The sequence below is a fragment of the Hyaena hyaena genome, unplaced genomic scaffold, assembly GCF_003009895.1.
Source record: "Hyaena hyaena isolate Hyena2069 unplaced genomic scaffold, ASM300989v1 scaffold_80, whole genome shotgun sequence".
Taxonomy (NCBI): Eukaryota; Metazoa; Chordata; class Mammalia; order Carnivora; family Hyaenidae; genus Hyaena; species Hyaena hyaena.
The window spans coordinates 1,382,500-1,526,678 of NW_024080712.1; the positions used below are offsets into that span (position 1 = coordinate 1,382,500).

Below are 144,179 nucleotides of genomic sequence, written 5' to 3' on the forward strand. Positions count from 1 at the left end.
CTGTTAATGGGTATAATATATTAATTGATTTTGATATGTTGAACCATCCTTGCTTCACAGGAATGAATCCCATGGTCACAGTGTATGATCTTTTAATGTGCTGTTGAATTCAGTTTGCCAGTATCCTCTTGAGATTTTTTAAATTTATATTCATTAGGGACACTGGCCTGTAGTTTTCTTGTGGTGCCTTTTCTGGCTTTGTTAACAGAATAGTATTTGCTTCATAAAATGAGTTCGGAAGTGTTCCTTTCTCTTCAATGTTTTGTTACAGTTTGAGAAAGTTTGGTGTTAATTCTTCTTTAAATATTTAGTAGGATTTTTTGTGTAGTCATCTGGTCCTGGACTTTTCTTGGTGGGGAGGTTTTTTTGTTTTTGTTTTTGTTTTTGTTTTTGTTTTGATTAATTACTCAATCCTCATCCTGGCTATCAGTCTGTTTGAACTTTCTATTTCTTCACGATTCAGTCTTGTTAGACTAGGGATTTCTAGGAACTTATTCATTTCTTCTACACTATCCGGTTTGTTGGCAAATAATTGTTCAGAGTAGATTCTTACAATCCTTTTTATTTCTGTGGCATCAGTTGTAATGTCTCCTTTTTCATTTATCATTTTATTTGAGTCTCCTCTTTTTTATCCGTAGTCTAGCTAAAGGTTTGCCAATTTTATCTTTTCAAAAAACCAACTCTTAGTTTTATTGATCTTTTGTCTTTCTAGTCTTTATTTCATTTATTTATTCTCTGATCTTTGTTATTTCTTCCTCTCTTCTAACTTTGGGCTTAGATTGTTCTTGGTTTTCTAGTTCCTTGAGGTGTAAAGTTGTTTATTTGAGATCCTTATTTTGTCTTAATGTAAGCATTTAATTGCTATAAGCCTTCTTCTTAGCACTAATTTTCATGCATCCTACAAGTTTTGGAATTTTGTGTTTCCATTTTTGTATGTCTCAAAATTTTTTTAATTTTACTTTTGATTTCTCCTTTGACCTATTGGTAGATCAGGAGTGTGTTATCTCCACGTATATGTGATTCTTGAAGATGTCCTCTTGTTATCGATTTCAAGTCATACCATTGTGTTCAAAAGACATTGATATGACTTCAGTCTTCTTAAATTTGTTAAGACTTGCTTTGTGGCCTAACATGTGATCTATACTAAAGAATGCTCCATGAGCTCTTGAGAAGAATTTTATTCTGTTCCTGTTGCATGGAATGCTCTGTATATGTCTGTCAGGCCCATTTGGTCTAATGTATTCAGGCTCAAAGTTTGCTTAATGATTTTCTATCTGGATGATATATCCATTGTTGAAAGTGGAGTACTGAAGTCCTCTACTATTACTGTATTATTCTCTATTTCTCCCTTTAGATCTGCTAATAATTATATATGTAGTTGTTCTGATGTTAGGTGTATATATATTTACTAATATCATTTTCTCTTGATGAATTAGCCCCTTTGTCATTATATAATGGCCTTCTTTGTCTCTTATTACATTTTTGACTTAAATTATAATTTGTCTGACATAAGTGTGGTTATCACTATTCCTTTTTGGTTTCCATTTACCCAGAGTATCTTTTTTTCCATCCCTTTATTTTCAGCCTACATGTGTCCTTAATTGAAGTGAGTCTCCTGTAGGCAGTAATATAGTTGGGTTTTGTTTTTTATCCATTCAGCCACTCTTTGTCTTTTGATTTGAGAATTTAGTCCATCTATGTTTAAAGTAATTATTGATAGGTAAGGACTTACAATTGTCATTTTGACCACCATTTCCTGGAAGTTTTATAGATCCTTTGTTCCTCTCTTGCCTTTTCCCTTTGTGATTTGATGATTTTCTATTGTGATATGCTTTGACTCCCTTCTCTGTCTCTTATTCTGTTTCTATTATAAGTTTTTGTCTTTGGGTTTACATGAGGCTTACATAAAACATTTCATATTTATAACACTCTATTCTCAATTTATATTTCTGATGTAAAAATTTATACCTTTTTATATTTTGTATCCATTAACAAATTATTGTAGCTACAGTTATTTCTAATACTTTTGACCTTTAAGTTTTATACTAAAGTTATAAGTGATTCATACACCACTATTACAGTATTAGCGCATTCTGAATTTGACTACACATTTACCTTTACCAGTAAGTTTTATACTTCCATATGATTTCATGTTACTATTTAGCACCCTTTCCTTTAAGCTTGAAGAATTCCCTTTAGCATTTCTTGTAAGGTAGGTCTAGTAGTGAACACCTTTCAGTTTTGTCCGTCTAGGAATGTAATAATCTCTCCATTTTTTTTTTTTTTTTTTTTTTTTTTTTTTACTAATAGTTTATTGACAAGTTGGTTTCCATATAACACCCAGTGCGCTCATCCCCACAAGGAAAACTTTGCTGGGTAAAGTATTCTTGGTTGGTAGGTTTTTCCTTTCAGCATTTTGAATGTATCATTCCACTCTTTCCTGATCTGAAAAATCTTCTGATAGCCTTATAGGGAGGTTCCCTTGAACCTAGGAGTGGGGTTTGTATGTGACAAGCTTCCTTTCTTTTGCTGCTCTCAAGACGACTTGTCTTTGATTTTTGATGGTTTTATATGATCTCAGTGAAAGTCTTCATTGGGCTGAAATTGATTAGGGGACCCTAGAGCTTCATATAGTTGTATGCCCATATCTTTCCCCAGATCTGGGATTTTCGGCCATTATTTCTTTAACTAAGCATTCTGCCCCTTTATTCTTTTTCTAGGATTCCTATAATGTGAATATAGTTTCACTTAATGTTGTTCTATAGTCCCGTAGGCTTTCTTCATTCTTTTTGTCCTCTGACTAGATCATTTCAAATGGCCTATCTTCTAATTTGCTGATTTTTTTCCTTCTGTTTGACTAAGTATGCTACTGAAGCTCTATTTTGCATTTTAAAATTTTCAGTCATTTTATTCCTCAGCTCCAAAATTTGTTTAGTCTTTTTAATGTTTTCTCTCTTTGTTGAACTTTTCCTTTTGTTCTTTTGTTTTCCTGATTGTTAGAATTTCTGTGTTCTTTTGTAGTTCTCTGAACTTCTTTAGGACAATTATTTTGAATTCTTTGTCAGGAAATCCATGGATCTCCACTTCTTTGGGGTTACAGGGTTTAATGTGAAGTCTGACTTTGTCATGTTTCCCTGAGTTGCAGCAATCCATGTAGCCTGGTGGTATGTGTCTGCACATTTGAAGCAGTCACATCTTCCAGACTTTATGGACTGACTTTAGTTAAGAAAAAAACCTTCACGTGTGGGTCAAGACATGCTGGAGCATGCTGTGGACTTTGTTCTAGTGTGCAGACTCCAAGTGTGGGGTCATGTGGTACCTCTGGGGCTGGGCAGGGGGGATGTTTTCCACACTGACAACTGTATGATCCTTTGCAGTGAGAGGTACAAGGTGTCTGTAGTGGCTACACTGGGTGTTGAGGTCCTTGGTAGAACCTTCAGGTCCAGAGGCAAGGGACCAGAATGGGTGGTGTGCACATGCTCAGCTGTGGGAACCGGCTATAGGTGCCTGTGCAGTGGCAGGGGCCGGGTGCAGGCATACAAGCAGTTGCAAGGGCCAAGGCCAATTTCAGAGGCCAGGGTCAACTGTGGACAGATAAGTATCTGAAAGGTCCCAGGGTGTTTAGTATGCCCTTGCAGAACTGCAGAGGCTAGCCAAAGATACATGCATGACAGCAGGGTTCAATGCAAGGAATCAGGGCCACTGGTGTGCAGGTATATATCTGCAGGGGGCTAGCCACAGGCATACGTGTTGATATAGGCCTGTGACAGGGTCAGGGCCAGCTCTTGGTGCCCAAGCAGGTGTGAGGCTTTTGATGTGAACTCGTGCTACTATAGGGGTGAACGCACACAGCAGTGGGGATCGGTGATGAGAACTGAAGCAAGCAGCATACAGGAGCACAGCTGCAGGGGCTAACCACTAGCGCAGGAGGTGGTGTGGGCCTATGACCGGGTGCGGGACCAGCTCCATGTACACATGCAGCTGTCACTGTGCACTCATATGGCTACAGGGGTTAGCTGCAGGCACGTGAACAGTAGTGACAGAAGTGAGGCTGGCAGCATTCAGGTGCCGGGCACCCGTGTTGCTGAGGCTTCTGGAGTGTACTCCTGAGTTCTTCCAGAGCTGTCTTCATTTGTGGACAGCTGTCTGGTTATTGTTCTTTGTGGGGGTATGGAGACTTGGGTCTCCTGCTCTACCATCTTGGTTATGTCACTCCCCGGTTGTCATACATTTCAATTCTACAAATGACTTCAACTCAAGACATGACAATTATTGTTTTATACAATATTTATTCATGTATAATTTACCCACTAAATTCTAATCTTTTCATATGTTGTCCTTCATTCCACCTGTGCTTTTGTTTCCATTTTGGTTCTGCCTGCAGAAATCCTTTTAATATTTCTTTTAGAGCAGGCCTGCTAGCAATAAATTCTATGACTTTATCTTCATTTTTGAAGTACATTTTTGCTACATATAGAATTCTAGGCTCAGTTGTTTCTTATAAGCAGCTTAAAACTGAAATTTCATTGCTTTCTGATTTCAGTTGTTCCAGTGGCTGTCAGTTATACTGTCGCTCTTTTCAACGTAATGCATCTTTCTTCTCTAACTACTTTTAACATTTCCTAATTGCCTTTGTCCTGGTTTATCAGCTGTTTTTCCACACTCGCATGTGGTTTTCTACTTTTTGTTTCCCTACTTGGAGTTTTTCTGAGTTTCTTGAATCTCTTGGTTGATCTTTCAACAGTCTGGACCAAATTTTCAACTTTTCAAACATGCTTTTGTCTCAATCTCTTTTTTTCCTCTTGGAATTCAACTACATGAATATGAAACTATTTGAATGTGTCTCATATGTCTCTTATATTCTACTCTTTTTTCTCTGTTTCAGTCTGAGTTATTTCCCATTGACCCATATCCTAGCTCACTTATTCTACAGTCCACTATGGCCCCTCTGTTATTAAACTCATTATTTCTTAAAATTTCAGAAATTGCATTTCAAAGTCTAAAAACCACTGATTAAAGAATTAAGTACAAGCTTCTCAATGTGGCATCTAATATGGAAATCCTCCACTCTACCATACATACACAACACACCAAGGTTGGCTCTTTACTTGAATTTCTTAAAACTACATTTCATTCATTAATGCTTTTTTTTTTTAAGTCACAGTAATATTAGTTAAGTACCAATTATGTGCAGAGTACTATGCTAGATGGGATTTCAAGTTGATTGAGACAGAAAATGGACTTTGCCCATGAGAAGTTAAGAGTACAAGATTTTACATTTTGGAGTTAACAGTCCTGATTTCAAATTGGAGTTAACCACAGAACCTGCCTATAATTAGTCAGCGATTAAATTATAGTCACTGGAAAGAAATATAGTGTACTATAAAAGTATATATACCAAGGGGACTTGACCTGGTCTTAGAGGGTCAGAGATTTCCATGAGGAAGTAAATTAATAACTGAGATCTGAAGGGTGATTAAGCATGAAATGAGGTGAATGAAAGTAGGATTGGAAAGAGAGCAGCATAGATAAGCAGCAACAGCATGTGCAGAGTTTGAGGCAGAAAGCAAAATGCTGTGCCTGAAGAAATGATGGGATGTCAATGACTAGTGTCTACAGGGACAGAGGTAGAATCCTAGCTAAATTCATGAAGTAGGCTACATGACACTAATACACCTTACATGCCACATATAGATTCTGATCTTTCTTCTAAAAGTAATGGGAGGCTACTGAATAAACACTACAAGAACTGAAGATGATGAGTGGCTTTTCTAATCAGATTTGTGCTTTGACATCTGTGGCTGCTGTTTGGAGAACAAGACTGGAAGGAAGCAAGAGTAAAAACATGGAGACAAGTTGTAAAGCTGCTGAAATAGTCCAGGTGAGAAATAATGGCAGCATGGAATAGGAAGGTGGCAATGAAAATGGAAAGAACTAATTAAGACATTTAGGACGGACTGACAGAAGATTTAACATTAACAACCATCTGCCTTTAGTCCATGCAAACAGTCTTGCTGTTTTTTCATGGCCTTCACAATAGCCTATCTTTCCTCCACCAAAATACCTTTGATTTTTTTAACGTTTGTTTATTTATTTTGAGAGAGAGAGAGAAGGAGAGGGAGAGGCAGAGGAGAGAGAGGGAGAGAGGAAGAGAGAAAGTGGGGAAGGGGCAGAGAGAAGGAGAGAGAACCCCAGGCAGCCTTTGCACTGCCAGCCCAGAGCCCAGTGCAGGGCTCGAACTCACAAACCCTCAGATCATCGTGTGAGCTGAAGGCAAGAGTCATATGCTTAACTGACTGAGCCACCCAAGTACTCCATCCTTGATTTTTAAAAAATTTAAAACTAATGTAATAGATAATAAGTCTTGCATTAGTTTCCTAAGACTGCCAAAACAAGATGCCACAAAGTGAGTGGACTAAACAACAGAAATGTATCGTTTCAATGTTCTGGAGGTTAGAAGTCTGAAATCAAGAAGTAGGCAGGGTCAAGCTCCCTCTGAAATCTGTAGGCTCTCTTCCTAAATCCTGGTAGTTTGTTGGCAATCTTTGTCATTCCTTGGCTTGTAACTACCTTAACTCCAATCTCTGCCTACATTGTACCACTGAGTTCTTCCTATGTCTTCATCTCTTATAAGCTACAGGTGCCAGTCATATTGGATTAGGGGACTACCCTACTCCAGTATGATCTCATCTTAACTAATCACCTCTGCAGTGACCCTATTTCCAAACAAAGTCACATTCTGAGGTAACATGGGTTAGGACATCAATATATCTTTTGGGGGGCACATGATTGAACCTGTAACAGATGCTTATATAAAAACATTTAAGTAGTAGCAAATAATGAATGAAATGTCTCCCTCTTACAACCCAGTCCAAAGTCAACCCGTACAGGGTAGTCACACAGCCATAGACCATTTCAGGACTGAATGTGTGACTAAATGTGGGCAGTAAGACATGAGGCAAGATTTTCCTTTGGAAAAGAAGGTTCCTTGCTCTTCTATAAGCTTTCTCTTTCTGGATGCAGTGATGTACAGATGTGTATTCTGGAAGTGTTGCAGCCCTTCTGTACTTTGTGGGGAGACAAGCTTAGAATGAAGACGAGAATATCCTTGATATCCTGCTGAGCTCCTGAATCAAAGAGACTCAAGCTTGCACACCACCCACCAGTAATAATAAACAGGACATCTCCTTCACTGATGAATTTGTTTTGAGTTGGGTATTCTTTCAACATAAGTCCTAATGGATAAAGGGTGTCATTAGGCATTGTACAATCATCTTTCCATTGCCTCAGTATTCAGAGTAATTTTTCATTATTAGGACTTAAAGAAAAGATATCCTTCCACAATGATTATAGAGATAAAGCATGAAAGATAACCTAAACTAGAAAATGTCAAAGAAGAAAGTAAGAGTCTAATGTATCCCTTGATTTTCCTCTCATCACCAAAGATGCCGAAACACAGATAATACAAGGCAATACTTCTGTGCAGAATTTGTATCAATGGAAGCACAATGCCAACAGAGATGGATTACTTTGTACTTATCCATTCGAAAAATACATCAGACTATGAGAATATATGGCATGACAATGAAACTATATTTGCAAATTTGAATATTCCCCAACACAAAAACCTCAGTTTTAGCTTATCATCCTTGAATCTGAGTGGAGTCCATGAACCAGCAGCTTCAACATCATCTGTGAGATTGTTAGACTTGCAGTCTCAGGCCACACCCTAGACCTGCTGAATCAGAATGTAGGGTTGAACAAGAGCCCCAGGTGATTTATATGTAGATTAAAGCTTGAGAAACTATGTGATATTACATTGTTAAGAGAAAGATTCCACTGACAAACGAAAATCTGTGAAACCGTATCCCTTGAAATGGGCAAGTTAATTTGCTGCTTCTAGTAAAGGGGTAGCTCTCAACCCTGGATGTATATCAGAACCACCTGAGGAGCTATTCAACTGATGCCAAGGCCCAAGGCAGAACCTAGAACAACTGGACCAGAATCTTGGGATGGGCCTTAGGGTCAGCAAATCACTCTAAGAAGTCTTCAGGTGACTCTTATGTACAACCATTGCTGAAAATTATTAGGAAGTGTAGAGCGAGGGCTGAGGAGAGGAGGAGGTAGAATTAATGTTTACTGGGTGCTGAGTTTCAGTTTTGCAATATTAAAGAGTTCTAGATATGTTTCACAACAACATGAACATACTTAACACTACTGAACTGTACAATTAAAAATTATTAAGATGGTAAATCTAATGTTATGTGTTTATTGCAATAGGCAAAATAATTCAGATAATCAATTTAAGGAAATTATTTGCTTTAACATACATGGATATGTTATTTTAATTTTCAAAAGAAATGTTTTTGTCCTTTTTGATTCTATAAGGGTTTTGAGCAGTGCCTGGGTGGCTTAGTTGGTTGAATCTCCAACTCTTGGTTTTAGTTCAAGTCATAATCTCACCATTTCGTGAATTCGAGCCCTGCATCCAGCTCTGCACTGGCAGCACGGAGCCTGCTTGGGATTCTCTCTCTTCCTTTCTCTCTGCCCTTCCCCCACTCATGCTGTCTCTGTCTCTCTCAACATAAATAAATAAACTTTAAAAAAAATAAAAGGGTTTTAAACATAATTATCTTATGGGTTCACCAATATAATAAAACCAATTTTTCAGTCAATAAGGCTTTCAAAATTGCATGATTTAAGTATTTTAGACCCCTTTTTACTGTACCAAGTGCTCTGGTTTGAACTTCTTCATGTATATATTTCTCTCCACACCTTTCGTTATGGGGCATGAATAGGTCTGGCAGCTGATCCCTGAATCAGTCAAAATTCAAATACCACTGTAATCCACAGCTACCTCCAACATGAATACTTTCAGCTTTTATCAGATTCCCAAAAGGTCCTGTTCCCCCAAATTAAGAACTCTTGCTCTCAGATGGGGCCCCTGATGGGTACACTGCCCTATAACAGTATTCCCATGGAAACCTAGGTATACTTGTATGGATTATGTTAGTGTAGCGTGCAAATCTGGACCACTGTCTCTCCAGTTAAGACTGCAAGCTCTTTAAAACCTCAGAAGATTTATATCTTTATATCCCCAGTATGTGCTGATACACCTGGACATGACAATGTATTCAATGAAATGTCAATAAACACATGACTGAATGAAAGATCTCCATATCCCCTTCCACTTCACACAGCACGGATATTTTTAAAAAATTTTTAACATGTATTTATTATTGAGAGACAGAAAGAGACAGAGCATGAACATGGGAGTGGCAGAGACGGAGACACAGAATCCGAAGCAGGCTCCAGACTCTGAGCTGTCAGCACAGAGCCCGATGCAGGGCTCAAACTCACAAACCATGAGATCATGACTTGAGCTGAAGTCGGACACTTAACTGACTGAGCCACCCTGGCGCCCCCACACAGCACTGATATTTTGAAAGAGATGAAATGCTTTCTACTGGCATGTCATTTGGAAGGATTAGAGCATGGAAACAGTTAAAAGTGAAAACAGAATTCCACCCCCTTTCTTCTCAAGTGATGTAGTACTCCCATGAAACAAAACCATGTTTTCTAGGCTAGACAGATCACAACTTTTTCTGGAATTCCACCATCTACCACAGTGATTCCCTGCCAACAACAAACACTTAGAGAATCTTAAGACCTCCTAGAGACATCTCAAAGAGAAGTTACTCAAGGGTCATTTAAGAAACTGACACTTTCACTTAAGAGACTTCCCACTACAGGTGAGCAATGGTAAATGGCAATATTTCTGGAGAGTGATAGTTTTAACAAAGACAACTGAAAGGAAATAGGGAAGAGAGACTCAGGTATTTAGATATAGTTAGAGGGTAGCAGGCAAAAGATAAAACTCAGGTGGGGCAATCAATTGACTCTAAGAACTTGTCCAATTACAGGACTGAAGATAACATGATAACATGGACCAAATTTCCCCTGACATTTCAATTATATGAACAAATGTATACTTTTATTGAATTGGACATTTCTTGTAATCTTTTTCTAACAATAGGTGCATTTGATTAACATAAAACTGTCAGAGGACATGGCACTGTTTTATTACAAATCTACTTTAGAAGCCAAATAGTTTATAATTATTATTCCTACTATTTATAGTTCCAGGCTAATTCTTTCCTGTTCCAGGCCGCACCAGCTACAGGAAACACCAGACCAGCCTGCACACCAAACCTCACGTACCCTTCTTTGGCTATACACATGTACTACATGTTCATTTTCTCTGAAGATTTTGCAGATGATCAAGAACACATTTGGTCCTGGCTCTCTTCAGATGCTACTGCCGGCTCCCACTCTCAATGTTTTTGCTACATTTACCAGAATCTTTCGAGTGTGAAAGCCTATTTGTTTCCTGTTTGGATAACTTTTAAGAAGATTTTATTGGGGCACCTGGGTGGCTCTGTGGGTTAAGCGTCTGACTTTGGCTCAGGTCATGATCTCACGGTTCATGGGTTCGGGCCCCGCGTCGGGTTCTCTGCTGACAGCTAGCTCAGAGCCTGAAGCCTGTTTCAGATTCTGTGTCTCCCTGTCTCTCTGATCCTCCCCTGATCACACTGCCTCTCTCTCTCTCAGAAATAAATAAAACATTTAAAAAAATTTAAAAAAATATTTTATTATTGAACTTAACCAAATTACTGGATCATTCTAAACCTTAAAACACCTCATCAGGTTTACAAAGATTACACTAAAGATTTCCATCATCTTGTTTTTTAAATGAGGTTAGAATGAAGTTAGAAAGACTTATATTTTGTTCCCTAGTATATGTTAAGAGGCAACTGTTCATGTTCTAGTACATTTATTTGTTAACTTTGAAAAAGCTACAACCTTAAAATTAATAATGTTGTGAATCTCTTTTGACACAGCAGTACTGCTCTATTTCCAAAACAGTCCCAGAATATCCAACCTGTTTTTCCTAGCACAAAGACTCCTTTTTTCCCCCCAAAGACTCTTAGAAAGTGAGAATTGATCAAGATTTCTTTCTCTTCGTACTGAAGAGGAGATAGCTGAGGATAGAAAAACAACTGCAGAGAATTCCAAGTCTTAATTCTCTTGATATCTAAGAAACACGAGAGATATGGCACTTACATGTATAATTTTACTACCATTCATGGCAACTATACTTCAATTAAATTTTTTTAAAATTAAAAATAAAAAGCAAAATTTGATTAAAAAATAAGACAGGAAATCTGGAGAAAGAAGTTAAATAACCAGACAAATACCTCTACCCCCTGAGGAAGGCATCACTGAGCCAGTGGCCTGGTGTCATGCCAGACAGAAGCTCAGCTAAGGAATAGAAAAAAATATAAAGAATTTTTTAAAAATTAAAGCAAGATATCTCAGATATAATAAACTACTATCAGCTACAAACTAAATCGAGTTTAAACTAAAAAAAAATTAAAACTAAAACCCAAAACCAGGAAAAAAGCCAGGGAGCCACTGCCCAGAAAGGAAACATGCATGTAGGGCCCCAGTGTTCTTGTAACAGGTACGAGAGTCTTGCTTCTGCGGCAACTGTCCCTGTCCTGGGAGTCCACATGTCCCCCAGTCAGTCCTGTCCTCTGGAATTTTTTTTCCCACGTCTAACAGTGCAAAATCTTTGCAGGTGCAATTAATCAAAACCTTGATTTCCGTTAAAAGGAACGGTTTTTCCTGGAGTATTAAGTAGTCCCAGGCAAGGGTAGGGTTTCGGTTTGACTAGGTGGCACAATAAAACAATTTTGCAGGCCATGGCCCATTTGTTCTAAAGCCTAATTTCCTAAGATTATAAGAGAACTCTCCACTTTTTAAATTAGGGCCAGCCGCTTCGAGCAAGAGCCTCTTCCTCACCTGTGTCTGTGCCAGAGCGGAAACAGCTGCCAAGCACATGCCTTACACTAGTCAGCACAAACCTCTGGAACTCGGGCTGCAGCCTATCTTCCCAATCACATGAACTGTAGAAAGAAGTTTCTTGAACAAAGTGAGAGTACAAGAAAAGGCCAAAATGAATGAGGAAAAGGCAACCAGCATAGTGCGTCACGCTTCTCTCCCACTTCCGACTGGCTTGACATCCAGGGCTAACTGTTGTAGCTCATTGCTACTGGTGTGTGGTACTGGCCCGTAACACTGCTTGCACTTTTGGGGGCAAGTGACTGCTCCTGAGTAGAAATGGATAACTGAAGATAAAGTTTAAGATGCTAACTGAACTCAGGACCATTATGTCGACTTTAGTCATGCACAGAAGCATTTCTGTCCACTGTAGCTATTCACAAGTGTAGCACAGGAAAAACGTGGATGCTGAAGGCACAGGTTTCCGACTTTCTGCCCTTATGAGCACTCACTATCTGATAGCACCTGCTACCCTACTGAAGTAAAAAGCAAGACAAGATTTTTGAAATGAGATCCCAGAAAGTAGCCAAACCGTTAGCACGGTGAAGATACTGAACACAGTAGGATTTTATAAGAGAGGGCTATTTTGTTGAGGCAGAAAGCAATTCCAGGAACAGATCCAGAAAACTCAAAAAGGGAAAAGAGAACAAAGGATTCAATTAAGTACACAGTTTATGGATCAGCACTCTTTCCATTGGCTCATACTGGCTTTAGTAGGAAATGCCTAATATTCTCCAGATGGAGTTACCCAAGAAATTGTTTTCACTCTCCAATTCTTAGAATGAAAAGTAATGTTCCCACAAGTTTCAGTACATGGAAGGGAAAGGATACCTCTCAGTATCTGCTATTATCCAAGTTTTAGGCAAAAAGAGAGAGAGAGGGAGAAGGAGGGAGAGAGTAACCTTTACAAGGGTTTCTAGCCTGGACAGTTTTTTGCTTTTATTGGGAAGAGCAAGCAGAGAAGTAAGTTAATTAGATCATTTCTTTTTTTTTAAATGTATCTTTATTTTTGAGAGAGAGAGAGAGAGACAGCATGAGTGGGAGAGGGGCAGAGAAAGAGAGAGAGACAGAATCTGAAGCAGGCTCCAGGCTCTGAGCTGTCAGCACAGAGCCCAACACAGGGCTTGAACTCAGGAAAGGTGAGATCATGACCTGAACGGAAGTCGGCTGCTTAACTGACTGAGCCACTCAGGTGCCCCAGATTTTACCCTTTCTAAGACTGGGAAAAACTGGAGGAATTAAGATAGATGGTGAAGAAGTAGGGGGGCTGGGTTTTCCCTCGTCCTTCAAACGCAGCTGTACTGAGGTCAAAACACTTGGAACACCAAGGAAATCAAACTGCAGAGTGACAGAAAAATCTCCACAGGGGAGGGATCCGGCATGGTGGGACAGAGGTATGCATATGCAAATAGGGGGACATAAAACAGTGTGGACCCAGAGAGGCGGGATCCCCTTCTGTGGAGACAAGAGGGTGAGAAAGAGAAGGTGTGGATTGCAATGTTGTGCTAGGACAAGAGAAAAACCTCTCCAGACCATGGACTGGGAAATGAGAACTACGGAGAATACAAGTCTCTACTTTGCTAACAGCCTTAGGAGCTGAAGATCGGAGTTTTCAAAAGCGCTGACTCTCTCCAGACCAGAGCCATTCCCTGTGTGTGTGGGCGGGGAAGGGAACCAGCCGGGCAAGGTAGTGATCCTGGGGGCGCACAGGGACAGCTCAGTCCCTCCCTCGAGTACTGTGGGAAGAGGGCGTATTGCCCACCTAAGGACAAAAGACAGCAGGCATCAGCCTGCTGTTTAATATGTCCGCTCCCCTTTCCTTTTTTCCAAGGTTACTTCAACAAACAAATCAAAGCACACCTAGTTAAAGGCCCAAACACTCCACCACTACCAGTGAGGAGGAGCTCTGCAGAGGACTAACCAGTGGGGCAGAGCAGCCAAATACACAACAACAGAGTGCATACAACATACACCAGAAACACTTCCTGGAGTGCCAGGCCCTGGACAGTGTATGGCCCCTTTTTAATAATGTAGTTCTCACTGGGAGAGGACACATAACAAGCTATTAAAACACATAAAAGACAGATATGGCAAAACAGAAGAATTCTCCTCAAAAGAAATTCCAAGAAGAAATGACAGCCAAAGTACTGTCCAAAAGAGATATAAACAATATATCTGAACAAGAAATTAGAATAACAGTCATAAGAGTAATAGCTGGAATTGAAAAGTGCATAGAAGACAGCAGAGAATCTATTGCTGCAGAGATGAAAGACCTAAGAATACAGTCATGATGAATTAAGAAATGCTATAAATGAGATGCAAAATAAACTACATGTAGTGACAATGAGGATGGAAGGAGCAGAGGAGAGAATAAATGAAACAGAACATAAAATTATGGAAAATAATGAAGCTGAAAGAAAACAGGGAAAGGAAATTACTAGAATATGAGGGAAGATAGAGAGCTAAGTGATTCCATGAAATGAGACAATATCCATATCAGAGGAGTTCCAGAAGAATAAGAGAGAGAGAGAGAAGGGGGCAGGTTTATTTGAACAAATTATAGCTGAGAACTTCCCTAATATAGAGAAGGAAACAGGCACCTAAGTCCAAGAGGCACAGAGAACTTCCTTCAAAATCAATAAAAACAGGTCAACACCATGATGTATCACAGTGAAACTGGTAAAACACAAAAATAAAGAGAGAATTCTGAACGCAGCAAAGGACAAACAGGCCTTAACCTACAAGGGTAGACACATAAGGGTAGTAGCAGACCTATCTACTGAAACTTGGCAGGCCAGAAAAGAGTGGCAGGAAATAATGTGATCAATAGGAAAAATCCACAACGAGCCTGTCATTCAGAATAGGAGGAGACATAAAGGCTTTCCCAGACAAACAAAAACTAAAGTTCATGGCCACTAAACCAGCCCTGTAGGAGATCCTAAGGGGGACTCTGTGAGTGGAAAGCAGCAAAGAGTACAAAGAACCAGACATATCACCACAAGCACAAAACCTACATATAACACAATGACACTAAATCTGTATCTTTCAATAATCACTCTGAATGTAAATGGGCTAAATACCCCAATCAAAAGACAAAGGGTATCAGAATGGATAAAAAAAAAAAAAAAAGATCCATCTATATGCTGTCTATAAGAGACTCATTTTACTTTTTTTAATTTATTTTTTCTTAGTTTACTGTCAAGTTGGTTTCCATATAACACCCAGTGCTCATCCCCACAAGTACCCTTCTCCATGCCCATCATCCCCCTTCCCCTCTCCCACAGCCCCATCAGCCCTCAGTTTGTTTTCAGCATTCAAGAGAAAAGACTCACTTTAGACCTAAGGACACCTGCAGATTGAAAGTGAGGGGATAGAGAACCATCTATCATGCTACTGGATGTCAAAAGAAAGGTGAAGTAGCCACACTTGTATCAGACAAACTAAATTTTTAAAACAAAGACTGTAACAAGAGATGAAGAAGGGCATTATATCATAATTATGGGGTCTGTCCATCAAGAAGCGCTAACAATTATAAATGTTTATGCTCCCAATGTTAAACACCCAAATATATAATCAATTAATCACAAACATAAGTAAATGTATAGATAATAATACCAAGATTGTAGGGGACTTTAATTCTCCACTTACAGCAATGGACAGATCATCTAGGCAGAAAATCAATAAGGAAAAAATGGCTCTGAATGACACATTGGACCAGATGGACTTAACAGATATATTGAGAACTTTTCATCCAAAAGCAGAATACACATTCTTCTTGAGTGCACACAGAACATTCTCCAAAATAGATCCCATACTGGGTCACAAAACAGCTCTCAACAAATATAAAGGGATTGAGATCATACCATGCATACTTTCAGAACACAATGCTCTGAAACCTGAAATCAACCACAAGAGAAAATTTGAAGAGCCCCCAAATATATTGAGGTTAAAGATCATCTTACTAAAGAATGAATGGGTCAACCAGGAAATTAAGAAGAAATTTAAAAATATACAGAAGCAAATGAAAATGAAAACATAACAGTCTAAACCATTTGGGATGCAGCAAAGGCAGTCCTAAGTGGAAAATACGTTGCAGTCAAGCCTCTCTCAAGAAGCAAGAAAGGTCCCAAATACAGAACCTAACCTCACACCTAAAGGAACTAGAAAGGCAGCAGCCAAGAAAGCCCAAAGCCAGCAGAATAGAAATAATAAAGATTAGAGCAGAAATAAACACTACAGAATAAAAAAAAAAAACCAACAGTAGAACAAATCAATGAATCTAAGAGCTGATTTTTCTGAAAGAATAAACAAAATTGATAAACTCCTAGCCAGACTTCCCAAAAAGAAAAGAGAGATTACTCAAACAGATAAAATCATGAATGAAAGACAAGAGATCACAACCAATATCACAGAAATACAAACAATTATTAGATAATACAATGAAAAATTACATGCCAATAATCTGGACAATTGGAAAGAAATGGACAAATTCCTAGATACTCACACATTACCAAAACTCAAATGGGAAGAAATGTAAAATTTGAAAGGACCCATTGCCAGCAAAGAAATTGAAATGGTTATCAAAACTCCCAACAGATAAGAGTTCTGGGCCAGATGGCTTCCCAGGGGAATTCTACTATTTAAATTAGAGTTGATATCTATTCTTCTCAAGTTGTTCCAAAAAACAGAAATGGAAGGAAAGCTTCCAGGCTCATTCTCTGAGCCAGAATTACTTTGATTCCCCAACCAGATAAAGACCCCAATAAAAAGGAGAAGCACAAGCTAATATCCCTGGTGAACAAGGATGCAAAAATTCTCAGTAAGATACTAGCAAATCGAATTCAACAGTATATAAAAAGAATTATTCACCATGATCAAGTGGGATTCATTCCTGGGCTGCAAGGCTGGTTCAATATTTGCAAAACAATCAATGTGATATATCACATTAATAAAAGAAAGGTTAATAAGAACCATATGATCCTTCAATAGATGCAGGAAAAGCATCTGACAAAATACAGCACCTTTTCTTAATAAAAACCCGCAAGAAAGTCGGGACATCATAAAAGCCATATATGAAAGGCCCACAGCTAATATCATCCTCAATGAGGAAAAACTGAGAGCTTTCCCCCTGAGATCAGGAACACGACAGGGATGTCCACTCTCACCACTGTTGTGTAACATAGTGCTGGAAGTCCTAGCCTAGCCATCAAACAACAAAAGGAAATCAAAGGCATCCAAATTGGCAAAAGAGTAGTCAAACTTTTCACTCTTCACCGATGACATGATACTCTACATGGAAAACGCGAAAGACTCCACCAAAAGACTGCTAGAGCTGATATTTGAATTCAGCAAAGCCGCAGGATATAAAACCAATGTGCAGAAATCAGTTTCATTACTATACTACAATAATGAAGCAACAGAAAGAGATACCAAGGAATCAATCCCATTTACAATTGCACCAAGAACCATAAAATACCTAAGAATAAACCTAACCAAAGAGGTAAAAGATCTGTATGCTGAAAACTATAGAAAGCTTATGAAAGAAATCGAAGAAGACACAAAGAAATGGAAAAACATTCCATGCTCATGGATTGGAAGAACAAATATTGTTAAAATGTCAATACTACCCAAAGCAATCTATACATTCAATGCAATCCCAATCAAAATAGCATGAGCATTCTTCAGAGCTAGAATCAACAATCCTAAAATTTGTAGGGAACCATAAAAGACCCCAAAAAGCCAAAGTAATGTTGAAAAAGAAAACCACCAGGTGCCTGAGTGGCTCAGTAGGTTAAGCCTCCGACTTCATCTTAGGTCATGACCTTGGGGTTCGTGAGTTTGAGCCCTGTGTTGGGCTCTGTGCTGACAAGCTCAGAGCCTGGAGTCTTCTTCAGATTCTGTGTCTCCTTCTATCTCAGCCCCTCCCCTGCTCACACTCTCTCTATCCCTCAAAATAAATAAACATTAAAAAATTTAAAGAAAAGAAAAAGAAAAAGAAAACCAAAGCTGGAGGCATCACAACTCCTGACTTTTGTCTATATTACAAAGCTGTAACCATCAAGACAGGATGGTATTGACACAAAAGCAGACACACAGACCAATGGAACAGACTAGTGAACCCAGAAATAGACCCACAAATATATGGCCAACTAATCTTCAACAAAGCAGGAAAGAGTATCCAATGGAAAAAAGACAGTCTCTTTAGTAAATGATGCTGGGAGAACTGGACAGCAACATGCAGAAGAATGAAACGGGACCACTTTCTTAAACCATGCACAAAATTAAACTCAAAATGGATGAAAGCCCTAAATGTAAGATAGGAAACCATCAAAATCCTAGAGGAGAAAGCAGGCAGCAACCTCTTTGACCTCGGCCCCAGCAACTTCTTACTTGACATGTCTCCAAAGGCAAGGGAAATAAAAGCAAAAATGTACTAGTGAGATTTCATCAAAATAAAAAGCTTCTGCACTGCAAAGGAAACAATCAACAAAATTAAAAGGCAACCGATGGAATGGGAGAAGATATTTGCAAATAGCATATCAGATAAAGGGTTAGTATCCAAAATCTGTAAAGAATTTACCAAACTCAACACATGAAAAACAAATAATCCAGTGAAGAAATGGGCAGAAGACATCAATAGACACTTTTCCAAAGAAGACATCAGATGGCAAACAGACACATGAAAAGATGCTCAACATCACTCATCATCAGAGAAATACAAATCTAAACCACATTGTGATACCACCTCACACCTATCAGTATGGCTAAAATTAATAACTCAGGAAACAGCAGATGTTGGTGAGGAGGTAGAGAAAGGGGAACCCTCTTGCACTGTTGGTGGGAATGCAAACTGGGGCAGCCCATCTAGAAAGCAGTGTGGAGGTTCCTCAAAAAATTAAAAATAGTATTACCCTACAACCCAACAATTGCACTACTAGGAATTTATGCAAAGGATATAGAAGAGTGTTGATTCGAAGGGGCACATGCACCCCAATGTTTAAAGCAGCGCTATTGACGATAGCCAAATTATGGAAAGAGTCCAAATGTTCTCATCAACTGATGAATGGATAAAGAAGATGTGGTATATATACACAACGGAATACTACTTGGCAATGAAAAAGAATGAAATCTTGCCATTTGCAACGACATGTATAGAACTGGAGGGCACTATGCTAAGCAAAATAAGCCAGTCAGAGAAAGAATAATATCCTATGGTTTCACTCATACGTGGAATTTGAGAAACTTAACAGATGACCACAGGGGAAGGGAAGGAGAAATGAGATAGAAACAGAGGGAGGCAAACTGAGGTTGAAGGGGGTGAGGGGTTTGGGGAAATGGGTGATGAGCACTGAGGAGGGCATTTGTTGGGACAAGCACTGGGTATTGTATGGAAGAGATGAATCACAGGACTCTAGTCCTGAAGCCAAGAGTACACTATACGTTCGCCAGACAAAAAAAAAAAAAAAAAAGACTGAGAAAAACTGAGTAGTCAATTTTATATGGTATAAAGAGATGTTATCAGGACAATAAAAGATTCACTCATTTATTATTAGAATTCTAAAAGGAGCTGGTCATTTTGAAAACATTTGTAACAAGTGTATATAGTATCAGGTTGTTTCACGCATATCCTTAATTTGGCCTAACATTTTTTTCATCCTGGGGAAAATACTACTAATTATACTTTATGGATTGCTATGAAGGATTTAAGCATACATACGTATGGATGTGGGTATTTGGTATGTGTGTTTCTACCTTACTGTCTGGGATACGGTTGGCAGTTAATAAGTGTTACCTTTCTTCCCCCTCCCTCAACCTAGTCAGTGACAACAAGGCCTAAGCTGCGTTGCACGCATTCCTCAGTTAGGGGACCAGGAGGACAACAGAAAGCTTGGTGTCTGAAAACGGTGGCGACGGCGTGCTCTGTTCTAAAACAACACTCATTTTCACTTCCGTGTGGGTTTGAGAGGACAGCGGCCAGAGGGATGTGCTTACAGGCACAGGCAAACAGTACTGAATCATGAGAGAGTGGCGAGGGGGTCATTCCCTAAAACTTTGTCTTTTCTCGTTTGTAGTGAGTAGAAAAAAATATACTGGAGTACAAAACTCACTTGCAAAGAGGTTTTTTTGGTGTATGTAGATTAATACTTCTTGTTGGCTTTTATGGATAAAAGAAAGCAACATGATTTTCTTCAATTACCCGAACTTTCCTAGCAATAAACTATTACAATTAAATTGTTTACTTTCTGACAGCCTCCATTTTACAATACAAGGCTGTTCTTTCAGAACATGTCACACACAGCTGGAATATATCTACTGACACATAATGCTTCCGGACTTCCATAATTAATCCTGAAAGAGAGCTGTAGGGTTCTATCTCTTCTCATAATGGGTTATGAAAACAAGATATAGCATGTTATATGGACAATCATAAAAACCAAGAAGAGAAAGTTATAAACTATATTTTCTAAACCTATCTGTGTCACCAGATCATGAGACACAAACATTCTGAAGGCATGGCGGAAATTAGCACTTCAGAACTGTAAGCACAAAATGCCACTTTCTATAATCAGCTGTTTCTTTCAACTGAGATCAAAACTTCCACCTCACTTAAGGATTTTCGAGAAAAAAGAATCCAAAACACTCTTTTTGGACCATATCCTTTTGTGTCTTCCCCTCTCCTGAAATGTTCTCATTACTCCAGAATTCTTATTTTTCCCAAAAAAGAATAGGTTGAATCTTTACCCCTTTGAAATGTCTCCATGGACCCCTCAAAAATCACTTTGTAAATGTTAAGTGAATTTTTACTTCTTTTGAAATTTCTCAGTCCCTAAGGAGCATCATACTCTTTACGTTATTTTAGTTAGAATTCTGTATCTTTCCTTGGCCTGAAGTTGGACTTACAAATGGCTTAAAGGCATTTTTTCAGTTTTTTTAAATAGTGGCTTATGAGGTATGCTTAGCCTTTTGAAAGAAATATGCTTTTCAGAGAGATGCCCTAGAATTTTCATATTCCTATAGACTTACACAATTTCAGAGAAGCTTTCTAATGAAATTTAAATTAACAAGGGGTTCAAAGATTTTCATTTTAATGGTCTCACCCAGACACTGCCATTTACAGAAACCTGGGAATCCTGACGACCTTGTTTATCTGTTTGAAGTGGATTTTTATATGCTAGGGTTTACTAAACAGGTTACAATAAAAGGACTATTTAAGTTTTTTAAAGGTTTAGACCAAAATACTGTTAGATCACTTCGGTCTTCACTTAAGCGCTAACTTTAAGGCAGGATTTCTCCACCTGGGCATTACTGACACTTGGGGCGGGGTCACTGTCTTGGGAGCTGTCCTGTGCAGAGTGAGATGTTTAGCAGCACCCCTGCTCTCCACCTACTCCATGCGAACAGCAGTCCTGCCACACCCTCCCCCCCCCCAATTACTTCTCACAGTCAAAACCACGCCTCCAGGCACGGCCAAATCCATCAGCGTCAGCGGGGGAGGGGGGTGGAGGGAAGCGGAACGGCCCCAGCTGAGGAGTGCTGCTCTAAGGAGTGCTGTTTTGTGCACCAGTGGTACAAGCCTCCATCTTTATTTTGGCAAAGGAGGAGGCAGAGAATGTAAAATTGAAACAAATGTGGAATCAAAATGTCCTGGCAGAGAAAATATATTTTAAAATGTAATCAAATTGAGATGGTAATTATAAACCAGCCAATTTCTGTGCAGCAAGGTCTGATCTCAGCTGAACCTCAGCTAATTTCAAAGTCATTTCTCTATAAAGGGCACCACTCACTTTTAGGTTCGTCCCCAACGTTTGCGTCTTTTCTCTCTGAAGTTCTTTTCTGTAGGGAAGGATGCTTTCCTTTCTGTCTGATAAAGCAGCCAGAGCACCACTACTCTTTTCTTTGCTTGCTTCGCAACTCTGCACCAAGTTGTTTTCAACCTTAACTAAGGCAGAAGAAAGAGAACCCAGGATAACCAATTCCTGCTCCAAAGGTAATGCCAAATGATCAATTAGGAAATCCTCACTTCCCAATTTTAGTTTCTTGAGGAAACAATTTATAGGGAGAGCTCCGATGAGATTATGAAGGCACTGGAACAAAACTGTTTGATTCCTGAAATAAAAAACAAAACAAACATAATATTACAAAACTCGGGACAGCACAAAACAGTCATGTACAATTTATTGTAGTAATCACTTAATATTCATTTATAAATCCCCTCGTGATGAACAGAACTAATAACACATGCAGGTGGTCTTTGATATAATTCCGATTATAGCAATCAAATATACATATCCTATACCAAGTCACTTATGTTAATCACTTGCTTCCTGATTGCATTTTTTCCTCTGAGTAATAAGATCAGTATTATATTTTTAAAATTTCATTGTCAGGGAAAGATAAGTAGAAATCTTAAAATAACTGTTAGGTCCTAATTGACCAAAAAAAAAAAAAAAAAAGCCAAAAACAAATATTAAGTTAAAAGCTTCAGTTTCCAAATGAGGCCACCTGTATCCATTCATGCTATCCCAGACAATGAGCTGAACGTGTCCCAGTGACACAGATCTCTACTCTGGAGATGACTCTTGGACCACACAGATATGCACTGACTTCTCTGGACATATTCTAATTTGATGTGCATTACCTGGAATAGACTATTAAAATCCCTTCAAATGGTGTTCTTTGTTTCCAGTTGAAGAGTGTGCCATAGAAACTTCCTGGCCGTTTGCAAAAGCAAATTTCTGGGAATTCTTTGATTACTTCACATTTCATGTGTTCCAGTAGCCACATCTTCATTGAAGTCAGAGAATAGCTGGGTGATGTGATTTGAAAACAAGTTTTGTGAAACGCTGTGAGAAGTGCAAAGAGATCTTCCATGCATTCTACGAGAAAAACATGTCACAAGCTCTGTCACTAAACTGTCCATTATCAAATCAAAAGAGTTCTTAAAATTTTCTAATTCAATAGGTATATATATGATTAAAAAGTACCAACAAAAATTACCTATAGGTTTCTTCTTTGGAAATGTCAGCAGGTATTTCCTACTTGAAAGATCTTCTAGACTTATAAACAGTCTGCCACAATGAACATAACGATCTTCAGAAGAGTTACCGTTTTCCCTCTCCCTAATTTGTAGCAGCACAATGCAACAGAAATTACTGAATGTTAAAAGTGGTGAAAGAGGTGTTATGGCAGTAATGACCTGTACACACTCTTTCTCAGACGCTTGTTCTCCAGCAAAGCTTTCCTTGTCCGTCTCCTCTTCCTCTCCCTCTTCCTCACTATCAATAGTCAACTTGATCCTTTTTGCCTCTGATCCTATTTCATATGGCACTGAGCGTGGAGCCGGGGGAAAATCCCTACTCAACGTGATCACCCTATTGTGACACTTAATAAGCCGACAGCTGGAGCTAAGAGCTTGATCCATTACCAGTGATAAAGTCACATGATTCAGGGACCTGTAAAAAATCCAGAGTTGAGTCCAAAAGCTCATTCTTTAGAATCAAAGAGATGATTAAATGCTACACAAATAATAACAAAATTGTATCCTCTCTTTTCCTAGGGAATGTCATTTCAAATGTAAAATATATCAAAAAACTTAAGTGCAAAAACCATACACATTTTTAAAGATCCTGTAATAGCCCTTTTCTTGAAATAGGAAAGCAAAAACACTGTAAATACGTTGAACTTTAGGAAAATAATTTTCTTAGGAGATAGGAACAGTAAAATAATGCTGGATTTTATTTTTGAGGTAGCTTCGCCCTCTGTTTAAAGTAAAAATGGCATTCTATACTCCCCCAAATAACTTGAATAAACTCTACTTTTTAATATAGACCATTGTTTACTCCTCAGCAATGATAATGTTTTGGATACAATATTGTAAAAATTAATTTCTCCTGTTTCCACTTACATTTTGAACACGGCTTATTAGAACATTTAAAATTCCTTATGTGGCTAACATTATATTTCTGTTGGGCACTGCTATTCTAGACCATCAAGATAATGTTATCATGATACTTACAGCTTCAAAGAAGATGTGGTTTTCACTCCAACAACCAAGCTATCATCTATTACATGATACCATATCTTCTCTACTAGCTGTTCTGAATCTTGAAAATTGTCTGGTGTCTTTTCATCAAAGGTGCAGACAGGATTTTCTTCTTTACCACAAAAAGTAACAAGATGTGCCTTAAAGAAATACATGTTTAATAACTTAGTACCAAAAAAATTACCAATGTGGCAAAACTAAAAATCATAATGTAAATCAGTTGTCAGCCAGGTCTTATAACTTACATATTTTAAAATAAATTGTCCTCTGTACCATACCATTTTATATTACAGATTATATATAAATCACTAAAGCAAAATTTATAGAACCTATGTATAATTAACTATCTACTGAGACCAAGAAGCATGGCCTGACTGGAAACAAGATGGGGTATGCAACACAGAGCCAGCAGAGATATAAACTTGGAGTCCAGAGTCCATTTTGAAAGATAATCTGATAATATGTGTCCCAAGTAGGCTGGAAACAATCCAATCTTTATTAAAGTGACTTATACTAAAAGGATAAGTATAAAATTTTGTACAAATAAAACTGATTATCTTTAGGCTGCTGATCAATTATGGCTAAAATTGTATTCTCGAAGTCTCAATTCTCAAATTGTATATTCACTCACTTCCACACACAGAGGGATTTATAATAACAAAAGAAATGGTGAGAGGAGGAGGAATAATAATCATAATGATTCACAACACTTACTGAATGCTTACTATGTGTCAGGTGCTGTTCTAGTGTTACTCAGGATTCAGTCTGCAAACCCCAGTACCTTAGGTAGGTAGTATTATTATGTACAGTTTTCAGATAAGGAAGACAGGAGGCTAAGTACCTTGCCCAAGGTCTTAGCTAGCTAGTGGCAGAGCTGGGATCTGAACCAAAGCAGACTGGTTCCAGAGTCCATGCCCTATCTTAACCATTACTCTATACTGCCCCTCTATGTGGTAATTACCGGAAAAACGATATGGACACTTACTTACATTATAGTAGACCAAACAAGTTTCTAGGAATCTGATGCCTTTGCCAGTAGCTGTGACATTTGAGACAAGCCATTCATCTGAAACCTGGGGTAATATTTACTACTTGCCAGAAATGCTTTTAAAATTAATCTTGTAAACAGCCCAAAATGGTGCCTTGCACATAATAATGTCAGTGCATTAATTTCTAAACACTTCTTCCCCTTTTCTAATACTGGCAAAATCACTGGGATGAGGCAGGGAACGGAAACGGGGAGACTTTTAATGATGACTTTCATGAGCTTTCCCAAGAGATTAGAACAGTAATACAGAAAAGCAACATGATGTGCTTTTGTTATGATTCTTACATTAATGGAATCATATTTTGGATCCAAGTTCTCATGTTGCTAAGACTGAAATACAGACACAAGGCACAGACTGCTGCAAGACTGGTAAATCTAGAAGGATTTAAGAGCTAGGGACTAAGGTGACTTGAGGAATAAAATGTAGTATCAAGTTTCTCCAGGTCCAGCTTTTCTTGATTTATTTGTAATTTTGCTACACTGTCTTTCTATGTATGAAACTAATGTTCATAAATACTATTTTTTTTATGAAGCTGAAGGGGTTTTTGCTAACTTTCTACATTACTGTATTGACATAAGTAACTGCAAGGTCCCTAAAGAGGTTCTTATGCTAGTCAGCCACAAGGGAAATGAAAATTATAAAAAGCAGATATAAACACTAAAAAAGCACAGCAATTTAGGGGCATTAACCAGAGGAATAAATACCCTTAGAAATGAACATTGCAATGATGAAAAGAATGATTATTATAATAATGATGAAGTTATGTATTCATTAATAAAAAGTTAAATAATGCTCAGTATATTCTGTTTAAGAGGTCAGAAAATATATAATTCCCTTAGGGGTAATTTCTATTGAAACTACGCAAATAAAAAAGTTTGACAGTTAAACCTTTTAAACAAAAGGACTTGTTCCCTAAGGCTCCTGACAACTGAGATTTTAGTATCCTATAGATTAAGAATAATTTGCAAATGGGTAAAATACTGGTTCCTTAATCAAATATTTTTAAGTCACAAAAAGTCCAGCGTTATAATCCCTGCCACTTTGCTTCTTGGATCCACTGAGTGGAGTTTTCCAATATATCCAAATATTCCAATTTAAATAACTCTTCAAGACCCACAACTATATGGTCAATTCATCTTTGACAAAGTAGGTAAGAATATCCAATGGAAAAAGGACAGTGTCTTCAACAAATGGTGTTGGGAAAACTGGATGGCAACATGCAGAAGAATGAAACTGGGCTACTTTCTCACATCATACGCAAGAACAAACTCAAAATGGATGAAAAACCCAAATGTGAGACAGAAAACCATCAAAATCCTAGAGGATAACACAAAAAGAAGATAACACAAAGAGGATAAACCTCTTTGACCTTGGCCAGAACAGCTTACTAGATATGGTGCCAGAGACAAGGAAAACAAAAGCAAACATTACTGGGACCTCATCAAGATAAAAAGCTTCTGCACGGAGAAGGAAACAATCAACAAATATAGAAGGCAGCCTACGGAATGGGAGAAGATATTTGCTAACAACATATCAGATAAAGTATTAATATCCAAAATCTATAAAGAACTTATCAAACTCAACACCCAAAAAACAAATAAATCCAGTGAAGAAATGGGCAGAAGACATGAATAAACACTTTTCCAAAGAAGATATCCAGATGACTGACAGACACATAACAAGAAGCTCAACATCACTCATCCTCAGGGAAATACAAATCAAAACCATGGTGAGATACCACCTCACATCTGTCAGAATGGCTAACTAACAACACAAGAAACAACAGGTGTTGGCAAGGATGCAGAGAAGGGAGAACCTTCTTGCACTGTTGGTGGGAATGCAAACTGGTACAGCTACTCTGGAAAAGAATATGGAGGTTTTCTTCAAGAAACTAAAAACAGAACTACCTTATACCCCAGCAATTGCACTATTAGGAATTACCCAAAGGAAACAAAAATACAGATTTGAAAGGGGTACATGCACCCCAATGTTTACGAAGCATCATCAACAATAGCCAAATTATGGAAAGAGCCCAAATGTCCATCAACTGATGGATAAAAATGTGGTACACACACACACACACACACACACACACACACACACACACACACACTGGAATATTACTCAGCCATCAAAAAGAATGAAATCTTGCCATTTACTATGACATAGATGGAACTAGAATGTATTATGCTAAGTGAAGTAAGCAGAGAAAGTCAAATACCATATGATTTCACTCATATGTGGAATTTAAGAAACAAAACAGATGAACATAAGTGAAGTGGGGGGAATAAAGGAGAAGAGGGTGAAACCAGCCACAAGAGACTCTTAATGACAGAGGACAAACTATGGGTTTACAGAGGGAGGTGGGTGGGAGATGAGCTAGATGGGTGATGGGTACTGAGAAGGGCACTTGTAACACCTGGGTGTTATATGTAAGTGATGGATCACCAAATTTGACTCCTGAAACCGATATTGCATTCTATGTTAACTAAAATTTACATTTTTTAAAAAAGGGAAAAAGTAAAAAGTAAAAAAAATAAATGACTCTTCCCAGAGCTTGTAGATTTTCAATTCATAAAATGATAAAATGGTCACATGATGAATTTTACCTTCTCTGCACCTGATGTACTTTCATCTTTCCCTTGAATCAGGTTTATTAACATTTTCCAAGATTTTAAAATAATGTTTTCCTTAAGCAAGAGATGCTGCTGTAATTCCTGAATAGAAGCTGAACCAACCTGTAAAGTAGAAATAAAAATCATTGCCAGAGACATCATTTCAAATGAAATCTGACAATACCATTAATTCAGAAAGCACTTTCTCCAAATTTGTCTTTAATTCATTTTTCTGTAAAAAAGCAGAGACTACTTCTCAGGGCAAAACTATTTTATTCATAAACGTTAAGTAATTATAAAGGAAAAAACAGAGCAAGTAACTGTAGTAGAGTTTATGTATCAAACTGAGAGAATGCCAATATATTAGCATGCATTTCACCACTGAATTAATCAATTAATACAAACATGAATATGTAATCAATACGAATAAAAATTAAGGCCTACCAACACCCTACCCCACAAGAAAACTGTTTTTCTTGTTGTTGAAATAATTTGTTTCCAAAAGCAAAGATATCATCATGAGTAGAAATTAGTCACTTTTAATTTGATACTATCTGAAATCCTCTGTGCAATATAACACCTATAGCAAATTTATTTATTTATTATTTGAGAGAGAGAGTGCAAGAGTGTGCATGCAAGCTGGGAAGAGAGGCAGATGGAGAGAGAACCCTAAGCAGGCTCCACGCTCAGCACAGAGCCCAATGTGGGGCTTGATCCCATGACCCTGGGATCATGACCTGAGCCGAAATCAAGACTCAGCTGCTCAATTGACTGAGTCAGTCACCCAGGTGCCCCTATAGCAAAGTTTAAAGATAACACATAGCCCCGAAACGGTTACAAGTTTAATTTTGTGCTAATAAACTCAGTTCTAGGGTCAACTCTTAACTACAGAAAACAAAAAAAATTTGGCTCTGAATTGGGCAAAGAGCAATCCATTCCTTTTATTATACCAAATAAATAGATTTCACAACTAAGGATGGAACATTCATGAAATACATTTTGCTACTGAAAATTTAAAGTCATGTCTTTGGACCAATAGAAGCTATTCATTTCAGATGGATATCTGAGACTACTTACGTATAAATCCAGCTTTTAATGTAACATGTTTTTCTAGACTGAAAAAACAAAATGCATCCTGTTTTTAAATTCCTTTCTTTCAAATTACAGTTTAAGTCAGGTCAATTCCTCTACTTTATATTGGTGACCAGAAGTTAGAATGTGAAGACTTAATTAGATCTTACCTCATTGCACAAAGTATGTAAAGTGTCTAGCTAATATCTTAAAACTTGATCTGTTGACCTATTTCTGTGGGCTCCACAATATTCAAGCTCTATCACTCATTCCCTGAGTAACTGTGACTTAAGGAGAGGGAGTACACATCAGAGAGGGAGACTGATTGGGGAATACTGGAGGGGTGGGGAGTAGAAGAGAGGAATATGTGGGCAGACTGACCATGAAGGCACCCTCAAAAATTATCCGTGTTCTCTCTTCCCTACTCTCCTCAATATGCACCCCCCCACCCCCAACTCCAGGGCTAAATAGTGAATCATTAGATTACTCAAATATTCTATGTGAAGTACTATTATAAAACTATAAAAATAACCACATGGTAGCACATTTAAACAGCATAAAAATACATTTCAACTTTACTTCCTAGACCCTCAATGCCATTTGTACAGCCAACATAGTATTTACCTTTCTAGAACTTTTCCATGTGTATATTAAGGAATGCTCTTTCTCCTCACTGCAAAGAAGTAAAACCCACCCCCAAGCCAAAACCAGGAACATAGTGCAGTACAAGACACCAGATCTTGCTTTCTTGTTTTTATTGTGATTTCTCTCATACATGGAGAAGAGTGCATAATACAGAAAACATTTTACAAACTAATCATGAAGTCGATGCCCAAACAACCATACACAGCCGGCTGCCTGTGGACTCTCCCTGGTCACCAACTTCTCTTTTTCCAAAGGAGGCAATACTACCCTGGTGTCTTAAGGTAACTTCTTTGTCTATGTAATTTTATCATCACTCAATTTCCTAAAGAATATTTTTACGTTTTTTTGTGTGTGTTTTGCTTTGGAACCTTTTATGAATGGAATCATTCTGTATGTACCAGGTTTTAGAGTCACCCCATTTGTCACTAGCAGCTGTAGACTTTCACTGCTCCGTAGTATTCCATCATAGGACTATTCCAGCTCACCACTCCTTTCTCCTGCTGATGGACATCTGGGCTATGCCCAGGCATGGACTGTCACAGACAGTGCTGCTGGGAACACCCCTGTACGCATGCACAAGTTTCTCCAAGGTCCCAGTCTCCCCATTTCCCCTCCAACTCGTTCCCTTCTGACCATCCGGTTGGAAAACAGATTTCATAGGGAAAGAACGGTGAAACAGACACTGTTTTGAGTTCTACCCATCACTTAACCGGTCTGGCTGTTTCCTCATATGTAAAATGGGGGAGGAGGAGGGTAGACTTGTTCATCGCTAAAAGGCCTTCCAACACTTGGAAATGTTTTTATCCAAACTGAGAGCTACTAATAACGTGGATACCTGAAAATAAAATGGACATGCAACTATGTCTTATTCACTTTCATACGTTCCTGCCTCCCCTCTGTGTTTCTTTTTATATTTTCCTATGACTCTGTGTTACCTTCTGAATAATTTTTTCTAACATAGTTTGGTTTGCTTCTTTCCTCTACATCTCTGAGTCAACTGTTAAACTTATCTGATGAGACTTTTTTTATTTCAATGTATTTTTAGTTCATAGAAATGCTATTTGGTGATTTTCAGTGAATAGCTGCTCACAATGCCTTTTGTATGTGCTGAGTTATTCTGTGGGTGGCTCATTTTCTTTGAAAAATTACTTGTGAGATTGATAAGAGGCCTCGGATAAACATGTGTTTTGAGAGAGGACTTTGTGTTGGTTTCTGCCGGCCACCCAGGGTGCTCCCAGGGCAAAAGCAGAATCAGTGCTCTCTGCGTGCTCTCTGGGCTCCAGTCTTTAGAGTTTGGCTGATAATTTATTCTTATATTTTTCAGCTCTTTGAAACTTTTAGGGAGACTTCAAAAACATATTTCAACTATGATTTTAACTTGTTTTTATCAGAAAAATTGGTCCAAATAAATTAGGTGACACATTACCAGAGGTAGAATTTCTAAAAGTCATACTTTCATAAATTAAATTACTTTCGCATCATTTCTAAATCAGTATAAAGATCTACCTTATTCTTTCTGACAGCTTCTTGGTATTCCATAGTTCAGGTGTATCATAACTGATCTACCAAACTCCTAATGATGGATATTTAGATTGACTGATTTTTGTTATCTATAAATACTATGTAAACATTCCTATGAAATCACCTTTGTTTACTGTACAAGTATATTCTTGGAACAGATTTCTAGAAGTAAAAGGGCGAGAGTAAGAAGCTATTTCCAGTCCACATTTTAATAGCTATAACAATTTTCCTTCTGAGAAGGTTGAACCACTTTACATTCTCAGCAATACTGTTTCAGAATGCACATTAAGGAAATTAATCATGTTTTTAAGAGAGAGAGTGAGGGAGAGAAGGGCAGAAGGAGAATCTTAAGCAGGCGCCACACTTAGTGCAGAGCCAGACACAGGGCTTGATTCCATGACCCTGGGATCATGACCTGAGCCGAAATCAAGGGTCGGATGCTCAACTGACTGAGCCACCCAAACGCCTCCAAGGAAATTAATCCTTTATCGCCTGTTACAATTTCTATTTACATACTTTGTCTTTTTATATATTTTACTTTGTTCAGACCACAAAAGTTTTTTTTTAATGTTTATTTTTTTGAGAGAGAAGAAAGAACAAGCACAACTGGAGTAGGGGCAGAGAGAGAGGGAGACACAGTATCTGAAGCAGGCTCTGGACTCTGAGCTGTCAGCACAGAGCAGGATACAGGGACTGAACTCGTGAACTGCGAGATCATGTCCTGCCCATAAGTCAGCCGCTTAACTGACTGAGCCACCCAGGCGCCCCCAGGGCACAAAAGTTTAATGTAACCAATCTTTTCCTTTATGGTTCCATGCTCACTATGATATTTTATTATCTACTGCCAACACTCATATCTAATACGTGTCCAATAAACATTTAGTAAATTCACATTAATAATGAAAATAGTTGCAAAAATGTTTGAAGAGCCTGCGAAGTACAAATATTTACTATGTGGCCCTTTACAAAAAAAAGTTTGCCAGGGATAGAGGAAAAAGTAAAATGACAACACAAGGAAACAGACAAATCCAAAAGGAAGGACAACTGGCCTTGCCTCCTCATTAGTCTCACTGTAAAAAAGCGGGGAGGGCATTATTCTAGATAAAAAGACCAAAAAGACATATAATGATCAGGTACAAGTGTAAACTTTGACCAGATCCTGCAAAAAGCATACATAAAAATCATTTTTAGGGCAACTAGGTGGCTCAGTCAGGTAAACATCCAACTTTGATTCAGGTCATGATCTCACGGTTTGTGGGTTCGAGCCCCACGTCAGGCTCTGTGCTCAGAGTCTGCAGCCTGCTTCAGGTTCTATATGTCTTTCTCTGTCTCTCTCTGCCCTTCACCTGCTCGTGCTCTCTCAGAATAAATTTAAAAAGTTTAAAAATTTTTGTGGCAATTAAAGACATCTGAATACAGAGAGAACAGTAAATAAGATTAAAAATTACTAATTTTCTAACTTTAATAATAGTGTGGTGTGGTTACATAGGAGTATATCCTTATTTTTTAGGCAATCCCTGCTAAAATACATAAGAGTGAAGTATTACAGTATTTGCAACTTTTAAATGGTTCTGCAAAAATGTACATACATACGCACAAAAAAGCACAGATGAAGCAAACAGAATTTTTTTTTTTTTAAAGTACCACTAGTTACATCCATGTGAGGACTGGAGATAGCTACAGTACTATTCTTTGAACTTTTTTGAATATTTAAAAATTTTATGAATGAAAAAAGGCAGGTTACAAAAGAACATGCATCATATGATCAACTTTCTACTTAAATTTACATATATTCATTTTTAAAAATCTACAAGAATATACATGGCAAAGTGTTAAAATCGGTTATAACTCAGTAGCAGAATCATAGGTTAGTTTCTTTTTAATATTTCTTTGAACAGTCTGAGTATTTTATAGACAATATGCAATACCTTCATACATTTGGCAAAAAACAAAAACTCTTTAAGAGAGCTCTGTAGGGAAAATTTGAGGGCAAACTGTTCATGTTTCATACATGTTGTAATTCATCATATTTGCTTCTCTTTTAAAAGAGATACTATTGGTATGCTTTCTGATCCTTAAGATCAGAAAAAAAGTGTTTTAAAAAGTGAACTTCATATGTTTTATAAGTCTTATTAAATTTAGTCTTATTACTAAAAGTTATCATTTTCAGATAATACATTTAGAAGTAATGTCATAACAGTTTCTTTTTGGGGTTGGATCTTTCTACTTTTTTTTCTTTCATAGTTTATTGTCAAGTTGGTTTCCATACAACACCCAGGGCTCATGTCAATAGTTCTTACAGAGGTACTAAAAAGGCAAAGATCCTTTGATATACCATTTTTTCCCAATCACTGAATTGCTTATACATTAAGATCCCTTCTCTCAATGTTCTTTCCTTCATTTAGAATATCACTAACCCAAAGAAGTAAAAACAAAAAGCAAACAGACACCAACTTTCAATCTTCTTTCCAGAGGTGGAACCATCAAGTAACAATTCCTTTGTTTGTCTTCAAATAAGTCATCTTCATTGCAATCCGATGTTCCACTCTACGAAATAACAAAACACACTAAAACTGAAATTTTGAAATAAGTTGAAAATTCATAGGATTAACAAAACACAATTAAAGCTTATCCAAAGGGCAGTTTTCTATGTTACACACTCTTATATGTAACAAAAAAATATATATTTCCTCATCATTTCTTGCAACTGAAAGAAACAACTATTATTGCTGCCACCACTGACCTAACATTTGTATACGGTTTCAAAAAGTATCAGTTTACTAGATTTTTATAAAATCCCACAACTAGAGAAAATAAGAATTGTCCTCATTTTATTAAGAAAAAAACTGAGACTCAGAATTTTTTTTTCAGATATTTTATATAGGTCTGAAACTTCAGGGGTATTATTTGCCTTCTGCCCAAGATCTTAAGATATTATGAACTGTTACTTCTTTAATAAAGCAGTTTCATTTTTATTCCTTAATTAATCCAATATTATCATGTTTATTGGTATACAATGTGAATTTTCAGAAGCAATGATAAAGTTAGTTTACAGTATTACTGTTCATCTGAGTGAACACTGTATTTCAAATTTATATCAAAAGTATAGTCAATTAGGGGGCACTTGGGTAGCTTAATCAGTTAAGGGCCCAACTCCTTTTTTTAATGTTTGTTTATTTTTGAAAGAGAGAGAGAGTGCACACAAGTGCAGGAGGGGCAGAGAGAGAGAGGGAGACAGAATCCAAAGCAGGTTCCAGGGTCTGAGCTGTCGGCACAGAGCCCGATGCGGGGCTTTGAGCCAGAGTCAGGCACTCGAACAACTGACTCATCCAGGCAACCCAAGGGTCCAACTCTTGATTTTGGCTCAGGTCATGATCTCATGGTCATGGCACCAAGCCCCGTATCTGGTGCTGCACTGACAGCATAGAGCCTGCTTGGGATTCTCTCTCTCCCTCTCTCTCTCTCTGCCCCTCCCCTGCTTGCTCATGTGCTCTCTCTTTCTCCCTTTCAAAATAAATGAATAAATATTTTAAATATTTAAAAATTCAATCTATATATTTTTAAAGTTCAAGAAGTTTACTGTATGAAATTACAAATATTTAAATACTGGGTCAAAAGCTTTAAAGCACTCCAATGTTCTAAAATGGTTCTTAAAATATGGTTGCACGTATAGGTGGATTAGGAGGAACTTAATGGTGGACCATGGTGGAGGGAAATGAGAAGAAATGGCTGGGGAGAGGGAGGGAAGCAAACCATGAGAGACTTTTAAATGCTGAAAACAAACTGAGGACTGATGGGGGTGGGGGAGAGAGGAAGGGGGGGTGATAGGCATGGAGGAGGGCACTTGTGGGGATGAGCACTGGGTGTTATATGGAAACCAACTTGACAATAAACTATTTAAAAAAATTAAAAAAATGAAATGGTTCTTAAAGTAACATATGTAAAAAGTATACATAACTTACTAAATAGTTTATGTTGCAAAGATCTGTTACTGTAAATGAACTCAGGCAATCTGAATTCATGGAGTCCTGAAAAAGTAACAGTACTTGTTCAGTTCCACTTCCTATGAAGTCATCTATCAGTACTGAGCTAATTTTTTTCCACTGAGCAGCAACCTGAAAGAAAGAGAGTGGAAAAGAAGGAATAGAGAAAGAAAAAAAATCAGATGTAAAATAAACTAAATTCTTCTGTTGCCTGTAGGTGTAATGTGTCATCTTCAATCTTATAAACAAGTAATGAAAATGGTAGTGTAAACACTAAAAACTAAAGATATTGGGGAATCAGATAACATAAGGAATTAAACAACAATTTTATAAATACCAAGGTACTTAAATTTAATATTTTATCCATGTTTCTCCAGGGTTTATCATGTTCCTGATTTCTCTATTAAAATTTTATAATTTATAAATGTGAACATTTCTCATGACTCTTTCAGAAATGCTAACATTTCTCATGAATAACTCTAGTGAAGATTCTTTCTCCAACACATTTAAAGATGGCCCTCACTCTCATAAGCCTTAGTGGATATGTATCTGTGATCAAACCAATTACATAAGAAATTCAATTGCATTACGTAACTGCAAGGTAAACACTTAAAAGCTCTCAAAGCAGAATAACTTAAGAGTCAAGATGAGCTTAATACCCCAAACCTTGGTGGAGGAGAACATAGCCATTATTAGGGACACAAAAGGGGATGGTGCCTAAGAGTGGGGTACCTAGAACAATCCTAGCCCACTGGAAAGATGTGATCAGTTTATACCAAAACATGAGACCCAAAGTTTAAAACACAAGACAACTCCATAAAGGTCCCTAAAGCTTTAAGCCTCCAGAGTGGTCCCCCAGAAACTAATACCATGGGGATGAAATACCCCCTATCCCTCAGGCAGAAAAGCTAAAACTCCCATTCGGAATCATGGCAGCAGCACAGACACATCATCTAGATGACAGAGGGTGGCATGCTTTAGAGTAGGACTATAAGTAAGACTTCAGTCTAAATATGAATCTGCCCCGTATAAGGCTAGTTTCCAAAGCTGTGATTTTTCACTTATGCAGGGAGGAAGCTTATCTGTATACCCATATCCTCCCTTCTTCCCACCCTCACCATGAGTATCATGGAGTATAATTAACTATATGAAGACATTAGTAATAAGAATGTGCTCAACATGCAAATACCATAGAGCTGTGCACTCATGCTTGCGCGCACACATTTACAATCTACAGGTCTAGAATAGTGCTGTCTAAAAGAAATATAGGAATGACAATGCAAAGCATATATATGATTTTAAGTTTTCCAGTAGCCAATAAAAGAAAATTCTCTAAGGGTGCCTTGGGTGGCTCAGTCGGTTAAGTGTCTGACTCCTGATTTCTGCTCAGGTCATGATCTCACAGTCCATGAATTTGAAATCTGCATTAGGCTCTGTGCTGCTAGTGTGCGAGCCTGCTTGGGATTCTCTTTCTCTGTCCCTCCCCTGTTCATTCCCCCTCTCAAAATAAGTAACTAAACATAAAAAAATCAACTGTCACATTAATAAAAATTAGAAATAGTTATATAAAAAGACAAATAAATATGTAATAATTATAGCTATATGTCTATATACTTCCAAACAACTCAAAGGTTTTATGACTCAAAACACCAAGGCAAAACCTTCATCAGGTTGTATTTGGAAAACTTTAAGAAATAAGAATGATGCAACATACATGATTTTAAGTGCAGTACTAATAACTGATTTGGATAATAAGACTTCAGGATAAGCTCTACGAAACATATAAATGCTTAATAGGTCTAAGGCTACACCAATTGAATGATTATGACATTAAGGGACTATACCTGAAAGTTCTTCTTCCAAACAGCACAAACGTCACCGGACCTAAAGGATACGATGAAAAGTTCTTCTCCACCTGAATCCATAAGCTGAACTGCACAAGGGTCTCCAAAGGGAAGCTGGCACACACTTTTCGGAGTACCATTTTGAAATGAAATCAGCTGATTCTTTCGAGTAAGGGCAATCAAAGACATTCTTAACTGGTCGTTGACATTCTCAGTTGCACAGACATGCACACAAGTTACCACACTGCTATAAGCAGGAGGGATAATGTATGCATCACTTACGACTTCTTCATTTTCAAGGGAGTATACACAAAATTCGGTATTCCAAATTGCATAATCCGATTTTGAAAGCTTTTGGGTGCATCCTTTCTCAGATAAAAAACATGTCTTTGGCCCTAGTAACACCATACCTAGATTTTCAATCTCTCCTCCCCACTCAACAGATGAAAAATTAACAGACACGGTCATAACTGTGCTGTTTAAAGAAGAGATAAAGTAGAATGTTTCTGCGTGTCTCCACAAAACTAAAGGGCCATTAAGGACCCTTACACCATCTTTCAACTCATAACCTAGTCTAAAACTCAAACATTTTTCAAATTTATTTTTACTGTGAAGAAACAGAAGAAAATATTTGAAAGTGTTCTTTTCATTGCATTGTATCATAATATAAGGGAGATTAATTCCAGTTCTGAAATCTGACACACAGTCGCAACACATAATTTTTAAGTGAGAGTTTTCTTCCTTTAGCATAAAAAATCCAGTGGACTTCTGAACAAATGCTCTTGTTCCTCTGTCAAATATCATTCTCCTGACATGTAATACGCTTATTTCTGCAGGCCCTTTACCTGCAACATCTCCTTTAGACAATCGAAAACTAAGGACTTCCCCATTATAACACAAAAGCCTTTCTTGTTCGTTAGATGACATTGCTTGTTTGCTAGTCACTCCACAGAATCAAATCTTTGTGTTGCTCCAATTTTCAAATGCAAATTGTTTCCAGTTGATGCTTTTAAACCTAAAAATGTAACGAGGAGAACTACCATCAAGTAGACAGTTGTAAAGAAAACATTTTTCTGTTAGAGAAATATCCCATAGATAACTATAAATTTGATTAACATTTTAAAGCTTTTTATGCTACCTTAACAACATTACGCTTATCAAAAAACCCCATCCCAAATATCATTTCTGTACACAGTTAAAAAAACAAAGTTTGCAAACAATGCAAATAACCACATCGCAAAAGATAACTGAATGTGTTAATAGCATCTATTAGAATCTGTAGGTGGTCTATTGAAAGTGCCTGAACACATTCCTTCTGGCTCAGGGAATTTCTTAAGGGTTCCACTTTTGTCTCTCTTTCAAACCTACCAACCTAATCTAGTCTCCCCATTTTCTTTTTCCCCCCATTTTCTACCCTGTTGACTCAAACCTGGGTTTTTCCTCTCAGCCTTAGCGTCTCTACAATGACAATTCAGTGAGTCAATGATTCACATTAGACCGCTACCACTGCCCAGGCACTTGGGGTCCTGCTTCCCTGAAACAGCAGCTCATACAGACTCTATGGCCAAAAGGAAAAGCCCAGAAAGAAAAAGAGGAGATACCATACCACAGTTTAAACAAATTCTCCATAAGAGTAATAGAAATAACTTTTAAATCTTACTTTGCAAAAACAGTGCAGCTTTGATCTTAAGGAAGTCACTATTCCTATTCCAAGTAGAAAAAACGAGAGGATTAGTAACATTACAATGAACACAAGAATTAAATAATAAATATCAGGTATTCAGGTTTATGTGCCACATACAATACATAACTTCATTTAATGCCTACAACTATTCTTTTAAAGTAAGTATTCTTATCATCACATCTTTCAACTGAGAAAATTTTATTATTTTAACAAAGGTCAGAAAATTTTCCAAGGCTCCAAAACTAATCGGCAACGGCACTAGATTCAGAAGAGGGGCCTCTAACTGCTGAGCCACACTGTCTTGGCGCGTGTCCCCTTACTCAGAACACTGGTTATGAGCAAGGCAACCTGAGACAATTAGCAAAGTAGATTAAGAAAAAAGGAACATCCATTGTGTCCCAAATGGCAAGATCTCATTCTTTTTATGGCTGAATAATACTCCATTTTCATATATAAAAATATATATTTTTTTATACACACACACCCGTTTCTTCTTTATCCATCCATCTATCAAAGGATACCTGGGACCTAGAGGATATTATATGAAGTGGAATAAGTCAGAGAAAGGTAAACGTTATAGGGTTCAACTTATACATGGAATCTAAAAAACAAAAATGAACAAAAAAATACAGAGAACAAACTGGTGGTTTGCCAGAGGGAAGGTCATTGGGAAATGGGCAAAAGAAAGGAAGGGGATTGAGAGGTACAGACTTCCACTTATAAATAAGTCATGAAGATGAACAGTACATACAGTCTAGGGAATACAGTCAATAATATTGAAATAGCATTGTATGGTGACTACACTTACAATGGTGAGCACTGAATATAGAATTGTTAAATCAATACTCTGTACACTTAAAACATAAAACATGTCAATAATAATAAAATAATAAATAAAAATAAAGTTAAAAAAGAAAACATGCCAAATAGAACTGCAAAAAAAATTACAACAAAGGAACACCCCCTACGCTGGACACACATATTAGAGAAAGATGTTGATCTTTACTCAGTGTCTATACATTCAGATTCACTCCTTTAATAGCTACTGAATGTTCAGCATATGCTATGAATTGCACATGGTTGTAGAGCCTAGACAACCATGTGAATGGTGGGCCTGGCCTGCCTTTTACTAGATGTATGGCTGGGCAAATGACCTAATCCCTTGTGCCTCATACCCACATAAGCTAGATAGGGTGTAGTAACAGTACTACCTCACAAGGTATGAAATTAACTAATATAACCCACTTAAAATTGAGCCTGGCATGTGGAAAGTGCTCCATAAAGGTTAGCTACTACCGTTATCATCATCACCACCATGGCCAGTTCTGGTTTCTATAGTACCTAACCTTGGAAACATCACAATAGTCACACACTAACAGTTTCTGAATGCTGAAAGGTCTCTCTCCACCATAAATAAGTAACTCATACACTTTCTTTTCTACTTGCAGATCATTTACACTAGGAAACTCAACCATTTCAGAAATAAAACTAGGTCATTTGCAATTAAGTAATGTTTTCTTCTGTTGAATGAGAAACTCCAAAGGCTTAGGTCTTGTTCTTTTATTATAAAAATCTACCAAGAGTCCAAACAGAAAAAGAAGTATCACTGAACCATCTAAAAATTTAACTTAAGGTAGTATTTTATAGAAATATCTTTAATTTAGAGGCAATTCTATTAAAATGAAGACTAGTCAGCAACTACTTTCAAATTGGAGATTCCATAGCTTATTGTCTAATTTCCAAATACATCATTTGTTGTAGTTTTAAACGATGTTCACAAATTCTTTGAAATTCCTTCCATCAAGAAATGGCACTTAATTCTCCTCTCCTTTGGTGAGGGCTGGTCATTATGACTCACTCTCAGCCACAGAAATATGGCAGAAGGGACAACTTGACACTTCCAAGACTGGGTCATAGAGCATTGTGGCTTCCTCATTGACCTGTACCTTGGATCACCTGCAATGAGGAAAGCCACCCACCATATTATTAAGACACTCAGGCATCCCCATGAAAAGGTGCATATGGCAAGGAACCATGGCTTCCTGACAACAGTCAGCAAGGCCTCAGCGTTTCGCCAACGGCCTTGTGAGTGAGGAGCCTTCTTGGGATCAGATCTTCCAGCTCCAGTCAAGCCTCTAGATGATTCAGCCCCTTAGAGATTCTGAGCCAGAAAGACCAACCAAGCTAACCTGCTCCCAAATACTTGATCCTCAGCAATTTTGAGATAATGTTTATTGCTTTAAGCTGCTATTTGTTATATAGTAACAGATAAATACATCCCTCTCTGGTATTTGTTTTTGTAAGCTGATGATACTGCTTTTGAGAATTTCATGAAACCTATTACTTGAAACAACTAGAGATACTGTATCATAATACAAACTAGGAAAAGTCACTGGCTTACTGGTTTGTTGTTAAGCAACTACCACAAAGATCTGGGACACTAGGTATCATAAAGTAGTTTCAGCTGTCTCAGTAAAGAAGATAAGTAGGTAAATCAAAGGTGTGGCTTTTACTTATGAAACTATCTTTTACCTTAAAGAAATAAATATTATATTACAATAAAATATACGAATGATAATTTACTTAAAATTTCCCACAGACATGTCAGTTCTCAGATTTCTAAGAAGCTTTCCTTTTTTAGCATTAATATGATATAATCTGAGGTAGAGCTAAAAACTTGTCTTTTACTACCTATTTTAAAGGTTTTTCAGTTTTCTTAAGAGTACTAAAAATAACCAAAAGTAACTTCTACACAGAAAACGATTTTGAAAGACACGAGTGAGACCCTTAACACAGAGATAAGGAATAACACAGGAGAGAAAAAAGGACTCAATAAAGGAAATTAGGAATATGCTTAATAGAATGAATAATAGGCTGGAAGAAGCAGAGGAATGAATTAGTAATCTAGAAGACAGAGTAATGGGAAGCAATCAAGCTGAACAAAAGAAGGAAAAAAGAAGTATGTCAAATGAGAATAGACTTCGGGAACTCAGTGGCTCTATGAGACATACTAACATTTGTTATTTTAGCATTTAATCAACACAATGCTCTGGTTCACCAGTATCCAAGTGTGACAGAGGTAAGGAGAATCTGATTACCAAATGGTCAGCAGAATCTCCCCCTTTCCTAACTTTGGAGTATGTATTGTTTCAACTTAAGAAAGTGATTACTTAAGAAAATCAGACCCCTTACATTCTGTTCTTTTAATGCTCCCACCAAGTTCCTTAACCTAGAAACCACTATCGGCCAACTCTGTTCCAATTGCCACTATGGTAGTTCAGACTTTCATCTCTCACTTAGGTTGAGGTAAAAAGCTTCTCAAATTGGTCTCCCTAACTCAAGTCTCTCTTCCCCTCCAACGTTTCAATTGATTTATGCTACCTCAGTTATCGTTCACAAACACAAACTTGATCTGGTAACTGTTCCCAAACTCAAAAACTCTGCATGTACCCTTTTGCCCTTCTCAATAGATCTATGATCCTTGAGTTACTACCTGGAAAAATAGATGCTAAACACTGCATATTAAACATATGAATGAATGATGGAGAGATAAAAGTTTACAAACCATTGCTATAAATTTTAATATGGCATTCAAAGCCCTTTTATAATGCTAACCCAATAGGCTTTAACACGAGCTCTAGGCAAAAAGAAAACTTATTCTCATGGATTTAGATTCAAATAGATTTAAATGACCGTTACTGGAAAAGTCTCTATTTTTAAATACTACTGCAAAAGCATGCACACTTTAAATAAGTTATTTAAAATGGATCACCTTAAGAGTTAAAAATTAGAAGTTATTAATATATTTACTTATGAAGATGTTTTTCTCAAACTTTCTATCATCAGCTTATTGAATTTCACATACCTGTGTATATTTTATTTTATACTGATGCAACAACTGTTTAAAAGTTCTTAGCATATATTCATAAAACAAAACTTTAAGCCTACGGAATAAATGGTACTCTTTTTTTTTGTTTACGTACAAATAATGTGGAAACAGGGGTAGTCAGTTAAGTGTCCAGCTCGATCTTGGCTCAGGTCACGATCTCACAGTTCGTGAGTTTGAGCCCGCCATCAGGCTCTGTGTTGACAGTGCAGAGCCCACTTGGGATTCTGTCTCTCCTCTCTACCCCTCCCCAACTTGTGCTCGCTCTCTCGCTTTCTCTCTCTCTCAAAATAAATAAATAAACTTAAAAAACATTTTTTTAAAGAAATAATCTGGAAACAACTGAAACTAAGATTCAACTTAGAGGTTCTAAAACCAATATAAACAAGCCCTGATTAATCAAACCCTGATTATCAGGGCACCAGGTTCTCTTGGTCATCTGACTTTTTACTTACCCTTACAATAATGGCTTACGCTGTGGTGGCTGACACCCTAACAACAGAAAAAAACAAAACAAAACAAAACAAAACAGGTAACTAAAACCAGTTACATTTTAGCTCCTATTGCAGCTAATGGGAGCTGTGGAGGGGGTTGTGTGTGGAAGCAGATTATTTATAAAATACTACATAAGTAATTTGAGTGTTTCCTGTTCCGTATTACCATACATCAAAGTTGACTATGTATATTTTGTACATAAAATGAAAACAGATGAGTATACTAGGGAAATAATACATGCTAACAGAAATATAGTAGACTGGCAATAAATTATCGCCCGCATCCACTCTTCCCTACCTGCCTCCTATCAAATAAACAATGCTCCTTTTAAATGCTAATAAATTCCTCTGGGTGTCATACATTTCAGAACTCTTTAAATAAACTACCTGTCTGGTTGAGAAAGATCCTAAAAGAGCATATTATCTGCAGATAAAATCTAAAACTATCTCTGAGAAACTGTACCAAGTATGACTAGTAGAAAGTATCTTTGAAAAAAAGGTAGAATTAAGACACCCAACTAAAAATTTCACCTAATATTAAACATAATTTTATAAGCGTAATACCGATAGATGTCCTTTTCCCAACATATAGAACATTTACCTAAGTAAATTAACTTGGCTACAGAATAGACCTGCTGTTTAAATGTTTTTCTACCTATATAACTAGAAACTATTTGTTGGAGCCTACCCAGAATCAAGCTCCATGTTCCCTTTTCCAACAACATGTTAGTGTATCTGAAACAGGTGGATGTGGGGGACTGGGGATCCACTCAGAGAATTAGGAAAGACTAAGTTAAAGGTTTTCCATGTCATTCTAAGGACTTCTAACTTTCTCTAAGCAATGATAATCCACTGAAAGGTTTCAAAAATAGAAATCACAGGACTACACTTCTGAATTTGAAAGACCTTGCTGACAGTGTTGAAGATGGGGGAAGGTAAGAATGGAGACAGAGCCATCAGTTTAGTTAGAAGATAATTATGAGTCTTTAAATTTTTTTTTTAATGTTTTCTTTATTTCTAGGAGAGAGAGCGCGTGAGCAGGGGAGGGTCAGAGAGAGAGGGAGTCAGAGACTGAAACAGGCTCCAGGCTCTGAGCTGGCTGTCAGCACAGAGCCCGACGTGGGGCTCGAACCCACGAACCGCGAGATCATGACCTAAGCGAAAGTCGGACGCTCAACCGACTAAGCCACCCAGGCGCCCCAGAAGATAATTATGAGTCTTAATTAAACGGAGAGATGACTTTGGAAGGCAATTTGGCAGTCACCTGAAATCCATCCATCCATTCATTCATTTCTTGATATGAACCCAGAGAAATAATCCTACATAATAATGCACAAAGACATTGCTCTAGAATGTTCACTGTGTTGTTATTTGTAATATTTTTTTTAAAAAGTAAAAAATGGGGTGCGTGGGTAGCTCAGTTGGCTGGGTGTCTGACATCAGCTCAGGTCATGATCTCGCAGTTTATGAGTTCGAGCATCCGCATCAGGCCCTGTGCTGACAGCTCAGAGTCTGGAGCCTGCTTCAGATTCTGTGCCTTCTTCTCTCTCTGCCCCTCCCTGCTCATGTTCTGTCTTTCTCTCTCTCAAAAATAAATAAACATTTAAAAAAAATTTTTTTAAGTAAAAAGTTCCATGAGCATCAATAGGGTAATGAATACATACAGATGGAATATCATACTACAGGTAAAAGGAATGAATTTGATCTACATATACCACCACGGCTGGGTTTCAAAAATGAAAAAAATTAAGCTGCAGAAAAATGTATATATACTTCAGTACATTATTTTCTAAATCAAAACACATAAAACAACATTATGTATTTTGTGTTTACTTACAATTGCTACATTCCCAGTACTTCTCTGTGCCAGGTGCTATTCTAAGCACTTTGGACTCATGTATTCTTCACTACATCCTTGTGTGACAGGCAACATAATCCCATTCTACACATGGGGAAACGGAGGCATGGAGTCTAAGGACCTTCTCAAAGACCTAAAAATAGGAAGTGACAGAGTCAGGATTCAAACCCAGACAACCTGGTCCAAAATTTAAAAAGCAAAGAGTCTGTAGAGTCATGCTAAATTCCAATGACTGTTCATTCTGGAGGAGATAGGTATCAGGGTTGGGGAGTGGAGCCAGAGGGAGACTGTAGCTAGAGCTGAAATGTTATTTTTAAACAATGTATTCAACTGTTCTTTAAACAATGTGTCCATTTCCCCGCATACACATTTTTAACAGACTGAAAAGAAAGTCTGGGGCAAAGACGCTCAAGTGTCAACCGTGGTTGACTCTGGATGGTGGGCATACGGGGACTTTGCCCGCTGCAATTTCTTTGTGGTTTTCCGTTATCTTGCAATTTTTAAAGAAGGCAGTATTATTGAATGCAAAACGATTTCTTTTCCATTTCTTGGCCGACAACCATAAAATTGTCCCAGTGCCTTATAAACCTAAATCTTTCTCCAGTTTGGCCCTTGAGGTCATTTTTGCACTGCGTAACGGTCCTAGGGGCTGCCCTGTGCAATGCAGGCTATTTAGTAAAACCCACTAGATGGCCAGTGGCTGGCCCCTGCCCCATTATGACAACCAAAACTGTCTCCAGACCCTGCCAAATGTCCCCTAGGAGACAACGCTGCCCCCGGCTGAGAACTACCTTAAAAAAACTGTAACATGCTTTACATCCTTTGACTTTCTACAATTGCTTTGGTTTAAAGCTGTCAAATATAGAATCCTTGAGAAGTTTCTCACACTCCAGGTGGGAAAGATGCGGCGGCGGGGTGAAGAAAGTTTCAAGGGAACTAATCCAATAGAGCAAGCACTTAAAATCTACTCATCATCCCACAGTGATGGACATAGGCCCCGGCAAGCTCGCTTCCATCCCCTTATTCCGCAAAGAGGGCACCAGGGGAGCCAACCCAGCGCTGCCGCCCGGCCCCGCGAAGTCCAGGTAAAGGTGTGGGACGACGCGCCTGCCCTACCTGAGCCCGCGCGTTCGGGGTCCCATAGGCGCCACGTTCCCGACGCCCTACGCGGGCGCAGAGGCCCTCGGCTCCAAACCTCCCGCCCGCGCGCGGCATCCTGGGAGGCCCGGGCCGGAGGCTGCGTCGAGGGCACAGGAGGCGGGGCGCGCGGAGCCGGAGGAGCCTGCCCGGAGACGGTTGCCAAGGGAGGCTGAGGGGGCGGGGCCTCCAGGGGATGTTGTGAAAGCGAAGGGCAGGCGGAGCTTGCTCGGGCGGAGCTCGGTGCTAGAAGCTCCCGTGATCCGGCGGTAGGCGGAGGCGGGTCCGCAGTGCAGGGTATGTCGGAGGGAGTGGAGCCCGCACGAGAAGCTAATGGAAAGCCAGGCTAAGGACCTGGTCCCGCCTCCACACCCAAGCGGCCGCGTCGGATTGGGCAGCGCGGCGACGCTTCCGTCCGCCTCCCGGTGTCACGCGACGGTCTACACGTCCCGCCCTTCCCTCTCTACCTCCCGGCCCGCCTGGCCAGTGATGAGATATTCGGACAGGTGGGGAAGTGGCCACGGCGATCGAAATCACCTCCAGGACCGCGACCATGGCCGAGGTGAGGAGCCGACCACACTGCCGCCGCAGCCCCCGGACCCAGAAGCTTCTTCTGAAGCCGGGCGGCCGTGCCCCCAGGTGCAGGTGGGCTGGGCTGAAGGGAAGCGGGATGGTGCGCGTGGTGTCTAAGCGTCCCTTCGTGTCTCCGTTTCAGTATCCCACCCAGAATAAAGCCAAGCTCATCTCTGAGACCCGACGGAGATTCGAAACTGATTATGTGACAGGTGGGTACTGCGTTCTCGGTGTTGAGGCAGGTATGCAATGAGAGTCCCCAACTTTCCAAAGGTGTTTGCAAGGCGTCTCTGTGGGAGGCTTTAGGGACCCTTTCGACCCTCACAGGGAAACCTCCAAGGTTTCCTTCTCCATAACGTTCCATGCTCGGTGCTCCAGTCGGGCAGGTGATACGCCCATTGCTTCCCGAAGGGTTAATGTAAGTTGGAAATTGGTGAGTTTCTAGCATCTCGAGTTTATGGAACTTGGAGGACACTTGCAAGGCCCAGGGCACGGACCTTTCAGCAGCAATACTAGAGAAAAAGAACGTGGAAACTGCCATGATGCCGTTCACGTGTGCTTAATTGTGGATCCAGATTCCTTGCTACCCACGGAGCGGACCCTCTGGTGCTGGACCAAGTTCTCTTTCATCCCACACTGTGCCTGGCAAAGTACCTGTGAGCCCAGAATGGATTTATTGGTTGAATATTATCTGTTCATGTACTTGAACAGATGTCCCAGATACTTGAAGCTGATGACTTAATCCTTGTACAGTCATTTTTAACAACCTGCAGGATAATGTGTTATAAATGTGGAATAAATATTTGAATCCTGACTCTGCCACTTAATAGCTTAGTTGTCTTTTCCAGACCCCTGTTTCCATATCTGTGAAATGTGAATAATTAGGTTGGGAGGATTAACCAAAAGAGCATGTATCAAACCATCTAGCTTGGGATTAACCTGTTGTTGCCTCTCAACAGCTGTTTTGTCTCGATAGTCCTTTTGATTGCTGTGGAAGAGGGGGTAAGCCTCAGCATCTTGAGTGCTCAGCAGAGGTTCTCTGCAATTTGAGACTGCCATAGATTAAATTTCAGTTGATGACCTAGAATAAATAGGGAACTGTGTTCCAAATAAGCTGGTCAGTAAATCTTTTCATCTTCCCTGTCAATTATCTTCACGTCCCAAACTTTGCGCTAGAGAGTTGCAAAAGCACTCGATTCACTTTTAGTCCAGAGATCTCATTTCTAATAATATAGCTGGTTCGAGTCAAGAGATCATTCTAAAATTGCTTTCTGGAGAGCTGTAATTCTTAGAGTCACATGGTTTATAGTATTTGAAGAAGTAATCCAGAACTTGACCTAATGTGCTCATGTCTCCCCAATAGCCATGTACTTACCCAAAGGAGGAAGCAGGATATATGTATGTGTATATATATATATGTAGTCAGAGAAATGTAGCAATAGGCAAGATCCGAAAAGGCATCTTGGTCCAACCTTCTCATTTTTAAAATGAAGAAAGTAAGATCTAGAGAGATTAAGGGATTTGCTCCAAATCCTTGGTGTTAGTGGCTAGGTCTGGGCTGGTGCTCAAGTTTTCTGAATTTCGCTGTGGTGAAAATCTTTGGCAACACCAGCATGCCGAATTAGATCATGTCATTCCCCAACTTGAAACCCTTCACTACTTTGCCACTGTGTTTAGAATGAAAATCTCAGTTCTTAATGGTGGCCTACACGGCAAGGCCCTGCATGCAAGCGCTCCTGCCCACCCCTCCGTCCTAATCTGTAACTACTCTCTGTGCTAGGTACAGATTTCATCACTGCCCACAATCAGAAACATCTCACGTATTGCAATCTAGTACACCCCAACACACAACTGAAGCAAAAGTTCGTTCAAGAAGACTTATTTTGAAAACCCACGACTTCCTGCTGCAGTGACCCACAACATTGACATCACAACCTGCATGACCCACAGTTTGAAAAACATGACCGGCCACACTGCCTCTCTTTTGTTCTTCGGACAGACTGAATCTGTGTTTATCTCGGGACCTTTCCACTTCTCTTTGTTTGGAAGGCTACTGCCCAGATAGTGTGCACGGCTGGGGCCATTTTTTTTCTTTCCCATCTTAGTTTAAATGTATCTGAGAGTCCTTTCCTGATTACTAAATAGCCTCCTGTTTGTCTCCTTTACAGCTCTTACCATAACCTGTAATTGGCATGTTCGTTTGTTTACTTATTGTTCATTTGCTCCAGTGGAATGTGTAGGGGTCTAGGGCAACCTGTGCACATGGAGGGCAGGATGTGACTTCCCTCTGTATACCTAATACAGTTTTCAATATATATTGAATATAGCAATGCTTAAATATATACATGGGGAGATGAATCCAAATCTGTATTATGAGTAGTCCGAACTGGCTTCCCACCCCCGCCAAAATCTGGCAAAGAACAGCCCTCACACTGCGTTTCACAAGCATTATTTCAAAGTTAAAGCACTTTACAGGGAATGTTTTGTCCTTAAATATACACACTTGGGTATGTGTGAATGTAGGTGATTTGAGTGGCTCATCTTGCACAGCTGTTGTAAATACTAATTTAATTTAAAGACTTGCATGGGAAAGGAAAAATAAAAACCTTTTAGGATTGTGAAAGTTTGAGGTTTCCTGAGATACTGCATCAGGTAAAGGTAAAGTAGAATGGTAAAAAGGGTGTTTTGATCTGCCTGTGTTTGCCCTTTCAGGTTTACTTTTTAGAAATTAAGTGCTTAGAGAACAGGCACTTTCCTTCTTCCTCCGTCTTTCATTTCACCCTATTATCCTTAGTATTTTGTTTCAGAAGAGGCTTAAGGCTGACTTAGGCAAACAAACTTGATATTTTTCCTAAAGGAAAATATTATCTGCAAATCTGTCACTTTAAGCACTGGCTGTACTCCAAAACCTCTTTTGGAGGTAGGTTCTTGGGAATTCCAAGCACATTTTTGTTTCCATTGAAATTAAGTTACCAATTATGGATAGATTTGTAGCTGGCAAACAGAATAAAAGCCCGTAATTGTTTTATGTGTTATAAATGGTCCTTTTTTTGGTCATTGTTTCTGTGAGAAATTCCATGCAGAGTCTCAAATAAGAAACATTTCCCGTTCTCTCTTCCTCCTTCTTGTGACCAAGGCAAGAGACTACTCCCTTGTGACAGTAATTTATTTGGTTCCTCAAATACTCATTATATGCTTAATTCTGGGAAGTTGTGTGTCAATATTAGAGAAAGAACTGCAGACGGATAGAGCCCCTTCCTGAACTTACAGCCTAGCAGAGGCATTAAAACAGAGCTAACTATTGGAGTTGAGGCAAATTGTGTTTAGTGGAATAAGGATGTTAAAATCATTTCTGTAGAAGTCAAAGGCAAGGAAGAGGTCACATCTGATTAGGGTGATTGGGTTAGCACGGAGTGAGAAAAATCTTCATAGAAAATGTGGTGTTTCTCATGAAACTTTGGAAGATGGTAGAACTTGGCCCGGTAGAGAAAGTGATCCAGGAGGATCACATAGTCAGAGCTAAGACACTGTAGTGAGAAGGCGCAGGGCATGTTGGGAAGCCAACAGAAGTCCGCTTTCATGAATTTTAAGGAGGGTAAGCACATCCACTAAAAACAGTGGGAATGTACTATGGAGAGCCTTGAACAAAAGTGAAATGTGTGTACCTAAGTGAGTTTGGAGAGCATTTGAGAGGTTGATGGGTTTTGTTATTTTAGCTTTGTTTCTTGACTTTACAAGTATGTGAATTCACTTACATGAATTTGAATGATACCAAAAAGTCCCCCATAAGCTTACCATCCAGAGACAGCTCTGCTAACAGTAGATGCATTTTTTTCTGGTCTTTTTTTCTATGCATTAAAAAAAGTAGCTAAAAGACAATTGTGTATGTAATTTTAGGACCTGCATTGTTTTATTGACATCACATTTTTTTTTGCCTATATGGATGAAGTAAGCATTTAATACTTAGTCCCCTAAGTAAAGGATAATTTTCTTTTATCTGAAACACTCCCTATTTGGATATTTAGGTTCTTTCCAGTTGTTTGCTAATACAGCCTTAATACGGTAGTTCAAATTGCTTCCTTAAGATTCATGTCTAGAAGTAGAATTATTGGTTTCAAGAGTGTGACTGTTTTTAAGACACTTCATGTATGTGCTAACTTTCCCTCCCCAGAAGTCACACCAAGATTCATTCCTACCAGCACGTGTGAAAGTGTTAGTCTCCCTACAGCCTTACCCATGTGTACTGTCATCATTTCTTAACTGATGGTTGTTTTAGTTTGCATCTGGTTACTAGTGAGAGTAAACTTCTTTTCGTATATTTACATTGATTTGTAGTTTAAAATCTTGTTTTACCACTATGGCTTTTAAAATTGGTTTGGACTTTTCTTGTTGATGTCACTTTCACTTTTTTCATTTTTTGGGATATATTCAAAATTACCCATTCGTTTGTGGTTTTTTTCATTTCTGTTAAATAATTTTCTCTCTGATAATTTTCTAGTCCTTTCATTTTTGTTTTGTCTTGGTTTATTATTGTTTTAAGATTATTTTGAGATAGAGCAGAGCATGCACTCACGCGCACACACACACAAGTGTGGGAGAAGCAGAAAAAGAAGGAGAGAGAGAGAGAATGAATGAATATCCCAAGTGGGCTCTGCACTGCGCAGAATCTTCTGTGGGGCTCAAACTCACCAGGAGATCATGATCTGAGCCAAAATCCAGAGTTGGATGCCTAACCCACTGACACACCCAGGTGCCCCTGTCTTGGTTTATTATTTTTTATAATTTGAAATCTCTTTTAAGTACAAATCATACAAAACATAAATAAACACCCATACACTACCACTCAGCCAGAGAAACAGAACTTCCTTTGTACCCCAGCCTGGCCACTCAGGGGCGGCTTCTTGCCCTGCATTTGGTGTTCATTCTATTGCTTTTCATTAGCTTTACCACCTGTGATGTATTCCACATCGGTCCTTTATTAAGTTTACCTGTTTTTAAACTCTAAACAAAAGATGAATGTATTTCTCCATGACTCGCTTCTCTAACTCAAGAGTCCTCCGTATTCTCAAACGTAAGTGTAATTGAGTCCTTTTTATACCTCTGCAGTAGTGCATGGAATGAAAATATCAGTTGATGGATTTGGGTTGTTTCTAAGTTTTGCTGTTATGTGCAATGCTGTTTCATTCTTTTTTTTTTAAATTTTTTAATGTTTATTTTTGAGAAAGAGAGAGAGAGTGCAAGCAGGGGAGAGGCAGAGAGAGAGAGAGAGAGAGAGAGAGGGAGACAGAGAATCCGAAGCAGGCTCTAGGCTCCAAGTTGTCACCACAGAGCCTGAAGTGGGGCTCGAGCTCACGGACCTCAAGGTCATGACCTGAGCCGAAGTTGGCCGCTTAACCGACTGAGCCACCCAAGCGGCCCAAACAGCCTTAAAGATCTCTGGTGCCCAGACTTTCTCTAGGGGCATAGATTCTCAAAGTTGGTCCAGGAACTGTAGTTCCTGGAGACTATTTCAAGGAGCTTAAGAAATCAAAACTACTTTTATAATCACACCAAAGTATCATTTTCCTTTTCCACTGTCCTTCTCTCACAAGCATACAGTGGCATTTTCCAAAGGTCACGTGGCATGTATTGATGTCATTACTCTGACAGCTGATAGAACATGTGATTTTGTGTTCTCACATGTAAAAATTTTCAGTTCTAATACCAAATAGAGTAACTACTGGTATAATCCATATAAGCAAAAAAGCTCTTTAGAGCCCTCAGTTATTTTTAAGAGTATAAAAGGGGTCCTGAGATTGAGAAGTTTGAGAACTTCTCTTGGCTTTGCACCCAACAGCAAAATGTTGTACCGGTTTTCATTTTAACCAGCAGTTTGTGAATGCCCTTATTTCTCCCCACTCTAAAATTTGGTGTGGATTTCTTTTTAATTGTTGCCCATCTGATTAGGGTGTAGGAATATCTCATTGTGGTTTTAATTTGCCTTTTAGTACCAGTGAAATTGAGCATTTCTTCCTATATTTATGGGCCGCTTGGTTTCTGCTTCTGTGAAAATCGCTTCTTTGGGTTCTTCATGGCGCTTTTTTCCTCCATATAAATTATAGAAGCAGCTTATCATGTTTCTGGAAAAAAACAACAACTGATGTTGGGATTTTGAATGGCATTGTGTGAAATCAGAAGACCAGTTCTGCGAGCCTTGACATCAATATGATTGGGTCTTCCTATCTAAAAACCTGTTATATCTCTGCTAAACTCTTCCTTGTGAAAAGATTTATAATTTTCTCCATAAAATTTAAGTCACTTTTGTTTAATCCCAGATACTTTACATGTTTTATTATTGTGGTTGTTTAAATGGTATTTCTTAAGAATTTATTTTCTAAATGATTGTTTCTGGGTAACAGAAAGTACATTTGACTTTTTTCATTAATATTGAATCCACAAACCTTACCAGCTCTTACTAAATTCAGTGTTATCTCTAGGTTAGTTTGAAGTTTCCTTGGGGGAGGTAGGTGAGAAGGAGGGAGAGAGAGACTCCGTGCCTAGTACGGAGCTCAATGCAGAGCTCGGATCCCACAACCCTGGTATGATGACCTAAGCTGAAATCAAGAGTTAGACGCTTAACCAACTGAGCCCCCGAGGCGCCCCTGGAATTTCTGTGTAGACAATGATATCACTTTGAAATAATGACAGTTTTCTTTCTAACCTCCCTATTTTTAAAACTTGAAATACTTCTACTTTACCCTGGCTGGAGAACACTGTCATAGCAAAGCAGTGATAAAAGCCTACTCATCTTACTTATTCCTGATCTTAGTAAGAAAGCCCCAAACATGTCACCATCAAATATGATCTCTGTAGATATCCTTTATCAAAATGAAGAAGTTTCCTTGTATTTCTGGTTTGCTATTTTAGAGTTTTGTCTGTTGTGTACCCATTACCACTGATGGTTGAATTTTACTAAGTGCAATTTCTTCATCTCTTGAACACGTTTATTATATCTGATGAGATGTTCCTTTGGGTTTTCTTTTTTAATCTGTTAATATGGTAGACTAGTAATCAGGATTTAAAAATATATTGCTGTATTCAGTTAGCTGATATTTTATTTAGGAGTTTTGCATGTATATTCACAAATTAGCCTGTCATTTTCCTTTCTCCTTTTTTTGTGCAATTTTGACATCAAGATGATACAGGCTTCATAAAATGAGGTAGGAGTATTTCCCCTTTTCTACTCCCTGAGAGTCATTGTGCAGTTCTAACCTGGTTCCCCATATTCACCCCTCCTCCTAATTCATGATTTTTATACATTAATGTTTGTCTACTTACCATATGTTTATTAATATCTTTATTTACCATTCCTTCTTGAGTTTCAGATATTGCATCCGAGTTCATTAGTGTTTCATCTTAAGGATAACGTTTAGATTTTCTTTGGTGGAGTCTTTGTGGTAAACTCTTAGTTTTGAAAATGTCTTTATTTTGTCTTCCCTTTTTTCCATTAAGCGATTAACTTTGAAGAATGCCTTCATTTTATTAGGCTGGAGGAGATGAAGTGATTAGAGAAGTAGACGAACCAGGACGATCTCTGAGAGAATTTCCAGGACAGGAAGATTAGCAAGGACTGGAAGGAGCCTCTGTGGGTAAAGAAAGGGCGCATGCAAAGGGGATTGTCCTTATCAACTGCCCTCTGTGGAGAGGAAGCGTGGGAGGAAAATGACAAAGTCTCACTACACTATTGGATGTTTATATAAGCTGTCTGGGTTCCAAATCACCCAAGGGACCCACTCAGGCCTTCTTCATCTTTGTATCTGCAATACCCTAGCGTCATTTCGAGCTAGCCTATGGTGGGAGATCATAAATAGGCCTTAGAACTAATGAGTTATGTATTAACCTCCAAGAGTGAAAGCCTTTAAAAGATAGGTAGATAGACACCTGAAATTTTCTTGACTTTTGTTCCATCTTTAACATTCTCAAGATTAACACTTTAAAGTTGTCATGATCAGAATAAGAGGAAAATATTTTAAGAATTTATCAATTTTTGTCTTTGTGTTCCATATATAAAAATAGCAAGCCACTGTCGCGGACAATATAAGGTTGTAACTTTGCATGGAGACTTGAGCGGTAAATGGGTGATGGAATAGAGAATTGGTAGACCTGCTGATTTGTGAATCTTTATTCTCGTAATAACTTTTATCAGTGCCTGGGAAATATTTTTGTTTTACTCATCTCTTTAAGTTGTTGATACCTTTTCTTCTTCATATATGTTCATCCTGAATGTTTGGTGAGATAAGGCAACTCTAAAGACTGTTACTAGTACACTGCCGTACCTAAGATGTTACTTTGTATTTTGTCAACTATTTGAAAAGCTTGCATGAGAAGAGTGGCCTGTTTACGAAATCTGTGTCCTCTGGATGGTAGAGTGTATGAATGATTTTTCATTGCTGAAAATCTAAGCTCTCATTAGAGTTTTGGTTTGATTAGATCTCAAGGAGATCGAGTAGAGCTCATAGAAATTTATAATTTTTTTCCCCTTGTGGTTGTTCATCCAGGAAGGGGAGGGCAACAGTTGGCTACATTTCAGTCCAAACTGTTTCCAGCTAAATATGTGCTGACAGTAGAGATTTGGCATAGATGTATAGAATTTGTTTGATATTAGTTACTTTATGTTTAGTAGTTGGACCATGACTTGCAGAAGTTTTTCTCTCCCCATTATATTGCTATATATTCACTGACATAGGACATTCATAGACAGTTTTTAAGTTATTGTACAGGCAGTTACTCTATACCCAGATCATTAGAGGGAAAAAAAATCAGAAATGTGTAAGAGAAAATAAAAGACATGAAATTTCATATACATTTAATAGGACTTCCCGAAGGAAAAGGAGACCATGCTGTTTGAAGATAAAATAGTTGACAGTTTCCCGGAGTTTCTAAAAGACATTAAATCCTCAGGCTCGGGGCACCTGGATAGCTTAGTCAGTTAAGTGTCCTACTCTTGATTTTGGCTCAGGTCATGATCTCACAGTCTGTGGGTTCAAGCCCCGCATCAGGCTCCACCTTGGGATTCATTCGCTCTCTCGCTCTCTTGCTCTCTCGCTCTCAAAAATAAATAAACTTAAAAGAAAATAACAATAAATCTTCAGGTTAAAAAAGCATAACAAGATCTGAGCATCATGAAGGGAAAAGAAATGATTCCCTACGCATATCATAGTGAAACTGTCAAAACACCACAAAGAAAAAAAATCAGACAACCAGAAAGAAGTGACAGATTGTCTACAAAGGAACAGAAATCAGACTGCTATTTGATTTCTCCTCAGCAGCAGTTAATGCCAGGTAACAGTGAAATAATTTCCTGAAAATGTCAAGGGAAGTAACTGCCTATTTAGAATATTTAGTCAAAAGTGAAGGTAAATTCTTTTCGGGTACACAAAGATTGACAGTCCATCTCTAATAAAAAAAAAAAAACTACTAGAGTACTTCATGAATAAGAATAAAGACCCCAGAAAGAGGCAGAAAGATCAAGAAACAACAAAAAGCAAAGAAATGGGTAAGCAAATTATTTAAAAAAATCTAAATTCATGTTAATTACAAAAAATTTTTCTTAAACAATGTTAGCAGGTGTAGGGAGGTTGGAAGGACTTGTATTATTTACAAGGAGGGTAGATAATTAACTGTAGATTTTGTAGGTAAAATGTGAATATTTCAAATAAGGGTAACCACTGAACTGCAGAAATAAATACTTCATTTCCAAGCTAGTGGAGGAATGAAAAGGTGAATCTCTCCAGCAGGAAGCCTGAAAGGAGAAAAAAAGCATAGGAACTGGAAAACACAGAGTAAGACAGTGAAATAACCTCAACTTTATCACCTTACCATAAATATAAACAAATTTATACTTATTAACAGAACAGATTTTAAAAATCTTAATTGCATTCTTCCTACAAAGCACTAACCTAAAATAAATTAATGTAGAAAGCTTAAGAATAAGGAGATGGGAAAGAAGTGTACAAAACAAATAACGGAAGTGATACTATGTTGCCTGTAACAAAAAGGATACTTTTGTTACACGAAATATATAGAATGAAAAACATCAGTACGTTTAAAAAGATTCTACTGTTGATAAATGGAAAAGGTATAACATTTAGGAATTAACAACATAAAATAGTATCCCACCACATAGCCTTCAAGTATATAAAGCAAAAGCTTCCCAAATTTTGAGAGAAATTCAGGAAACCCACAAACATGTTGAATGGCTTTAACAAACCTTTCAGAATAACACAGGACAAGCAGGCAAGAAAGCCTTATGATGTTAGATTTTATGGAAATGTTATTTTGTTTGTTAAGTAAACTCTACCCCCAACGTGGAGCTGAAACTCATGACCCTGAGATCAAGAGTCACATGCTCTACAGACTGAGCCAGCGGGGCTCCCCAAGAGTTTAGACTTTCATTTAACACAACGAGCAAAGTTGATCTGTGTATGTGTATGAATGTATAGTCTTTCCTGCCCAGTAGGGAATATATATACTTGAGAAAATATAGGGGTGCCTGGGTGGTTCAGTCAGTTAAGCATCCAGCTTTGGCTCAGGTCATGATCTAGCAGTTTGGGAGTTCGAGCCATATGGTGGGTTCTGTGCTGACAGCTTAGAGCCTGGAGCCTGCTTTGGATTCTGCCTCTCTCTCTCTCTCTCTCTCTCTCTCAATCTCTCTCAATCTCTCTGTCCTTTCCCCTGCTCGCACTCTCTCTCAAAAATAAATACATGAACTTAAAAAAAGAAAAAGAAAACATTCACCACATATTAAGTCATCAAGGAAGTCTCAGAAATTCCAAAGCAGCTAGATCATCTGCACCATGTTTTCATGCCATTAAGCAGCTATATTAGAAGTCACAAATCCCAGGTTCCAGCACCAAAAAAAAAAACCTAAAAGATAAAAGGAAAAAAGTCAAAGAGGTACTCAAAAACAAATCTATTGTTGGAAAACTAAAATAAACTAACACACCTTTAAATAATCCACGGGTTAACTTCCCAGTAATGTGTGTAAATTTTACCTCTACTGAATAATCCATTGGTTAAAGAAGATATCACAATGGAAATTATTAAATAGTTAAAGCTGAGCAGCAGAATATCTATGGTCTTTCATTCATTAGAAAAACAAGGCCCAAATAAAAATCAGCTGTAGATTCGATTCAAAGCACTACAAAATGAACAGAGAAAGTAGAAGGAAAGCAACAGGGGCAGATATTCATGGTATAGTAAGGAAGAGAGTATAATAAACTTTAGGTGGATTTTTTTTTTAATGTTTATCTATTTTGAGAGAGACAGAGAGAGGGGGAGAGAGGAAATCCCAAGTGGCCCACACTGACAATGCAAAGCCGGATGCAGGGCTCAAACCCAGGTACCTTGAGATCATGACCTGAGCCAAAATGGAGAGAGCCAGACCCTTAACCAACTGAGCCACCTGAGTGCCCCTAAGCTGGTGTTTTGAAAGGACTGGTGAAACAGACAAACCTAGAGTGACTGATTAAGAGCAAAGGGAAAATGCAAAGACCTACACTGGGAGCAAACAGCAGACATAATTATAGACGTGGTAGAGATTTTTTTTTTTTTAATCCTAAGAGACTATAATCACCAGCCTTATCAAAGTAAGTTACAAAACTTAGAGTAGGTGGAAAACTTTCTGGAGAAAAGAAACATCTCAAATTGTCTCAATTAGAAGTAACAAACCATTAATAGATCAGTGAGTATTCAAGAAATTGAGTTGGTAGCCATAGATTTCTATCACTGCCCCCATCACAGAGATACACACGTACATACAAGGCCCAGGCAGTTTTGCGAGTCCCAAGAATGCAAAGATGACTCATGATCAGAAAATGCAGCAGAGGAATTTACCACAGTAACAAAATGCTTCCCAATGAAATTTTGAACAGGTACAGTTCAACAATCAAAATCACATAAAAAGGTAAACATGTGGGGTGCCTGGGTGGCTCAGTCAGTTAATCGTCTGACTCTTGATTGTGGCTCAGGTCATGATCTCAAGTTTTGCGAGTTCGAGCCCTGCTTTGGGCTCCATGCTGACAGGAGCCTGTTTGGGATTCATTTATTCATTTATTCTCTCTCTCAACCTCCCCTGCCCCTCCCATGTGCTTTCTCCCAAAATAAATAAATAAACTTTACAAAAAGGTATACGTAGAGACCTCTTTCATCTCCTGTACCTCTTTGGTCCCTTCTCTTTTCTCTTGATCTACCCGTATTTGTTTTCTCTTTTTCCATACTTATTTGAGCAAATACAAATATGTATGCATTAACAAAATGAGGAAAAATGTGTTTATTTCAATAAAGACAAAAACCATACTGGCTATAATGCAGCTTTATGTAAAGCAAACCAAACCTTTAGCAAAGGAAAACTTTCTTTAAGTGTACCTTCTAAAAACCTACAGCAAATGTTCTGTTTAACTGTGAAACTTGAAAATAATTCCCATAAAACCAAGGGCAAGACAGTGATATTCACTATTATTTCTAAAATTCTACAGTATATAAAATAACACAGTTATCAACATGGCAAAGAAAATAAGAGGTATGAGGTTTGGCAATCTTGTTATTGGCTCATGATAGCAACACAAAAATCTCTCAATCTAGTAGAAGACATTTGCAACTTTTTTCTTTTATTGAGAAAATTATGAAATATTACTAAACATCGAAAGAAGACCCAAATACATAAAAGAAGATCTATCTCATCTAAGATACAAAGCTGCTCCCCTCTCTACAACAGGCCACAGGTCGGCAAAGTTTTGTTTCTGTACAGCCCTCAAGCTGAGAATGATTTTTGTATTTTTAAAGGGTTGCTTAAAAAAAAAAAAAAAAAGGGCAGCCACACCGGCAGCCATCTGTGGCCTTCAAAGTCTAAGGTATTTAGATATTTACCATCCGGCCCTTTACCGAAAGCTTGCCTGCATCTGTAATAGACCAGTTGTTCTCAAAGTGTTGGTCCCTGGGCTAGCAGTGTCCGCATCCTGTACGAACTTGGTACAAATACAGATTCTTGGTTCTCACCCATGAATTAGGCACTCTAGGGAGTGGGGTCCAGTAATCCCTTTTTAAACAAGCCCGCCTGGTGATGCTGATTGGTGCTGAAGTTTGAGAATCACTGCTATAGGCCAGTGGCTTGATCCCATCTTAAAAGACCACCTGCTTCTCAGTCTCACCAAATAGCTTCACAGGAAAGCGGAGATTTAGGGTAGGTTGTGACCTACTAACAGAGGATGCCTTTAAGGGAATAGTTTGTTATTTCAGCCTGATTGCTCCCGTTGCTGACGTTAACACAGTCCAGCCAGTAGAAAGTGTCCAGCCAGTACAGGTGCTGCTCCAGGGCCTTACCAGGACTTTCAAGTGGATCAGCGCTCCAAGTCCTGGAGAAAGAAGACATTCTAAATTACTATAATGTTGGACAGTTGTGTATTTGCTGCTTTTGAGCATCATTATGATGTACAGTTCATAACTGTTCTCTAATTTTCATTATGAGAATGTGTTTTTTCTAACTTTTATCTAAACTGTAGGTACATTTATAATAAGTACAGTATATTCCTAAGATCTTCTCAACTGATTAATAGGTTGGTTAGAATTTAATCTTATATTCATGTGTACAGTTCTACCTTACATTAATCGAAATTCATTTATATGGTATTTAAGATTTTTGGAATGTTCTTGATCTTCATAGGACTGTGGGTAGACAGACCTTCTCTCCATTTCACCAGAAGAAAATCAGGCCTAGCATGACCTGCTCCGTCCCTATACATAGTTAATCCCTGTGCTGATTTCATCACTCTGCCCTTTATACTGAATCTGGCTAGATGTTTTTCATGTTTTTTAACTTTTAAAACACAGTTCTAGAGTCACCTGGGTGGCTCAGTTTGGTTAAGCTTCCGACTCTTGATTTGGAGTCATGATCTCATGGTCCATGAGGTTGAGCCCTGTGTCAGGCTCTGAGCTGACAGCACAGAGCCTGCTTGGGATTCTCTCTCTCCCTTTCTCTCTGCTTCTTCCCTGCTCAAGTGTGTGTGCTTTATCTCTTTCTCTCTAAAATAAATAATTAGTTTAATTTGATTAATAAATAAATCCCACCACCTGAGATTAATGTTGGTTAGCGATGAAGGTTTTCTGTGGTTCACAGCAAGGTGGAAGTAGAAGGGTAAGGTATTATGAGAATATATATGTATGTGTACGTATCTGTGTATAAAACTAATCTCTTCCTCTTCTTTATGCTTTAATTATTAAGAGGTAAAAGTCTTGAAAAAGTAGTGTCCTGAGTAGGTGGGGGCAGCGGTGTGCATGCACAAATGTGTGTTTTGGTAGCTGTAGTTACCTTTTCTGTGTACATCTTTAGTTTATTCCTGTAACATCTCTTTTCGCCAGAGGACTAGTTTTCCGGAAACTGCCTCACACTTGCAGGCTCAGTTGCCCGGGTGCCGTGTTTGAAAGCAGCAAATTACGTTCTCATAAACACACTTACTGTACGTGGCCTTGTGGTCCCAGGCCAAGTTTTCCTTCCCTTGAATGCCCACTTTACTCCCTATTTCTCTCTCTTTCTCTCTCCCTCCCTCCTCCCCACAGCCCTCCTCTCTGTCCTCTGGCTGGACTTTTTTCCCCATGTCTCTCCCTCCCACCACCACGGGACCCCTTGCCCAGTCCTCTCCTTCTCTGTCTTTTCCCTTATCTTTCTTTTCTGTGTCTGTCTAGGGGGGTAGGTAAATACTCAACAAGCATTTCATAGGTAAGTACATGTTCTGATAATAATAGTAGTCATTTTTTTTTAATTTTTTAAATGTTTATTTCTGAGAGACAGAGACAGCGTGAGCAGGGGAGGGGCAGAGAGAGAGGGAGTCACAGAATCTGAAACAGGCTCCAGGCTCTGAGCTGTCAGCACAGAGCCTGACACAGAGCTTGAACCCAGGAGCTATGAGATATGACCTGAGCTGAAGTCTGATGCCCAACTGACTGAGCCACCCAGGCGCCCCAGTAGTAGTCATTTTAATGTAAATAGAGACTTCTAACTTCAAAGACCTGCGTCCCTAAAAGCTATTCAAAAGCAATCTACTTTAAATTTCTTAGTAACAAGCACTGTCTCTTTTCTGGTATCCCTTGTGATAATACCAGCAGTGGTAGTAATAATGATAATAACAACAATAGTGCTTTCTTTGTTTTATGGCTAATATTTTTTTAGTTTTTATAATATTTTCCCTATTTTTGAGAGAGAGAGAGAGAGAGAGAAGGAGCAAGGGAGGGGCAGAGAGAGAGGTAGACACAGAATCCAAAGCAGGCTCCAGGCTCTGAGCTGTCAGCACACAATCCGACACGGGGCCTGAACTCATGAACCACGAGATCATGAACAGAGCCGAAGTCGGATGCTCAACTGACCGAACCACGCAGGCACTCCATGACTTGCCACATTATTCTAGGTAAGTGGTTCTGAGTTTAGTTTTTTGGACCCTTGGGGACGCCCACGACTCTGTAGGAACTTCTGAGGTCAGAACTGTTTCCATAGTAATACTGAAAAGCCGTATGCCTTTTGCACTGTGCTGACATTTGAGCTGATTACACAGGAGCATTGATGGGCAAAAGTACTGGCTCCTCAGTGCACATCAAGACGCGGGGTCATTGTAGTCTTCAGTTTGGGTACTTGGGATTAAAAAAAAAAAAAAAGCCAATTTTATTTTAGAAGGCCCCCGATGAAGCAGTAAATTCTATTAAACCTTGACCCTTTGGTACATGTCCTTTTAATGTTCTATGTCACAAAATTGGGCTACATGCACTAACCACTTCTGCTGGTTCGAGTTGCCACTTGAATTAGTCACATTTTTCGTGGCGAGTAACCTGTAGCTATTCAGACTTGGGTATTTGGCAGGAATGTGCTTGAAAATGAAGAAGTCAGCCTGCAATTTCGGGGAAAATGCTACATTGGTTGACTGGAGAGGGCTGTCCAGTGGCCACACCGGATGGTGCTTCTACAGGGGACATGTGCTCTCAGGGGCCTCTTGAGGCTGGACCGTGTAAACTCTTACATCCGGCTCCAGTTTATAAATCAGAACTAAAGAAAATTTGTACTTTGAATACCGATGAATCTTTGAGTAGCAGAGCTAAAAACCATTTTCCAAGGTTTACCTACCATAGAACCAGTCATTGTATAGATTAGAAAAATAGAGCCCAGGTATTGAAAACCAAATCCAAGGTGACACGGTACAGGTGCATGATTTATGGTCTAATCTTACATTTTATAGTACAGTAACAAGCACTGTGATTAAAGCAGTTTAAAGATAAGGAAATTGAGACTCCAAAGAAGAGTCTTTGAATGTACTTTATATTTTCCTGCTCTTTTGGCTCTTCTCTCTGATGGCTTGAAATGAGGCAGAGCAAATAGAGAGGAGAGAGAATCTATAAAACTTAGCTTCTAACCAGATGCAAAAAAAAAAAAAAAAAAAAATGGAGAAGAAGGAGCCAGGGAATTTTCTGAGTTCTCACTTGGGCCCCTGGGAGGGTGCCATTAACTGAGATAATAAAAATAGAGAAGGAATAGATTCAGTTAACAAATGTTTCCTGAAGGCCTTTTCATTGGCACCAGTATAGTCTGCTTTGGAGGACTCCTAAAATGGATAGACTGTGCTGTTACACAGTCTCTATGTGGGAAGAGACAGCACGTATGCCAGTAACTCTGATTAAAAGGAAAACATGCTAAGTGCCTTAAAAAAGGCTCAGTTGAAGTCCTGTAGCTGTTCCCAGTAGAGAAGGAATTACTTCTGGGCTCAGGGAAATTTTTGTGGGAGAGGAAGCATTTGAAAGTCTTGCATATAGGGGCGCCTGGGTGGCTTAGTCGGTTAAGCGTCCGACTTTCGCTTAGGTCGTGATCTCGCGGTTCATGGGTTCGAGCCCCGCGTCGGGCTCTGTGCTGACTGCCAGCTCAGAGCCTGGAGCCTGTTTCGGTCTGTGACTCCCTCTCTCTCTGACCCTCCCCTGCTCACGCTGTCTCTCTCTCTCCTAGAAATAAATAAAACATTAAAAAAAAATGAAAGTCTTGCAGAATGGTAGAATCTGGCTATGCCTAGGTGGCTGTGAGGAGACACAGGTCAGGTAAGGAAGAATGGAGCAAGATGTGGCAGGAGGAATATCAGGTACCGTAGCACATGTGTAGGCAGATGATGGGAAATTATTATTGGAAACAATTCTTCCAATAAATTCTGGGAAATGTTGACTGCTGCACACATCGCTGGTTTTCCATTTTGTATTTCATATTTTCAAATGACATTGCCAAAGGAATGTCCTCTTAAGTACAACTTTTTTCTTTACATATAAAATTCCATTTTTCATTGACCTACGGTAAGGATTTCACATTCAGGTAACATAATTAATCTTTCTATATGTTGGTTTACAGTTTTGGAGACGGTCATGCAAAATATTTTACTGTGGTCTTATTTTTTAATTCTACTGTGGCACATGTAAACTTGCCATCCTTGGATAACTTTATTCTCCTCTCAGTTAAAAAAGCCAGCAATCCTTTAAACTGCATTTTCATCTGAACTGCACCCTTCAAGGAGCTGTCTTCTGGAACTTAGCCTTGTCTTGTACATCTTTCTTCTCCTTTGGCTTTAGCGTTTGGTATTCTTCTAGCAGAATGTATCTGACTTGGTCATTTATTACTGTTCTTCCCTTAGAGAAGTCAGATAAATATGATCCACGTGATGTTGAAAGGCTACAACAAGATGATAACTGGGTTGAAAATTACTTAACTTGGAGGCATAATAATGTCGATGAAACACTGAAGATGCTTGATGAGAGTTTTCAGTGGAGGAAAGAAATGTCTGTCAACGGTAAGCCGTTCCATTTAACCGTGACCATATACTGTCCCCTGCATAAAAGTTAGTTTTCCATTTATCAAATAGTGTATTTGCGGATATTCTTGGCAATCATCATAAACACCAAAATAGAATTTTTATAAAAACCTACTAACACTTTGACAAGAACATCTTATGAATGTCTTAAAAGTAGTATCATTCTTAGGGAAATAAGATCACAGGGGAACAGAATCACATTCAGATTCTTTAACTCAGAGCAGAGTTAATCTGTGCTTATTTAGTTGGGTACCACTGAACAATAGCAAGACAGCATCTTCACTACTAGGCCTAGAGGTAAGGAGATGCTGTTTTCCTAGTTTGTTTCTTTTTTCCCCAGTTGTTGCCTTCTCTTTCTCTGTCCCCGAGTTCCTCGTGCTAATAGGTGTTCCCTGTAGCATTACTAAATGATTAGGGGATCCCTAAAAAAAAGCAGGCTTATCTCCAAGGATGCCTATGGCAGCCTTTGCTTAATTTCTTGGTTTCAAGACCCGATTCTAGATGGACATTTTTCCCCCCAAAATGGATTTTAAATCTTGGAAGAGGTGTTGAAATAGTCTTCAAGTAGATGAAACACCCTTCACGGGAAAATCACCCATTATTTCTGTCCTAAACATTTAACGGGAAGAATCTGGCATAACTAATGGTTTTGATGACCTTGAGAGTAACAAACTCTGGAGTGAGTGAGTCTGGAAACTTAAGGGGAAAAAAGTCAACAAAAAAATCGGGAGCAGATACTCTCCCCAGTCTTCATACTTGTAGAAAGAATCCAGGAGAAGGGAAGTATTTAAGAAATAGTTTGATTGGAAATGTAAAAACTGTAGGTCATTTCAATGAACAGTAGAGCATTTAAAATTCATGCAAAGAAATCAAAATCATTTAAGTGCAGAATAAACTTCTAAACTCAATATTAGTTTTTTCTTCTATAGAATTGCTAGTTTCCCGTGGCAAACAGCAGCGATGTGGTAAATGATACCAAAAAAAGGTAAAGAATCTTGGAAAGTTCTCAGAGTGAATGAAACAAAAGCCTTGGCATTTGTTGCCTTGCTGTGTTGGTTCTTAGCCTCACTACAGACTGGACAGACATTGTTTTGTTTCCTCATGCTAAAGAATCTAGCTTATTCCTTGGAAGTATTTTCCACTTGCCCTAAGATTATAAAATGCATTAGACTCTACTTGGTATCAAACTTAATAGAAAAATGTTTTACTAGAGAAACCATAGTGATTTTTTAAATCAATTCTGAGGCTATAATGTGGATATTTACTAGCATGTGATCTTGAAATTGTCCCACTGGTGATAGTATTTGTTGAAAGTCATTCTATGAAACACAATCAAAACATGGAAATGTGTGGCTTAGTCGGTTAAGCGTCCGACTTTCGCTTGGGTCATGATCTCGCGGTTCGTGGGTTCGAGCCCCGCGTCGGGCTCTGTGCTGACTGCCAGCTCAGAGCCTGGAGCCTGTTTCAGAGTCTGTGACTCCCTCTCTCTCTGACCCTCCCCTGCTCATGCTGTCTCTCTCTCTCTCTCTCTCCTAGAAATAAATAAAACATTTTAAAAAAATATGTTAAAAAAAAAAGAATGGCTGATGTGTCAAGGGAAATGGATTTTTCCCCATTTCTCTCATCCATGTCTTTGGTTGGCTTGTTTAGTTAGTAAGAAACACCTTTTTTTATTGCCAGAGCTTCTTTCCAGAGGTTTGAATAAGCTTACTTTTTTTATATCAGACATACTATATAACACTAACCTTTACATTGTAAGTTTTCTTTTTTTTTTTTTTTAAAGTTTATGTATTTTGAAAGAGAGAGAGAGAATGAGCAGGGGAGGGACAGAGAGACAGGGACAGAGGATCCGAAGCGGGCTTTGGGCTGTCAGCACAGAGCCTGAAGTGAGGCTCTAACCCATGAACTGTGAGATCACGACCCTAGCTGAAGCCAGATGCTTTAACTGACTGAGCCACCCAGGCGCCCCTACATTGTAAGTTTTCTTTTTAAAACACTCCTAAGTTAAAATTACTCATCAGGTTTATCCTTTTTTAGACCTCACTGAATCCTCCATTCCCAGATGGTTATTGGAAATAGGTGGTATTTATCTGCACGGTTATGACAAAGAAGGCAACAAGTTGTGTAAGTATATTTCATTGATGTACCGGCTTGTCAAGATTTTGAGATGCATTTTAATAACAGGCAAAACCTCCGTATGCACCACACATCTAGGTTCTTACAATTGGGGATCATTAGGGCCGTCTTGACAGAATGTCAGGCCCTTAGTTGTATGTACTGTTTGCATTATGAGAAAGCAGTAAAGGCAAATGCCACATCCTGTGACAATGCCACATCCTGTGACAAGGCCACAGTAATAGAATTCAGAGTCGTTATCATCTTTCTAATGTACTGATACTAAACTTCAACCCAGTATTTTCATGGAAAATCTTTTTGACTGTCACTAAGGGTTGCTAAATGGACTTTTCAAGGCCCCACCCCCATCTTCTCCCATTAGCTTCTTGTGAAATCTGTGATAGCAGGAGGTGCGGTAGGGACCACCCCTGCTGTCCCGGTGGCCCCCTTGTTACCCTCTCTCCCCTTGCCCCAAATCCACCATGGTTTCTATGAGGCTGGCACGTGGCGGGAGCATCAGAGCCCGATCCTGAGCGCGTGGCGTGCTTGCTGTCTACGCAGCGTGCGGCTCAGCTCTGTTCTAACAGTCTTCTTGCATTTCCCTCCCTTCACCAGCTGTCCTTTGCTGTCTTCATTCCTCGTTCCTCTCGTTCCCCTGTCCCTTATGCGGAAGTCGTAGGCTTCATTTCTTGCTTGGCGTCTTTTACTTTCCAGCGGATACAGTCCCCTTGGGTGATCTCAAGCTCCTTGCCCCTCCATGAACAGTGGTGACCCCACACTGTCCCCGGACCCCAGCTACCCACTGACCGGTGCCGCGGACGGCTCGCTGGCCACCTTCAACACAGAAACCCAGCTGGGCTGCATCCCACCGCCCCCTCTCCTGTACCGCCCAGCTCGGGCCCACGGCCCTTGGCCCTGCCCCTGACACGGCTTCCACGCAGCCCCTGCTCCGTTTCCATTAGCGCTTCTCAGTTGAGACCTTCACTGTCTTCCCAGGCCACGGCCTGCGGGGTCTCCTGTGCCTCTGTCCTTCCCCCTCTGTGCTCCTGCCTCCAAGGGCTGTCTTCAGGAGGAGCATAGCACGTTAGCATTTCACTGGGAGCCCTTTCGGCCCAGCCCGTGTCTGCGCAGCTCCTCTTCCCCCAACTGGCCGCAGCGCGTCCCAGCTGCTGTGCTCCCAGTGCTTCGTGGCTCCCACCCCCGGCTCCACTCGGCCGCTCCTGGGCCTCTGTCTAGGCTGCTGCTCCACATGGAAGGTCTTTGCTAGTGCTCGACGGAACCACTGGCTTTCTTGTTTGTTAAGCAAGGTGAAGAGTACTTTTAGGTTATTACCAAATATTGTTTGTTCACCTGTATTTTCTCTTCGCCTTTACTTACTAGGGAAGTTTATTTATTTCCTAAGAGGGGAGAATTGTTTACATCTCTGCTCCTCTCTAAGGTTCCCAAGTGCACGCTATCTCCCATTTAAAAGAATGAAGAGATGTTTTTAACGTGAGAAAGAAAATAAATTGTAAATAAAGAAAAATGTCAAGGGGTAGGAATGATATATGCATAAGATAATATAGTGACATACTTTTCTTATTTGTATCCTGTGTTCTGTTAAAAGTCTGGATCAGGGTGAAGTATCACATAAAAGACCATAAAACCACGTTGGACAAAAAGAAGCTTATCGCATTCTGGTTGGAACGTTATGCTAAGAGAGAAAATGGGAAGCCTGTGACAGTGATGTTTGACCTGTCAGAGACTGGCATAAATAGCATAGTAAGCACGCCTTTAATTCCGTCATGTTCTCCCCAGCCACATATCGCTGTAAGCTTGAGCTAACCAAGTCATGTTTGGGATTTCGTTTTTTCCTTCTGTGTTGTGAGTGAAGTCAGACATGAAATAGGATTTGTGGAGAAATAAATGTGCTTCAGTATTTGGCACTGAAACCGTGTATTTCCTAGAAATGCTCCTCTTCTGATACACACGATGACAAGGTAGGACATCGAAGCTGGCAGGGTGCTGGGTAGTAGTGGGAACCGTGAACTCTTCTGTCAGAACTGACATCCTGCAGCACGTAACACAGGGTAATACACTCCAGAAGTAGGGGGTGAAGTAAGGAGCGCGGTTGTTAGTACCATCAGATTCATACCACGCTTGGCACTTGTAAGATGCTCACCTGACTTTTGCACATACAGCACTTTGTCACCTTGTTGGGGTTTTTGTTTGATTTTGTTAGCTTTGGAGACCCTTTTTCTTCAGGTGATTTTTGCCAAGCTTAAAAAATAAGTAAAACCCACCAGTCTCTAATTTGGGCCCTTGCGTGACCTTAGTGGTAATTGTGAGCCCTTCAGCGGTGATGGGGATCCATTGGCACATTTATTGTAGCTGTTGTTGTCTCTGACATTCAAACCTTAGCTCCATCTGGTAGTGGTGAAGGAGCATTCACACACCTCCCTGGGGCGGCATTGAAACCTTTTTGAAAATCCACTTGGCAAAGTATGTTAAGAACCTAAAGTGTACGTATTTGTACTCTTTGCCTGGTAACTAACTTCTGGAAATCTGGGTTTTTAAATTTTTTTTCAATGTTTATTTTTGAGAGAGAGAGAGACAGTGTGAGCAGGGGAGGGGCAGAGAGAGGGAGACAGAATCCAAAGCAGGCTCCATGCTGTTAGCAAAGAGCCTGATGCAGGGCTTGAACTCACAAACAGTATCATGACCTGAGCTGTCAGCACAGAGCCTGACACAGGGCTCAGTCTCACAAATTGTGAGATCACGACCTGAGCCAAAGTCAAGAGTCAGATGCTTAACTAGTGGAGCCACCCAGGTGCCCCTTAATGTAGTTATTTTTATATGTGACTCCCTCATGGTTCACAAAGGATTTAAGCTGGCTTATAAACATGTATGCAGAATTACAAGGCAAAAAAAGTTAAAAATCATTTGTTAGAGTTGGGCCACTACATAGGCTCCAATCTTTCAGTGGTCTGCCTGAAAGAAATGGAACCATTTAAAATTATTCAGGGGCCGGGGTGCCTGGGTGGCTCAGTCAATTGAGTGTCCAACTTTGGCCCAGGTTATGATCTTGTGGTTCATGAGTTCGGGCCCCGCATCGGGCTCTGTGCTGACAGTTCAGAGCCTGGAGCCTGCTTCAGAATCTGTGTCTCCCTCTCTCTCTGCCCCTCCCCTGCTCATGTGCACTCGTTCTCCCTCTCTCTCTCTCTCTAAAATAAATAAAAAGCATTAAAAACTAAAAAATATTCAGTGGCCATAGTTTAAAACAAGTATCTTAGGAGAAGTGTACTCATTCCTGATACTTGAACTAGAAAGAAAAGTATTTCATGGGTCCCCAAAGGGAGGACATTTTACAAGATAATAAATAGCCCTTGAAGACATCCTCACAAAATGCAAAGCAACAGGTTTCATAGAGCTTTTTAATGTCGTACCCACTAATATATTTCACCAGTGGCATCCTTTCAGATGCACTTGAATTAGCAGTAACTTGGGATTTTATAAGCAAGGCTATTCAATTAAAAGATGAAAGCAAGAATAGTAGATGAAGATGTTTTTGGCAAAGTCTCTGGGGGCCATAGATCATATACAAGTAACCATATTTTTTATGTAACTAGTTATTTTGAGATTTTTCTTTGACTCTTAAATACAAATTATTAACCTTGGTGCACAATGGATATACGATTCATTCTAAAGCTACTATTATATACTAGATTTATTCTATAATATTTAAGATAAAGATGCTTGCTTTTCAGTTTGTGGAAGTTAAAGATACTATAACTCACAGGCTAGCAATGACTTTATAGACTCATCTGTGGGACAGCTCACCTCTCAGTAATTGATGGGTTTAAGTTTGCATGATTATCTTTCATCCTACAGCCCTTCTTAGATGGCCAATCAGGATTAGTAAGTCAGCTTGCAGCCAGGCCATAACCTGGAATGAAATGATCCATGGGAATAGTAACCCTCATAACCAACTTTCATTGGCTGTGTTCAGTGCGGTAGAACCAACAGTTATGTTCATAAAGTTTTCCAGGGATTGGAGTCCATGAACAACACTCGAGTATAAACTAAAAAAGTCTAACTCCACGTCTCTAAATAAGAGGAAAGAAGTTAGCGAAGTAGATACAGCACACCAGTATGATCGGATTAGCTGCTGTGTAAAAGATCGATAAAACGTATTTTATCAAAGGTATTACAAGGTATAGAAATTAAGTTTAAAAAGCAAATATACCAGAGTTGACATGTTATATGTATTATCATTCCAAGTAGTAAGGTTGTAAAGTGTATGCTTGTTTCAGTAATTCTTTAATTCAACATATTTTTAGAATTTCTCTATAGGGATTGTTTTAGATCTGCTTTATAATGCCATGTTACCTTAGCCAGATATATCTCACTTGTTGGAGGTAACATGAATGATGTTTAAGCATCTGATTTCTTTCACTCGATATTGGGACTGAATATTATAAGTAGCTTAATGACTTAAAACCTTAAGCTCTGAGAATATACTTATTTATATATGAGCTTATTTTTTAAAGAATTTACTAATGGTCTCATTTGTATTTAATAGTGTATCACCTTTAGAAGTGTGCAATTTAAAGTTCTCTAATGTGGATTGTCTTAAAACTTTACATGTATGATCTTTGTTTTAGGACATGGACTTTGTGCGTTTTATCATCAACTGCTTTAAGGTTTATTACCCTAAATACCTCTGTAAGTAACTTACTCCTTTATAAGAATACAATGTATAGAAACCGTAGACAGCAACTGAGATTTCTTTATATTACTGTAGACTTTAATATCTGAGGTGTTGTATTCTGATGAGGAACTTAAATGTGTGCATAGAAGTTTAAGTGCATATCCTAGTAGATATAAAGGAAATTTTTTATAATCATGGTTTTAAGAATTTAAGTTCTAAACTGTACATATGGCATCCTGTAGCACACACATATATAGGGGCATAAAAACATACCTTTATTTCCAAGATATCCCATTTTTTTTCATCTTTCAATGAAGAACCCATTTAAAATGATATTTATTATATGGAACTTCTTACATGCAAGACACAGAGAAGCAGTACTGATAAATAAAGTATACTGTGTGAGAAGCAGTACTCATATATCAAGTACACTGTGTTACTAATTGCTATTTAAAAACTGTCATTAAGAAGACAGTAGACTAGGGGCACCTGGGTGGCTCAGTCGGGTAAGCATCTGACTTGGGCTCAGGTCATGATCTCACAATTCCTGAGTTCAAGCCCTGCGTCGGACTCTGTGCTGACAGCTCAGAGCCTAGAGTCTGCTCTGGATTCTGTGTCTCCCTCTCTCTCTACCCCTCCCCTGCATGTGCACTCGCTCTCGCTCTCGCTCTCAAAAATGAATAAACTTAAAAAAAAAAAAACAGTAGACTACGTTTGAATCTGGCATTTAGAGTTTGTTTTTAATTATGATTCTTGCATTAATTACCTGAATGAAGAACTCGTAAATCTTAGGTACTCATTTTGAGTCATTGATTTCTTGGATTTATATGGTGATTTACCTCTGGAGAAATCAAGATGCTATCCCACATAAACAGTTGTATATATGCATTTTTTTTTTAATGTTTACTTATTTATTTTGAGAGAGAGGGCACATGGGGTGCAGGAGCAGGCAAGGAGTAGAAAGAAGGAGAGCAAGAATCCCAAGCAGGCTCCTCACTGTCAGCACAGAGCCAGACGTAGGGCTCGAACTCAAGAACTGTGAGATCATGACCGGAGACAAAACCAAGAGTTGGACGCTTCTGACTGAGCTACCTAGATGCCCCAACAGTCATATATTTGCATTCCAGTGGACTCACAGTGGAAAAAACAGAAGAGAAACAACAGGAATATCAGAAAATGGAAACTCACAGGTCTCCCTGGGCACACTCAGGCAACTACCATAGTTAGGGTCTTTTGGGACTCATGACTTAGGTGATACTAAAGCATAAAACCCCTAAATCCTCTTATTTTGGTATGATTTCACATTATTATTAATGGGAAATAAGGAACAGACACACAAAGCATGATGGATATCGAGGATCACTGCCACTCCTACCGCTGTGCTCTTATGTCTGCAGAGAGGGGACTCATGAACCTTTTTAGGGAAAGGGGATGTTTGGTTTGGGAAACCCAGGCGATCTGCCATTCCTTCTGAATTCTTCCTGGATCCACCACATACCCCAATTCATTTTACTGAGCGGTGCCCATCAGTGGTCAATAGGGTGTCACTAACCCATATTATTAGCTTGCTCCTCTTTTGTACAAAATGAAAATAAAATATTCACTTATTTATTGAAATATCTAAGTTTGTGAAGAGCCATTTATAAGTAGGATAAATACCATCATTACCTTATAAAACACATCTAAGATTCTTTTGAGAAAACTATTAATAAACTCATGGGCCTACATAAAGATGAATTCAAACACTTCATTCCAATTAACTAGAAGTAATGCGTATATTTTACCTACATAATGTAGTTTTGCAGACATTAAATTTTTTAGAATCTTAAATTGGTTATGCTTCAAAATCTGTCATGAAATACAGCCATTATTTCTTAAAATCTTAAGTCCAAATCTTTTTAGGCATATCACAAGGACTAGGTATTAAGCACCAAGGTATCTTCTTTGAAGATAACCTTGTTTCTTACGTATATTTTACTTGTCCTACATTAATATAGTCATTCTAGGAGCCTCTCTGCTCAGAGAAGCATGACTTTGCATTTTGATTCATTTGGAATAGAATGAATTAGATATCAAGAATTCCGTTTGTGATTTCTGGTTCTTGTAATTGTTAATAGGGCTGTTTAGGTCTTTTTTTTTTTTAATAGTTTATTGTCAAGTTGGTTTCCATAGAACACCCAGTGCTCAACCCCACAAGTGCCCTCCTCCATGCCCATCACCCCCCTTCCCCTCTCCCCCACCCCCATCAGCCCTCTAGGGCTGTTTAGGCCTTCATCTAAATATGCAAACAATACTTCTGTATACTTGGGAATTTTTGGCTTCCTGAGGCTCACAATATGAAGAAAAGTATAAATTGTCTTTTTAAAAACATAATGATGTATTAAAATTGGGGTGAGGGGAAAATGTGTAAGTGGTTGAACAATATAATCTCTAGAAAATTATCGAAACCAATAAATTAGACATTGAAATCATCCTGAAGTTCACTGTACATTGGCGCCGATATGACATGCCACATCCAAAGATTCCAGTTACCCACTTAACTATTTTCTTTTGTACCTTTCTGCAAACAGCAAAAGCAATAAATGAACAAAAAACAGACTGTTTGCCAAAGGACAGTGATAGTGCATTATTGATTTCCCAAAAGCCACCCTGGGTGGGCCCCTCATCAGTGTGAGAAGTTAATTTGGTTTGAGCATGACTCACATGTCACTGAATCAGAACTGAGTCAGCCAGCTCACTTTTTAGTTAATTTAGATCACCAGCTTTTTCTAGGCCAGGTATAAGTGATAATACTATAGGGACACTGAATCACATTCATTGAATTTTTTTGGTCTTTCAGCAAAAATGGTGATCTTTGATATGCCTTGGATAATGAACGGTGAGTATATTATTTATACTTTCTAAAACAAATGTCTGATTTCCTTTTTCTCAATTTAGCCATATTTCTGTGGCTGTTTAAAAAAATGTTTGTTTTGCTCGGTGTATACTCTTTTAAGAGGCTGGAGCTAGAACATTCAAAGGCTGTTCCTAAGCAAACTCAGATAACATTCTAGCGCCAGGCTCTGGGGATACACATTAGTCTTCTCTAAAACCAGCATCAGGATGTTCAACCATTCAGGTAAAGCTTGAACCAGAAGTCTCAGTTCATCACCCACGGATGGGGTTATGTCACACAACACAGGCCTTGGCTAGGTTTTCTCAAGGGCTTCGGGTGTTGAGGAAGAAGGTGAGATGAATCTGAAATTTACTTCAAATCACTATAGTCACTTACATAAGACAATCATGATACATTTTGTGGTAAAAAAAAATATGCTTTAAAAGCAATGAAAAACATTCTTTACCAACTTTAATGTGATTGTATAATACTGCTCTACACATCGTGGTGCATATATCCCTTTGAATTAGCGTTTTGTATTATTTGGGTAAATAGTGGTGTGATTTCTGGATCATAGGGTAGTTCTGTTTTTTTTTTTAATGTTCATTTATTTTTGAGAGAAACACAGACAGAACTTGAGTGTGGCAGGGACAGAGAGAGAGGGAGACACAGAATCTGAAGCCGGCTCCAGGCTCTGAGCTGTCACTACAGAGCCCATCGCAGGGTTTGAACCCACAAACTGTGAGATCATGACCTGAGCCAAAGTTGGACACTTAACCGACTGAGCCACCCAGGCATCCCAGGATAGTTCCATTTTTAACTTTATGAGGAACCTCCATACTGTTTTTTACAGTGGCAGCACAAGTTTGCATTCCCACCAACATTGCACGAGGGTTCCTTTTTCTCCACATTCTCGCCAACACTTGCTCTTTCTTGTGTTTTTTATTTTAGCCATTCTGATGGTTATGAGGTGATATCTCATTATGGTTTTGATTTATATCTCCCTGACAATGAGTGATGTTGAGCATGTTTTCACGTGCCTGCTGGCCATTTGGATGTCTTCCTTGGAGAAATGGCTATTCATGTCTTCTGCCCATTTTTAATGGGATTATTTGTTTTTTGGATGTTGCATTTTATAAGTTCTTTATATATTCTGGATACTAACCCTTTATCAGATATGTCATTTGTAATTATCTTCTCTTATTCAGCAGGTTATTTGCCTTTTAGTTTTGTTGATTGTTTCCTTTGCTGTGCAGAAGCTTTTTATTTTGGTGTAGTCCTAATAGTTTATTTTTACTTTTATTTCCCTTGCCTCAGGGGACCTGTGTAGGAAAGAGTTGCTACAGCTCTTGTCAGAGAAGTTACTGCCTGTGTTCTATTCTAGGATTTTTTGTGGTTTTAGGCCTCACATTTAGGTCTTTAATCCATTTATTTTTATTTTTATTTTTGTGTATGGCATAAGACGGCGGTCCTGTTTCATTCTTCTGCATATTGCTGTCCAGTTTTCCCAACATTTGTTGGAAGAGACCGTCTTTTACCCATTGGATATTCTTTCCTGCTTTGTCAAACATATAATTGTGGGTTTGTTTATGGATTTTGTTTTCTGTTGATCAATGTGTGTGTTTTTGTACCAGTACCATACTGTTTTGATCACTACATCTTTCTTTTTTTTTTTTCTTAATTTATTTCTAGGAGAGAGAGAGAGAGACAGCGTGAGCAGGGGAGGGTCAGAGAGAGAGGGAGTCACAGACCGAAACAGGCTCCAGGCTCTGAGCTGGCAGTCAGCACAGAGCCCGACGTGGGGCTCGAACCCACGAACCGCGAGATCACGACCTAAGCGAAAGTCGGACGCTCAACCTACTAAGCCACCCAGGCGCCCCGATCACTACATCTTTCTAATATAAGTTCAAGTCCGCAATTATGATGCCTCCACCTTTGCTTTTCTTTTTCAAGATTGCTTTGGCTTTTCAGGGTCTTTCGTGGTTCCATACAAATTTAATATTATTTGTTCTACTTCTGTGAAAAATGCTGTTGTACTTTGGTAGGGATTGTGTTAAATATGTAGATTGCTTTGGGTAGTATAGCTATAATAACAATATTTATTCTTTCAATCCATGAGCATGGAATGTCTTTCTATTTTTTGTGTCATCTTCTTTAATTTCTTTCATCAGTGTTTTAGTTTTCGGAGTACAGGTCTTTCACCTCATTGGTTAAGTTTATTCCTAGGTATCTTACTATCTTTGGTTCAGTTGTAAATTGGATTATTTTCTTAATTTCTCTTTCTGCTGCTTCCTTATTGGTGTATAGAAATGCAACAGAATTCTCTACATTGATTTTGTATCCTGCGACTTTAATGAATTCATTTATCATGTAGTCTTTTAGGTTTTCTATATATAGTATGATGTCATCTGCAAATAGTGCAAGTTTCACTTCTTCCTTGCCTGTTTGGATGCCCTTTATTTCTTTTTGTTGTCCGATTGCTGTGGCTAGGACTTCCAGTACTGTGTTGAATAAAAGTGGCCAGAGTGGACCTCCTTGTCCCTAACTTTAGCGAAAAGGTTCTGGGTGTTTCACCATTGAGTATGATGTTAGCCGTGGGTTTCTATACATGGTCTTTGCTATGTTAAGGTATGTTTCCTCTAAGCGTACTTTGTTGAGGATTTTTAGCATGAGTGGATGTTGTACCTTGTCAAACGCTTTTTCTGTCCTCTTGAAATGATCATATGACTCTTTTCTCTTATTGATATGATACATCATGTTGATTGATTTGTGAATACAGAACCATCCTTGCAACCCAGGAATGAATCCCACTTGATCATTGTGAATGGCTTTTTTAATGTATTGTTGAATTTGGTTTGCTGGTTTTTTGTGGAGGGATTTTGCATCTATGTTCATCAGTGATACTGGCCTGTAGTTCCTTTTTTTTAGTGGTGTCTTTATCTGGTTTTGGTATCAGGGTAATACTGGCCTCAGAGACTTAATTGGGAAATTTTCCTTATGTTTTTTGGAGTAGTTTAAGAATAATTATTAACTCTTCTGTAAATGTTTGGTAGAATTCACCAGTGAAGCCATCTGGTCCTGAACTTTTGTTTATGGGGAATTTTTTGATTACTGATTCGATTTCTTTGCTGATAATCTATTCAAATTTTCTTTTTCTTCCTGTTTCAGTTTTGGTAGGTTATATGTTTCTTGGAATATTCTTCTAGGTCATCCAATTTGCTGGCATATAGTTTTTCATAATGTTTTCTTATAATTGTTTGTATTTATCCTCTTTTGCTTGTGATTTTTATGTATTTGGGTCTTTTCTCTTTTTATCTTGATAAAAAAAAGAACCAGCTTCTGAATTCATTGATCTGTTCTATTGTTTTTTGCTTTTGTTTTTTGGGTTTGTTTTTGTTGTTGTTTTTTTTTTTTTAGTTGTTTTTTTTTTTTTTTTAACATTTATTCATTTTTGAGAGAGAGATAGACTGTGAGTGGGGGAGGGACAGAGAGNTTTTGAGAGAGAGATAGACTGTGAGTGGGGGAGGGACAGAGAGAGAGGGAAACACAGAATCTGAAGCAGGCTCCAGGCTCTGAGCTGTCAGCACAGAGCCTGACACGGGGCTCAAACCCACAAGCAGTGAGATCATGACCTGAGCTGAAGTTGGATGCTTAACCGACTGAGGCACCCAGGCGCCCCCGTTTTTGTTTCTTTATCATTTGTTTCTGCTCTGATCTTTATTCTTTATTTCCTTCTATTGGTTTTAGGTTCTGTTTGTTATTTTTCCACTTCGTTTAGGTGTAAGGTCAGGTTTTATATTTGTACATTTCCGTGCTTTGAGGTAGACCTGTATTGCTTAAACTTCCCTCTTAGAACCACTTTTGCTGTGTCCCAAAGGTTTTGAATCATTGTGTTTGCATTTTCATTTGTTTCCATGTACTTTTGTATTTCTTTGATTTCCTGGTTGACCCCTTCATTGTTTAGTAACATGTTATTTAACCTAAATGTATTTGTAGTCTTTCCAAATTTTTCTTGTGGTTGATTTCTAATTTCATAGCCCTGTGGTCAGAAAAGATCCATGATAGGTCTTCAATCTTCTTGAATTTGTTCAGGCTTGTTTGGTGGCCTCATATGCGATCTCTTCTGGAGAATGTTCCATGTGCACTCAAAAAGAATGTGTATTTTGCTATTTTAGGATGGAATGTTCTGAATATATCTGTTAAATCCATCTGGTCCAGTGTGTTACTCAAAGCCATTGTTTCTTCATTTTCTGTTTACATGATTTTCCCATTAATATAAGTGGGAAGTTAAATTCCTCTACTATTATATTATTATCAGTTCTTTTATGTTTCTTATTAACTGTTTTATGTATTTGGGGGCTCTCATGCCGGGTGCACAAATATTTACAATAGTTATTTCTCCTTGGGTTATCGGCTTTATGATTATATAATGCCCTTCTTCATCTCTTGTTACAGTCTTTGTTTTAAAGTCTATTTGTCCAATATAAGTATTGTTACTCCAGCTTTCTTGTGACATCCATTTGCGTGATAAATGCTTCTCTTTCCCCTCACTTCCAATCTGCAGGGGTCTTTAGGTCAAAAATGAGTCTCTTCTAGGCAGCATTTAGATGGGTCTGGTTTATTCATTCTGTCATCTGTGTCTTTTGATTGGAGCATTCAGTCCATTTACATTCAAAGTAATTATTGATTGATATGTACTTATTGCCATTTTATTACTTGGTTTGTGGTTGTTCTTGCAGATTTTCTCTGATCCTTTCTTGTATTTCTCTCTTTCATGATTTGCTGGTTTTCTTTAGTGGTACATTTGGATTTCTTTCTCTTTATTGTTTGCATATTTATTAGTGGTTTTTGATTTGTAGTTCCCATTATGTTTGTATATAACCTCTTCTGCATATAGCAGCCTATATTAAGTTGATGGTCCTTTAAGCTTGAGCCTATTCTTTCCTCCTCTACTCTTTTGGGTATATGGTGTCATTTTTTACATTCTTTTATTTTGTGAGCTCATTGACTGGTTTCCTACAGAAGTAGTCATTTTTTACTCCTTTCGTGTTCCTCCCTTGGTACTGTCACTTTTGGTCTCTCGTTTCCCCTTGGAGTCCCCTTAGTATTTCTTGCAGGGCTCAGTTAGTGGTCATGAATTCCTTTAGTTTTTGCTTGTCTGGGAAACTCTTTATGTGTCCTTCTATTCTGAATGATAACCTCCTGGATAGATTATTCTTGGCTGCAGGTTTTTCTCATTCAGCACTTTGAATGTATCATACCACCCATTTCTGACTTAGGAAATTTCTGGCGGAAAATCCACTGATACCTTTATGTGGTTTTCTTTATATGTAACTGTCTTCTTTTGTCTTGCCGCTTTTAATACTTTTCCTTTATCACCATATTTTGCCATTTTAATTACACTATGTCTTGGTGTGGGCTGGCTTTGATTAATTTTTTAAGGGGTTCTCTATGCCACCTAGATCTGGATATGTTTCCTTCCCCAGATTCGGGAAGTTTTCAGCTATTATTTCTTCAAATAAATTCTCTGCCCTCTTTTGTCTTTCTTCTTCTGGGATTCCTATAATACGAGCGTTACTACATTTGATGGAGTCACTGAGTTCCCTAAATCTATTCTCATTTTGCATAGTTCTTTTTTTCTCTTTTGTTCCTCTTGATTATTTTCCATTACTCTGCCTTCTAGGTCACTAATTGGTTCCTCTGCTTCTTCCAGCCTGCTGTTCATTTCCATCAAGTGTGTTTCACACTTCATTTATTGAGCCCTTTATCTCTGCTTTGTTATTCCTTATCTCTGTGTTAATAGTCTCCCTGATGCCTTCTATTCTTTTCTCAAGTCCACTGAGTATCCTTAGGATCATTGCTTTAAATTCTCCATCAGACGTGTTACTTATATCTGTTTCACTTAGATCTCTGGCGGTGACTTTGCCCCGTTCTCTCTTCTTATTTTGTGCAAGTCTCTGTGCCTGTTTTTGTGTGTTAGGACGGGCAGCTCCATCTCCTGTTCTTGAGGGCAATGGCTTTATGGAGAAGAGGCCCTGTGGTGTCCTGCCGTGTAAGTGTCCGGGGCCTGGTGCTTCCGGGACGGTCTCCAGTGTGTGTTCTGTGCGCTCTGCTATTGTGTCCTGGCTGCTTTATGCTCAGGCCGGTCATTTGCAGCTGTAGTGGGCAGTTTTTGTTGTCTGGCCTGAATGTGGCACATTTAAACCAGGTGTGCACTGGTCTGGTTGTGAAACGAGACCTGTTGCTGCCGCTCCCAGAGCTGAGGCCTCACAAAACTCCTGGGTCAGGGGACACCACGTTGGCAGGGCCTTGGGCCGGTCTTCTAGGGAAAGGGCCCTGCTGACCTGGGGCTCGGGCGAGTGGGACTGAGAAGGATGGTTCTTCCGGGGGGGGGGGGGGGGGGGGATCTAGAGGAGCTTGGTGTAAGCAAATCAGGTAGCACGTGTCAGCACTGTACTGCCTCCTACAGGTGGCCCCGAGCTTATGCTGAGGGGCAGGGCAGTAAAATGATACCTGCCAGTTTCTTGTTCCAGGAGGGATCTCTCCATGAGTGCTGCCTCTCCGGAACACGCTCCGAGATGAGCGAATAACCTTCGCACTCTGTGCCCCAGGCACTCCTCAGATCGCTCTGTCCTCACTGTATGTCCGCGGCCTGTTGACCCTGCCTTCTCTCCAAGAGCAGCCCGGTGTCCTCTGAGCTCGCCCAGAGCCAAGTACACTGACCTGGTTAAACTCCAGGCCTTAACCCCGCTGCTTGCAAGAACTCACAAAATTCGGGCCCTCTCACTTTCCAAGCCAGTTGCTGTTTATGTTTGTTTGCTCCATGTGCCCCCCTGTGGGCTAGTCTGTCTCTCGCCCTTCCCCATGACCGAGGCTCCCTTCCCACTGCAGCAGCCGTGATCTATTTCTCCCCCAAGCCAGGTTTCCTTACATCCAACATTCCTCATTGTGCTGCCTTCTCTACCTTTAGTTGTGGTTTGTTCTGCCCATCTTCAGATCAACTGGTGGGGCACTTAGGATGATCTGGTCGTGGGGCACCTGGGTGGCTCAGTCCGTTGAGCATCCGACTTCGGCTTAGGTCGTGATCTCGCAGTTCCTGGGTTCGAGCCTCACGTCGGGCTCTGTGCTGACAGCTAGCTTAGAGCCTGGACCCTGCTTCAGATTCTGTGTCTCCCTCTCTCTCTGACCCTCCCCTGCTCACGCTGTCTCTCTCTCTCTCAGAAATAAATATAACATTAAAAAATGTTAAGAAAAAGTTAAAAGTTAAAAAAATAAAAGGATGATTTGGCCGTTATCTAGTTGTGTTTGTGGGACAAAGTGAGCCTTGGGTGCTCCTACTCTGCTGCCGTCTTCTAAGATCTCTCGCAAGAAACAATAGTCTTTGTAATAAATGATACTGGGACAACTGAGTATCCACATTCAAAAGAATGAAATTAGGCCTCTACCTCCCTTCATGTACAAAAATTAGTTCCAAATGGATCAGAGAACTAAATATAAGAATTAGAACTGTAAAGCTCAGAACCATAGGAATAATACTTTGTGGCCTTGAATTAGGCAGTGGTTGCTTAGATAGGACACCAAAACACAAACAACAAAAGAGAAGAATAGATACATTGGACTTCATTAAAGTTTAAAATTTTGTACTTCAAACGACACCACTCAGAACGTGAAAAGACAACTCTCAGAATGGAAGAAAATATTTACAAATTGTGCATCAGAGAAGGGACTTATGTCTAGAATATATAAATAGCTTTTACAGCACAACAATTAAAAGACAAATGGCCCAATTAAAAAGGGCAAAAGATTTAAATAGACATTTCTCCAAAGATATGCAAATGGGCAATAAACACATAACAAGACGTTCAACATCATTAGTCATTAGAGAACTACAAGTCAAAATCAAATGAGATACAACTTCACACCAAGTAGGATGGCTGTAATCAAAAAGACAGGAACACGTGTTGAGGTTATGGAGCAATTGGAACCCTCATACATTACTGGTGAGAATGTAAAATGGCGCGGGCACTCTGGAAAGCAGTAGGGCAGTTCCTCAAAAAGTTCAACATAAAAGTACCATATAATTCAGCAGTTCCATTCCTAGGTGTGTTCCCAAGAGAACTGAAAGCACATGTCCACACAAAAGCTTGTACACAGATGTTCAGAGCAGTATTATGCATAGTAGTAAAAGTGGAAACTACTCCAGTGTTAGCCTTTGATGAATGAATAACATGTGTAGACCTGTAAAATGGAAAATGATTCAGCCTTAAAAAGGGATTACATACTGATATATGCTACATCATAGATACACCTTGAAAACATGCTGAGTAAACAAAGCCAACTAGAAAAACCACGTGTTGTATGATTCCATTTATATGCAGTATCCACGATTGGCAGATCCAGAAGGTAGATCAGTGGTTGCCAGGGAATGGGGGAAGGAGGGTAAGGAGAGATTGCTTATAGGTAGGGGTTTCTTTTTGGTGTTATGAACACGTTCTAAAATGAAGGGGGGGGGGGGGGGCGGTGTGTGCCTGAGTGCAGTCGTTTGAGCATCTTACTCTCTTTCGGGTTAAGGCATGAGCCCAGGGTTATGGGATCCAGCCCCATATCAGGCTCTGTGCTAAGTGCAGAGTCTGTTTAAGACTCACTCACTCTCCCCCTCTGTCCCTCTTTCCCATTCATGTGTTTGAGTGCTTGCTCTCACTCTCTCAAATAAGATAAAATTAGCTAGTGGTAATGGTCATAAAACCATCTAAATACACCAAAAACCATTGATGTGCATACTTGAAAGGGGTGAATTTTATGGTATGGGAATTATATCTCAGTAAAGCTATTATAAAAAAATCAGATTTAGCACTTTAGTTAATTCAAGTAGCTTAGCTTCAAACACGTCAACTCAGACTTTTTAAATCGAAATTAATGAAAATGTAAATATTACATAAAATTTTCAGCATAATTAGGCAAACTAAACATGTAGTTTTCTGAACCAGGATTTCATTTTTATCATACTGTTTTATTTTCTGATTTTTTTCTTTGATGCTTTTGCAAATTCAGGATTCCTCTTTTGTTTAAAATGTGTTTTGAATGTCAGAATGGAAACAAGGTTTAAAAAAATTAAATCTAAGTTAGAATGACATGAAAGAACAAGATTGTAATTACTAAACAGTTGTCTTTGATAACGGTTTATTCTTGACGATTCCGTGAGTTCCTTACAATTCTGTAAGGACTTGGGAGAGAGGCAGAGACGTTTAGGGTTAGGATGGAACTCTGAGTCTAGCTCAAACCCATAATAAGGAGAGCTGTTTCTTTCTCTTCTTCACTTCCCATTTGAGGAGGTTTGTCCGAATGGGGGATCATTGACAGATTTGTACACAGGCCAAAACCCTGGTAAGTTTATTGGTGCACATCAAGGTGATTCAATGTCCCTGAATCTTCCTGGAACATTTGGAACCCATAACGGATAGTCACCGTGTAAATGCCTGCAGGGATTAATGAAAGTTAATTATCATACCACGGAAAGATGTATATTAACCGAGTTTAGCCCAAACCAGTATCAGAAGACCTTCATTAGCACATACAATAAATTGATTGAGAAAGAGAATGGATTTAATGAAGTGACCGTTTTTTTCCTCAGCTGCTTTCAAAATTGTGAAATCCTGGCTTGGCCCAGAAGCAGTAAGCTTGTTGAAGTTTACAAGTAAAAATGAAGTCCAAGAGTACGTCAGTGTGGAGTACCTGCCCCCCCACATGGGTGGGACTGTAAGTATAGTGCTTGAAGTGTGTTTCCAAACTAAAACTCATTTGGGGCGCATCAGGCCGTGTTCTTGCCTTAAGAACAAAGGAAAAGCAGTATCTGACCGCCTGAAGAAAGATCATAGATACTCCAAAATAGCACCATTATAGACATGTTTGTGTAGGTTTTTGAGTTGTTACATTTTATTTTCAGTGGGTTATATATTTATGTGGTTTTAAACTGAAAAGTGTTTGGTATTAAATACGAATATTCAGACCTAAGTATTCAGTAAAAAGTCTTTCTACTGCTACCCCAATCATGCTCTTCTCCCCAGTTCCGTCTCTTCTGTTTCTTTCCAGGAACCCATGTTGCCTGTATAAGCAATACCGTTTATATATAACACACATAAGCAAATGCGTATGTAATTCTTCTCCCTTTCATCGCTTTTAAAAAGTAGTGTATTTTACGCTGTTGTGCATCCTGCTGTCTTTACAACATGTCTTAGAGATCATTCCACATCAGTAGGAAAAGCTGTTTTACTCTTATTTATGCTACATAGTATTCCTGTGTCTAGAGATGATCTGTGAGTTACTGAATTTTTTTCATGTGTCTCATTTTCTTCTGATTGTTTACTGTTTAACAGTCATTTTAATTTAAAAGATAATATGTATTATCAAGTTTTTTTGAAATGGTTTTACTACTTACAAATAAGAGACTGGGAGTAAGTAGGTATGTGTTAAATTTTTAATACTACATAATAATGAAATGTACTGTGTAATGAGTTTCCTTATAAACTAAGAAACCAGTGGATTTGGTATGCTTTGGGTTAACCTGAATGATAATATTTCTTTTTTTTTTTAATAGTTTATTGTCAAGTTGATTTCCATATAACACTCAGTGCTCATCCCCACATGAATGATAATATGTCCTTTGTTTTTTACAATCTACTTCAGATACTGCCTACCTGGCAAAACTGTGTCCTTTTGATTTCTTTGGTTAGAAAAACTTGAACCAATATCTTTAATTTGAAATTTGCTGCTTTCCTATTTTGAAGCTTTATATTTTACATTTTAACCTAGAAAAACACAGTATGGTTCATTTCAGGTACTACCTTTAGTTAAACTAGCTATTTGATTGATTTGTTGTTAATAATCTGCCCCTAGAATTGTTATATCTTAAAAGTAACAGCATCTAGGGGCACCTGAGTGGCTCAGTCGGTGAAGCGTCTGACTTGATTTCGGCTCAGGTAATGATCTCATGGGTTCGTGAGTTCGAGCCCCATGTCAGACTCTGTGCAGACACTGAGGAGCCTGTTTGGGATTCTCTCTCTCTCTCTCTCAAAATAAATAAACTTAAAAAACTTAATAGCATCTAGTAAAAATTATTTTTAGGAGTAGAAAAGGTTATCTCCCTTCTCTCTCATTAATGGTATATATATATATATATATATATATATTTTTTTTTTTAATGTTTTATTTATTTCTAGGAGAGAGAGAGAGAGAGAGACAGTGTGAGCAGGGGAGGGTCAGAGAGAGAGAGGGAGGGAGTCACAGACTGAAACAGGCTCCAGGCTCTGAGCTGGCAGTCAGCACAGAGCCCAACGCAGGGCTCGAACCCACGAACCGCGAGATCGTGACCTAAGCAAAAGTTGGACGCTTAACCGACTAAGCCACCCAGGCGCCCCATAATGGTATATTTTTTTAGGACTGCTCAGAATTATAGTAGGACTACCATTCTTTAACATACTTTTTTCCCCAAAAGTAGTACTTACACCTGATTGTTTTAAAAGCAAACAATACCAAAGACAGAAAAGTACAGTAGTCTAGTCCTAAGCATGTTTCCCTCCCATGGCGTCCAACTTTTCTCTCCTGGAGATCCTCTGTCCATTTTATTTTTTTGTCACATAACGGTCACATTATGTTGTTTCAAAGTTTTTTCCACATCATCTCTTGTTAGTTTATGCTATATGGATTCATAGAGGTCTACCTGATATTTTAAACCATTGCAGAATATTCCATTGTATGGATGTAACATAACGTATTTAATCAGTTCTCTTTGGAAGGACTATTACCTGTTTTCTAATCTTGCCACTATTAGGAGTGCTGCAGTGACTATCCTTGTAAATATCTTGGTACATGGGTGCAGGAGTGTAAGTAGAAGGTGGGCTCCTTGAGTTAAAATCACCAGGTCGATGGGTATTTGTAGTTTCAATTTTGATAGCTGATGTCTGTTTCCCTCTAAAGAGATGGTGCTCATTTCCCAGTACCACGTGGCAATGCCTGAACCACGCGCTTGCCAGTATTGCATACTCTTTTTGGTCACCTTTGCCAGTCTCTGGTGAAAAATATTCTAAGTGTGGTTTGAATTTGCATTTGTATTATTGTAAGTGATGTTGAGTATTTTTTTATGATTTAAAAGGTAGTCTGTTCTTTATGAACTCTGTATCATTCCTTTTTTTAAAATTCTGTTATAACTTTTCTTGATTTGTATATATTAACAAAAGCTGTCTTGTTTGATACATGGGATACATATTTTTCCAGCTGTGGCTTTTTAAAAAAAAACTTTATTTTAAGCATTTTTGTTTTTGTTTTGTTTTGGGTTTTTTTGGTGGTGCCGGGTGAAGGATTGGTTGTTGGGTTTTTTGTTGTTCAGAAATGTTTCATTTTAGTGTGCTCATTTTTTATCAGTATTTTTATGCCTGCCGGGTTTTATGCTATGATTAGAAAGGTCTTCACTACTTAGGTTTTCTGTTGTTGTTTTTTTTTTTATAAATGTATTTGTTTTAAGTAGGCTCTATACCCAATATGGGGCTTGAACTCACAATACTGAGATCAGGAGTCATAGGCTCTACCGACTGAACCAGCCAGGTGCCCCTGTTTTCTGTTCTGTTCTGTTTTGTTTTTTATCCTTCAGTGTGTTTTCCTGGAGCTTATGTTGTTATGTGGTGGTGGTGGTGGTGGTTTTAAGCTTACATGGTTTTTAAAAAATGACACTTTCAGAGCACCTGGCTGGCTCCATTGGAAGAGTAGGTGACTCTTGATCTCAAGGTCATGGTTTCAAGTCCCACATCAGGTGTAGAGATTAGTAAAAAAATAATAATAAAAATAAAAAAATTTAATATATCCTTTCAAGTTTTTATTCATCTGAAATTCTTTTTGGTGCAAAGAATGAGCAAGAGATCTAACTTGGTTGTTTACAAAGGGCTAGTCAGTTGCATATACACTTACTGCTCTTTCCCCTTGTGTTTTGAAATGCTTCCTTTTTTAAAAAAAAAAAAATTCACTATCTAATTAAGTCAGCTTTTTTTTTTGTCTTGGTTTGGTTGTTGGCCCAGAGAGTAGATTTTTAACTTAGAGAAGTGTTTGTCCGCCCACCTCTTAGCAGGCTGTTCTAAAATTCCTTTCTCCTAGGACCCTTTCAAGTACAGCTACCCACCACTAGTAGATGATGACTTCCAGACACCGCTGTGTGAAAATGGGCCTATTGCCAGTGAAGATGAAGCTTCAAGTAAAGAAGATCTAGAAAGTGATGGCAAAGAAACTTTGGAAACGATTTCCAGTGAAGAACAAACGGCTCTTCTAAAAAAGGTAGTTGTAACAATAAAATGAATTTGAGTCAGAATCTGTAGCCTGTCTGCAGTTCTGCAACTAGCTAGCTATGTGATTTTGGGTAATTCATTTAACTTCCTGTCCTTTCACATTTTGTATGTGAAAAGAAAGAGGAAGGAGGTCACTGGCTAACCAGTAATGTCACTATGGTGTGTGACAAGGCTGATTTCATGCATTTGTATAAAAATTGGCAAAATGCACCTTGAAGGAATTGTGTTTTCAAAAATATTTTTTATCAGAGATAAAGTAAAAATAGTTTAAAACCTTTTCCCTACTTCCTCTATTTCAGTTTTGGAAAGAGCACTTAGCTATCTTTTTATGAGTCATGGGGGGCTTGATAGAAGGATAAATATGTTATAATTTATAACAAATTTAAAGATCCTATGGGAAAGTCAATGTTATATATTCTGTAGTGACTTAGTTGTAGTAGGCACTGAAATCTATGTTAATAGTCATGTTAATATATGTTAAATGTAATTTAGGTGTAATAAACTTATGTTAAAGATTATAAAGATTTGGATCACTATAATGTTTACTTTTTCACCTAATGAACTGCCTGGCTGTCAGTATGAAACTAAATTTATCTTTTTTTCTTCATTCTTTTTTTTGGGGTCTTTAGATTAACGTAACCGAACATACTTCCAAAGCAGAGGAAAATGAAAAGGTTGATTCCAAAATGAAAGCTTTCAAAAAACCATTGAGTGTGTTTAAAGGGCCCTTACTACACATCAGGTAATAATAGTTTAAGATTTTATTAGCTATGCTTTTTTTAATAATCTATCTTGATCATCTTGAGGGAAAATGTATTTCCACAGTTTGAAAAACAGTATAGAAGTTTTCTAATTAAAGGTTATCCAAAGACTCACCTTGGTTTCCAGACACAGTAGACATTTTTAGCCACCTTTTTGTTATTCCATTAAGTGTAATTAAAGGGCCCTCATTTCCCATCAATTAATAAAAGTGAATATTCGTATATGAACAGTTAATCTGAAGGACATATATTTTTCTCATTTTACTGATAGTGTTTGACTTGGACAACTTTGAGAGTGCTAGAGATGACAGAGAACTAAGCACTTATCAGTTTGACCTTCTAAAAGCTAAAGTTGGACTAGAAAAATAGATTTATTTTTTTTATTTTTTTATTTTTTTACCAAAGCCCAAGTTCAGCACATCGCTATTTTTGTTTCTGGGTTACTCAGTCTGAGATTCAGAATTGTTCTTAATGATCATTACGTAAAGATTTTCTCACTAATAATGCTTTTAGTTGATAAATTTATATGGCCTTATGTTAATTATTGCTATGCCAACTTTAGTGATGACCTAATGTATCATTTTCTGTCCTGTAGTTGAAATCTTTCTGTGTAACTCTTTTAGGTATGACTCTTATGACCAATAGAACCAGACTTTTATAAAAATCTGATATTCTAATTGAGAAGACTGGTTTGTTTACATATAGTGGGATTACTGTTATATTGGGATTTATCTCTACCATCTGTGTGTGTGTGTGTGCGCGCTTATGGGGGTGGTGGAGGAGATCCCACATGCATATTCTGCTGGTCATGGTTTTTCTTTGCCACGCCCCCGCTGTGGAGTATGTTTCTCCTCTTTCCCTATAATGGTTTAGAAGTTTCACACTTTTCATTGGAGGCTTGTGGACACCCTAGATCTTGGCTCATGAACGTCGAGGGTTGGCTAGGAGAGCTGGTTTGGGCCAGGGTAGGGCAGGGCAGCCTCCACCCCCAGCAAAGTCCCAGCACCTGCCACCCACAGGCACAGGCACCCAAACAGCGGCTGTCTCCCAGAAGTCTCATGGTTTTTGTGCTGCTTACTAAGAGTACTTCTGAGATTCATAACCTTCTTTGTCTTTTCTGCGTTACATCAGATGGGCTCTCAAAGTAAGGCAGCAGCCGTGCTAATTTGTCTTGTCAAAAGCTGGGCACAGCCCTCCTAGGAGAGCGCGTCCTTAAAAATATGTGTTCTCCAAATCTCTGATATACACACATTCCTGATATAAAATGAATGTACTTACGTATATGGTCAAGGACAGTCTGAACAATTCACCTTTTTATCTAAAACAAAAGCCCTGTTCTGCCCACTGTTTGGAGGCACCTGAATACAAGTTGACTCATGTAATTAAACTACACAATTGGGGCACCCGGGTGGCTCAGTCCAACTTCTGCTCAGGTCACGATCTCACGGCTTATGAGTTTGAGTCCCACTTGGGGTGCTCTGCTGACAGCTTGGAGCCTGCTTTGGATTCTGTCTTCCTCTCCTCTCTCTCTGCCCCTCCCCCACTCATGCTCTGTCTCTCTCAAAAATAAACATTAAAAGAATAAAAACTACACAAACGTGGCTTCAGTCTTTTAGTTTTTTCAGTTCATGAGCTCCACAGTGTCAAGTAATAGTAAAATTTGTATTTTGAGGCTCACTGATATTACTGTTTGACAAATATTTCCCACCCCAAATTTTATTTGTGTTTTTTTGTATTCTATATTACTTAGAAAAAGCCTTTATATAGTAAGGTCTCTGTTACTTCAAGAGATCTCTAATGATCGTTCATTTTAAGTTAGGCTTTTCTTTGTTGGTGTATAAAATTATGCCCCATTCTAATCTGTTTGTCATTAAAGTTGAAGCGGCAGTTTTTTCTGTTTTGATTATCTATAACCTTCCAAAGAGTTTAAATGCACCTTTAGATGGTGCTGATTATAGGCTGATTCAGAATCATCTTATTCTTTTCTTCTGTCCTTTTCTATTTAGCTTTTGATCTTGGGGAAACCAACCATAGGACTTTTAAACAGCATGCAATGAATTAGTAAGATTAAAACACAAACTATATTAGGTAATTGTTTTCTAATCTTTTCTTTTTTGATGAAATCTCTTTACATAAATGAGCACAAAATATCAAATATTTTTCTTTCAGCTAATCATTAGATTGTCATTTATTCTGAATACTACAAATGCCTTATGTTTTTGTCACCACCTAGCCCAGCAGAAGAACTATATTTTGGAAGTACAGAATCTGGAGAGAAGAAGACTTTAATAGTGTTGACGAATGTAACTAAAAACACTGTGGCGTTTAAGGTAAGTACCTGAAAGATCTAATAGATTATATGTGGAAATCTGATATGGGAAGTGATTTCAGACATTTTAATTGAAAGATTGAGGATTTGCAACTTGCACAGTATTTTTATGATTTCTTTATGCATGTTACACTGCCTTCTAGTTTTAACCACATGGCATAGTTTATCTAAAACCTTCCCTGGGATCTGTATCTCCATCTTTAATGAGCCGTAATAGGCTAATGTCCAAATTAATCTCAGGCTTTAATGTTTGTTATAAATAAAAAACCAAGGAAAATCACTGTTCATCATATAAATCATAATAGCAAAAAAATAAAACTGTGAAACCAAGAGTACATTTCCCCCCCCCCCAGTTTGATATAGTTTGGAATATAGTTTATGCTGGATACTAACCTAATGACCGAGTCTACCACTGCCCCATGTTATAGAAATTATTGCCTTAAATCGTCTATTTAACTTAGACCACTAGGATGTTCTTTGATTATCGAATGTTTTTAATTTGACAACACTATTATAACATGTCCTAATACACAGCTTTTTGGAATTTGTATTATTAAATTTAGGCAATTGCCAGATAGCATACCTCACAGATTGTTTTGTTTAAAAGGAAGGCTGAGTGACAGTTGGACTTCCAAGATGAGTGAATATTTTAAAAAATAGAGTAACATACTGTTTTCCTGTTGATGGGGAAAGATATGATCTATGCTTGACCACCATGGTTGTTTTGTAGACTTTATTATTAATTGCTAGTTTTCTAAAAATCGTTTTCAAGCCCATTACCCCGCAAAAGCATTTTTATCATTATGTTGTTAGTTACCTGATTATTGTATTTATAAACAGGTGAGAACAACTGCCCCAGAAAAGTACAGAGTCAAGCCAAGCAATAGCAGTTGTGACCCTGGAGCCTCAGTTGATATAGTTGTGTCTCCCCATGGAGGTGAGTTGTCCCCTGATGGCCTCAGAGAGTGTGCTGGGGTACGTGGGGCTGGGTGAGGAGTCCGTAGAGCTGGACTAGGATCTGGAAATCAGAGCATCAACAAGTCACCTCACTGCATTCTTAGGCATCCGTTTCCACATGTGTAAAATGAGATGGGTAAATGGGTCTCATTAGAATGGTTTTTTTTAATACATAAAACTCTTTAAACTCATGCCAGTTGAAATATAATTTTTTAAAAAGTCCTCATTAAAAAAATTTTTTTTTCCTTTTTAAGGTGGTTCCATATTGTCCTTTTTCCACTGTTTTCTAGAATAATGCCTTAAACCACACGGCCAACCCTTTGTAAAGGCTCTTGTTTAATAATAAGTTACTCTTTTGGAATGCAGGTTTAACAGTCTCTGCGCAGGACCGTTTTCTGATAATGGCTGCAGAAATGGAACAGTCATCTGGCACGGGCCCAGCAGAATTGACTCAGTTCTGGAAAGAAGTTCCCAGAAACAAAGTGATGGAGCATAGGTATGCTTCTTAGAGACTCTCAGCGGTGATGGGAAGAATCAGAGAGAGAGAGGTCTGCACAGACTAGGCAGGTGTCTCTTCCTTCTTGCATTTGGCAGACATTTAGGCTTCTAGAGTGGGCCTCAAGCTGTTGGGGGCCCTAGGGTGCCCAGGTGAATGAGATCTGGAGTTTCTCAAGGAGGTTGCTAATACCAGAGACTTGCTTACAGGCCAGCGCAAGAATCTGGAGGTGTCCAAATTACGAACCTAGATCTGTCCCGGCAGTTCCCTGTATAGGAACACTCACTTTGTGACCTAGAATGTGTGTGTTGCAGCATTGTTTGTACTAGTGAAAAATGAGAAAGAACAAACCTAAATGGTCACCAGTAAAGCAAGCATCAAACGCACTTGAGTATAAGCAGGAGTGCTCTGCAGCTATTCCAGAGTGCGGGAAGTCTCTTGTTCTGATACGGGAAAGTACCCATGATATATTAGGGGGGAAACCCGGGACTGCATAGGCATATACAAGTATGTATGTGCATGCACAGATACACAGAAAAGGAGAAAAGATAAGACTGTTGTGGTTTCCTTTTGAAGCGTGCCACTTCTGCCTCCCAGGAGACACTTGTCAATGTCTGGAAAGATTGTTCATTGTCACAAGTGGGCAGTGGGGTACTGGGGGAGCTAGAGACCAGGGATGCTGCTATATGTCCTGCAACGCAAAGGACAGCCCCCCAAAACAAAGAATGGTGGGTGGTTAAGGATGGCCATTCTGATGGCACTTTGGTAGGCCCTGAAGGAAGAGAGAGAATAAGCCATATAGATAACTGGAAAAAGTACTTCCCAGGTAGAGGGAACCACAAGTGAAATAGGCATGTGCTTGGTCTGTGTAAGGAACAGCAAGGAGGTGAAGTGCAGCTTGTGGGAGAGGAGGTCAAAGAGCTAGTAGGAAGGCAAATGATTACCACAGTGAGGACTTCTGATTTTGAGAGAAGAAACTATAGTTGGTGCTAAGCAGAGCCAGGAGGTGATCTGGCTTATTTTTTTTTAAAGGATTATTTTAGGGGCTGTGTGGAAAAGAGTGTAGGCAGACACAGGTGGAAGACTGATACTGGGTTAACACTTGCAACAGGGCTGGCATACGGCCGGCTCTATTCAAGTGCTTCACTCTTACTTACTCAGTCAGTCATTAAAATGACCCTAGGAAGTAAGTAGTTCTTTGTCTCCTTTGATAAATGAGAAGCTAGAAAACCTAGTAACGGTCATGCCTGAGTTAAATGTTCAAAAGCAAGTGACAGAACACACATGTGGCTGGACCACAGGAGTGACAGGACTTAGGGTGAGAAGAAAGCCGGACAGAGGTGGATAGGGCCCAGAAGAGGGGTTTGGTCACCATCATACAACCACTGAGAGAGCATCGACCTGACCCGCTTCACCTCTGACGAGGTCACTGTTTGCAGGCATGTTCACAGAGGGGAGGAGAACAGAAGTGGGCCTGGGCAGACCAGCTTTATCTCAGCTGGCCCAGGAAGAGAGGGGAAGCGCCTAGCCTAGGGCAATATTTCGTGGCCAGAGGAAGATAATCCAGCAGGGACTGAGGAGGGAAAGCAGTAGGTGAGTTGTGTCATCACAAGTCCAGGGAAAGAGCCTTTCACAAAAGAGGAAGGGACCAGCACTACCAAGTGCCTCCAGGCCAGTCAGGAAGGATGAGGTGTGGGCAGTGGCCACCAGCGACCTCGTGGAGGTCATCACTGACCACCTGAGGGGCAGTTTCCATTGGCAAGAGCCAAGTGCCAAAGAAATGGAGGTAGTAAGATTGTTCTAGAGATTTGGCTTGCTGGAGGAAGGAATAATGTAGTGTTGATGAAGGGGTTGTCTGGCGTGGGTTTTTCAATGTGCGGGGCTGACTATACAGGGTAAATCACTAATAGTGAAATTCCTGAGAAAGTTGAAGGGACAAGACCTAAATCCAAGGTAAGAATCAGCTTTCTTCAGGAAGGAAGAGGGAAAGCAGATGTAGATTAAGGCTCGGGATGGGTTTGACTAGGGACAGAATAAATTTCCAAGCTGTAACACTGTCCACTTTGTTTTTCGCAAGAGTTTATTTTTGTCCAAGGTGTGGCTATGAAAACAAATTGAAAGGTTAAGTAACCCTGGTATAAAAGATGGAGATTAATTTGAAGTTCTTATCAAAGTCCCTCAAAAGCAGGTTTTTTCTTTTAATCAGTTGCTCATGGTTTGGTTTTCAAGAGAGGATCATTTACGTCCCAGAAAGAGTGAGACTTGGTGGTTTCGTGCTGAAGGCCCACGTGAAGCATCGACTCCCATCTAGAAAGGGTGGTCTGCAAATTAGTAGTAAGATCAGGTGGATTCTACTGATTACTGTATAAAATAAACTCGTAGGTTATTAAGCCATATCTGTAATTCTTGTGTTATTACACATGCATTAAGAAGTAGGAAGCGGGGTGCCTTGGTGGCTCTGTCGGTAAAGTGCCCAACGCTTAATTTCAACTCAGGTCATGATCTCATGGTTTGAGGGCTCTGCACGGACAGTGCAGAACCTGCTTGGGATTCTCTCTCCCCCTTACTGCCCCTCCCCCATTTGCTCTGGTGCTTTCTCAAAATAAACCTGAAAAAAAAAAGAAGAAGAAGAAGTAGGGAAGGAAAAATAATTTGCCCTCTACCCACCTTAAATACCATCTCTGGTGAAAGAAGAAAGATTGGGGGGAGTGGGTTCGGGAACAGAGGAGCCAGTAATGAGAGTTATCAGGAAAAGCATCGTAAACAAGCGTAAGGCTACTATGCAGATTTAGATGAATTCCTCCCCTGAGCGTGCCAAGGTAAGGGGCCTTCCTTACCTGGTAAGGCTGTCCAGAAGCCTGTAAGCAAGGTTCCCAGGGGCTTTATTGGGTCCATAAAATCAATCTTAAGCCCTTAAAACTGTTCATACCTGACTTTTATGCATATCATTTTCAAATATGACTTTCAAGTCAAAACCTTAGTAATATAACCATGCTTTTCACTGTGTCCTCTTCCAAGGAAAAGAGATTATTGAACTGAAAAACTGTATTTCCATGAAAGAGTACTATGAGTTTCTGAATGCTGGAGGGACCAGGTAGGGAGAAACCTTGTTTCAATTCTGCTTACAAAGGTATAGTTTACTAAATTGCTGTCGATCATAGACAGCTTATCCTTAAACCTGGGAAAATGAAACATTAAGGAACCAGCAGTGTTTCAAAGTCCTAAAAAGTGTATTCATCAGTTCATTCCCTCCCACGTTATTAATTTTTGGTCTGCTTGAAACCAGCTTTTTTATTTGGGAATTCTTACCAGTTCAGTTTTATGATCTTAAAGTCGTCAGAAACCTGTTTTCTGGAGTACTTGTCAGAGTCCTTTCCATAAGAAGCACATTTGCGAAAGGATCCAGGTAAAACAGTAGCTTCTGTAAATGACAAAAAGACTTAAAAATGGCCATGGTTACAGACCTGATGAGATTTATTAGAATGCTTTTGACAAGGAAATTCGGTTATTTCTGTGACATACAACATTGTAAGATGATAATTAGAATTACCAACAGTAACCTTATACCAGAACATAGGCGATTTCTAGGAATTTTATGCAATTTCGGGTACACCTATGTTAATAATATATCCATATAAATACAATCTAAAGAAGGTTTAGGATTACTTGACAGTGCTTCCCCTGTAACTTAACCTAGTCCCTAATTAGTTTTATAGCTCTTTTTAATAGAGGGAACAAATCTTTCGATATGTTCCAGAAGCCCTCTGAAAAATTCCACAGATAGTTCAAGGTCAAAAAGTTTTTTTAGAATTTGAGTTGTGGTTTGTCAAAAATATCAGGTTTTAGACACTTAACTAAGTAGAATCCTAGATCATCATGAAATAATAATTATCCTTTTAACCACAGTGATGACAAAATGTGAAAGGCAAATGCAGAAAGGTACATCGTTGTCAGTAAAACTTAGCTCTTTTAATCTTTAGAAGACTATTTTCCTAAGCAATCAAATACATGATGATAAAGATAACATGAAGCACAGGAAATTATTTTGATAAAACACACAACCTTTGCTTTCTAGACAGATTACTTAAAAGATAACTACTGATAAGAGTGTGAAAGGTTTTTAACTGATAGTCCAAGAAAGTGTTGTTTTTTTTTTTTAGCAGAGGTTAACTTTTAGTTTTACCTAAGTACGCCATTGACATTAAAGCTACTTTTTTACAATCCTTGTAACAAATTCATTCCATGTTAGCCAGCTTGACTACAGAAAGTGAAAATTTTCTTTACTCTCTTCCCTATTCAGAAATAACCAGCTTGAATTTAGGATAAAATTACTTTCATTCCCTTTAACAAAAATACGTGTCCGTATTTCCTCAGCCAAAAACACATCCTATTTTCCTTGCACATGGAGTTAGTCAACTCCATTTTTTCTAGTAGTTTTAATCACATATGTGATTCAGAATTCTTTACCCTTAGAAACCATAATTTTTAGTGAAAACTAAGTAGTAAACAATTGTGGTCAGTTAACACCAGCATTCTATAGATTGGCAAATGTGGGGATACATAATTTCTAGAAGCCTGTGCTTCCTCATTGTAGTTTTTCAATGTGGCACGAGATTTATTTACTAACAGACTAAATATTTTTAGTTCATCTATAATAAGAATCTAAAAGTAGATAAACTTGTGTTTAGTAAGGTTTCAGTATTTTATCTTGCTTGGAAATATTTTCGTATTTAACTTAGCAAAACTAAGGTTTCCAGTTACCAGAGTTGAAAAACTGTTTTCAAGTAGACAAATTCACCTAAAAACTCTTATCCAGTTTACCTAAAAACATGAAACTAAAGTCAAGTAGAAAAAAAGGATAACTTTGAAGACATGCCTATTTTAAACCAACAAACGTAACCTAGCTTTTATTTTACCTAAGATTACTCCACATCACATGAACTTATAGAAACTAACCCAAGTGTCTTTCATTTCTAAGAGTTTTAAGAATACTTAATTTGATAAGTGCTTATTTTTCTTTAAGTCAGTCACACAGAGCTTTTACACATTAATCTTGGCAATACTGTCCAGAGGCAGAAAAATATCACAGATCCAACAACGTACATATATAGACACACAGAAACCATAGACACAGACTTTTTTAGCTAACTAGCTCTAAAATTTTAGCCATGAATCAGGTACAATAACATGAAACTCACTAGTTTATAAAAGAACATTTAGATCCAAATTGTGTTTCTGGCAGTTGGAATAAGTTTACCCTCAAGTTTGTGTTTCAAAGAGTTAGCTATCAGGTCCTAGAGAAGATAGGGTAGAAAATGTCTACCTGAAAGGCACAGAGAAAGTATCAGGGTTTGTTTGGGTTTTGTTTGGTTGGTTTTTTCGTAGGCATTTTGGGGGGTATCTTTGCCTGTTATCAGAGGTTTACAGTAATTACTATTTTTATTTTCTTTGTCTTAAGCACAGGACAGTTCTGTTTCCAATGTCCTGATCTTTGATAATACCAACATGTATTTGCAGATGAGAGGGGAAGGCTTTAGGACGGGCAAGGTTAGGCGGATTGTGCACTGCTTCCGGTGTTGCATTTGTGGTTTTGTCAAGACTTACAAGTCAAAGAGGGTTGCTTTTAATTCCTCAGATAATTCTGTTGCAAGCTGAATGGGATCAGGGGATGCACCAACCATCCAGCTACATTTTCTTTAGTCTGCTCTATATCAGGGAGAAGATTTCCAACTAAGATGGAAATGAAGTGGTCTCTGTGTTCTGGAGCGTCAGGGTTTAATGCAACATGCCTTTAAAAAGTTTATAGAAAGTACAAGCGCCTTAGAATGCTGTCCTTTTTCTGAATGTTTAGTTCATCCTTGGACCAATTTAATTTGGGGGAAAACAACCTGTCCTATCAGCCCCCAGACATCAGCTGATCCATTTCCTAAACATCTGTAGGAGAGCCTGGGAGAAATTCCTTCCCGTCATGTTTCCAGTGAGAAGAGTTTTCCCCAGGGGGGGTATGGGGCTTATCTGATAACTACTGTATAGTCCTCATGAGAACCACCACCCTTAGCAGCCAGTCACAGTCCATGTGAATGGGGCCTGATCTTTTTACCTCTTCTCTAAATTTGGTAGGTGGTTATCTTCTGAAAGTGGAGATTAAAAACTTCCTAATCTCAGGCGCCAGGGTGTCTCAGTCCGCTAAGCGTCAAACTTCGGCTCAGGTCATGATCTCAGGGTTCCTGGGTTCAAGCCCCATGTCAGGCTCTGTGCTGACAGCCAGCTCAGAGCCTGGAGCCTGCTTCACATTCTGTGTCTCCCTCTCTCTCTGACCCTCCCCTGCTCACTCTGTCTCTCTCAGAAATAAAACATTTAAAAAAAATTTTTAATTAAAAAAAAAAACAAAACTTTGTAATCTCATCTTTCTATGGAAGTCCCTCAGGCTAGCCATCCTACTCGGTCATGTTCTCCTTTCAATGTGGTCTTTCCAGAGGTACCAATAAGACCATTGTTTAGGATGAGAGCTCTCTAAAACTGTATTAAGCATAGAAGCTTTTCCTGCAAAAGATCCACCATCTGGCATCGACAAGTTGGATCTTCTCTTAATCTCAGTAGCAACTCAAGCCAACAGGCCTTTTGATGCCATAACCTTGGACACAAGAGGCTTCTCGAAAGAGGGTGCCAAATACTGCAGCCCTCAGAGAGGGAGCGTAAGAAAGCAAAAGCCGTCATTGCCTCAAGTGGGGAGAACAGTGTCGTGAAAATGGCAGCTCGGGTTTCCCACAACAATGTGCGAGGCCCCCGCTCACAGACCCTGCGATCTGTGCTACCACGGGAGTGGACTGGGGCCCCGAATGACAAACTGCCCTGAGAGGTGGCACGGCCGGCAGAAGAGAATGCTGCGGGTCACCCTGTGTGTCTCAGACCTCCAGCCTGTTCAGCTACGTGCATGTGTCCATATGCATGCTCTAGCCGGCAGAGACCGAACAGAATATTCTTGCTGGTCCCAAACCCAGGCTCTCAATACATAGAACGAGATCAAAGGAAAACCTCATTTGACCAATTTTCTTCTGCTAATCTAAATTTGGAAAGGTAGGGACAAGGTGAAATTTTTATGTGTCTCTCTTGCCCTGGCACTAGTATGAGATCCAGAAAAGCTGAGTCAGTAAGAATTCTTACCCTTTGCTGGCTTCTGCCACTTTCCCACGATCCCATCTGTAGGCTCCTCCGTGAGTACGGTGTCTCAGCAGGGCCCATCGTAGGTTGCCAAAATGTAGGAGAGGAAAAATAATTTTCCTTCTGCCTTACTGGGTTCTTGGCTGAGGCCCCCACCCCCTGGAATAAAAGACAGATTAATAGGAGAAAAGAGAAGTTGAATAACACGTATACTTCCTGTCTACATGGGACATACCAGGGAAAGAGCAAAACCTCCCCCAAATGGCCCAAGATGCCACCTTAAAGACCATCGCCAGCTCAAGAAAAGATGTTGGGGAGTAAGCAAGCCAGTTAGGGGAGGCTGTCGGGAAAATCACAGTCAACGAGGGTAAGGTCCTTAAGCAGATTTAGATCGGTCCCTTCTCCTAGAGATTTTTGTCATCCCCTCTTCCTGGTACAGAGAGGAGACATAAAGTAGAGATTTCCTTTATAAATGTCAGTGTCTCTTACAAAAGATTTTCAAAGCTTTTCTGATGTCTGCTGTTTCTTCGAAAACAGCGAGCCCAACATAGTCCTCCTGACTGAGAGGCATATCCTGGGGTGGCAAATTGTGTTCCCCTTCCAAGATCAATACACGCTGTGCTGCTGCCTTAACGTGTAACTGGGGAGAAGAATGAGTGCTTTCATGCCTGCTACATCTATTTCTGTGTTTAACTTTCTTCATTGTACAGTTTCCTTTTATAATCGTGTTTCCTTTGCATTTCCATAGGTTAAGATGTCATATTGTTGAGAGCAGTAAACCAACCACCCTGACCTTAAAAGACAGTGCTTTTAACATGTCAGATAAAACCAGTGAAGATCTTTATCTACAAGTAAGTGTTCTTTCTCCCTAACTAAAACAAAGGTGTTAATGCTAACCAACAGTAGAAACCCACTTTTTCCCCCACTGACGTAGAGAAAACCTTTGGCATAGACACAACAGAAATGCTCTTTTCTTTGCAAAGGGAAGCCAAATCTAAAATGGTAAGCCAGGGGTTACTTTTGGCGATCTGTCAACTTTTTTTTTTAAAGCTCTGGCCATTCTAATTTGGACAAGGTGTGGTGCTTGGGATAGTATCCAAGAATTTGATCTCAAGGAAGAGGTACCATTTAAATTCAAACAAGATTCAACCGGCTCTCCTTCTGACTAGCTGGTTTTGGTACCTCCAGGAAGTGATTGCTTTGCTCCTTTTGAACTGGAAAATTAGACCTTTCCAAAACACGGGTAAGCAGGTGTACGTCTGTTCACCAACCAAATGTAATCTCACCTCCTTGCGTTTCCAGCTCCCAGCTGTTCTGAGTAGACGGACCCCATCCTGTACTCATGTTTGGATGTCTAATATTCCTAGTTGTCGTTCACATGGTTAATGTACTGTTTTACTGATACAAATCTTTCATCCTTTTTTTTCCCCTCTTCAGCTCAATCATTTACTAGAAAGCAATAGGAAGCTTGAAGACCAAGTTCAGCGTTGTATCTGGTTCCAGCAGCTGCTGCTTTCCTTAACAATGCTCTTGCTTGCTTTTGTCATCTCTCTCTTCTATTTGTTGTACACTTAAAGAACTGGAGTTCAGCAAGAAACGTGGCTCTTTCACTCATTAGTTGGAAAAAGACCCAGAACTTCATGCCACTAAAAGTTTTGCACGTCTGTGCTTCCTGAAAGGAAACATGCAACCTTTAGAGGGGAACAAATATGCGTCCCGAAAATAAACTCTGTTAGAATAAGGAAACACTGGAGAGATTGATTCTAAGAGACCATAGTTAATCAAGTCAAGGCATAGCCACTGTGTAAATTAATACTTTAGATATAATTTATTTTTTCCTTTTGATTTGAATACTTCAAAAGTTTCAGTTTCCTTATATGTGTACATTAGCTGGACTGAAAAGTAGAAATAACAAGCTTTGTCGCAGCCAAAAAATGTAATCTGCTTTTTTTTTTTTTTAATGACAAAATCATTATAGCTGAGCCAACTTATTAGCTTTTCTATACTATGTATATAGAATATGTATATTGGGAAAAAACCATACTTAATACAGAGTAATTTCTGTAAACATGACTTTGTAATTTTGAGAAGTCCTTCCAGATGCTAGTCAATATTCTTTGGGTATGTAAAACTATTTAACGCCAAACCACCTTTTAGCCTTTGTTCTTATCTGTCTTCCTTAACAGTCTGCCTTTTATTAATCTCAGACTTTTTTATGAACACTCACATTTAGATAGAATTGGGGAAACTAAGTTTGCTTGGGTTTCCTTGAATTCTGTCAGTGACATCGAGAAGAAAACAACTCTTGGTCCTCCCTTCCGGTCTTTTTTATGCAGCTGCACATCGTGCACTGGGGCCGGACACTGACCCCCGTGCTCCATTCCTTATAAAGGTCTAATCCTCCTTTGTACCATCTCCACCCTCTTTGCTAAATGAAAGGAGTTAAAATTTCTTTCTTTGGAACCTTGATTTTTGAGATGCATAGCAGTGGGATTCATTCACATTTCAGTTCCACGTGAAAATCAGCCACAAGAAGGAAACGTGACAAAACACTGGAGTATCTATAAACGTGGGGGGAAAATCAAAACTCGAGTGTCGATTCTCCATTTAGGAGTGAAAACTAGAATTCCTGATCCACTGGTACAAACCTTCAGATCAGGGCTCGTGCTGGGCACTCCGCCTTGGTCACAGCAGTCCCCAGGGTGGTCCCTCAATTCCTCAAGTGATACAACTTGCAGGGGCAGAGGCCGATGAAATTCGTTTGTTTTCTCACACAGCCAGCTTCAGTCCGTGTTGGTTCACATGTAACTCTACTTCATCTGAAAGAAAACACAGTCTGCCTGTTAAATAAATTTTGAGTTTTGATTGAGCCACGTTTGGAGAATTTTTTATTCTGAAGTGTAGTATTGACGGCTTTCATCTTGAGAAGCTGAGTCCAAAATCCAGTTGGAGAGAGTGATTTCATAGAGTCCCTTCAAAATTGGCCTAGCCATAAAACCTTAAAAGGACACTGGTCTGATACTTTGTCTTAATTTGGGTTTTTCTGTTGCAGTTTGCCAACTCCAGCCGTGAAAGTGACTTCAGTACACCCTAAGTACTACCCATAGTATCTCCCTGTGTGCACAGCGGTTCCCTTTATCTGTTACATTCCCGGCTCTCACATAACCTAATCCCCAAGTATTTGTCTGTGTTTTTTTGTTCCTCAGCCAATGAATGAGGAAACCGTTGGTCCGAATTGGAAGTGTATTGTCCTAACAGTGTCCCTTTAATGTTTCCTATGAAAATGACATTGACTCACTAAAATGTTCTTCGCTGATGTCTGGCCAGTTGAAGTTAAAAACCTATCTTGTTAATGTTTGTGTGTCTACTAAGTGTGACTATGCAAGATTATTGAAAATTAACGATAAAATCAAAGGCATCTGAACTTTTGTTCTTGTCTTAACTAATCACTTCTTTACATGTGATTTTATTCTGTCTTCATTTGATTTTATTTAATCACATTTTGTATGATTATTGCTCTGAGCACTCAGATAATAATTTTACTTTTTATCTTGTCATTACCTGTTCATGACCAAATTACCAAGGATCAACACGGAGATCGAGATTTTCGCTTGAGAATGGAAATTAATAGATTTTCCATGAAAACATTAATCAAATATTATTAGCTTGATCGGAAAGTAGCCTAGAAATGCAATTGCGGTTAAACCTAGCCTCAAATTTCCTAACAATACCATAACTGTTTTTATATCTTGCCACTAATTTTGACTGGATTTAATAGCACTTTATTGTACAATTGCAAAAAAAAAAAAAAATATTCCTAGAATTGTTGCCAGTGTAATTTCTCTAATATTCTGGTGCTTTTCATATATTTTCAGTATTTTTATTACTATATTGGTATTTTCTTTGTATAATTGATCAAAAGAACATGTTTTCTATTTTAATATGTTTTAGAAAAATAATTACATTTATGAAATAAATATCATCAGGAAAAACCTCTGGTCTCTAATTGATAAAGTATCTTAAAATCAATGTTCAGGCTCACTCTGACCTTTTAGAGATCACATTAATGTCTTCTGGCCCTGCTTTGCATTTTTATAAGGACAGCGCTGTAAGCTTCCACAGATACAATTACGTTATCGGGTAAACCTGTCTCTCGTGTGTCCCGTTTCTCCTCGGCCCGGGTCAGAGCCTGGCCACTCTTCAGTGCAGCTCTCCGTTTCCCCCAAACTCAAACACTAGACTCCCTGTCCTGACTCGGGGCTCCATCATGGAACCTTCACGAGAGCTGCCCCACGTGAGTCCCCTCAGTCCTAGTACACTTTCCTAACTGACAGGAGCCGGCCGCCGTCCTACCTGGCTCGTGCGTACACGGAAGGCAGTCCCTGTGACGAGGCACCCACGGGGTGAGGGTGTCCTTGGGGAGGGGCGTTGGGATTGTTGATGTGGTCCCCTCACCACTGGATGCTAACTCCCAAATGGCAGCTCCCACTCCATAAAAATGGAATGGATAGGACAGAGCCATCTTCAAAACTGAAAAAAAAAAAAAAAAACAAAAAACGAAACGATGACAAATTAGGAATAAAGCGACAAAAACAAAACGGTGACCTAACAACATCAGCCCCAGAAGCATAGGACTCCCTTTCTCCCCCTGCCCCAGAGAGACCATGGAAATTGTCCCATTTGTGGCAAAGGTGGTGAGGAGTGAGGGCTCTGTAGTAAGACCCTCTGGGTTCGGCTTCCCTCTGTTACTTGGGGGTGTTACTTGACCTCTTTCAGCCTGTTTCCTCAGCTCTGAGTCTGATCATCCTGGTACTGTGCGCCAGGAGGAGCATGAGTGAGAGGAAATAATGCAGGTACAGCAGCCCTGGAGAGGCAGGCCGTGGCTTTGCTGATGTTGCCCCCACCACCTTCCATCCCAGCTTCCTAGAACTTTCCACACTTGGGATGATCTTACTGAATATCCCACCTCATTCGAAACCAGTCATCAGTTCGCCACACTTTCCCCTGCTTTGAATTCCCACCCTTGCCTCCGTGGTACCCTACTCTTAATTCTAGTGCGCAGGTCAAGAGATACACTTTGGAAGGCTAGTGATGATTGGCTGCCTTGAATCCTGTGAAGGAGTATCCCTTCCAGTCTGATGAAGACTTAGATGCTTCCTTCCACCATTGCGCCCACATCCCTTCAAACCACCACACACACACACACACACACACAGAATTGATTTTGCAATATTCCACCCATAAGTTTCCCTTAAATTTGTAATCAACAAAAAGATCACATAGGATCTTTCACGTCTTCATAATTTTGTCCTTAATTACATCTGCCAAATCCCTTCTGCTGTATAAGCTAACTTAATTTATGCGAGTGCTATCCCATCACATTCACTAACTCTGGCCCCCACTCAAGGGTGGGGGGGTGGTTACACAGGGTGTGTCCAGTAGAATCTGCAAGCTCATCCAATCTGGTCCCCCCATTTTGCAGATCAGAAAACAGAGTCAGGAAGCTAAACCAACCTTACCCGGTCTAGTTGACTGATTGGACTTCACACATGTCCCACACGTGAAAGCAAACAGATGAGGATTATGTTAGGCACCGAATGACAGGCATAGTATGTCTCTATCCCAGTTGGCTTTCTTTTTCAGTGCACACATGTATTCAAACGCTTGTAAACCAACTTAAGGGAAAGTATGTAACTAGTATCTTCAACATTTGTTCAACCACAAACACTCAAGATACATTCTTATGACAGAGTAATGCACTAGGGCAATGGTCCAGTGATGTGTACTTTTGGAAACAAAAGCTCTAGTGAAAAACAATTTTTTTTTCAAATTTCTCTTTTACTTCAGAATAATCCATTCATTTCAGTTAGTTTAATTAAATAAGCTTTCTTGGACATTCATTTGCTCTGTCAAGGTAGCTACATTGAAAATGTTAAAACTATAAGAAAGGGGGAAAATCCTTTTCTTCCAGAAACTTACATCATGATTCCCAGCATTTGTATTGTCCAATTTACTATGGATCAAACTCCAGTACATTGAATTCTATTATTCCAGAAAGTCCTCTGCACACTTTCATGTCATTCTCATTCTACAGGGGTGTGTGTGTGTGTGTGTGTGTGTGTGTGTGTTGAAAAATCTCACTGATTTTTGGAAGTCATCTAAAACCATCTTGCATGGACTTGCTATTGCCTCAGAAATTCAGACTTGAACTCACTCTCTCTACGTCTTCTCTGCAAGAAACCTCCAAACTCCTAATATCATGCCTGCCCCCTTTTGCTGGATCTGGGACAACCAAAGAAGTTAGTTGTTTGTTGTTCCCACTCTAATACTTCTCTTTCTTTTCTATACCAAGCCCTCACTCTAATACTAGCAAACAGATTCATTCAGTACAATTACTATTTGCCATTAAATTTGCCCAGAATTGCTTTTGTCCGCTAATAGGCAGATGTGCTTGAGCAACTTTGAGCCAAACACCAAATCACTGTTCTCTGTCATAAACTAAATGTGAAAAATGTGTTTTGGGTACTTTGCCAATATCCTAACTCTATGACTCAAGCTATTTCCTTTTAAGGGAGTGGAGAGGGATGAGGTTATTATTAGGAGCACTAACAATAGTATGATAGTCTAACGAAATGTAACTGTTTTTTAATGTGGCTGAACCAAGAAGTTACAAAAAAGGGAAGGTAAAAGGAAACTGATATAAAAAGCAAAGCTTCCTTTCAAATTCAGTATTTACTACTCTGGGATCACTTAAACCACTTAAGATCTTATTCATTAAAGGTGGAGGTGCATCTTTATAGAGGAGCTCTATCCAAAGTGAGTGCTTAGAGTAAAATTGAGTATACTCAGAATTTCCCCTGAAAATTCATTAGGAAGTTGCCACAACAGAGATGGATATAGTAACTCCTACCTTGGTGAGTCCAGACCTTCAGTTTAATACCAGATAATGTATTTAGTTGGCTTTATTTGGAAGGGGGATATAGTACAATAAATAATACGTATTGTGTCTTCAAAACTCGAATCACCATCAGCAAGATTCTCTTAAGAGGCACAAGACAAATGAGATTGAATGAGAAAAAAAAATCATTCACATCTCCCATTCTACATATATTAAGTCGAACAGACCCTCTTGATTTTAAGACTTGAGGATGTGCTTCACATGGCTGAGGCCAAAATCCAAACTGAGAACTGTTCAGGAAGGGTTCTCACCACATCTCCGCTTCCATCTCCTTCCTGTTATCTCACTACATTTTAGTATCTATTCCCATCACTCCAGAGAAACAATACCTGCTCAAAGTCCAACGATGACTTCCTGTCACTTCATCCAATGGAGTTGCTTCAGTTTGACTCTGAAGTGAATTCTTACAGCAGCATTTGGCTGCACCAACTGTCAGGTTTTTCTTCTCCCACTAACACTCTCTAGTGGCCTTTACTGGCTTATCTCCCTCCACAAAGTCTGTAAGATGTTAATATTAGAACAGGCCTCCCTTGAGGTGCCTGGGTGGCTCAGTCAGCTAAGCCTCTGACACTTGATTTTGGCTCAGGCCATGATCTCATGGTTTGTGAGTTCAAGCCCCACACTGGGCTTTACACTGACAGTGCAGAGCCTGCTTGGCATTCTCAGTCTCCCTCTCTCTCTGACCGTCCCCTGCTCAAGCTCGCTCGCTCTCTCTCTCTCTCTCTCTCTCTCTCTCTCAAGAAATAAACTAAAAAAATTACCAAAAAAAACAAAATAAAACAAAACAAAAAGAACTGGGATTCCTTTCCTTTCTTGCCATAGGTAATCTCCTCAATACCCCAAGCTGCAATTAGCATTGGTAAACCATTAACCCTTGAATATTCCAAGGAGACCTATTCTAAGCCTACAACAGGATATGTATCTACCATCAACTTGGCAGTTCCAGATGTCCATTATAAAATGTCAAAAACAACTCATGATCTTCCCCCAGACCTGGCCCTCAGTCTCCATCTCAATGAATGGCACTACCCTCCATTCAAGTTATACCAGCTAGAAACCTGATCTTCACCCTTGACCCCACAGGGGCCCTTCCACTCTCCACTTCTCTCCCTTTCCACTGCAACCCCCATTCTTTGATCCACAGCATCTCTCATTTGGTTTCTGCAACAACCTCAGGCAGTATTGTTGATTCTCTTCAGTCCTTTCTCCATATGGCATTCAGGGATATTCAGGACTCATTAAAAATGCACATCCTATCATACAACTCCCCAGATTAAGACTCTCAAGTGGCTACCATGGCTCTTAGCCCATAATTACATTTCCTAACTTGGTTTACCAACTTCTGGAGGATCTGACTGTTGGCCTACCTTCTCAGCCTCACTTTCCCCACTCTCTCTCGCTCTTTATGGTATGGTCCTGTATGAACCAGACTAACACCATCTTGGACAAATCTACCATGATGACCACTCTGACCTGAAGCCTTCTAGAGCCCAACCCACTTCCCCACATTCTTTCTTTTATTTAACCACATCCTTAAGTACACCATCAGCGAATAATGTCCTCTCTCTGTCTTGGAGATAGGACTATGACACACCTGTATTCTCAAACATTCTCCTCCTGTGTGGTCTCTTAGCACCTACTTCACGACCTCGGGCTACAAAAGCAGGTGTCACAGGAAGTGAGGTTGTGGGTCTTGCTTTTATCTGTTAAGTCCTCTTAGTAAACCATTTCTTGTCAAGCTGCACTTATCAGCCTTTTTCTTCAGTGTTGTGGCTCCTTCAACATTTGGAGGTCTTCTTGTTTGCACCTCCCTTTCCTGAACAGGTCCCATCTCCACCTGGAATTCTCTATCCCAACCTCCCCGCCTTCCACTGCTTACCTCCTCACTGTGACCCTCACTGTGACCCTCAGCTCATCATTTGCTGAGAAAAAGTATCTCTTTGCCCCCTCTTGTCCCTTTTATTCAATATTGCATTGTTAAGTCCTAGCCAGAAACAGAAAGAAATAAAAGCAAGAAAAAGAAGTAAAAGGTATCCAAATTGGAAAAGAAGAAGTAAAACTGTTGCTATTTGTAGACATGACATTATGTCTACAGATCGTATGACATGATATTATAGATAGAAAACCTGAAAGACTTCACCAGAAAACTGTTAGAACTAATCAACAAATTCAGTAAAACTGCAGGATACAAAATCAATATACAAAAATCTGTTGCATTTTTATACACTAATAATGAACTATCAGAAAAAGAAATGAGCATAATTAGATTTATAAGTGCATCAAAAGAATACCTAGGAATAAACACAACCAAGGAAGAGAAAAACCTGCACACCAGTAAGACTAATGAAGAAAACTGAAGACACAAATAAATGGAAAGAATGTTGTGCTCATCATCTGGAAGAATTAATTTTGTAAAGATGCTGGTACTACCCAAAGCAATCTACAGAATCAATGCAATCCCTTTCAAACTTCCGATGGAATTTTTCATAGAACAAACCATCCTAAAATGTGTATGTAACAACAAAACACCCCTAATAGCCAAGCCCATCTTGAGAAAAAAAAAAACAAAGCTGGAGACACCATGCTTCCTGATTTCAAACTATATTACAAAGCTATGGTGATCAAATCAGTATGGTATTGGTATAAAAGCAGACACATAGATCAATGAAACAGAAAAGCCCAGAAATAAACACACACATACATCATTAATTAGCTTACAACAAAAGAGCCAAGAATAAAAAATGGAAAAGAACAGTCTCTGCAGTAAATGGTGCTGAGAATACTGGACAGCCACATGCAGAAGAATGAAACTAAATAACTGTCTTACACCATATACACAAGTTAACTAAAAATGGATTAATGACTTGAATATAAGACTTGAAACCATAAAAGTCCTAGAAGAAAACATAGGCAAGTCAGCTCCTCGACATTGTTCTTGGCAACGATTTTTCTTTTGGATGTGACACCAAAGGTAAAAATAAACAAGTGGGACTACATCAAACTAAAAAGCTTCTGCACAGCAAAGAAACCCATCAATAAAACGAAAAGGCAACCTACAGAAAGGGAGAAAATATTAGCAAGTCATGTATCTGATAAGGGGCTAATAGCTAAAATATATGACGAACTCATACAACTCAAGAGTCAAAAACACCCATCAGATTAAAAACTGGACAGAAGATCTGAATAGACATTTTTTCAAAGATTATACACATATCCAACAGATACATAAAAAGATCTTCAACAGCACTGATCATCAGGGAAATGCAAATCAAAACCACGAGATATCACCTCACACCTGTCAGAATGGCTAGTATCAAAAAGACAAGAGATAACAAGTGTTGGTGAGGATGCGGAAATAAGGGAATCCTTGTACACTGTTGGCAGAAATGTAAATTGGTGCAGTCACTCTGGAAGACAGCATGGAGGTTCCTCAAAAGATTAAAAAAAGAACTACCATATGATCCACCAATTCCACCTCTGTGTATTTATCTGAAAAAAACAAAAACACTATTTGAGAAGATACATGCACCCCTTTGTTCACTGCAGCACTGTTTACAATAGGCAAAACATGGAAACAACCTGAATGTGCATCAACAGATGAATCAATCAAGAATATGTGGTATATATATAATGGAATATTATTCAGCTGTAAAAAAAAAAAAAAAAAAAAAAAGATATCTTGCCATTTATGATAACATGGAGGGACCTTAAGACCATTATGCTAAGTGAAATAAGTCAGACAGAGAAAGACAAATACTATATGACCTCACTTATGTGTGGAATCTAAAAACAGAACAGAAGAGGGGCGCCTGGGTGGCTCAGTCAGTTAAGTGTCCGACTTTACCTCACGTCATGATCTCACGGTTCATGGGTTCAAGCCCCACATCGGGCTCTGTGCTGACTGCCAGCTCAGAGCCTGGAGCCTGTTTCAGATTCTGTGTCCCCCTCTATCTCTGACCCTCCCCTGCTCATGCTGTCTCTCTCTCTCTCTCTCTCTCTCTCTCAAAAATAAAACATTAAAAAATTTTTTTAAATAAATAAAAATGGAACAGAAGAAAAACACCACGTACCCCAATGTTCATAGCAGCACTCTCAACAATAGCCAAAACATGGAAAGAGCTTAAGTGCCCATCAGCTGATGAATAGATTAAGAAGATGTGGATTACCTATCCAATGGAATGCTACATGGCAATGAGAAAGAATGAAATCTGGCCATGGGTAGCCACGTGGATGGACCTTGAGGGTGTTATGATGAGCAAAATAAGTCAGGCAGAAAAAGACAGATGCCATATGTTTTCACATATAGGTGGATTAAGAGAAACTTAACGGAGGACCATGAGGGAGGAGAAGGAGAAAACGAGTGGGGGAGAGAGAGGGAGGCAAACCATGAGAGACTCTTGAATGCTGAGAACAAACAGAAGGCTGATGGGGGTGGGGGAGAGGGGAAGGCGGGTGATGGGCATGGAGGAGGGCACTTGTTGGGATGAGCACTGGGTGTTATATGGAAACCAACTCGACAATAAACTATGAAAGAAAAAAAATTCCTAGGACACCACGTTTTCTTCATAGCACTTATTACAGCTTATATTTAGTTACTCGTGTGATATTTATTAATACCTTTCTCCCCATTACATGATAAACTTCATAAGGATAGTGATGATATTCACCATTGATTCTCCAGCACCTAGCACATACCTGCCACATGGATGCAGCTTACCTGATGAAGGAATTACTTCCTGGGATTTAAAAAATAGACTGTTATGAAGTTCTAGGCTAGCCTTACCCTCCCTCGTTTCTAGATCCCCACCACCACCATGTACATCAATGAATTAACCTTGACCAAACACAGCTTTGGGCAAAGCATATAGCCTGATGCTGTAGGGAAAATATCAAGTAAAACAGATAGTGACCATTTTCAAAGAGCCTCGAACAGCTGGTCTACAGCTCTGGTGGAAATTCTAAGTCAGTAGGCCATTTTCTTCTCTTCAAGCCTTGCAAAGACATTCCTTCTATCATTAGTTCTGGACTCATTGGAGCAGGGGTGTGTTTGGGCTCACCCAAATGTTGAATAAGCAGCTTTTCTTACCCTACCTACATCACAGCTCCATCAATACCGTGCCACAAAAGTCCTGAAATACTGTTTCCTAGGTCTGTAGGCCTGCATTTCCCCAAGGAGATCCCCTACAATACTAATTCCATCATTTACTCTGGGCCAGAAGGTTTCCATCATCATATAATTTGGAGAAACACTGTGTTAAACAAAATTAAAGTTTCCCCCATAGAATTTCTTAGAATCATTAGTGTACTAATGTGCATGACAAATCTCTGAGAATATTTTTTGTCACATTTTTAAAACCATGGAATTCTCTTTACAAGCAATATATTTGGAGACTAAGTATCCTGAGAACATACTTGGAGAACACTGTGTTGAGAGTTTGAACATACCCTGAAGGGATCCTGTGTGCCAGTAAGCCCAGCCTGCAAGAGAAATTCAAGTTGGAGTCAAAGGTGATGTTTCAGTGTTAAAATGTCAGGGCACCTGGGCGGCTCAGTTGGTTAAGTGTCTGACTCTTGATTTCAGCTCAAGTCATGATTTCATGGTTCATGAGATGGAACCCCATGGCAGACTCCATCTCAAGGTTTATGATCCAGCCCACTTGGGATTCTCTCTCTCCCTCTGCCCCTCCCCTGCTCACGCACACACACGTGCGCGTGCACACATACACACATTCTCTCTCTCAAAATAATTTATAAAAAGATCCCATGACACTTGCAAATAAAGGAGGGGATATTTACGGATAGAGCTCAGTATAGCTCTTCATATCCTCCCTTTCTAACTTCCGTTTGTAAAACTAATTTAATTAAATATGGCAGAGTGTGTAACTAAAAGCTGCCTTCAGTCTCAGAGATGTTTCTTTGGATTTTCATTTCTACATTCTATTTTAGTTCTTTCAGCTAAGTTTTTATTTTACTCATGGCCAGATTGCATATGTCTGACTCTCCCTTCTTATCCCTGTCTGGACCAATATTTTTCTGTTATCTTTTTGTAGATCAGTTAAATATGCGAAACGTGTTTGCAGCTCACTCAGAGGGAGGTTCAGGAGAGCCTGCCAACTCTCTGCTCAGCTGGATTTTAGCCAACCCGCACACAGCTTTGGGCCTAGCTCATGACCCACAGGCAATCATCACCTCTGGGAAACACATCCGCCTTTGTGGGCTTTCCTTCACTAAGAGTAAATCCAAGAAGATCTCAAGGGCATTAAGAGAATCCTAATTTAGGGGACTCCATTATAGACATTACATGTAAGTATGTTTAAAATTAACGGCATTTTCTACACCTTGGCAGACTTGGATATAACTGCATCTAATCCTCTTCATCTCTACCTGCTTCTCTCTCTGTGTTAATGGCATTGCCTTTTTGAGTGTTCTTTTCCATCTTAATGTTCCTTTGAAGACCAAAATTCTGCTGACTATCTCACTTCACGCCAGTAGTATTTTCTTCTTCACTTATATCTTTGCATTTCGATGGTGCTGGTAATGGTCTTTGGCTACGTGTACCTATTAAGACTTCCATTTCATGGCTTAAAATTCATATATAGTTTTGTTAAAGATTCTCAAGGGAGAGACAAAGAGGTGATGCTGTGAGCTATCTAAATATAAAAGCATTTTATTTACTCCCAGCACATCTATCTTTCTATATCTACTGAATCTAATATTTGGACTCAATTATAGGTGAAATCTCCACACTCCTTTTCTTGCCCACAGGATTCATTATTCAGCATTATGTTTTCCTGCCCTCCAGTAAACAGCATGCATCCTAGTATTAGATGATTTACTAGGCAGTCTCTAAACATGGCTTGAATCAGATGGACTGAAAGTTCAAAGTTTTATGGTTTCAGAAAGGTACGAGGGATAGAAATCTGCTTTGTTGCCCCTTAGCACTAAGTTTAGAAAAGCCAATTGATTATGATGTAAATGTAGAGGCACCCAAGAAAGAATCACTTCTGAAGTAGAGCCTGGTAACCTTAGAGAGAAATCAGTAAGGAGTCCTTGGACCTGTTCAAAGAGTGTGTTCAAAGGAATCGGGAATCTGATGAGGAAGGAGCCAAAATCTGGTTAAGAAAGGCTAGGGCAGGGCCAAAGAGTCTGCATTTCAAATCGCCTAGGCCGTGCTGCCACTGCTGTGCCCAGACCACACTTTGGCCAACGAGGCTTTAAAAATGTTAGAAAAGAGCCAAAAGACACATGAAACGATGCTCAGCATCCCTCCTCATCAGGGAAATACAAATCAAAACCACACTGAGATACCACCTCACGCCAGTCAGAGTGGCTAAAATGAGCAAATCAGAGAACTCTAGATGCTGGCGAGGATGTGGAGAAACGGGCACCCTCCGACACTGTTGGTGGGAATGTAAACTGGTGCAGCCCCTCTGGAAAACAGTGTGGAGGTTCTTAAGGAGACTAACAATAGAACTCCCCTATGACCCAGCAATAGCACTGCTAGGAATTTACCCAAGGGATACCGAAATGCTGATGCATAGGAGCACGTGTACCCCAATGTTCATAGCAGCACTCTCCACAATAGCTAAAACATGGAAAGAGCCTAAGTGTCCATCAACGGACGAATGGATCAAGAAGATGTGGTTTATCTATACCATGGAATACTACATGGCAATGAGAAACAATGAAATCTGGCCATGTGTAGCCACATGGATGCACCTTGAGGCTTGAGGGTGTTATGCTGAGTGAAGTAAGTCAGGCAGAGAAAGACAGACACCGTATGTTTGCACGTATAGGAGGATTAGGAGGAACTTAACGGAGGACCATGGGGGAGAAGAATGGGGGAAATGGTGGGGGAAAGGGAGAGAGGCAAACCTTGAGAGACTCTTGAATGCTGAGAAACAAACTGAGGACTGATGGATGTGGGGGGGGAGGGGGGAGATGGGCATGGAGGAGGGCACTTGTGGGGATGAGCACTGGGTGTTATGTGGAAACCAATTTGACAATAAACTATTTGTGAAAAAAAAAAAATGTTAGAAAAGACCATCTCAAGTCCCGCCCCAGACCTGCCTCATCACAAGTTGCATATAGCCAAGGTCCCAGGTCTCCAGGTGGTTCCTACGCACATTAAAGCTTGAAAAGCATTCCTCTCTTTTATTCCAAAGTCTTTTTTCCTAAGGCCCTTCCCATTTGACTCTTCATCATCCCCTTCGCTCCAAAAGTTGTGACTAGAAGTTGGATGCTCTTTGTTTTTTTTGCTAGCTAAATATTTTGTGGCCATTTATGTTATGTACGTATATTCTTTACAATGAGTTAAGCATTTATTGAGTGTTCTCTAGATGTTCTATACTGCGCTGGGCACAGTGTTACAAAGGGTAATAAGATGTGCTCTCTATCTTCAGGGAATCACCGTTTTCAGGTGGGGTAGCCCTGGCCCAGATTTCACATATGAAGCAGCACTTACACAAATGGAGACATTTTCATCATGAAACTTCATTTTATACTTTGATCATTTAAACGATGACACTGACCCTTTCCCACTGGTCATGGTCCAGAAATCCACATACTCTAGGTGCCTTTGCCATGAGTAATCCTACACGGACCTGACCTATCCTGAGAAACACATTCCACAGGTAAGGACTCCCCATTAGGAAGTACCATCAAGAATTCCAATGAGCAGATCTGTAAGATTTGTTCGGGTCATTTCTACTTGATGTGTCCCCAGGGTGGGAAAAGCCGGATTGCGGATCAGCTGCTAAGTCTTTTCTTCCCACCTGCATAGATGTGTCATGCCGGCTGCTGGCTGATGAAATGCACGGTTAGCATGTGGGCTTCTCAGAGGTGAAATGACAGGGGAGACAAATTTCTAAATGGCCTATGGGGAACATAACTGACCCTATTCTAACAAAACTCATCCTGGAAATGTAGCATCTGAGGCAGGGGAGGCACTCGATAAATATTTGTTACATAAATGAAAAAGCAAATATGCCTCAGGGCAAACAGCTTCAAACGCTAACTATAACATATCCCTGTGTGGGTCTTGAGGACGTTAGTGGTTAACCCACTTCCACACTTGGGGGAGCATACCCTGTGGAGGGTTCATCTTGCATAGTCAAAAGTGCAGGGTGTGCCCTGACCTCTATTTGGTAGAGCTCAGCTGTTGGAACTGCTGGTGTGATCACTAGTAACAAATGGCTCTATGTTTATTCTCATTTCAAAAATCACTTTGATATTTAGCTTGGCAAAACTAATTCAGATGTTTAATGCTCCACTGAGAATTAATGGATTCACTTAATGTTCAAAACCCATTAGCACAAGAGAGCTTATTCCGGGGACCAATTTTTCAACATCCTGAGGCTCTCCAGAGCACATATAAGACATTTCAACAGGTGCCGTTTACAACTTTCTACCCCAATAGGATGGTCCTTGGAAACAGAAACTACTACCCAAACTCTCTCCTGGCAATCATTCCTATTAGGCGAGTATGTCTCATTTAGGTGATAAGTAAATGGATTTTGCTTTGCTGGATCTGTGACATCACGCTCTTTCTTGTTTCTCTCCTCTACTAATTTGTTTTGTTCTATTTTCTTTTTTAAAATTTATTTTTGAGAGAGAGAGACAGAGCATGAGTGAGGGATGGGCAGAGAGAGAGGGGGAGACACAGAATCCAAAGCAGGCTCCAAGCTCTAAGCTGTCAGCACAGAGCCTGACGCGGGGCTCAAACTCACGAACTGTGAGATCATGGCCCGAGTCGAGGTCTGATGCTTAACCGACTGAGGCACCCAGGCACCCTGTTTTCTTTTATTTTCTATTAAAAGAGGATTCCTGAAACTAGGGCTAACTACCAAGTATTCTCAGGATGGGAGAAAATGGCAGGGTTTATAGATTATGATTAGGCCAAAAGAAAGGTCAGTGGAAAGCAGATGGGAAAGAAGAGTTGTTTCGTGTAGTATATAACGACTTTGCCTGCCACTCGTAAAGTGAGAATAGGAGGGCAAGTTTACATCTACAAATAGGCTCTGCAAATAAACCCTGAACAAAAGAAGCAACTCTCAGGCTTTGCTGCCAACACAAAGATTAGATTCCCTCTTCTCAAGTGACAAAAGTGCAGGGTTGGACTGGAAAGGGCTCTTGGCTCAAAAAGCCCTTTGAGCAGACAGTGGGATGTTGAGAATATTATGTCAGAGATTCAGCTCTTCAGCTAAGGAAATATGGGACCAGTGAAATTCACACTTGGCTGCAAATCCAGGTACCTTCTTCTGTAAATACTCAGAATGGTTTCTAACTGTTAAAAAGAAGACAACAGAACCGAAATGGAGTTGCTTATGCTAAGTCCCACATCACCAAACTAAGACTTAATTACAATTCTGGCTCTTGCAGAAATGGAATCTTGAACCAGGCAATCAGGAATCACCTGAGCAGCACCAGTTAGGTAATCTTCCCGATAGACACCTCTGTCATCCTCCATCCCCTGAAGGAAAGTCAACCTGCAATAACCAACTTGCTTTTTTGTCTGGTATAACTTTCTCATTCCTACTCCTGTCACCTGACCTTTACCGCCTACCTGCTTATACTTACCGACCTTTGTCCCACATTTCCCCTTAAGCTTCTCTTCATAGGTTATCTCTTAACTCAGGCAAATGGAAATCAAAACCACCCATCAAGCAACAGTGACTGCCCTGACAAGATCTCCAGACCACCTAGACCAGTTTGAGCATAATCCCCAACTCGTAACCACACAGAGGGACCATGGAGTGACCTCTAGAGTAACTGACAATCACTTCTACCCCATTATAATATTAAAATATCCACCAAAGGGGGAGCGCAAACCTCATTTACATAACATGCAATTGATGTATAGGCATGTTTCCATAAGGCTCATGTACAACCTCATGCCTGCCTCTACATCTGATGAAAAGGATCTTCTAAATAAAAGGAATTCCTCCATCATTGCTCAGGGAGTTATGGCTTTGGAAGTTATTCCCCGTGGTCTCCTTATGCGTTACAAATAAAGCTTACTTTGTGCCACAACTCTACCTGGTCTATCTGTGACCCACCAAGGAACCCCACTCACATTGGTCCGGTTACAAATTTGGCGACCCACCACAGAAGACCCCGAATAGCCAAAGTAATGGTGAAGAAGAAAACCAAAACGGGAGGCATCACCATCCCAGACTTTAGCCTCTACTACAAAGCTGTCATCATCAAGACAGTATGGTATTGGCACAAAAACAGACACATAGACCAATGGAATAGAATAGAGAACCCAGAATTGGACCCAAAAGTGTACAGCCAACTAATCTTTGACAAAGCAGGAAAGAATATCCAATGGAAAAAAGACAGCCTTTTTAACAGATGGTGTTGGGAGAATTGGACAGCAACATGCAGAAGAATGAAACTTGATCATTTTCTCACACCATGCACAAAAATCAACTCAAAATGGATAAAGGACCTGAACGTGAGACAGGAAACTATCAACACCCTAGAGGAGAAAGCAGGAAGCAACCTCCTTGACCTCCACCGCAGCAACTTCTTACCTGACACATCCCCAAAAGCAAGGGAATCAAGAGCAAAAATAAATGATTGGGACCTCATCAAGATGAAAAGCTTCTGCACAGCCAAGGAAACAACCCAGAAAATTAATAGGCAACCAACGGAATGGGAAAAGATAGTTGCAAATGACATATCAGATAAAGGGTTAATATCCAGAATCTATAAGGAACTCACCAAACTACACGCCCGAGAAACAAACAACCCCGTGAAGAAATGGGCAGAAGACATGAACAGACACTTCTCCAAAGAGGACATCCAGATGGCCAACAGACACATGAAACGATGCTCAGCATCCCTCCTCATCAGGGAAATACAAATCAAAACCACACTGAGATACCACCTCACGCCAGTCAGAGTGGCTAAAATGAGCAAATCAGAGAACTCTAGATGCTGGCGAGGATGTGGAGAAACGGGCACCCTCCTACACTGTTGGTGGGAATGTAAACTGGTACAGCCCCTCTGGAAAACAGTGTGGAGGTTCCTCAGGAAACTAACAACAGAACTCCCCTATGACCCAGCAATAGCACTGCTAGGAATTTACCCAAGGGATACCGAAATGCTGATGCATAGGAGGAAATGTACCCCAATGTTCATAGCAGCACTCTCCACAATAGCTAAAACATGGAAAGAGCCTAAGTGTCCATCAACAGATGAATGGATCAAGAAGATGTGGTTTATCTATACCATGGAATACAACATGGCAATGAGAAACAATGAAATCTGGCCATGTGTAGCAACATGGATGGACCTTGAGGGTGTTATGCTGAGCGAAATAAGTCAGGCAGAGAAGGACAAATATCATATGTTTGCACGTATAGGAGGATTAGGAGGAACTTAACGGAGGACCGTGGGGGAGAAGAAGGGGGGAAATGGTGGGGGAAAGGGAGAGAGGCAAACCATGAGAGACTCTTGGATGCTGACAAAAACTGAGGACTGATGGATGTGGGGGGGAGGGGGGGATGGGCAGGGAGGAGGACACTTGTGGGGATGAGCACTGAGTGTTATGTGGAAACTAATTTGACAATAAACTATTTGTAAAAACAAAACAAAACAAAAAAAAACAAATTTGGCGACCCAGATGAGACTATTGTCCTTCTGAGGTTTTGCCCCCTGGGTCCCTGGTTTTGAAAAGATGGAACAATGGGCTCACCCAGGCTAACCTGTTCAAGCTACTGCGCAGATTCCTTGTAGGGACTCCCCTCTTGGTGCTTGTGACTGCCAGTCTGGTGTTCTGTCCTCACCTGAAATCCAGTGGCCACTCTGATTACGTTTATTCAAAAGGATTTCGCACGTATAGGAGGATTAGGAGGAACTTAACGGTGGACTGTGGGGGAGAAGAAGGGGAAATGGTGGGGGAGAAGGGGGGAGGCAAACCATGAGAGACTCTTGAATGCCGAGAACAAACTGAGGGCCGGGGGGGGGGGGGGGGGGGGGGGGGAGACGGGCATGGAGGAGGGCACTTGTGAGGATGAGCACTAGGTGTTTGTTATATGGAAACCAACTTGACAATAAACTATTAAAAAAACATTAAAAATTCCAAAAAAAAGAAAAGAAGAATCCTCAAAAAAAAAAAAAAAAAAAAAGAAAAGAAAAGAAAAGGATTTCTGTTGGGGTAAGTCACACCAGGTCTGTGGCACGGCTTTTAGAGATAAAACTACATCTGTCCCCTAAAGTCTAGGCAAGTCAGAATAAGAGAATGCTCTGGGGGGCTGAACTCTTGATTAGAGACAAAGCAGACATCCCTAGGTAACAGAAGATCACAGAATCCAGCTCTTCAGAGGCTTGGATGCTCCAACCTAGTGAGATGGGAGTGATCTAACAGAGATGAATCTAGGGTATGGGAGATTGAAAGAAACCTCTGTCCCACCTGGTTGTTTGGTCTGTTTATTGCTGTTCCCTGTTTCAATCTCGACCCTGGATGCTTGGCCCGTGTACCTCCTCCTTCCCTCACATCCCTGGACAACTGCAGCAGCAATTGGGGTCAATGGAAGCATGTACTGGGAACAGGCAAGAGTTGTATGTAATTGGTTAAAAGATAAGTACTTGTAAAAATGGGGCCTTCTAAAACTGAGAACGATAAAAACTAACCCACATGTTTTTCAAGTTCACATGATCTGGGATAATCTTTGGTAAATGAAAGTGGACATGTCTTTTGGCGTTGTCAACATCAAGTACAATAGTAAACTTTCATTCTACCTGAATTTCCTAGTTACCTTCACGTTGTGTCTATTGCAATTTGTCAGCAGGTATGACTAAAATAGATGGCTGACGTTGTCTGATGAAGTTTTCATGGGTAATAACTGTTAAGAACAAGGGGGTCGAATAGATAAAAACATTTATAGGTAAACTTTTAAATAGCTTTCCAAATCTTTGGTAATCTGAAACATTGAAGTTTTGCTAAGTTAAATGGCAAATTGGGTTGAATTAATTGGATATTTAAATCTTTTCCAAATAAGATTACTCAGTGTAGGTTTGTCTGCTTTTGGCTTCTTATTGCAAAGAAACTGAGGACACTTGGGTCTGTTAGTGAATATACTTAATGCTTTATTGAAAGTTGTACCATGGAAAAAGCATGTTTCTAGAAATTATGAAATGTATTCATAATTTTGGCAATGTAAAGAATTCTGGCCCAAGAGGCATTTCACAACTGGTTATTACTTAGTCTTCACTGTAATTGAGACTGCTAGAAATAAGCGAAGTGACTCTGTATATAAGAAAAGATGTGTTTTTGATAAGATATAAAGAATGGGAATACATTTTTGTTGAGAAAAAAGAAAGTAATTCTGCTTTATACTGAAACTGATTACTTAGACAAAGGAGGCTTAGGACAAAATCTGAATGTAAAAGGAAAGTTGTAGAGGTTTGTGAAGGAAAAGCTTTAGAAAAGAATTTTATGTGTGGTGAGGACTAAGACTGAAATGAATGGATTCTAAAAGTACACTGGTGTAAGATTGAAATTCTGCTTTTCTATTAAAAAGACAAAGTTTTCTTGGATTATTAGTTTGCTCTTGATAAGAAATTGTAAAGAAAGGGTTTATTTTTTCCTATTCTTTATCTGCCCAGAAAGCCTAAGTTTCTGTTTTATCTTTAACAGGTCTTTGACTACTTAAGATCACTGAAACTTCTTAATATTAAAGGAGTTAAGTTTTGCTAACTATATTATCTTCTATAATCTCTCTCATTGCCATCTTGGATAAATATAAATACCAAGGTTATAATAATCTGTAATCCTATTTAGGCATGCACTTTCTTTTATTTTTAATGTTTTAATGTTTGTTTATTTTTGAGACAGAGAGATGAAGCAAGAGCAGGGGAGGGGCAGAGAGAGAGGGAGACACAGAATCTGAAACAGACTCCAGGCTCTGAGCTGTCAGCACAGAGCCTGATGCGGGGTTCAAACTCGTCAACCGTGAGATCATGACCTGGGCCAAAGTCAGATGCTCAACTCCCTGAGCCACCCAGGTGTCCCTAAGTATGCACTTTATATTTTTTAATGTTTATTTATTTTTGAGACAGAGAGAGACAGAGTGTGATCAGGGGAGGGGCAGAGAGAGGGAGACACAGAATCTGAAGCAGGCTCCATGCTCTGAGCTGTCAGCACGGAACCCGCTGCGGGGTTCGAACCCACAAACTGGGATATCATGACCTGAACCAAAGTCTGATGCTTAACCGACTGAGCCACCCAGGCGCCCCCCTAAGCATGCACTTTAAGACCTTCTGAGGTTTTTGACAAATTTCCCGAGATTTGAACTCTAAATTAAGTCTTTTGACAGTTCTAAGAGGGAGGTTTACAGCAATACAAGTCTACCTCAAGAAACAAGAAAAATTTCAAATCGACAACCTAACCTTACACCTAAAAGAGCTAGAAAAAGAACAACAAAAAAACCCCAAAACAGTAGAAGGAAGAAAATAAGAAAGATTAGAGCAAAAATAAATGATATACAAACTAAAAAAAAACAAAAACAAAAACCCGAAAACAAACAAAAAACAATAGAATAGATCAATGAAGCCAGGAACTGGTTCTTTGAAAAGATCAATAAAACTGATAAATCTCTAGCCAGACTCATCAAGAGAGAGGAGAGAGAGAGAGAAAAAAAAAAAAAAACCTCACATGAACAAAATCAAAATGAAAGAAGAGAAATATCAATGTCACAAATATACAAACAATTGTAAGAGGGTATTATGAAAAATCATCTGCCAACAAAGTGGGTAACCTAGAAGAAATGGATAAATTCCTAGAAACTTATAACCTACCAAAAGTGAAACAGGAAGAAATAGAAAATTTGAACAGACCAATTACCAACAATGACATTGCTGGTACAGTAATCAAAAAACATTCCAACAAACAAAACTCCAGGACCAGACAGCTTCACAGGTGAATTCTACCAAACCTTTCAAGAGTTAATACCTATTCTTTTCAAACTTTTCCAGAAAATAGAAAAAGAAGAAAAACTTCCAAATTCATTCTATGAAGTCAGTATTACCCTGACACCAAAACCATATAAAGACATCACACAAAAAAAGAGAGCACCAAAGGCCAATATCTCTGATGAACACAGATGCAAAACTCCTCAGCAGAATACCAGCAAACCAAATCATCAACATATTAATAAATAAATCACTCACTAAGATCAAATGGGATTTATTCCTGGGATGCAAGGGTGGTTCAATATGCTCAAATCAATCAATGAGATGCATCATATCAATAAGGGAAAGGGTGAAACCCGTAGGATCATGAGACTAGATGCAGAAAGGGCATTTGACAAAGTACAAAATTCATTCATGATAAAAAAATCCTCAACAACAGGTGGGCCTAGAGGGAACATACCTCAACACAATAAAAGCCTTATGTGAAAAACCCACAGCAAACACCATACTCAGTGGGGAAAAACCGAGAGCTCTAAGGAGCAGGAACAGGACAAGGATGTCCACTCTCACCACTTTTATTCAACATAGAACTTGAGGTCCCAGCCGTGGGAATTAAACAACAAAAAGAAATAAGGCATCCAAATTGGAAAGGAAGAAATAAAACTTTTACTATTTGCAGATGACATGATACTATATATAGAAATCCCCAAAGACTTCTCCACAAAAGTAGTAGAGCCGATAAAGTAATGAAGTAAAGTCGCAGGATACCAAATCAATGTACACAAATGTGTTGCATTCCTGCACACCAGTAATGAGGCAGCATAAAGGGAAATTAAGAAAACAATCTCATTGATAACCGCACCAAAAATAATAAGCTATCTAGGTATAAACTTAACCAACGAGGTGAAATGCCTGTACTCTGAAAACTATAAAACAGTGATGAAAAAAATTCAAGACAACACAAAGAAATGGAAAGACATCCCACGCTTATGGATTGGAAGAACACATATTGTCTATACTATCCAAAGCAGTGCACATATTTAATGCAATCCCTATCAAAATACCGATGGCATTTTTTTACAGAACTAGAACAAACACTCCTAAAATTTGTATGGAACCGCAAAAGACCCTGAATAGCTAAAGTAATCTTGAAAATTAAACACAAAATTGGAGGTAGCACAATTCCAGACTTCAAATTATATTACAAAACTGTAGCAATCAAAACAGTATGGTACTAGCATAAAAACAGATACATACAATAGAGCATGTGACTCTTGATGTTGAGGTCTTGAGTTTGAGCCCCATGTTGGATGTAGAGATTATTTTTAAAATTTTCAATGTTTTATTTATTTCTGAGAGAGAGAGAGAGAGAGACAGCATGAGCAGGGGAGGGTCAGAGAGAGAGAGGGAGACACAGAATCTGAAGCAGGCTCCAGGTTCTGAGCTATCAGCATAGAGCCCGACACGGGGCTCAAACCCACGAACCGGGAGATCATGACCTGAGCAGAAGTCGGATGCTTAACCGACTGAGCCACCTAGGCACCTCAAGATTACTTTAGAAAAATTTAAAAATAGACACAGATCAGTGAGACAGAATGGAAAACCCAGAAACAAAGTCACAATTAATGTGGTCAATTAATCTCCAACAAAGAGGAAAGAATATAGAATACACAATGGGAAAAAGTCTCTTCAACAAATGGTGCTGGGAAAACTGGACAACTACATGCAAAAGAATGAAACTGGACCACTTTCTTACACCATAGACAAAAATAAACTAAAAATGAATGAAAGACCTAAATAGGAGACCAGAAACCATAAAAATCCTAGAAGAGAGTATAGGCAGTGATTTTTCTAACATCAGCTGCAGCAACATTTTTCTAGATAGGTCTCCTGAAGCAAGGGAAATAAAAGCAAAAACAAACTAATGGGACTAGACTAAAACAAAAAGCTTATATACAGCAAAGGAAACAATCAACAAAACTAAAAGGCAAGGAGCCTATCGAATGGGAGAAGATATCTGCAGATGACATAACTGATAGAGGGTTAGTATACAAAATATATCAAGAACTGATACAACTCAACACCCCCAAAACAAATGATCCAATTAAAAAATGGGCAGAAAAAATGAAAAGCTATTTCTCCAAAGAAGACATACAGATAGCCAACAGACACATGAAAAGATACTCAACATCACTCATCATCAGGGAAATGCAAATAAAAACTACAATGAGATACCATCTCACACCTGTCAGAATGGCTAAAATAAAAAACACAGGAAATAACAAGTGTTGATGAGGATGTGGAGAAAAAGGAACCCTCATGCACTGTGGGTAGGAATGCAAACTGGTGCAGCCACCGTGGAAAATGTTATGGAGTTTCCTTGAAACATTAAAAATGAAACTACTCTACAATCCAATAATCGCACTAATGGGTACTTACAAAAAAAATACAAAAACACTAATTCAAAGGGATACATGCATGCCTGTTTATAGCAGCATTACTTACAATAGCCAAACCTTGGAAGCAGCCCAACTGTCCATCAATAAATAAATGAATAAAGAAGATGTGGTATACATAATGGAATATTATGCAACCAATAAAAAGAATGAAATCTTGCCAATTGCAACAATATGGATGGAGCTAGAGAATATAATGGAAAGTGAAATAAGTGAGAGAAAGAAAAATATGATTTCACTCCTACATGGAATTTAAGAAACAAAACAAACAAGCAAAGTTAAAAAAAGGAGAGAGAGAGAGAGACAGAGAGAGAGAGAGAGAGAAACACCAAGAAATAGACTCTTAACTACAAAGAACCGATGGTTACCAGAGGGGGTAGGTGCGGGGGATGGGTGAAATACATGATAGGGATTAAAGAGTACACTTATCATGATGAGCACTGAGTAATACATAGAATTGTTGAATCACTATAATGTGCACCCGAAAGTAATATAACATCATATGTTAACTATATTGGAATTAAAATTTTAAAGTTAATTAGGGTTCATGGGTGGCTTAGTGGGTTAAGCATCCAACTCTGGCTCAGGTCATGATCTTACAGGTCATGAGTTCAGGCCCTGCGTCAGGCTCTGTGATGGCCGCTCAGAGCCTAGAGCCTGTTTCAGATTCTGTGTTTCCTCTCTCTCTGGCCCTCCCCCACTCATGCTCTGTCTCCCTCTTAAAAATGATAAACATTAAAACTTTTCTTAAGTTAATTAAAAGTGGAAAAAATGAAGTCCTTTGACTAATTAGGCTTGTTTATTTGGTATGTTAGGTTACATGGGAAACACTGTCAAACAAACGATGATACACCTTAGGTTGTACTGCATGGGTAAGTGCTTTAACTGTTCGAGAAATTATATGAAATCCCTAAAGTTTTAATGTGTTCTGATATAAAGTCATCACTTGACATTCTAATGATTGAAGTATTGTGTGTCATAGAAATTACTAGATTTCCTTGTCAACTGCATTATTACGAACTCTCATCAGATCTTTAACCATGCCCACTTTTGAGTTTTTCTTTGTCATTTATAATTATTGTTCTGATGCTTTTGCAAAATGTATTTTGTCTTCCAGGAGATTCATGAAAAGAACTCTGTAACAAACACACGTTTTTGATATCTTTTAAGATCATAAAACCGAGTAAGAATTTCCAGAACTCATGGAAAAGCTGCGTTCAAATAGAACAAGAATTAGCAACATGGGACTGAATGAATTGAGGAGGATGATCATAGTCCTTAGGACTCTTGTTTGAAACACTGCTGGTTCTTTAATGTGTGCTCTTCCAGATTTAAGGCAGTTTTCTCTTAAGATATCTATGATTTACAGAAATATGATAAAGTTTTCCTTTGTGCACAAATGGCAACATTTAACTTTTCTCCCTACCTGAACCCTCCCAGATTCTGAAACTCTCAAGGAGTATTCTTCCTTTGATGGCCTAAGTTCAAGGAGAATCTGTTCTTGTAACAGGACATCATCAGAAATATCGACTATACTACCAAGGCTTTGAATGGACTATCATATTTGAGAGATAATGCACGGACTCAGATATGACCAGACAGCTTTGAGGAATGAAGATTGACTTTATGGAGCCAATATAGCCCCTTGGAAATGGTGGTCTGACACCTTGCTTACAGAGTTCTCAGCAGCCTTACTTGGTGAGTGAAGAATATCACTTTGTGGCAAGTGCAGGAACCTCCTGTTATTTTGGGGACCCCGAGAAGAGGAATTCACCCAAATCTAAAGGTATTGCAGGCAAATATGATGGCGACTATTTGGTTTGGCTTCTGCCCTTGGCCCAGAGACTATTAAATGTTCAATTTGAAATTCCTTATAAAAGTTCTAGCGAAGCAGACTCAGAAAACTTATATGGTCATTCGCTATTCTTGCTGAATGCAAATAATTAGGCCAAGTTTGCTAAAACTGGACTTGTTTACAAACAAATTAGTCTTGATCTGGCTGTCTTTGATGGAAATAAAGGTGCTTTTAGAGAAAAATTATGTTTCAATAACACATCTTTGTGGATATTAGATTCTAGTTCTGATAGTCTTAGCATTTGTTGTTTTCCTATATAACTGGGCTAGATTCTGAATCTTCTGGTTTCCTTGAAAATCTGACCACGACTCTCCAAACTAAGGTTTCTAGTTATCTTTCATTCTCTTGATTTGGAATCATTGAGAAATAAAACTGCTCTTTTACCCGAAGCCTGTAGACCTAAGGTAGGTACCTGAAAGCCTTACTTACAAAGGCACCAGCCTTAGCATTGCCTGATTCTGACAAGCTGTTTGATTTGTATGTACACAAAAGGCAAGGAAGAGCTGTAGTGGTACTAACCCAAATGCTGGGGCCCTTGAAAAGAACAGTAGCTTATTTTTCTAAACAATTAGGCTTGGACATAGTGGCCAGGGGTTGGGTCCCTTGCCTAAGAGCTGCAGCAGCCATGTGCCTCTTGATAAAAAACTAGGAGTCAACCTATGACTATTTGGACCTCACACCAGGTTTCTAGTTTTCTGAGAACCCAGGGACATCTGTGGCCGTCCCAAAAGACAATGTTACAACATGAGGCCATGCTGATAGATATCTCCCGGATATAGCTGCCAGCCTACTCCCCAGTCATTAAGTACTTGATCAAAATTGCTCTTGCTCCAAAGATCTCTGGAGTGAACCTCTGACCATTGCACAAGATATCTGGTTTACAGATGGCAGCAGTTTTATGGAAAATGGATTAAAAAGGGGGCGCCTGGGTCGTTCAATCGATTGGGCATCCAACTTTGGTTCAGGTCATGATCTCACAGCTCATGGGTTTGAGCCCTGCATCAGGCTCTATGCTGACAGCTCAGAACCTGTAGCCTGCTGTGGATTCTGTGTCTCCATCTCTCTGCCCCTCCCCTGCTGATGCGTTCTCTCTCTATCTCCCTCCCTCCCTCTCAAAAAAAAAAACAATAAAAGAAGAAATGGACTAAAAAGGGCAAGATGTGCAGTAGTGTCCCTAAATGCTCTATAAAGGCTGAAAGACTGACCCCAGGCAGCCCAGCCAAAAAGGCAGAGAGAACCATGCTCACCAGAGCATTAGAATTGGGTAAAGACAAGGTGGTAACTGTTTACACTGATTCAAATATGCCTTCTCTGTAATTCATGCCCATGGAGCCACATGGAAAGAGGACTATAGCAAGAAGAGAGAAATTCAACATGCTAGAAGCCTAAGGAATTGCCAGTTCACTGTAGAGGCCATCAAAAAGCAAATTCAGAAGTAACAAAGGGAAATAATCTGGCTGATGCAACCACAAAAAGGGCTATCAACCCTAAGGAGATTTTGTAATTGCCAGTAATTCCCTCTCTACCACTACAGAAGTTTACTCCATCCTACTCCCAGGAGGAGACAGAAGAGGCTATAAAATTGGGCTATCAGAGGGCTCCACTAATCAGAGAATGGATAAACAACATGGGAGAATTGGGTACCGGAGCAGAATGCTAGGGGTCTCCCTGAGAGTACACATGACTCAACCCATTGTGGCAAAGAAGTTTTAAACCTATGGTTAATAATGACCATGAACACCCCAGGGATAAAAGAAACCATTGAGAAAATAACAAACCAAGGTGCCTATTGCCAGACAAATGGTGTACAAACCAGACCTCCATAACCCCCTCTAGTTAGAGGGGCTCAAATCCAGCAGACAGTGCCAGGGGAAGATTGGCAAGCAGTGTTTACTGTAACGCCAGTGGTCCCTGGAGGATTTAAATACCTTTTAGTGTTTGTAGGCAGATTTACTTGATGGATTGAGGCCTTTGCCTGTAGGACAGAAAGAGCTAATAATGTAATGAAGACCTTAAAAAAAGAGGAAGTTTCTCGATTTGGATTGCCAAGGTCAATCCAAAATGATAATGGGCCAATATTCATATCAAAAATTATTTCTGAGGTGGCCAAGGCCTTAAATATCAAGTTGCCTTAAATACCCTGCCTGCAGGCCTCAATCTCCTGGGAAAACAAAATGTGCTAACATAACCCTGAAAGAGCCCCTGGCAAAGGTGTGCCAGGAAACAGGGGAAAATTGGTTCAAGTTACTACCAACAGCTCTGATTAGAATGAGAGCTACCCAAAAAGGCAAAAACTAAAAGCTCAGCCCATTTGAAAGGACTTGTGTGAGGCCCTTTCCAAAAAGCTCTGCTTCCTCACCTCCAGACATTTCTCCATGGAGCCTATAATTAATTTCTTTTTTTGTTAATTTTTTAAAATTTATTTCTGAGGGAGAGAGAGACAGTGCGAGCAGGGGAGGGTCAGAAAGAGAGGGAGATAACAGAATCTGAAGCAGGCTCCAGGCTCTGAGCTACCTGTCACCACAGAGCCCGACACGGGGCTCAAATCCATGAACCGTGAGATCATGACCTGAGCCAAAGTCGGATGCTTAACCGACTGAGCCACCCAGCCACCCCTCGTATAATTAATTTCTAACAGGTTGTGGATACACTCAACAAACATGAAAATTTTTGCCTCCTGAAGTTAAGCTTCACCCGTATGGATGTGGGGACTGGGTGTACATAAAAGCTTAGAAACATGGGTCACCAGGATCAACTATGCCCTATTTGGACAGGGCCCTGCCTGGTACTAGTAACCACACACTCTTTCTTAAAATTAGAGAATCATGCCTTGGACCCACCAGACTAGAATAAAAAGGCATCTGCACCAGAGGCCCAGGAAGAAATGCTGAACAGTAGCCGATGACAACAGATATTCCTGTGAGCCATGCACTGATCTGAAACTTTTGTTCCAGAGACACTCACAAGGTAAGTAGATCCTCATTCAGGACGGGTTCTCAAATCCAAACTATGGTAATCTTTACCTGTATAATACTAGTTCTTGTTTCTTTGGCCTGATTGTTTGCTACCAGCCTCCTTGAATAGACTAAATCATTCTCTCTGTGACTGTTTGATGATAAATGCCATAGCTTATTGTCAGTACGTGGCAAGATAGATTATGTTCTAATCTCCTCTACCTTGGTCTGATTTTTTTTTTCATGTTTTATTTATTTCTAGCAGAGAGAGAGACACACACACAGGGTGAGCAGGGGAGGGTCAGAGAGAGAGGGAGATACAGACTCTGAAACAGGCTCCAGGCTCTGAGCTGGCAGTCAGCACAGAGCCCGACGCGGGGCTCGAACCCACGAACCGTGAGATCATGACCCAAGCGAAAGTCGGACGCTCAACCGACTAAGCCACCCGGGCGCCCCTACCTTGGTCTGATTTTAAAATGAACACCTTCCTGGGGCACGTGGGTGGCTCAGTCGGTTAAGTGTCTGACTTCAGCTCAGGTCGTGATCTCACAGTTCACGAGTTCGAGCACCATGTTGGGCTCTGTGCTGACAGCTCAGAGCCTGGAGCCTGCTTCGGATTCTGTGTCTCCCTCTCTCTCTGCCTCTCCTCTGCTCACACTTTGTGCATGTCTCTCTGTCTCAAAAATAAACACACATTTAAAAAATAATAAAAATAAAACAAACACCCTGATCTTAGTCCTAATCACTACTATCATAGAGATGCGAGGAACTATAAACACACTAGAGCACTCCTAGAAACGAAACTCCCTTGTAGATGTCAGGAGGACCACAGTAAAGAGAAACAAACTGAAGAACTGTTGGATACATCACCAGCACCCACAAACCGGAACTGGATGGCCTGTCTTCTATCTGACGCAAAATGACCACAACATTAACTTCATCATGAGCTCCCGTAAATCCATTGAAAACTCTCCTTCCATAACTATACAATTAAGCCATTTCCACAGAGAAATGTGTCCATCTTACCCTAGATATTAATGATATGCCGGGAGCCGCACCGGCCTCTCTGGATGGCGGTCACAGCAAGGAAATGGCAGTGTTTGCAGCTCCTGCCATGAGAAACGAACACTGGTATCTCTTTCTGCTACTACTAGCTCATGTTGGAAATGAGCCTGCTGGTATTGACCAGGCCTCACAGTATTCCATATCAGACCCATATTCTGAACACAGATGCCTCATAAGGAAAAGCATATTCCGGCCTTTACAAAAGAGATTTTAGATGAAAGCTCTGTGAATGATTGTCAAAAGGCTCTTCCTATGGGCCTTGCAGATCCAAGACTTAGACAATAAAGGGGGTTAAGAACACAAGAGTTACAATTGAGCCTGGCCCCGAGACAAAGAGCCTAAGTTAAAGTTAAGGCACAGATAAGAGCAGAATATCGTTACTACGTATATCTTTGCTAATTGGTGATGTACAGCAGTCCCTTCCTCAAGGCCTACATTCCACAAACCCTTTCCCTTACACTAGCAGCTGGGACGAGGATAGATCATCAAGGAGTTAAAACATAAACCCAGGTGTAAAGACTGACACATTCAGGGCCCCCATGGTGCACATTCAGCATCAAGGAAAAGGCTCGCTCAAGCAACTTAGGAACAAGCCTAATATACATTCCTCCTCTTGTGATTAAAAATTGTCTAGAGGCCTACCCATGCAAAATAAGATAAGTTTGTTAGTATCTTAATCTGGGGGACTGACATCAAAAATATGGGGAGGTTCTGCAAGAATACTTTTGTAAAGCCTGTTTCTGTACACACCTTCCGCTGATCAAAGCGTCTTATCACAAATAATTAGCCCCTGTAAAAATTCTGTCTTCTGATGTCATGTTACTGTTGAACCTTAAAATAAAGACACCAAAACCAACAGGACGGAGATGCCTGCCTGGTGATCAGAAAGAATCTCGGGGCTCTCTCACTCTCTCTCTCACCGACACCGTCCATCCTTCAGGGACCCCTGGACCTGCTGGAGCCGGCCTCCGGCAATGATACGGAGAAGAAAAGAATAGAAAACTTAAATTGCACCTCAAAGCAAAGCTGTGCCATCCATGAACTCCTGAGATATGTAATGACGGCCAAGGCCCAACTCCTATACTTCCTTTTACCTTTAATGTTAATGACAATTGCTCTCCAAATGAAACTCATTGGTATCCAGAAAAGAGATAGCACAATACTGCTGGGACATGGAAAAAACCAATGTGGACCATGAACAGGCCTGACCAAAAACCTAGGGCATATTGGGAGCTGTGTTATTTACCACCCAAGGCACTGAGAATAATGGCCTAGGATCAAGTCAAGTGTGCAGTTGCATGGAATAGACCCTCTTCTCTTGTGTGCAAAGGCACTCCAAGCTGGGGTCCCACACTGCTTAACTGGCTTAACTCCAAAGAGGCCCGCATCGCCTGTGCATCCACAGGGTATGTCTATTTGTGGATCACCTCATCATAAACCCCCAAGGGATGCTTCCCCAGCTGGAACTTTTATTTTCATACTTCTTGCTCATGTATTTCTTGATAATGTCCAGTTTGTTGGACAGCATATGTGGCGTCTAATTAGCCACAGAGGAATTACCATAGTCATACTCAGCCTTCCCATTGGGAAACAAGAGCCCTAGGACTGATTGTGCCTGGTGCTGGGCTGGCTGTTGGACTGCTGCCCCTTTGGGAGGTTTTATATATCATGAAGTCACTCTAAGGAACCTATCTGATGCCATAGAAACTTCAGCTAAAAATACAGGAAATGCTCTCAAAACCTTAGAAATTTCCCTCAACTCTAGTCAACGTAGTGCTAGACAGCCAATAAGCTCTTGACGTCTTATTAGCAGAAGAAGGAGGGGTATGTGCAGTAATGAATACCCCATATTGTACCTGGGTTAACACGTGAAGTGAAGTGGAAATAGCTATTTAAAAAATCTTTGATCAGGGGCGCCTGGGTGGCTCAGTCGGTCAAGTGTCTGACTTTGGCTCAGGTCATGATATCATGGTTCCTAAGTTCGGGTTCTGCATTGGGCGTAGAGTCCACTTTGGATCCTCTGTTTCCCTCTCTCTCTCTCTGCCTGTTCCTCACTTGTCTTCTCTCTCTCTCAAAAATAAAATAGACATTAAAAAAAAAAATCTTCAATCAGGCAGACTGGCTACATACTTTCAACCAAAAAGGAAGATCCCCAGATGAGGTCTGCAGCCTATTGAAACAGCCTTGCCCAGAATTGTATGCTTTCTCCCCTTCCTGGGGCCTCTAATAATCCAATTGCTCTTACTGCTTATTGGGATGTTGCATATGTAACTGCCTGGTCTGATTTGTATGTATCATGTATTCAAATGCACGGAGGCTAACAAACTACAAATAGTAATAACACAAGGATATGGGCAGCGTGGGGTTAAGCCTGGTGGGCCACAGACATACCTAAAACTAGCTGAGGAAAAACTCTGCACCTCTGTTAATTTCTATGACTATGCCCACATCCAGCATGAAGTAGCTGCAGAATGTAGACCTTCACCCGAGGCCGCTAAAGAATGAGCACAATAAAACTAGAGGGACAGATTGGTCACCAACAAGACCCCAAGACCTGTCCCTTACTGCCTACCTGTTTATACTCACCGACTTTTGTCCCACATTTTTCCTTAAGTTCCTCTTTACAGCCTATCCTTTAACTGGGGCAAATGGAAATCAAAACCACCCATCAAGCAACAGTGATTGCCCTGACAAGACCTCAAGCTGGCCCAGATCACCCAGACCAGTTTGAGCATAACCCCTGACTCAGAACCACACAGATGGACCGTGGAGTGACCTCTAGAATGATTGACAATGACCTCTACCCCATTATAATATTAAAATCCCCACCCAAGGGGGAGCACAGCCTCATTTACATAACATATGAAATGTATATGGGCATGTTTCCTTAAGGTTCTTGTTTAATCTTACGCCTGCCTCTGCATTTGATGACATGGCTTCGCTATCTAAATATTCATCCTAATCCTAAATAAAAGGAATCCATCCACTCTTGCTCAGGGAGTCACGGCTTTGAAAGTTATTCCCCATGATCTCTCTCTCTCTCTCTCTCTCTCTCTCTCTCTCACACACACACACACACACACACACACACACACACACTTTTTTTTTTTAAGAGAGAGAGCACAAACAGGGGAGAAGGGCGGGGGGGGGGGGCGGAGAGAGAGACTCTTAAGAAGGCTCCACTCCCACCCTAGATTCTGATGTGGGTCTCAATCTCACGACCCTGGGATTACGACCTGAGCTGAAATCAAGAGTCAGATGCTCAACCAACTGAGCCACCCAGGCGCCCGTCCCCGTGACCCTTATCTTTGCGATAGATAAAGTTTACTTTGTGCCACAGCTCCACGTGACCTACCTGTGACTCCCCGAGGAGTGAACTCACTCTGTCTCAGTTATACTGCCTCCTGCTTGTAAAAGTCCTGCCTTTGGTACAGGTCCTCAGAGCTTCTTTCTATCTGCTAGACTGGATGCTGCCATTCATGAATCACTGAAAAAGGTCAATAAGATCTTTAAAATTTAGTCAGTTGAATTTTGTTTCTTAAACAAAACCCAAAACGATACAAAGCACGTAATGACAAAAAAAACTGTGATATATTTAAGTGAAAAAGTAGTATATAGACCTGCATGAAAAACACAATTTAAAAAGGTAATATTTCATCGTTTGGAGGAAGGGAGGAAGATAAAAAGAGAATATACTGACTTAACAGCCATTGTATCTAATGGTAAAGTAGAGCTTTTTTCAATGTTTTCTCTTTTCTAATTTAATTTTTATTACTATTTTCTTAATGTTTATTTACTTTTGACAGAGAGAGTGTGCAAGCAGGGGAGGGGCAGAGGGAAAGGGAGATAGAGAATCCGAACCAGCTCCATGCTGTCAGCGCAAAGCCCAACATGGGGCTTGAACCCACAAACTGTGAGAGCATGACCTGAGCCGAAGTCAGACACTCAACTGAATAAGCCACCCAGCTCCCCTCTTTTCCAATTTTTAAAAATGAATTTATGATATTCCTAAATCTAATTAAAGACTTTAATAAAGGTACAAAACAAGAATAAACGATAACTTATGTTAGATAACTTTTATTTGATACCTTAAAAATGTGTTTAACCAACAGACATCAAAAAATAAAATTAAAAAGAATCGTCACTGGCTATTAACAAGTAGCGTAAATACACTCCCAGCACAATGTCTGACAGGTACATACTCCACCATGTTCATTCTCTTCCCTTTTCAAATGGACACTGATTCCCTTTCACTTTACTCCTCAAAGCCAAGGTCTCAAAACCTAAATTATTGTTTCTGGTTCTTTAGTTCATGGACTATAGATAATGATAAACCTAAAGTTCCACGAAAACCTTCCCATATAAACTTGCATTTGCTAAAAGTAAGCAGTTGGGACCACAACAAACTAAAAAGCTTCTGCACAGTGAAGAAAGCCATCAACAAAAACAAAAAAGTAATCTACTGAATGGGAGAAAATATTTGCTAAGGATCAGGGGTTAGTATCCAAAATATGTGAAGAACTCCTAGAACACAACACCAAAAAAAATATGAACAATGCAATTAAAAAGTGGACAGAAGATCTGAATACACATTTTTCCAAAGACGACATACGGATGGCAAACAGACACATAAAAAGATAGGAAACAACATTGATCACCAGGGAAATGCAAATCAAAACCAGAAGCAGGTATCACCTCACGCTTGTCAGAATGGCTAATATCAAAAAGGCAAGACACAGCACAAATGGGAAGGGGCAGAGAGAGAGAATCCCAAGAAGACTCCACGCTGCCAGCACAGAGCCTGACATGGGGCTCAAACCCACAAAGCCGTAAGATTGTGACCTGAGCGGAAACCAAGAGTCAACCTCAACCAAGTGAGCCATCCAGGCACCCCATGATCCAGCAATTCTATCTTTGGGTATTTATCTGAAGAAAACAAAAGCACCAGTTCAAAAAGATATGTGTATCCCTATATTCATTGTAGCATTATTTATAATAGTCAAGACATGGAAGAAACAAAATGTCTACTGACAGATGAATGGACAAAGATGTAATATATGTACACTACGGAATATTATTAGCCATGAAAAGTGAAGTCTTGCCATTTACAACAACATGGATGGACCTTGAGAGCATTATGTGAAATGAAATTATTCAAAGACAAATACCATATAATCTTACACGGAATGTTAAAAAAAAAAACAAAAAACACGAACATGAAGAAACCAAACAGAAGACAGACTCACAAATACAGAGAACTGTGGTTGCCAGGGAGGAGAGCGTAGAGATAGGCAAATAGATGAAGGCAATCAAGAGGTACAAAAATTCCAGTTATAAGTGAGTCACAGAGAAGTCAGCATAGGGAATATAGTCAATAATATTGTAATAACATTGTATGGTGACAGATGGTAACTACACTTATTGTGGTGAGCATTTCATCAATGCATACAAATGCTGAATCACTATGTTGTACACCTGAAACTGATATAATATGTTCAACTATACTTCAATGAAAATAAGCGTGTATTTGCTAGGCAGTGATCGGGAGGCACTGCTTAGGATTTCAGGAGCTTTTACTCAAGCCAGAGCTCTACTGTGCCTCTAATCCCCTATATTGAACAGTCACCTCCCCCTTCTACCTCCTTAATGTCTTCTGAACATGCTCATTCTCTCCAACCCTACCTGCTGCTCCTCTAGAGAAGTCTGCATGATTTTGCTGTCAAGGCCCAGAAAATAAATATTTTAGAGTTAGTTAAGTCCCAGACGGTCTCTTTCTAAACTGCTCAACTCTGCTGTCATAGAATGCAACTGAAGGAGAGAATGTGTCACCCCCAAATGTGCCTCTTTGACGTAAAGATGATTCTGAGCTGATTATTTCTGAGCAACAGTAGACATAGGAGAATCTCTGGAAATACCAAAGTTAACCTTTTCCTAAAGGACCTTTACATTTATAAAGGAAATTGCCATCCATAAGGTCTCCCTCTCTGTACTAGGAAGAGATGGGTAAGTCTTTTCTAAATCTCTAGAAATTTTTTATAAGTGGAGAAGGCACTCACTTAAGTCTGCCTAACCAACCTGACTGTCTTTTACTGTGTTTTTCCTGGTGACCTTCCATACCTGGCTTCCTCCCAAACTCTAACATCATTCTTTCATCTTCAACTGAAGATGGTATTTCACGTAGTGGCTTGGGCCATTTCAGGGGGTTTTACTCAGTTTTTCCTGTTACCTATAGCAGAGGCAGGCAAGAATGCCAGGGGATATTGGATTAGCCAGCACCCAGTGCCTGAAAACCTTAGAATAGTTAACCAAATCTTTCAGGATAACGGTGCCAGTAAAAAAATTGCCTGCATATATCTCAGAGCAGTGCTTCTCAGGCTCTACTGAGCTGAGGGATTTCCCGGGGCTCTTGTTAAAATGCAGACTCTGCTTCTGCAGATCTGGGGTAGGGCCCGAGAGTCTGCACTGCCAAAAACTCAGAGGTAATGCTCTCGTTACTGGTCCTTGGCAAAACACCTAGCCTAGCAAGAGCGGACAAGGGCTTCACGATTTGACCCCTACGTTGTTTTTACAGCACCACCTTTTGCCTCTTCCTCTCCATGCCGCTCCAGCCATATTTTACTTTCAGTTCCCCAGCAGGGTCATGACCAACTGCTGACTGCCCCCCCCCCAAAGTACCCTCTGCCTGAAACGTGTTCTCAGCCTCCCCGGCTCCACCCTGGGGACTGTTACTCATGCATTTATGCCTTGGGTCTCACTGGGTATCACTTCCTCCAGGAAGATTTTCTGGATGCCACTACCCTCCTTCCTAGGTGGAAGTTCTCACTCACTCATCCTTAGATCCCCAGCACCCAGTCCAGTGTCTGGTACACTGAGGTTTGTTGACCAAAATACGTGTTAAATGAATCAATGAAGGAATCAAAGAAATGACTGTTTACAAGCCAAATGTTGTACCTTAGAGTCTTCTTAGCTTTCCCATGGATGACAGCTATAAATTATCATGCTTTTCCAAAGGCATTTACTCCTTTTAAAAATTAAATAGATGTCTCTCAGAAAACCACTAAAACTAACCTAAATCCTATAAAGCTAACAAGAGATGAATGTAAGAAATCTAAAGACTTAAGGACTATTTTTTACTATGCTGCAAGGATTACTTGATTTAATGCATTTTCTCTGTCTCCAGTCCGAGGTCCTCCAAACTAATGTTACTGAGGACTGGGCCCATCTACTGGTCCACATGAGAGAAGTACAGAAATGGAGAGTAAGCATTTGGAGACTTTTTTGCTAACTTTACAGAATAATTTTATTTCATTTGATTCTACTGATAAAAATGGTGGTTTGCATTTTATGCCCTTTTGTTACTTTATTTTTAAAAATAATTCATTGTTAGGGAGCCTGGGTGGCTCAGTTGGTTGAGTGTCCGGCTTTGGCTCAGGTCATGATCTCACGGTTCATGGGTTCGAGCCCCGCGTCGGGCCCTGTGCTGACAGCTCAGAGCCTGGAGCCTGTCTTCGGATTCTGTGTCTCCCTCTCTCTCTGACCCTCACCTGATCACACTGTCTCTATCTCTCTCTCTCAAAAAAATTTTAAAAAATTAAAAAATAAAAATAATTCATTGTTATCACGCCTCAAAGTGTATTGGGTGACAACAGATTAGAATTTTTTTCAAAACTGTATTGTCTTACAGATAATCTGAGAAGCACTGCTGTAAATCTTCTAATCTGGGTCAGACCATCTAAAGTGGTGGTTCTCACCTGGGAAGGATTTTGCCTCCCAGGGGACACTTGTCACTGTCTGAGACAGTTTTGATCCGAACAACCGCAGAGAGTTGGGGCAGGTGCTACGGAGATCCAGCGGGCAGAGACCAGGGACACTACTCAACATCCCACGATGCACAGGACAGTCCCCGCAACACAGAGTGATCTGGCCCCAAATGGCAATAGTGCCGAGGCTGAGAAATGCTGATCTAAAGAGCTAAACTCAGCATCTGAAACCAGTTTGTGGCCAAAGACTTTTTTCTTCTTTTGCCTCTTCTCAGCTGATGAGTGGCTACTTCTCCTCAGAACCACAAACAGAAAAGTCACATGCTCACATGCTTACTTAGTTAGATTTGATAAGAACCTTCTGCTCCTCTTGGGGTCACAGATTCTTCCCTCTTCCTCCTGACACCCTTGCTTGATTCCTTAACAGCAGGCCAAAAAGAGAAGCACGGTATGACTATTGTGCTGCGTGAGGATCTTGAGCCTCTTTTCCTCTATCATCAGTTTTTCTGACAGCCCTTTGGTTTCTCAATCACGCACTCAGAATGTGTGTCAGTACTAATTCGAAAGCAGGGCTGAGATGTTCACATTACAAACAACTTCTCTACTGACCCTTCTGGCCACCATCTCTAATAGGATTAAATTAAAACTCTTCTTCTTGAAGTTTCTGTTCAAGCATCTTGGAAAATAACTTTTCAAACAGACTCTGGCAAGTTTGGCTAAAGAAATATATGAAGTGGTGCACGTACTGTTTTTTAGGCTTATTTGCTCTGCTGCTAGAGATCATTGAATTTCAGTCCTCATTCAATGGCTGGATCTGTTTTCTTCACTTTGGCAAGGTCAACTGGCTATTTGTAGATAAATAGGGTCCTTGGCAACTAGGCTCCTATCTGTACGTGAACAATTAACTTGACCCTGACAGACTTCCTGAAGTTCTTGTATGTAAATGAGGTCTTTGTAATCTTTATTGAAGCCATTGTTAAAGTTTTCTTTTTTTTTTTTTTTAATGTTTTATTTATTTCTAGGAGAGAGAGAGACAGCGTGAGCAGGGGAGGGTCAGAGAGAGAGGGAGTCACAGACTGAAACAGGCTCCAGGCTCTGAGCTGGCTGTCAGCGCAGAGCCCGACGCGGGGCTCGAACCCACGAACCGCGAGATCATGACCTGAGCGAAAGTCGGACACTTAACCGACTAAGCCACCCGGGCGCCCCTATTGAAGCCATTGTTAAAAATTATCTTTCTTCTCCTGCTGCTGCCTGGTATTATCTTTTTTATAAAGACGATGAGTGTTTTTACTTCGGTGGTTTACTAAAACGCTGGTTATAAAGCTTATACTCCACAATAAAAGTTCTGATTGGTATGATCTAACAGAGCTAATACTTCGAGTACTTTCTATGTGCCAGGTACTGTTCCAAGCACTTTGAATATATTAACAATATAATAATGATATATTAATCAATCATTTATTCAGGGTAACAAACCTACACAATAGGCATTATCATTGTCACCTTTTTGCACATGAGGCAACTCAGGCACATAGAGGTGATAGAACAGGGTCAAGGTTATAAAAGGAGTGAGTTAAGATTGAAACCCAAGCACAGTGGATCCAGAAGCTGCAATGCCACCCATCCTTCCTCTCTTGCAAATTCAAAAGTCATGTAAACCAGAAATTCAAGCAGAGCAGGAAATCAAAAGCGATCATCTGTGGGCTCTCAGGGTTCTCATGAGAAGCACCACGTGGAAACTAAGGTAATGAAGTTCCACATCTTTAGGAACCGTAGCTTCCCTATCCTTGCCTCCCCAAGGGCCTCTCACAGTGTGAGCGGTCGGTTGGGATTTGTAGATTTGTAGATCATCACCCACATATATGTTCTCCGCTCACCCCATATTCACCCCTTTGTGATTTCGAAGTTTGGTCTGAAACCAGTAACTTTTCTCTCCCTGAAAAGCCCGAGGACCTCTCATGAGCCAGTCACACACCTGTGCTGTGCTTTCTCTCATTGTTGCTGGTTGCCTGTTTGTCCTTGGTGGGGAGAGTGGCAACTGAAGTTCAAGGCGGACTTAAAGATACAATCTGGGGCAGCTCAGCTGTTCAGCCCTGGATGGGAAGTCTTAGGCGCCCCCATCTCCCTTCCCCTCCACTTCCTTCTCCTTCTCCTCCCCTTCCCCCCATTCTCCTTTCTCCTTCCGCCTTCTCCCCTTCCTCCTCCTCCTCCCCTTCCGTCTCCTCCCTCCTCTTCTTCTTTCTCTTTCTCCTCCTCCTTTATTCTTCCTGCTGCTCCTCCTTGTTCGTGTCTGAAACTCTTAAGTGCCTTAAAGTTGGGGAACCACTGAATTGAGCATTTCTTCTTAAAAGCCACCTGAATTTGTCTTTGGAACTTGGGCAAAATTTGGCTTCTTTAGGATCCTATTCTTCATCACAGGTAGAACAGAAGTGATACATGGTTCTTCCAAAGATTCCAATTTAGCCAAGCAGACCCACTCAGAGAATTCAGACTTCTCTCCAGTGTGCAGTGCAAGAAAGTCAAACTATAAAATTTCAATCTAGTGACCGTAGTGTCATGTTTTGTGTAAATGAGTATCTCAGCATCGATACAGGAACTCCTTATTCACAGATCCTTGACTCTCAAGGACATTCACCCTGAATGTCAATTCGTACATCTTGAAAGTCACAGATCGCAGGATCACATGAGTTTACAACATTGAGTCCAGTTTATTTAAGGGCATGAGCAGCACTGATGACCATGTCTCACAATTACTTTGGTCTTTGGAGTTCCCTTTATGAGGCTGTTAATCCTCCTTATTAACCTTAAAAAACTTTCTGGAGCTTCTTGACAATGTTCCAAGCATGCATCCACTGACTAGTTACTTTTGGTCTGTCCACTGTCTGTGTGTACATGAAACATGCGTCTTGGCTTCATCAGGGTTGCTTACGTCTCAATTTGAAGCTTCTCCCTGCAAGGTCACCTGTAACCATTCCTTTGTTCACGCACTATGCAGGGATGACTGTAATCATGAATAGATGCTCTTAGCAGAATTTTGCCAAAAAGCAAGAAGACCACTGATAAAGGTGTCAGTTTTCTGCCTTGGGACATTAGTGAAGGGAAGAGATTTCACCACCCCAAAATATGTTTCTTTGGCCTAAGGACTGTTTGGAACTAAAGGCAATCAAAACCCAACATATTGGGGCGCCTGGGTGGCTTACTCGGTTGAGCGTCCGACTTTCGCTTAGGTCATGATCTCGCGGTTCGTGGGTTCGAGCCCCGCGTCGGGCTCTGTGCTGACTGCCAGCTCAGCGCCTGGAGCCTGTTTCAGAGTCTGTGACTCCTTCTCTCTCTGACCCTCCCCCGCTCACGCTGTCTCTCTCTCTCTCTCCTAGAAATAAATAAAACATTCAAAAAAAAAAAAAAAACAACCAACAGATTCAGGAAGAGCTCTTTACTTCTCCCCTTCAACTGCTTCACTTTCTATCAGGAGGGGAGTTATCATAAGAGATCCCCGCCTTTACCTAAGAAACACATCTGCATAAGAGGGCAGCCTTTATTTTCCAAATATCTCCTCTCTACTCCTATGAATGGCCCTTCTTCCACTTTTCATCCCCAGTCCCCCACCCCTTTCTTTAGATCAGGGTGTTATCAAAGCTTCGATTACCCAACTGCTTTTGGGGTTCTCTCACATGTAAAACTTATTTCCCCCCTGTTAATCTGCCTTGAGTCAATTGTTAGACCAGCCAAAGAACCTTCAAGAGAAAAAACAAAATTTTTTCCTCCCCTACATTAGTGAAGTCTTCACAAATAAGAAGGCATTTGATCTGGCCTCAAAGGTTGAATAGGAATTTATCAAGTAGAGAATAGAAGTCTATTTCGATAAGTCCACTATCAAAGATTAGATGGGAATCTGTCCCATTTCTGTATCTCATGGAGTCCATGATACCATGGCCTGAAACTAAGAGTGCCATTTTCTCAATGATTAAAGAGATGCTCCATCCCTCCTGTCACATGCACTTTAAAAAACATAATTTCTCCATCAAAGAAGTAAATACCTTGGAGTAGATTGTTTTATACTATTCAAGTGTTAAAAAAAAAAAAAAAAAAAAAAAACAGGACAATGAGCCCAAAATGGAGTCACTTATGCTAAGCCTACATCACCAAACTGACACTTAATTGCAGTTTTGGCTCTCCCAGAAACAGAATCTTCAAATCTATCAGCGAGCCCTCTTGCTCAACTATAGACCCCAACAGGTAAAACCAGAAAATGACCACTTAACTCATACTGTAACTAAAACCAATTGTTCTTACCGGTTATTGCACTTTCTTGAGGCATTGACAAAAATGTTTTACAATGACCAGAACATTCCAACCGCTAGGCCAGAAAAGCCCTGATGGCAACAGAAAGCCTAGAAGACCACATTCCAACCCCTTCCCTGCCGGAAATCACATGCTGATCTCAGCACGCACGTGCACAGACCCCACCCAACCATGATCACATGCTCTCTGCCTGCTCTCTTGCACACAGCCCCTGAACCTCTCTCTAGAAAATTCTAGGTGCCCCCCTTGCCAGCAGAGAGACCGGTTGTTAAGGCTTGAGCCTGCCATCTCCCCTGGCTGCCAGCACCCTAAATAAAACTCTCCCTTTCTCTTTTCCAGACCCTTGTGTCTTGAGTTACAAGGGAATTCACCTCAGAATTCCCCAGGACAGAGCAGTTGGCCGAGGCAGGGCCAAGGCTCACCCCTTGGTTTCCTGAGTTAACAGCAATGATAGATCATTCTGTAACAAACCAATCGGGAATCATCTAGTCAGCACCAGTTAGGTAATATGCCTGACTGACCCCTCCCAGCCCCTAAGAGAAAGTAACCTTGCAATAACTAACCTCCTTTTACACCAGTGTAATTCTCTTGATCCCATTCCCTTCTGCCTATAAAAGTCTTTTGTTTTGTACAGCTCCTCAGAACTCCTTTCTAGCTGCCAAATTGAATACTGCCTGGTTCAAACCGATTTGTGCTCAAACAAACTCTTCAAAAATGTTTAGTATTCCGGTTTACCTTTTAACCACTTGGATGCTGTTAGCCATAGAAAACTTCAAATTAGGCCAAAAACAATCAAACAAACAAAAAACCCATAGATGAATCAGAAATTTCTTCCATTCTAACACAGTGATTCCACTGAGGATGATTTTTACCCCCAGGGGACACGTGGGCTTGTCGCACTTGAGACCAGAGAGGACGCCAAACATCTTTAAGTGTGCAGGGCTGCGCTCCACAATAAAGAACAAATGGCCCAATCCAGACTGTCAACAGGGAGGAGGATGCGAACTTCCATCCCAGTCCAGGCCATATGGCTAAGGGTACACGGAATGAAACTGGTGTGCTTTCATTTGTGGAATGGAAATCAGTCCTGCTCAGCTCTTTGCTCCTTAGACACTTGAAATGAGAACATTTAAAATTGACCTTGTTCTACCCTCACTGCTGCAGGGCTCCATCCAGAAACAAAACCCTCATGAATTTAGAACACCCAACAAACTCCTGCGAATTTAAAACTTTAGTTGTGGGAAAATAAGATTAAGAATCAAAGCATGGGGGGAGCACAGCTCCAAGGCTCTGGGCCCATCTATGTCACTCCAACATAAGCATTTATGACAGCACATTCCACGATGCATGAATTTGTCTAGAAGAGACTGGTTTCATCCCTCCATAAGCAGGAGCAAAGTTCTCTAAATCAGCCCGTGTTGTTTGATACGAGCAGTCCCACATGTGTGCCAGGTAGAAATTGTACGGGAACATTCAGTCAGCAAACATGGAAACATTAGGGGAGGGGAACAAGACTGTTTTTGTGTAGAACTGTGTGTTTTTAAAACATACTTTTAAGTTTATTAATTTTGAGACAGAGAGAGAAAATGAGCAGGGGAGGGGCAGAAAGGGAGGGAGACAGAATCTCAAGCAGGTTCAGGACAGTCAGTGCGGAGCCTGATATGGGGCTTGAGCTCATGATCCGTGAGATCACGACCTGAGCCGAAACCAAGAGTCAGATATGTAACCAACTGAGCCACCCAGGTGCCCCTACAACTGTTATTTTTGAATTCGGTAGCCACTTATCACACGGGGCTGTTGAGTACCTGAATTAATGGGAAATCCAACTGAGATGTGCTATAAATGTAAAATACACAAAGTATGCCAGAAAAAAAGAACGCAAAATGTCTCATTAATAATTCGCTTACAAGAATAATTTGTTTTGATTACTCATGGAGATGATTGTTTTTGTCTAGAAAGTGATCACTGCAGGCTCACTGCTGTCAGTGTGGATCTCACTCCGGATCCTCCATCCTCCTAGTTCTCTGC

General features: G+C 39.7%; 2 protein-coding genes across 3 annotated transcripts; one reads left to right on the forward strand and one right to left on the reverse strand.

Annotated features, from left to right (window-relative positions):
* Nucleotides 1-20,463: 20,463 nt before the first annotated feature.
* FANCB (FA complementation group B) lies at nt 20,464-45,796 on the reverse strand. The gene is made up of 11 exons (XM_039233974.1): nt 45,714-45,796; nt 44,577-44,730; nt 38,336-38,379; nt 36,676-37,690; nt 34,811-34,963; nt 33,303-33,395; nt 27,606-27,734; nt 23,921-24,087; nt 22,903-23,357; nt 22,544-22,781; nt 20,464-22,011 (listed from the first exon to the last, which is right to left on the reverse strand). The coding sequence occupies exons 4-11, from the start codon at nt 37,600-37,602 to the stop codon at nt 21,597-21,599; spliced, it is 2,577 nt and encodes an 858-aa protein (XP_039089905.1). The 5' UTR covers nt 37,603-37,690; nt 38,336-38,379; nt 44,577-44,730; nt 45,714-45,796; the 3' UTR covers nt 20,464-21,596.
* A 355-nt stretch (nt 45,797-46,151) lies between these two features.
* On the forward strand, nt 46,152-102,718 carry MOSPD2 (motile sperm domain containing 2). 2 transcript variants are annotated; one of them, XM_039233900.1, is made up of 15 exons: nt 46,152-46,296; nt 46,450-46,519; nt 63,992-64,147; nt 66,206-66,292; nt 67,890-68,044; nt 70,927-70,987; nt 73,813-73,851; nt 83,480-83,604; nt 86,989-87,165; nt 87,806-87,918; nt 90,171-90,267; nt 91,107-91,203; nt 91,590-91,719; nt 99,629-99,731; nt 100,318-102,718. In XM_039233900.1, exons 1-15 carry the CDS (start codon nt 46,288-46,290, stop codon nt 100,453-100,455), a joined length of 1,557 nt encoding a protein of 518 aa, XP_039089831.1. In that variant the 5' UTR covers nt 46,152-46,287; the 3' UTR covers nt 100,456-102,718. The 2 variants fall into 2 exon arrangements, with proteins under 2 accessions (XP_039089831.1, XP_039089832.1); XM_039233901.1 differs by having other exon boundaries at nt 46,155-46,296; nt 101,933-102,718.
* The last annotated feature ends 41,461 nt before the right edge of the window (nt 102,719-144,179 follow it).

Excerpts from the sequence above, each read along its gene's own strand:
- FANCB (XM_039233974.1), bottom strand. The coding sequence starts at position 37,602 with ATGTCATCTAACGAACAAGAAAGGCTTTTGTGTTATAATGGGGAAGTC. Across the intron at positions 23,358-23,920 it reads ACCACATCTTCTTTGAAGCT|GTCCCTGAATCATGTGACTT; the intron begins GTAAGTATCATG and ends GATTTTTTACAG. Across the intron at positions 22,782-22,902 it reads TCCAAAGAAGAAACCTATAG|AATGCATGGAAGATCTCTTT; the intron begins GTAATTTTTGTT and ends TTTTTCTCGTAG.
- MOSPD2 (XM_039233900.1), top strand. Across the intron at positions 64,148-66,205 it reads GAAAGAAATGTCTGTCAACG|ACCTCACTGAATCCTCCATT; the intron begins GTAAGCCGTTCC and ends ATCCTTTTTTAG. Across the intron at positions 68,045-70,926 it reads AGACTGGCATAAATAGCATA|GACATGGACTTTGTGCGTTT; the intron begins GTAAGCACGCCT and ends TCTTTGTTTTAG.